The sequence below is a fragment of the Aquila chrysaetos genome, chromosome 7, assembly GCF_900496995.4.
Source record: "Aquila chrysaetos chrysaetos chromosome 7, bAquChr1.4, whole genome shotgun sequence".
Lineage (NCBI taxonomy): Eukaryota > Metazoa > Chordata > Aves > Accipitriformes > Accipitridae > Aquila > Aquila chrysaetos.
Genome location: NC_044010.1, coordinates 9,259,960 through 9,404,138, shown reverse-complemented (window position 1 = coordinate 9,404,138; position 144,179 = coordinate 9,259,960). Strand labels below are relative to the sequence as shown.

The 144,179-nt window shown below is 41.5% G+C and overlaps 1 protein-coding gene across 4 annotated transcripts; it reads right to left on the bottom strand.

The window, feature by feature from the left end:
* Window positions 1-30,600: 30,600 nt before the first annotated feature.
* On the bottom strand, window positions 30,601-143,366 carry ZPLD1 (zona pellucida like domain containing 1). 4 transcript variants are annotated; one of them, XM_030020889.2, is made up of 17 exons: window positions 142,829-143,366; window positions 142,372-142,474; window positions 97,366-97,486; window positions 84,732-84,801; window positions 69,471-69,526; window positions 64,011-64,124; window positions 53,957-54,070; window positions 48,503-48,723; window positions 45,232-45,413; window positions 44,488-44,560; window positions 40,789-40,886; window positions 40,063-40,143; window positions 39,030-39,201; window positions 37,519-37,627; window positions 34,475-34,504; window positions 33,810-33,911; window positions 32,410-32,495 (listed from the first exon to the last, which is right to left on the bottom strand). In XM_030020889.2, exons 7-16 carry the CDS (start codon window positions 54,060-54,062, stop codon window positions 33,832-33,834), a joined length of 1,152 nt encoding a protein of 383 aa, XP_029876749.1. In that variant the 5' UTR covers window positions 54,063-54,070; window positions 64,011-64,124; window positions 69,471-69,526; window positions 84,732-84,801; window positions 97,366-97,486; window positions 142,372-142,474; window positions 142,829-143,366; the 3' UTR covers window positions 32,410-32,495; window positions 33,810-33,831. The 4 variants fall into 4 exon arrangements, with proteins under 4 accessions (XP_029876745.1, XP_029876746.1, XP_029876748.1 ...); XM_030020885.2 differs by lacking the exon at window positions 33,810-33,911 and having other exon boundaries at window positions 30,601-32,495; window positions 142,829-143,364; XM_030020886.2 differs by lacking the exons at window positions 33,810-33,911; window positions 69,471-69,526 and having other exon boundaries at window positions 30,601-32,495; window positions 142,829-143,364.
* Window positions 143,367-144,179: the final 813 nt, after the last annotated feature.

The window sequence follows — 144,179 nt, the reverse complement described above, 5'->3', positions numbered from 1 at the left end:
AGAGTATACGCTGCCACAATTATCTGAATGACTTCTCTCTCCTAAGGTATTCTCTTTTTTTTAATACAGATTCTTATATTTGGTGAACCTAACTCAGGTTTGTGCCTAGCTTCAAGACAATTGAACTGGTGTTTCCCAGTTAAAATCCACCACAAAAGAATTTGTCTGAGCATCTTCCAAATCCTCTCCATAGCCAAAAACAGGGGAGGTAACACCTTTGTCTGCAGAGAAAGGTGTGGGCCACTCCAGTCACATAAAAGATGCCAGCCAGAATAAGAATGTGCGTGTCCTGAAAATATTTGTATGTAGGTCAGAGAGTCTTTAAATATGCATTGAAACAATATTAATGTCACTGACCTGTCTGATCACAAGTGCAGCTGCTGCCTCAAACCATCTCGAAATTGTTTTTTCTGAGAGCAAGTACCTGCTGCCCTTCAAAACCTTCCTTTATCTGCAGAGGGGTGGGGGGAAATTATTTACTATCAGATGTTCAGCTATATTTACTGTTTTTAATAAAAAGAGAAACTTTAAAAAGGACACTTAGTTTCCACTTAATGGCCCCCGAAGGTTTACCACTGGAGTTTGGCACCAGAGCTGAGGGGAAGTTTGTATTGCTGCTGTTCAGCTGCGTTTTGCCTCAGGTTAACTCGTACTTTGTGTTCTGGTGCAGCTAACCTCCTGTTTTTCCATGAGCACAAAATACTTGCTTTCCTTGGGGAAAAAAAAAAAAAAGACAAAAAAACAACAAAAAAGCCCCATATGTACAGAGACGGCAAAGATTACTTGTAACTGCCATAATTTAAGGGCAAAAAGAATCCTCTTATCTCACCTGCAGAGTGGATTTAAAAAATGAGAGCAGGAAGAGAAATGACTTGCTGAAAGGAAGTTTTGGAGGACGTTATTAGGGTCCAAATACGGATTTATGTGGCCTCCATGCAGCACTCTGATATCTTACATGCACTTTGGCTTAGACAGATATTGAAAAGGAACTGCAGTGGATACAACTTCATCGCCGACACACATTCAGTCATGACATCTTTGTTACATGTTTACTCGGTGCCCGGTAAAATGGTAACTTCTCTCCACATTAGGGTCTTAAATGTACAATGAAATGGCTAGGAAATTATTTCTATAAATATCTGGGGCAGGGAGGAGGTGCAAGCGTATCTATTCCCAAGTATACTACATCTGTGTTGGTAGAAATCATGCTGCAAAGGAGAAGGCCTGCTTCTCCCCGCCTAGTATCATCAGTCATTTGCTTCTGTGCAAATTGAGTGAAAACACCGTAGTTCACTAATGGTGGTGCTTTAAGCAGAACTATTCACATAAGTATCTCCGGGTATTATTGGCTGGGAGTAAAACTCATTCTTGAGAGCATAAACTAACCCCCATCAATGTAAATATGTCAGTTCAGTGGCACTGCTGGTGATGCAGACATATGAAAACAGCTGTATCGGATGCACGTGTTCTTCTATAAAGAAGATACCTCGCAAGAGAAAAACTACATCACATCCACTATGTAAGGAATTTCTGCTGGTAAAATAAATATGTGCTTATACACACAGACAAGTACATGGCCTGTGGCACAACAGAACAATTTTACCTCCAAGTATCCCCAGAAGGGTTAAGCAAAACAACCTTTGCACGTGGACAAGCCCTAAATACGGAACACCTCTTCAGGAAGATGCCAGGCTACTATATCGGCAAGCAATTAAGGAAGGTGGTAATCCTGCTCATCTAACCATGCAATTAGGATAATGTCACTTTCTATTTCCACTTTGTGAAATACTTTGAGGTCCTCAGATGAAAGCTCTGTACCCACGTGAAGCATTTATACCTTCATCAATGAAGCAGATGGCATGTGGTACACTTGCTTGTGTGTGAACCCTGTAGTCATCACTGTTATAATTAGCTCGGAGTCATCTCCCGCTCTGCTGCACGCTCTGCTGTTTGACAGCGCCTGGTAGGGGCTGGCATTTCCACAGGAGCAACTGTATCTTGGTGGCATATACTTACGGTGCTTCCATCACTGTCGTAGCTATGTAACTACATTCTAAGAGTATTGTGCATATACGGTTGAAACACAACGCAACAAAGGTGTACATCAACTAATGAAGACTAGAGGAGACTTTGAGTGGCCATCTTGTCCAGTGCTCTGCACTGAGCAGGATCAAGTACTCGTAAGTGTTTCTCAACCAGTTAGCCTAACGTGTTTTAAAGACTTTCAGTGACAGAAGGCCACATCTTCCTCAAGAAGTGTTATTTTGTACTAAATATGAGTTTTTCTAATATCCAATCGTGATTCCCCTTGGTGAAATATATGCCCGTTATTTCTCATCTTCTTTCATAAAGAATTTTTTTCCATCCAAGGCCCTTACTCTTTGCAGCTATCTTTGTATACTTGAATTTTATTGTATCGGGTACATTGTATTCTTTTTCATTTCACTGAGAAATACGCGAAGCACTACGTACCTCTCAGCTCCCTCCATCTTTCTGCTCCAAGGCCATGGCTGAATAAAAGGAACACTGGAAAAGAAAAATAAAATAAAAAAAATTAAAATCAGGCATAGGACCTATCTTTCAAAGTAATTGCTGTTCAGCAGACCAAGGCTGGAAAACAAGCATAAATGTGTTCTAATTATACCAGCCCCTGAGTTGTGTTTTGGGTTTATTCACATGAACGGGAATTACAGTGCTTCTGCCTTTGCCAACAGGAACAAAGCACCTTGAACCAGACATGGATATATCTAGCCAAATAAGAGTAAATATATTACTGATACTGACTGTGTGACAATCCACAAACAAGCACAAAAAGAAAATTTGAAACAAATTTGAGTAACTCATATAAACATCACATGCAAGGACAAGGAAGAGGGTCGGCTGCGCTTCCCTCACAGCACGATGCATCCATGCAAAAGCTCAGGACTCCTTTTGCACCTTAGAGCACCCATACCCTGTAATTAATTCCTAAATTATGGAGATTTTATACGTTTAAGTAGTTCTTAGACAGTAAGTCATTCACTTACAGGAACGTTACCGGTATTTGTAAGCCAAGTTCTCCAGTTGCAATTATTACTTTTCTCCTAGAAGAAAAAAAGCAACGCCTAAGACAAAAGAAAAGTGGCAGGACTTTGCTCTGCTCTGTGCTTTACTGGCTAATAATTCCTACAGAGGAAATTAATTGCTGGGCTGAATCAGGCAATAAGTCTGTTATGCCCACATCTTGTCTCTGACAGGTACCTACATCAGGTGCTTCAAATTGTCCTAGACAGTCACACAGTTATGTTCCCATAGAGGATGTTTCTTCCAAAACCAAGGCACTTAGGATTCGTTAATGTCTTGAAGCAGAAGTGCTCAGATCTTTAATATTTACTTTATTCCAGCTAGTGTGGCTACAGAGAGACATTCATCTCAGTGGAATCCTCTCCAGTCAAATTCAGTACCTCAGTAACAGTGTCGAGAAGCAGTGAGTTTCACGGGTTAAAAAGAAGCCGTGAAAAAAAATAAATGTGTATTTTCGTATAAGTTTTCACAATTTCCTCCTTCACTTTACCCAGGTATCTTCGTTTCTGATATAACAATAAAAAGAAAGGTCCAAATTATCCCTTTAAATATTTCCTTACTTTAGATACTTTTATTTTTCATTACAATCTATTTGATCAAGTCCTAAAATTTCTACTGCTTTCCTAAGATATTTTACATCTTAAATCCAAACCTGTGTAAAAAGCTACCCTTAGTATCTTGTGGGTAATTTCATTGAATGATTTCACTAAGCATCAAGACCTCAGGAAGTTCTCTAGTCTATCTTCTAGTCAAGCACGGATCAACTTAACCAAAATCATTCCTTATTTGACTTATTTGTTCTTAAAACCTTCAGGAAACAGAATTTAATAAGGTCTATGGATAGACAACTCCAGTGCTTAACTGCTGGAAAGCTTTTCTCAACGTTTACCCTAAATTTCCCTTGCTGCAATTTAAACCCATCACGATTTGCCCTGTTCATATGTCGTTACATACCTGTAGCGCAAACAACTCCTCCCAAAACAGATTGTCTTACGCACCCTTGCCCTGTTTTGGCCACCGAGAGGTTTCAAATGACCATTAAAAGCACAGTGAGCAGTACCGAGCGACTTCTGCTCACACAGTCGCAGCGTCCACAAGCACAGCCTTGGCAGCGATGCGATGGCTGCGGAGTTAAATATGCACCATGACCTGACCTCCGTCCAGGCACAACCCCGTGCACCAGATCCATCTTCCCAGATGACCTCCTGAGATCCACGCCGCCTGGACACTGTATTTGCGAGGGCCAAACCCAGGATCTTCAAGTGCTATTCAGTGGAAAGGCAGACTCAGCCATTGACCCGAGCAGTGAAACAGATACAAAATTCACGTTGTGTCTCTGTCCTCCCCTGTGACCAAGTACATCCTGCCTGCCTGGATTGTTCTGAACATATATAGTGAATCTAATGCAAAGCGTAGAATTGTTGGGGCAAAAAATAATCTCAGCTTAAGGCAAAAATAATTCATTCAGGATGATGTCAAAAAGGCCCGTTTCTATTTTAAGTTTTCCATCTCTTCAACTCCTCCTTATTTTTTTAAATGAATGTATCAAAGTGTCAAAAAAGAAGTTGCTTGGGATTAGGAAAAGATAGCATCTTCTCTCACAAAACAACATGTTCTTTAGAGAATATTGAAAGAAAGTACTGTGACTTTCTCAGAATGCTTTTTTCAGAAATAAAAAGGAATGACAAAATGGTCACAAAAAATGTAGAAGATCCTTTGTCACCAAACGTATTCAGACACAGCATTTGCCAGAAAAAGTATCACAAGACAGAAACGTGCCAAGCTTCCACGTTGTGGCCCAGGCTACCTGCTTGTGCTAAACAGGAGTGACACTTTGCTTTTCAAGACCTAAATCACTGTGCAGCAAGATGAACACACCACGAAGAAATGAAGTCGCTTACCAGCCACAGCCGCTGTTGTTCTGGAGTTGTTGGGTTACTCCACGTAGACATCCTGCGTTCCAGATACTATTTCCATGTTGATCTTCCAGCCCTGTGTAGTCAACTGGCCTTACACCAGCTCTCCGTGCTTTGGAGTCGTCTTTTTCTCCTTTGTGGAGTAGATATTTCCCTACGAAGCTTTATACTGTTGCCCAAAGCAAAGCAAGGGCTGATGGTTACCCGATGCAACAGTGTTTTAAAGTGTGCTGTATTATTTATGTATGTACATCTACTCTGGGTTATTGGTTAGTTTATGGGAGAGATCAGCACAGACCAGAACAGGGAAAAACATGAGAGTAGGCTGTCGACCTGGGAAACTCTGATAGTCTTTCAAAGAAAGTAATTCTATTACACTATAACATTGTTAATTTTTCCACATATTCCAAATAGAAGTGAAACACTGTCAAACACCTCATAAGGCCTTAACAATTACAAAGGTCCTTAAATATTGATGTGAATTGAATGGGTCATTTTATTTTTGGGTTTAGCAATATTTTACCTTTTATTACTTTGAGAGCACTCAGATATGGAAATGGGAGCAGGATGTATTATTATATGGGTAAATCGCCAGAGAGAGCAATATGAAGAATAAATTGAAATCCAAATCTCATACACAAATTATTATTAACACTAATTTCCGCATATTACAAAGCAGCTTCTTTGCATGTATGACATTGCCTTTTGCACCCAAACATGACTTTAATTAAGATCTAACTTATTCATGACTATAATTCAGATCTAACTGCTAGTCTAGTTGAATGAGTGTAATTAGTCCCAGAGGGCATATCTAAGAGAACTAGGTTTTCCTTTTCATCTCTACATTTAGGCAAACACAATAGATGCTGGAAGATCAGTCTGAGAACCTGGAAATGTAAAGAGCTTTACAGAGCTCGTGGGGAAATTCTAAACAAAAACATTGTTAAAAAGGACTTTCATAAAGGCTCATTTAGTTTAATTTATTCTTGCAGACTACGCAATAGGAGTGAAACAATGGAGATGATTAACCAGTGTAAAGCTGATAAACAAGGAAACCATTATGAAAAGTTTATTAAGAAATAGATCCATATAAGTTCGTTTAGCCCATCCATATATTACATTAAAAGGGAATAATGAGGTTGGTATTCATTTTTGTTCCCATCCTGCAGCAACTACAAATAAACCAAACTCCTGCATAAGTTGATGCTGGCATAACGACATCAGAAGAAAGTCCTACCAAACACTCTATATTTATCAAGCATTCATTATCCTGGTGTCCCGATCCACAGCATACTCTGCCCAGAAGGCAAAATAATGAAGACAAATCAGTCCATATGATTTGTTCTTTCTTCGAATACATCACCCAACCCCTACAGCTGCTTTGCTTTTCGCCCAACTCCTTCTCCCCATCCACTTCACAGCACCTTTGCCCCTTATCCACAAGGCAGTAACTTCACCCTCCCCTGCCAAACCACTCCACATCTAGTCCCGCTGTCTGTTTCCCAGTGGAAACTGGTTTTGCAGCCGGGACCACCTCAGTTCCCAGCTGCTCCATTCTCAAAAGAGATTCTAAGGCAGATTGCAAGGAATTGCTGCTCAGCCCCAGCTTAAATCTCCATGCCATCGCTCTGCCATGACACTGTGCTTTGTGACCCATCGGTTCAGAAGACGACACTTTCATTGTTGTACCCTCAAACTGTCCTCTGGGTTGGTCACTGGTTATGGCTGAACTGCAAGGTTCTACACGCTGAACCCTGGGGACTGGTGCTCTTCTGAATTTCACGGCTGACTTTTAACCTGTCTGTAACAGGGACTCAACAAGGTGCTTGAGGTCTCCATGCTGTGCTTGAGAAAAGCCAAACTCAAGAGAGCTTCTGGTGGAAAAGGCCATCACATGCCCACCCAAACTCGCCCTCTGGTCCAGCCAGAGGACTGAGAGCTAAGGCACTGAATATTTTGCTGGTCTTACCAGGGATAAAGCAACTTCTTAGCGCAAGCACAACCACGTGCAGTCAGCCAGCTTCGGTCGTCAGAACGATGTAGCCCTGAGCATCACTATGTAGATAACAGTGACTATTTTCCTTTTTATATTCAGAGGAGAAGAAACTTCACATTTCCCAAGAATAAATCCACCAACGCAGTTCCCAAAGTTCAATGACAGACAAGCACTGCTTTTTAGAAACATGCACATGTTCTTAATACTCATTTGAAGTAAATAGGGCTTGCTACATGCCTAATCTCAAGCATGAGATTATGGTAACTGCCTTCCTAAACAAAGACTTCTCTTAGTATCTGGAAGTGCAACTTGTTTTGAAATGTTTTCAGAGAGAAGAAAAAGAAAAACAAATACAGTCAATTTCACAAGGAAAGAGGTAAGTTGAACTCACGGTGTAAGGATGGCAGCTAATGCATGAGGCTCATAAGGCCACTCTCAACTGATGTGGTGCCTTTATGGGAGGCATTATTAAATGGCTGTTATGTGAACTTGGATCATTTTTGACAAAAGTTGCAGAGGTTCTTTTTAAATTGTATTTCAGGATATATACATAAAAAAAAAAAAAAAAAGCCAACATTTTAGCCTATGTTTTGGAGTGAACTCAGTCAACCAGGTGATAAAAATCATGGTTTGATTCTGCTCTCAGCATGCTTTTCCACCTATGTGTTTCCATCATTTTCACTAATTTTCACCTTCATATATAAAAAGACAATCAAACTCTCAAGAGAGTAATCATTACTTTAGTTGTTTGCCATTTGTCACAAGGTCTCTGTTAAGAATAAGCATGACAGGTATTCAGTCAGTCGTGAACACAAGACACTTATTTTGATCTCAATCCCAACCCAGAGAAGAGCATTCGAAGTTTAACAGGAAGATGTAAGGCTTGCTTAATTTCCAGAGGCATTTCTGAATTTTTACATCCCACACAACCCTACCAGGAAAAGACAATGACACTTTAGGAGGAGGTAACTGGATTGTGCTTACTAAATTGCTTTTGACTCAGTAAGGTTTTAAGGTGATGTACTGCCTCAAATGACAGAAGTATTTTTTTGTAAGAAACATACTGAACAAAGCATATATGAGGTTCTTCACAGTAATTGACCCTACACAGTGCTAAAGGAAAGTTAAATCTGAAACAGGACTAAGAGGCTGAAAGATCAAAAATGCCATTTACATCGCCACTCGCAACAGGTTCGAGACGAAGCTGTACTCCACACGTCCTTTATCGGGCGTTGTACGACAGACATGAGGCTTAGCAAACTCTTGTGTACATAGTAATAGTAGTATACTGCTTGACATGCAAACTTGACATGCAGCTTGTGCGTGCTGCATAATGAAAGACAATAGAGAGTAAAAAATCTGAGAGGAAATAAAAACCTATTCGATTATTTATTTCATCCCCTTACCACTATAAGATTTCTCTCTATAATAATTTCATATCATTTATTCTAGTCTAGTTTAAAAATGCCTGGGGTGAAGAAGCTTCCCCTGGGATATTATTCACAGCTTGATAGATCTCAGTATGAGGAAGCATTTCCTAATACACAAGACTCATGTTTCCCTTTGAAATTTCATCCCATTACTCCCGGGCACCCACCCTAAATCAATATTTCTTTTCCTTCCCTTATTTGTCACCTTCAAGTTTCTGCAACCCAGTCCTCCCCGCTCCCGTTTAACAACCCCTTAAACACGCAGCGGTTTTCATCTCTCCCAGTAGCAGAAATCGACTCCTCCCGACACCTCCGTGCCTTCTGCCTGTCCCCCCAAGTTGTTCGTGACCCTGAGCCGAGCTCTGGTACCTTCTTCTGCGGGGCGAGAAGGGGCTCTGGGGAGCCCCGACCGTCCCCCCCCAGCGCGGCTTCGCAGCCACAGCCACCCCCGCCGGGGGTCACGGTCCTTCGCCTTGCAAATGTGTCCCGCTCCTTTGCGTAACGGGCAACGCAAGGGTGTAAATACGTATGTGAATCCTTGACCGCGGTTTTATTTTTTTCCATGGCTGTATAGGCCACGTGGCCGTTCAGGCAGTTGAAAAACGGTACAATTAGGAACGAAATCCACTTTTTCTTCCGATGCGTTTTGCCGAAAGGCTGGCAGGTGGCAGTGCATCCTTAGGAATGAGCTGTGAAAACGTGGCCGCTGCAATTGCTAGTTAGCAGTTGTTTGGGGGCCAGGGCCGGGGCCGGTCCCTTTTTCTTTTCCTCTTTCACTTCACATTTCTTCCTTGACATTTTTTTTTTTTCCTTCCTAATCTCAAAGAATTTTTTCACATTCCTTCATTCATTCATGGAAAACAATAAAAAAGGTGTTTCAGATCCTGACTGCGCATGTTCAGGTATAATGATGTTTTTGGTTTATTCCTAAAGATGCTCTCTTCTTACGGACATTTGAAAAAGTTAACCTGCAAGGTCAGTAAGAGAGGCACCGAAATGAATCAAGCTATTTCAGGCAAAAGATGAAAGGAGAAGGAAATCTGAATTAACAATCTTGCTGATGCAAAGGATACCAGCCAGCTAGCTCAGTCTGACATGGAAATACGCCTTGCTGGTCTTTGATAAAAGAGTAAAACCTTATCTTGTTTCTGCAGGAAGCCCGGATGAGACTAAATACACTGCAGGAGAGGAGAAAAACAATGTTGATACCATTTGCGTGTTGTCTCACCTCAGGCAGGGAGGGCAGTCTCCGTTTCGGGTAATGCAGACGGCTCCTTAGGGAGGATGACAGGGCATCCCGGCAGCACGTCCTGAAGCAGAGCCCGTTCCCGTGCACTGCAAGCTCCGAGGAGCTTCTTCAGCTTCATCCCCGGGCCCCAGCGCTGGCTGGTGGGATAAGGAAGAGCCTGTCAGGGTGTCAGCTGAAAAACACGTTACAGGTAGGGCTGTAGAGCCAGGGCGCTCCTCCTGCCCTCAGTCCAGCCCAGGGGGACCGAGGGAAAGCAGAGGACTGAGCAGCTCCTGACACTGCTTCCGACTTACACGGCTGCAGTGATACCCAGAAAGCCCCTTACGCAGGTTTAAGCCACCTCGCTCCTCACCTGCCCCGTCCTGGCTATAGTGTAGGAAGCGAGTGCTCAAGCGCCGGGCTGGTGACTTGAAAGAGAAGGGCAAAAGGAGATGGGGCAGCAGTTTAGGGGCGAGAGAGCTCAAGGGCTGGCTTTCTGGGGATGGAGGATCATGCCTGAATGGGAAGGTGCTGGAAGCAAGCGAGGCACAAACAGGAAAAAAAATGGCACACAACTACCTGGCAAGAGCAGAGGGGTGTCCATACGGGGAGGTGAGACCAGGATAGAAGCCCACAGCCGTGGGCAAGAAGCCGCCCCCTCCTCCACCAGATGCTGAGCCCATGGATGGACAAGCCAGCACAGCACACGACTGCTTGAGACAGCAGCATGTTGGGAGGGAGAAGGCAGGACAGGCATGGCTCCTCTACTGCAGGCAGTCTCTTCCCATCTCTCATCTGTGCAGCCTTTTGCTGAAAGAGAGATTCACGGAGGTGACTCTTGCCCCCAACACCACAGGAGCAAAACGCCCTGTTTTTCAGTTATGCTACTGCTTCTGGCCTAGACCTGGCCACCCACCTTTCCAGACACAGCTTTTTCCTCCCCATACTCAGGGTGGGAGCGGAGGATGGCTTCAGGAGCAGAGAGACCCCACACTGACCCCCAGTCACAGCCACAACCCTCCCAAAGCTGCTGAGATCCCACCAGCCCTGCGGCCCTCTTCTCCCCTCGCTCCCACCAAACTCCAACAAAGCAAACTGTTGCCGCACCGTCGGTCTGTAACTAAATCCTCCCAGCCCTCTAGGGAGCCCCCCAGCTCCCCATCCTGCCCCCCAGCCCTCCCCAGCTCTCCTCTCGCCCCAGAGCCCACAGGGAGCACAGCCTGCTGCACTGCTCCCAGCCCACCACTGCCAAGCCGAGCTCTGCCCACCCTGCCAAAATGCCTTCAGCCTCCTCTGGCTGCAAAAATGACTCTGGTCTTTTGTTATTTTTATTTTTAGGATTATTAGCTCATTGCTGTCGCCTCTTGGTTATGGCTGTGAAAGACCCTTAGCCTTCAACTTCTCCATCTTCGCGCTGTGATGCAGGCTCACATTTCAGTGTTTTAAGTGATGAACCATTACCTTATTCCCTGGCTCTTCGTTATGGTCCCGATCCAAAAATCAATGGAGGTTTTCCTCTGGCTGCAGTGCCTTCTGGATCAGACCCACAGCCCCAGCACAGCAGCATCTGGCACATTGCTGGGTGGTTTGAGCAAGCTGTTATCCAAAGGGAGTTCAGAAGGAAATGGCCAATAACGTTTAAGGGCAGGGACAGAGTGTTATGGAAGAGATCAGCAGTGGGAATTTAAAAAGCACCATGAGGTAGAAAGCAACAGCTCCCCGAAGTGGTTCAGACATCCCTTGCAAAGAGATTTTAACATGGATAGCACGGCTAAAAATACATCCGTTGGCTGAATAAGCACATAGGCGACAGACCAGGTAAGAACAGAGTGAGAACAGGAATGAAATTTAGGACTAAAGACCATGAAAAAACAATCCCCGGACAGAGCATTGCTTAGCTTCTGGAATACTCTCCAACAGAAATGAATGCCAAGCTATCAATTGGTATATTTAAATGCAGATTTGGCAAAGCACCAATAAATACTCTATTGGGAACATTTCTACAGTGACAAGGCTATGGATGCTCTTACAAAGACTTTTTTCAGCACTAGACTTTGTGATTTTTAGGATGCTAAAGAGAAAAATGACAATCCTTCCCTCCTATGAGATAAAAACCAAGGGAGCCATGCCAAATTACTGTACCATATATGCAAATATCTGAATGCAAATTATGTTGTTATCCTTGTCTATACTCCCAAGGAGCCACAGCATCTTTTAAGCTCTTTCTTCTTCACGTACAGTGGACGTAGTCGTCCGTGACAAATTTGTGTTTTCTTTTCTGAGAAGTAATATACTGTATTCCTCAGTGGCAGAGAAGCGAATGGAGCTGTCATTTACAAAATTTAAATGTTTACACCCAGAGGGCAATTAAGTCAGTTTTATATGATAATGTTATAAATGAAATGCTAATAAGTACTGTAAATGGCCATGTAATCACATCCCGTCATTTGCCAATTATTGGGAGGAGGGGGGAAGAGCCAAAAGCCAGCTGTAGAGCCGAAGATGACGTACTGCTTTAAACGAGCGAATGCAGGTACTGTGTAATGCGCAGTCCTGACAGTGGCATTTTATAGCAGGAATTCAATTTTCTAAGCAATGTCTGATTTCACCTTTTATTATCATGTCAGTAGTAATAATAATTTGCTCTGACACAGGCATTTTCTAACAAGGATCGCCAGGGGATTTATAAAGCCCAAAGCTGGGATTTCAAAGGAACTGGAGAGCATACCTACCTCCGCAGCTGCGCGGTGCTCAGGGGTGCCTTTGCCTGGGCTCCAAGGCTGTGGTACAAGGCCACGCTCTGGAAACTGTTCAGATGGTTCGTTGTACAATTGTGTCCCAGTGAGAAGTCCTTAAAGAGAACTTATTTGCTGTACCCCTGTGCCTAAATGGTTTCTGGACCCTCCCTCTTCCTACCACCTCAAGGGGCAAGTTTAGCCAGCTCTCAATAGCTGTAGGGACTTACCTTCAGGAAGTGCTCAGACTCTTAAGTTTCAAGGGACTTCAGTAAAGATTTTCTGAACGTTGTAGATTAAACCAATTCAGGCTGTGAACTGCTTTGCACATGAAACGTTCTTAAACAAACCAGACTCTGGCCACAGAAGACCCATCTCATGGAAAAGAGTAGGAGCAACGCATCGAACTATGGGGAACTACTGGTGATCCCATTAGACACGTGAGTAAACAAAAAGCAAAGCCCACGTCTGACCTCTTCCCCAAATCAAGCCTTCTTCAAAGAGTCAGGCAGGGCTCTGAATCACTTCTTTTAGCACCAGTCAGCTGCCACAAAAGCTGCTCATGAATTCAGTGACTGAAGGTCAGCATTTCATTTGGTCTGGGACACTTTCCCAGACAATGTTTGGAGGACACTGGGGAGGGAGATTCTTAGGTTACTGAGACTAGAAAAATATAATCAAGATTCACCAAACTAACAATTAAATGGATATATCTCACCGTATCTATTACAGCATGAGGTCTTAAGTAGAACAGAAGGGACCTTGTCTCAGCCCTAGGGTTCACCTATGTGAAGACACTGTTTCCCAAAGCCAGCACAGTTTGTGCAAAGCAACCAGCGGAGCGGGGAGGAAAAGCCTTCCACGCTGGTACAGGATTGTGCGGTTCCACAACAGCGGCAGACACCCGTTTTGCACCAAAAATGCAGATTAGGCTGCCTCAGTGCCAACTTGTCTTTTTTGCTAGTGCAGCAAAATAGCCGTCTTTTCATCAGAATGGGAACAGGGTCAGGCACTTTAAGGCTGTAATGCCTTCTTCAAGCCATGAAAAGCCACATCAGATATCAGAATGCATAAAATTTGAAAATAATACCTCTGACATTCATACTTTCAGCCTCCGAGTCCTTAGGGATCACATTTTCAAAATCCTCTCCGCCAGTCAAAAAGATCAGGAACTTTCTAAAAAAAGCCTGAGAATCTCACTTAATCATACAACTCCAGAAAATGAGACTTTTTTTTTTTTACAGTAACAAGAATCAATAGACGTATAGCGACACAGAGCTGGCAAAACTATCCATAGGTAAAGACTAGGAGTGAACAGGGAGCCTCATGTTCAGAGCTGCGCCAGAAGACAGCGAGTGAAATAGGAATTACAACACTATCCCAAGAACTGTACCAGTTTTATATACTTACACTATTTCACAAATTAAAGGCCTTCAAATACTCAAGACAGTTTTGTATCTGAGAACCTAGGACACGATAACAAAACTGACAATACTATCATGTTATATTTCTCAGGCTGAACTAAACTATAGTACTTCTGACTGGGCTTTGCTGGTCAGACCCTGAATTTTCTACGTCCTCTTCCTTTATGGGTATTGATCATGAGCACTGGCCAGAAGACTGCAATAAACATGCATAACAAACAAATATAACTACTGTATAGGAGAAAATCACTTGATATTGATAGTAATTAGCAGGCAATTTCCATGCTTATATTTGGTTTGAATCAAGACCATGAAACATTTTTTGCTCCTATTGTGATAGATGAAGCATGACAGACAAAGCAAGTCAAGAGCTTCACCTCTGACTCGGTCTAAAAAGAGACAAAAGTTCTACAATTCACTGTGCAAAGTACTTTGTATATTTTATACCACTCAGCTGCTCTGGGGAATAAGGTAGCAAAGATTCTAAAAAAACACAGAAACTACAAATCATGTCAGAGGAATCCTCCTGCCCACCAACACCCAGTGAGAGAGACGTTGGTCCACACCAATCACGAAGCCTCACCTGTTTTAGCAGTGATGCAATCAAATCTGCAAGCACTTGTAGTCTGGATGAGTACGAAAAGGGTGAGCAGCCCTGTGGCAACACAACCTTAAGTGTGAGGCCGGTTTGGACCTTCGCCGCCCCCGTGAGCAGTGCAAAGTGATGGGGAAAAGGTTTAAATTTCACCTTTGCGTTTTGCCTGCACTCGCACAGGCACCCCCGGCACAGCTGAAGGCTGTGCTCCGTATCTCAATTACACTGACAGGCAGTGATTTGCGTGCACATTTGATCTTTGCGTTTTGCCTTCCAATGAATAAAGGGAAATATTTCTCTTCAGTGGACTCCATACATGCCCTTGCCTGCCAGTACTACATGAACTCAAATCCGTGAATACCACCAGTACGACTACAGGCGAAACACTGGGGGTTTGTTTTCCCTTCCAGTTCTGCTCAGCTTTAACTCATCACCTTCTCTCATAACCATATAGAATAATATGAAAAATGAAAAACCAGGAAGCTCAGACAAATGTTTTCAAGACCAGCACCACATTCACCACCTGACTTCACATGACCAGACCTGCCAACGTGACCAAGCAATACACTCAATAAGCTCTTCACTGGCACGCTTTGCTTACCTTCGTGGCCCAGACTCTGGCAGTATTTGTAACGAGGAGCACATGCCACCAAGCACAGCCAAGGCATCTTTAGCAGAGCCCTCTTGGCTGGAGAGGAGCAGGGGGTTTGGAAGGCACCGTCTCGGTGCTTTCCCTCAGAGCAACTACCAGAAAAGAGCAAGCCTGCTGAGGAAAGGAGCAGCGGGCCACCACCATACCCCAACCATGGCTCAGAAAAACACGCTGGCAGCCAGGGGTTCCCGGCTGCAGTTTCTGCTGGAGGACTGCCTGCAGCGGGCACAGTGGGGAAAGATACAGGGCAAGGAGCTGCGGTGTGTTTCATCCACCGTGTGTAAAGCACTCTGAAGGTGAAAACCATGAACAAGAAATGGGGAACAGCAGTGGCAAAGCTTCCCCTACACAATGTTTGCTCACTTCACACTCAGAAGCAGCTTTTTAAATCCTTCCTCCCACTAGAAAGCCAACTCCAAATAGAGGAATTAAAAAAATTCACTAACATTTCTTGTACAGTGTTTAATACCCGCATTACTCTGTCAGTACATGGACTTGTTTTCTACTTGAAAGCTTTCCAATTTCATCCTGCATGAAATGCTAGTAAAGTTACAGAAGGAAGCAAATCCCAAGGAGTTTACATGAGCTGTGCGTATTAAAAAAAAAAGACAAAAAAAACCAAAAAAAACCAAAAAACCCCACACTTTAAACAGGGAAGCCAAAAATTCAGCAGGGATATCAAACAACTGACTTGCTTAAGCAACAGAAGACAAATGGGAGGAAATTTCAAACAGGTGAAGGGGATGGTGTGTATGGATTTGCATAGCTAGGACGAGTGGCTTAGCACCTCTCTCATGAAGAAGGGAAAACTGAAAAATTACTTTTGTAAAAATTACGTAGGAGGCCTTCACTTCTGAACACGATTCAGAAATTAAATATGACTTACTCTCAAGATGGGAGAGTTCCACTTTCACCAGTTCCCCCTACCTCTCACAGCCTCCCTCCAGTAGGCATCCAAACCCAGCTCAGCGCCCAAAGGCAAGCAAGCTGTCCTGGGTTAATGCACTGTCAGGAAGGATCCTCAATACTGAATTCGGTGAAATGGCTCCAGCCAAAGGTGCAGGGATGAGACAAGAATCTGGCTCAGCATTCGATGGCTTTTTCTGCAACGTTAGCTGCAAGTAAGAGAAATAAAAGTCATAACACTCAGTTTTACTCACAAAAGGAATAAATATGGCTCAGTATGCTCAAGGAACAGAACTGTTACATAGAGAAATGCTATTTCTACATATTGCCGTTACTTTTCAAAATGCACTTTTTTAATGGAACAATGCAGAATAGGAAGATATGCATAATATGCATAAAAGGCATAACAGATTTGTATTTTCAGCGGTTGAAGAACCATTCAAAATTATCTTCATTTCTCTGAACACAGTTCTAGAATAACTACAAAATATTTCATGCACTCAGAATACATCTACATTCTTGTAACACAATCTGCTCTTAGGTATAAGTGTCAGAAGGAGTTATAAGGTGAGCAATTATAACTGAGCTCCACATAGCCAGTAGCCAAAGTACAAAAAATATGCAGGACCACAGGGTTTTAGAATGAAGGGAGAAATATATTGTTTTTATTAAAACGCATTAGGATCTCATTTGTCTAATTCCCAGTTTAATGATGCAGCCTTTTGGCAGAAAAATAGCTTTTCCATTAGTTAACTTGATTCTGTTAAGGGTGGAATTTTTTCTAAACACAAAACCTTTAACACCAAATTGATTTTTTTTCTCTATTCAAATGAACAAGCACAAACAGAAAGATCTTTTTTGTGGGAGTATTTTTACTGGGGAGAGGCATTTTTTCTGTTCTGTTTGAGGGAAAGATTTTGTGAAATGGATCATCACTAATCTAAGTTACTTCTAATTGTAGCAGCCTATTTCCATGAAATTATTCCTGAGTGAAATGTAATTTCAATGGAAAAATAACTGTTGAAATGCCTCATTTATTCCTATTGATTTGAAAAGCAGCCAAAAGATCATTGTCTTGAACCTTTTGCAAATTTGTTACATAGCAGTAAGTTATTGACATAAACAACCTCAATATTAAACTACTAAAAAGTTAACTCTAGGAAGATCTATTGAGCATTATTTGACCAAAAAATAAAATCATGAAGTTGGGAAAGTCAAGATTTTATATACTTAGCTTTTCCTTTTTTAATTTCCCCGCAAACTCTTCAATACATCATTTCTCTATGTTGTGTGTGTAATCGGAGCAAATGCTAGAACACAGTTTTCATCTCAAAATTAAGACATTGTTTGAAGTTATCAATAAAGGTATATAGACTCGTCTTTGTTGCAGGTTTGAAGAAGCAAGGAAGGTACAACGATAAAGAGAGAAGGAGAAGGAAGAAAACGAGGGAGTGGGGAGAGGGGGGTGAAGATGGAAGGAAATGAGGGAGGTGCAGGGAAGGCAGGGCAGGAGGAGGGATGCCGGCAGCTAAAGAACTTTTCCAAACCAGCAGCAGAAGATGGAGGTAAACAAGCAATCTGAGCAAAAACAGCGTGTCAAGCCCCAGACACACACCACCACCACCTCTACACCCCGCACCTAATGAGAGTTAACTTGCTGTGACATTACAGCATTTCTCGTGTTTTGACATATGAGTCAGGACCCACTTTCTGCACCATTTGACTCATTTCAAATGCAGTTTTGCAAACTCACTCATTGGGAAATCTTTACATTTTCACACGTTTAGTTAGCTACAAAGGGGCAGAGATGAGATTAAAATTCCCCTGAAGCAAATGTTTTTGGAAGATACAGCTGTTCGGAAGCACAACCCATTGTGGAGCTTCTTATCAAGCTATTATGAGAAGTAGGTCACTGCAGCTCTGACTATTCAAATGTCACTCCTTCCTTCCAAGAATCAATCACTGCTAGGTCTTGGCTAATAAAAGGCAACTCTCCAGCAAAGGAAAAAAAAAAAAAACAGAGAGAAGCAATTTCCTAAAACATCAATGGCTCCTCACAGAAGCGGTACTGACTTTGCGGTATCTGCTGATAGATAGTTGTTATAAGAAGTAGGAGGAGTGTAACTGGGAAGATATCTTTCTTCAAATAACACTTCTGAGTTTCTGATACATCATTTAATGTTTAGGGAGGTTTGTTGGCTTGAGTTAGCTATCCCTAAGATGTTTTTCTTTTTCTTTGTACAATACCCTCACTTCTATTCCTAAGCATGGATTAAGTCTGTGCTATCACGCTGAGGCTTTTTGTTCCCCAGCCCTTCACCTCCTACCATCTTACAAATAAAACAATATTCCTTTCTCATCTTGTGTGGAGAGAGACGTTGCTCCCTCTTTGCAGAGGACATCTGATGATATTAACAGGTCTCTGCTCCCACAGTTTTCCCCCCTGCCATTCTCACAGAGGACACCAAGAATATGAGAAAAATGTGAAATGCAATAAGCTCACATGTATGTCATCCACCGGCTTTCTAGGTAGGGCAGACTAACATGAGAAACAAAACCAAACCAGAGGTTATTACCCAAAGTCCACAAGGCGCTCTGCTTATATTCTAAGGAGCTCAGGGTTTAGCAGTTACTTGCTCCGGGTAGTCCAATGATGACTCTAGAGAGCCTCTTTGCTACAACCGTAGCTGGTAACACGGTAGAAATGTCTGTGAATTGACTCTCTGTGTCAGGGCACATGCAGTAGCACTTTATCAGCTGAAAATTCGTTGCCATTCTGCTTTAACTATGCCCTTGCTCCTGCAGGTGCTCCACAACACACTACAGACTTGCAGGTTTAAGAAGCCGAAGGCATTCAAAGTGGCCCTGAAATGAATAAATAAACACAAGAGGGGAGAACAAGAAGGGTGCGGGAATGCTCTTCATGCTTTTTCATGTCATCAATGCTTGGCACTGAACTATCTCCCGTTCTCTGTTCCAAGGTAAATGAGTGCTTTCAGCGTCCTCTGACATTACTATATGTAGCCCTTCCTATACTGCCTGTCTTCACGACCTTGCAGGGATGAATATATATATGGCATCAGCACCCTTCACTGAGCTAAAGCTCAGTACTCCCAGTATCTGCTCATGCTCTTCAGCCACTGAAGCAAAATCACGTGAACAAAGAGCTGGTGAGTAGTTCAGGCACTTCAGCACAGACTTATGATACGCTAGTGTAAGCAAGACATCTGCCACACGACCTACAGGAGACACTCATCTTCATGGAGTGGAAGCCAGAGACCAGGCAGAACACTCCAATATATCTAATATGTCACTGGGGGTCTACATTTCAGCACCTGAAGGTCACTGCCAGTGACCATCCCTTTAATCTGACTACAAGGGGATTACTGGTCTGACAGTTTTGAGATGTCATCTTCCCAAGCTTCCTCTAAACTTAAGGGAGCTTGAGTGCTTCGTAAATCATTTGAAAAATCAGGCCAGTGTCAAGCAAGCCTGCTTAAATCTCATATACAAACAGTTAACTGAACTTTTTAACGGATGGATGCAGAGGTGCTGCCTTCTGAGAAAGAATGAACCTTCTTTGCTTCTTTTGATAACTTCACAGGTCCTGAACCACAAGAACATAAAGCAGAGAAAACCAGCAGAGTCAAGAGATAGTTACAGGAATTCGGCCTGAAACAGAGCAGTCAAAAAGCTACTGGAGCTACTAGACTTCCAGCAGTTTTGTTCTTAACCTATGGCACGGCAGCACCTCGGAAACAGCACTAACCTAACAGTGATGCTACGTCCCGCTTGCCCTCAGGCAGGATACCTGACCTGAAAAACCATGGCCAGGCCTGAGCTCTGTCATACAAGGCAGCACCTGGACCCACCAGCTTCGCTGTGGAACAAGCCCAGTAAGAGCAGCAACTCCCAAGCCTCCCACCGAGGGCACAAAACGAGCCCAGGCAGACGAGAGCCCACGCTGCACACAAGCATGTCAAGAAGTCATGACTTGTTATTAATAAAGATACGAAGCACGTATCCGGCAGGTGATGGATAGCAGATGGTCAAAAATCCAAATGAAATATCTAATTAGTCATAAATCCATATTCATTGAGTGAGATCTGTTCAAGGAACCCATGCTTGCCTTGGCTGATAGGGATATTATGAAGTCTGAAATTACAGCTTTTAAATGCATCCCTTCAGATGACACTGAAGAATACTGTTTGGGCCTCACTGCCTTCTAACACTCTCAGTACCATACAAGCATTCACTGCGATGTATGATTTATTTATTACCCATACCTGCTTGCAAGCAGAGGGGAGCCAAACCCTGAGGATTCCAGACTGGCTGGTCACTGAAGCGAAAGTTTTTTTTCTTTTCTTGTCACTTATTGGTATTTGACAGTTGGTCTCAACGGATCCAACTCCAGCACTGGCTTTCCTGTCTTTCCTCCAAGCTGGGGGGATCCCCACCTTGAAAGCAGTTTACTCCAGGGCTAATTTTAGAAGGACAGGCCTGAGCATGAAGGCTTTCTAGGTACAGACACATAAGGATTTTTAGTCAAAAAAGTGCTGTTCGCTTCAAAACTGCAAACTGCTTCCTAAGTTTGTTTGCCTCTTTTCTACAGAGAATAAAAGTATTTAATATAAAGGAAATACATCTATTTGCACTTGCTGGTGGCTTAACTGCTCAGTCAGTACCCCTGAAAAAGCAACTTAGTCCTTCTTGCCACCACCAAGGAGTTTATTACGCAGGCAACAAAGGACATCTACTTGGCCTTTGTCCATGGAAAAAGCAAATAATCGTGCCATATTGTAAGAAAAAAGAATTTCATCATATTGCAGTACAATGTACAGCATTATAAAAGCAAAACATGATATTACTCTGCAGCACAAAGTCATTTTCTCGCAACTCATCTGGGTGATGTGAAGTGGCCTTGTTCAATACCCTAACGATTGACAGACATGATATAAAAATCCAAGATAGATAACATGAGCTACAGGGCTCCGATTTCTCCCACTATTCATGGGATGACCCAGTCCCAATAGGAAAGAGGTATTGAGCTGTCACTGGAAACTGCAGGACAGCAGCTTCACATCTTTTAACAGAAGGCAAGAGATAAGGTCAAGAATTTTAGGTCATCTCTGTGTACAGATATATAAATTCCTGATATGCCATGCAGTTTTATTTTTTAATGTTGATCTTTAGTATCACTATGTGCCTTCTCCCTCCTGCTACATGAAGCGTGACAACTGCAAAAGAAGTATTTTCCCCAACACTACTCCAAGAAACTGTCTCATACAGCCAGTGCTAATATGAGTGGTTTCTGAGTTACACCGACATCGCTGACACCACAGCATTAAGTAGACTAACCTGAATGATTCTCATTATGTGACACGTCAGTGAATTTACTAATGTTACAATAAACTAACAGCAGCAGCTCCTAAGTCCCTCATGCTGGCTTGTATTGACTTGGAAACATGCTGGTTCAGGAACAAAGTAGCACAACTGTTAAAATCTGATTATAGCTGTGTATCAAACATAACTTTTGCTACCTTACTGGTGTTACACCTTACTCCCTAGTCAGTAAAATAAACAAACTTCAAAGCATTGTTGTCCAGGGCTATAATCTACCTAGCTCATGTGTCCGTATGGGGAAGGTGCTGCAATACATCCTTAAGACAACGCTAGTCTAGAATCAGGAAAATTACCTGGGCTTGAGACATTTTCAGCTTTCACCTGCAAAACCTTTTTTCCATTCTTGCTTGTTGATCTTAATTCTGCCTCCTTCCTGCTTTTCTGTCATTATCCGACCCACAAAGTTGAACATTTCCTCCCTTTGGAATACGCCGTAAGGAAGATGCTCTACAAGAACAAATGTGTGTTGTTCCAGCGTAGCAGGAGACGTGCACTCTGCACTCCAAAAAGGTTGTCCTTCTGATGCTCCAGGAGGAAGTTAAGCACTAAGCTGGGCATGGATTTACATTTTAGTTATCTTTCGGTAGCTAACCCACATCAGGTGTCTCACCCAACCCTGGAAGCAGGTGAAGGTGGGCAGTTACCACAGCGTAGTTCACAAACTGCGACTTTGTTCCTCAGCTTTTCTTGCAGGCACTTACTCGAGGCAGATACTACAGTATCAGTGAATAATCCTTCAGCTGAGGATTGCACAGGCTTATCTCAAGTGAGCGGGACTCAGCATGCAACCAGACGCCGGACCCTGTTGTTAAGGAGATGCACGAGTCCCAGCTAATTCATCTTCCCAACCTTCCTGTGTGGGTATCAACCAAACCTGAACACCACCACCACGTCTGAACAGCTTCTGCCACCTCAAAATGAGCAGACACTTGACATTGAGAGGTGTGCTTTATCTCATAGGAACATCTCTCCATCTTCTTGATTTTGAAGTAGCATAACTCTTCAAATGACTGAATGAATAAAGTGGGAACAAACAACTTGTTTTCTAAGCTGTCCTCACAACCTTCACAGTCCCTGTGTTCTCTGTACACTAGTACCCCACATTCCTATTTCACTGGAAGAAATCCTGACCAGCCAAGTCACCCAATTACAGAAAAATGCAGATAAAGCGTGCTCCAAAGTCTAGGAAGACAGCAGAGATGTTTCAGCCAAGCTGGAAGGATACACAGATTTTTTTCAAAGAAAAACCTACCCAAAGGCTACTTTGCTTAGCCAAGGATATCTTGCAAAAATCAAGAGGAAAAAAATCAGATTTCTCTTTATTATTTTCCTCCGTAGATACCTTTCCTACTGTCCCTAGCAGCTTTAAAAATAGCAATGAAACAGAAGCACTATAGACGTGATAGACAGCAGTGAGTTATAGCAGAAGTTAGAGGGTGAAGGACTCTGCTCTAGCAATGCTGAGGAAGGTATGGAAAGGTGAATATTAGAGCTTTCAGAGAGCTTCTGAGGTAGGAAACTAAAATTTCAAAGGAAAGGGAACCACGTACAGAATGAAACGAATGAAGAAAAGGAAGCAGGCAGCTTACACCACAAAATTTACATCTCTCTATAAAACACACCCATTTCAAAGTTTCTTTCAGCAATTCAAATGGGAACTGTTTGTGAGGCAACTCTGCAAGAGGCTGGACTGTTTTTACCACATTGAATCAACAGATACAGATACCATTAGCTATTCTATTGTATATTCACTGCCTGGTAATCATTACAGAGGTATTTCTCACAGGGGGAAGCTGTTTCCAGACAGCACAAAGAGCAGCAAAGCTCAGCTCCTTTGTCTGCAGGCAGGCAAAGACAAGTCATCTCCATACCCACCTTGAAAGAGATTATTGGCAGCCCCAACACACCTATAAACAGAATTAACCCAGTCAATCATAGAAACAGAAACAAGAAGCAGGGTATAAGTCTCTCTCCAGATTTCTTCCACCGCAATACTCATAAAACAATGAGAATAGCAAATAGCCTCTGCAGCATCAGAGCAAACCTGTACAAATCATACGAACAAACAGCTGAGGAAGTACATAAGAGGGATGCCTTCTGAGAACACAAGTATCTTGCTTGCTTTATTTTATTAACCGTAGAGGACCCTTATGCTGGATTCACATCCATGTAAATCAGAGTGTATCGGTGACATTTTTGCACAACTCAAGCCCAAACCAGAATAGACCAAAAAGCTACTGAAGCACATAGATTTCGGTTTATTTTTAATTATGAGGTAAGTGCAAAAATATTAGCATAAGGTTTTGCTGTTGCTTAACATTTTTTGCTTCCTCTTAATGCTAGTATTTCTCCTCTCCAGTATGATGACAGCAGCAGAGTATGCTCAATATATCGAGCATCAAGATTTATTTGCTTAAGAATTACCCGGAGGAACAGTAAGTTTGACATTTACCAAAACAAGAACTCATTTTCTAGACTGTTAGTCACTGTATACTTTCATTACTGTAACCAGAGGTCCCATGTGCCCTATCCCAGGTAAACAGAAACTGCAAAGACAACAGCCACCTAAGAGAAGTTTGGCTTAACCCCCCCCGCCCCAGGAGGGAGGGCACCGGCACTCAGAACCACAAACACAGCAGGGGTAGCGCTGACATGGCTCCCGCATGGTCACAGCTTAGGGCTAAGCCCGGCTGGCTGGACAGAAGCAGAAGACTTGCAGTCAAGGCAGGCTGAGGTCAGGAAGAAGAGAAGGCAGGCGCCCACCCACCCGGGGAGCAGCAAGAATTGTGGTCATGGGACAGCGCAGAGGTTACAGTGCCAAGGAGTCCGAAAGCAGCTGGTAAGGTCAGAATAACATCAAGACACCCACAGTGGTGGAACGCTGTACCAGGAAAGATGCCAAGGATTAAGGCTTTGTCTTGCGTAGACAGGATTCGGGGAGAAGGTTAAGAATTAAGGTACAGAGCATGACCTCAATTCAATCTGCCAACTCAACCCAGCCACGTCCAGCAAGAGACTGACCCAGAAGCACTAAGTTGGCAGACCAGAATCAACCGGTTTAATCATGCGACCATGATCTCTTAAACAATTTCCCTGCCTCATTCACTGGAAACTGTAACTTCTTCGGTAAAGTAGGCAGGGCTGCATTAGGCAGTAACCTCCTTTTCATGCATTGCTTGAAACCACCCTAGTTCACTGTTCACCCTGTGCCTTGCAAAACAAGGCTCCGTGGAAAATAAAAGCCTTTCCAAGAAAACCCACCATGCTTGAGCATACCTTCTTACTGCTTTACTTTGTAACATTGGCATTCTGTCTAGATTGGATTACTGATGTAATTTCCTGATTAAAAATAAACAAATAACCTTCACTGTGTAGCATCATCATCATCCCTGTCATCCATGATCAGCAGAAAATGAACCTTGAAGTGAGAGCAACAGTCTCTTTCAATGAAACAAATGGAGGAATGGTAGCGACTGCAGGTTAGTGTGATGACTGGTGAATGGGAAACAGACTTCAACCACAAGCTTCATAGCTACTTGCAGGTGGCAACCCTCAGCCTCCTGGGTTGAATCCCAAATGCTCTTCAGCATTTGGAACAATCACACAGCAAGTGCTCTTAGAACACATTTCTGGGCACATAGAGGAGGTGGTGATGATTGGGAAAAGCAAGCACGGATTTACCAAGGGTAAAATGGTGCTTGACCAACCTGATAAAATGACCGAATCTACGATCGAGTGCACAGCACGCATCATTCGCCTCAACTTCAGCAGGGTTTCCACATGGTCTCCACAGCATTCTTCTACCCCAGTTAGAACATTATGGTCTGGATGGGTGAACAGCTAGGTAGTAAAAATTTTGTTGGATGATTGAGTTCAGAGAGTAGTAGCCGATGGGTCATTGTCTACCTGGCTACCAGCAGCAAATAGAGTACTGCAGGAGTCTGCTTGGGACCTGTCCCGTTTAATGCCTTTATCAATGAGCCGGAGAAGGTGACAGAGTGCACTCTTGTCAAGTGTGCAGATGACAGCAAATTAGTGGGCTCAGCTGACACACTCAAGAGCAGGGCTGCCATTCAGAGGAACCAGGGCAGGCTGCAGGAATGGGCTGACAGGAACCTCATGAAATCTAACAACAACTGCAAAGTCCTACATGCGGGTGGGAATAACCCCTGCAATGATACAGTCTGCAGACTGGCTTGTTGAAGAGCATCTCTGCTGGGGATATTGGTGGACAGAAGGCTGCATAGGAGCCAGCAGTGGGCCCTGGCACCAAGGCAGGTCAACAGTGTCCTGGCCTCTATGAACAGAAGCATGGCCAGTAGATTGAAGGAAGGATTATCCCCCACTACTCATCACTTTTTGCACCGCATCTAGATACTGTGCCCTTTTTTGGTCCTCCCAACAGCAGGAAGATACCAATAAGCCGGAACAAATCTGGTGGAGGGCCACCAAGATTGTCAGGGGCTGGAGCACTTGCCCTGTGAGGAAAGTCTGAGGGAATGGAGTTTGTTCAGCCTGGAGAGAACCTAATATGCTTAAAGAACTTGCAGATCTGAAAAATACTAAAAGACAAAGCACTATCATAAGCTCATGGCAATTCCTACTCTAACGGACTAAACTTAGGGTAGTGACTGTGAAACAGGACCATACTCAAAGCATGTCTGAGTTTAACATTAAGAGCCAAGGCACAAGCCACACCCACAGATTTGGCCTGACAGACCAGAAACACCTCTAATAAGTGCAATTAATTTAATAAAGGCTCCCAGAGGGAGGTTCTTATCTGAGCAGTGTACGAGGGCAGTCCTCTGCAAGCACTGGTAAAAGATTTTCCCAGCTGACTGTGTTGAGAACATCAAAGTGTGACTGAAGCAAAAAGCCCATTCCTACTGCAGAAGCGATCTGTACGAGAGGAAAGTACGCGAGTGCTTAAGTTTTCACTCTGTCCGCTTATGATGTTGTTGCAGACTTAGTATCAAAGCAGATTTCCTTAGGATGACACAGACCTTCCTAGTTTATACTACAGAGCCTGCATTATGCACCAACTGCCCCAGAGCGTACCAGGCCAAGAACAGACATGTGCTTGCCCCATAGATACCATAAAACATTATCAATTCCTGCCACATAGTACATTCACTAGCTTTTGAAGCCCAGGTGACTGCAGACAGGGAATAAAGCTGTGTGTCTTATTGCAACCTGACATTTCAACAGCTCATTCTGCAGAGGCTGCTGCTCTCACACCTGAGGCCGTAGCAGTGCCACCTCCCCGCCTTGCCGCTCTGCCTTCGTTCGTCAAAGCAAAACACAATTATCCAGGGAGGGGATTACTCGGCGATTTCCCACTCGTACGCTTCTGTTAGTGTATTTAATCAGTGTTCCCACCAGAGCAAGCCTGTGTGGAGTTCACACGTAGTAGAACAAGCTGCTCAGCAATACCAACGTGCAGCTATATAAACAAACAGCGCAAGCATTGCCAAGGCTACGCTCTCGCTTTGCCAAGTTACAAAACACGTGCAGAGTGCTACCAGCAGACCCACAGCCCAGGCGGCACCAGGAAACAACAACGAGGCTGACTGGGAGCAGCCGTCCCGGCCACCCATTTCATGGTTCTGGCCATGCTGGTTACCGTGCCGTGATGACAATGTGCAACCCACTGCTCCAGGTTTGGGGGGGAAGGAGCGAAGTCCCGCAGGCGTTACTCCATCACGTGGCATTGGCTCGGCTGTGCAGCCCCTGACATCCAGAAGCAGGGTTTGACTCTGCAAGTGAGATAGTGAGTACACGGCAGGTACTTACCTCCTGACAAGCCACGGGCTCCAGAATCGATGCAAGCCTGTGCAGAATACACACCTGGTGACTGTGCACGCTCATATGTGCCAAATGAATCATCCAGTACAGATCCCACACTGAACTTTTGCCCTTACATTCATTTGCAATTAACATTTGAATTAACAGGATCGTTATTTTTATTCACTACAATCTAGAGAGGAAAAAATAAATCAGGAATATCTGCTATATAAAGTAACCTGTGATCACACTGATCAATCCAGTTCGCTAATTCCCCTTTATAAAGTAAAAAAAAAAAAAAAAACAAAACTGTGTTCTAAAAAAAACAGTTTAAAAAAACCACTAAAACTATGCCTGTCCCTCAAAACAGCTGCTGAGCAAACAGATGTTACCACCTGCTAAGAATAATAAAATTAACTTAATAAAGGCAGACCTCAGCTCAAATCAAGGGACAAGGGATTAAAGCACTGAGGGGAAAAACAGTCACAAGAGCAGGTATTGCTTCACCCACCCTGAACAGTACCTGTAATGGACATCATTCAGGCTCTCCATCTTCATGGGAAATATAATGCACTACTGGCAGGAACACAGGGCCTCTCCCGATTCATTCTCCAGTCCAGGGAAAGGGGTTGAAAACATGCTGAAGCAAGGCTTTTTTATTTTCTATTTTGTTTACGCAAAAAAAGCAAGGTTGATAAACACGGTCAGAGACCTAGAGTCTAAACATAAGCAAGCCAGTTCAGGATATAAACAGAGAATGTGATGCCTGCTCAGGCTAGGGTAGTCTACGTCTATAACAACCACCATCTTACCAGTCCAAAGCACTGAAGATTTCTCCTTTTAGCAGGGGATCGCAAGTGAACTTGCAAAACATTAGAACTATTGCTAAATGGTATTTCTTGGTTAAAAGGACTGGTGTGGATCTTGCTTTAGCACAAAGTACTTTTCATACTACACCATGAAGTCCAAAAGCAGAGGTTATAAATGCAGTATCAGCATTTGAAATCTGGCTGGCCAGCAACCCTCCTCAGTTTGCCAACAGTAATTAGTTTACCTTCTTCACAAGTCACTTAACTTTTCTGCCTTACATTTTCAATTTCACTATCTCAAGGATGTGCTTCCTAACTGTACAAACATATTCTTTTAAAGACTAGGAAAGAGTTAATTAACTAGGAAATAACAGACAAGTTATAAAAACTTTTCAAAAGAGACATTATGAAAAAGAGCCATCATACAATCCTGAAACTGCCAGTGTACCAAACAGCCAGTCCAGCCACTGACGACTGTGCAGAGCTACTCTCTGCTGTCTCTTCCACCTCCACCTTACCTCTTTCTTCCTGAAAGGCATGGGAAAGGTCCAAGTGGCACTGAAATAAAACCTGGGAGTAACCCGAGGAAGGACCAATTTGCCATACTTGGAACATTTCCTAGTTTATCACAATACTCCTGTCTATGTCTCCTCCAGATGAAGAGATGAGTAGTTTAACAGGGCAAGGCTGCTTCTTCTGGCATATTTGTGGAGCCTGAGAGATATCAAGAGTAAGAAATACTGCCTGCCAAATGAAGTGGGAAATGTGATTTACTTCCAGATTCCCTTGCCAAGGCCTGTTTCTCAAATATCAGCTGAATTTATCCCAAGCACTGGTGTGCATAGCTCCAGCTGGATATGCCATTTATTTCTTCCAAAGACAGGAACGCAGGGAGTGTTTTCACCTCTTTATTGATTTATTAGATTCTACTGGATTTAGACCTAAGCTTAAAGTCTCGCTCAGTTTCTTTCCTGTCTGCCCCCCAGTCTGGGTCACAGACCTGAGAACATTTCAATACACTGTGCTTACCTGCAGAAACCTGACCTCTGTACAAAAAGAGCATTTAAACACATGTAATGGGCACCCCTAATAGAAGTGATTTTATTAGCAGAGCCACTATTCTTTTAGTAATTCGGTTTCACTTAACACCGGTGAGACCCCCATTATGTATCCGGTCAGAGTTCCTTCATCCAAAGTACAAAATGTCTTCTCAATTCACTGCTCCATTTAAAACTTGGTATCTCGAGTGCCAGAATTCCCTGCCCACTGTATGTAATTTATGTTTCCAATCCATTTCCCCTTCCCTCTCACCTAACATCCTGCCCTTCAAAAAGTAGGCTGTAACCTTCATGGACGTTCACCCAACTTCTACCTAACCTGTTTCTTGAAACTTGTGAAGTCATGAGTTATGGCCTCCACGTGTTCCTAAATACCTGTATACTTCTCTCAAACAAACAGAGATGGGGATGTTTTTACAAATAGTCAGTCCTGTGCCCGCTAGAAATATTTGGGCAGCCTGGCTCACGTTTTCACCTCCCCTAAAAACCATTCATAAAGCTTTCCCATGTCAGACCTGCAAATGAATAAGCCTGGTTTTAGACATCATTTTCCACCTGTGACTCTCCATGTTGCTTTACCAAGGAGGAACAGGTATTTATCTCATTTAATGAGTGATGGAGACAAATACATTCAATCCATAGCAAGCTCAGTAATGACTCTTACAGAAGACTGTGGGAACTCTGTTCACTAACTTAACTGGTGTGGGATCAGCCTTTGGTACCTAATAATTTTCACGTGAGAAGTTACACAGAGAACAACATCTTACCTGGTTCTTCACAAAAACAAACCACTCCAGAAATTTTAACTAACATAAGAAAAACATTTCATGTATTATCTTGTTGGGCAACAACTCCATTTTTGTAATAGGCTACCCAAGCCTCAAAGTTTGGTCAACAAGTCTTTGTTAATTACTGTAAATTATTTTCCTCTATATAAAAGCAACAAAGTGTCATTCCAGAAATACAGAGAAACTGAAATAGGACAAGTATGATATTATATCAGCAGCTTTTGATTTTCTTTTTTTTTTTTTTTTTTTTTTTGTTGCAACACCATGCACTATTTTTTTTTCTTGTGGTCTTAAACAAATTATCTGAGATTTGTGTTAGAAAAAGGGTCTCCCTTGGTCTAGCAGACAAAGGCACTACAGTTTCTAATGGCTGGCAAGTTAAGCTGGGCACATTCACATTAGAAACAGTCTTTTAAAAAGTACTGAAGACAGCAATTAACTGTTGGAACGACTTACTAAGGATGGTAATAGCTACCTCCATCCCTGGAAACTTTCAGCTAAAGCTGCTGGTTATGAAGTAGTAATTACATTAATGGAATTTCTGTGAATGTCTTTATGAGTAAATTAAAATAGATTATCCGAATTTATTTATCCCCAGACTGGGATATAAATCTCCAGAGGTTATCACCCTCATTTAAAGGCCAGTAAAGCTATACTTACATTAATTTATCCTATATATTGAAAGCTCTTACCAAACTGACTTAAAAAAGCATGTCCAGTTTTCATCTTTGTAGAATGAGGCTACTGTAAGCACATACAAAACTGTAACAATTTAACAGGGGGAGGAAAACAGTTCAGACAAAGCATCCATTCTGAAATGTTTCAAATAATTTTATTAAACAATCATGTTTTACATGCCATCAGACCTAACCCCTGAAGTGCAAAAATGTTTCTGAGGTATTAAGACTGGAGGAAAACAGGCACAGTATTGGTTATTAGGGATACCGCACTACAGCACAGTGGACTTCACAAACAACAGACCTTTATACAGCATTTGCAGGACCAGAGAAAACTGAGAACAAGTCTGTATTTGTCTTTAGTCTTGAGAGCCAAAAAGCCCTGATCATTAGCCAGTTGCATCACAATAATGAGAACACAGACATGGTTAACACAGGATGATGATAAATATCAATGAGGTGTTTCTAGGCCAATACATACAGTACATGAAAAATGAAATTTAACTGCTGTATGTGTGACCAAAATCCCAACTGTCTATCCAGTCCAGCTTAATGTATGTTGCATCTATGGTGGACTCTATTACCAGCATTTTTGTCTATTCTACACAGCTACACCCCTGCCCTGTGCTCCTGTTTGAGGGCACCTGGTCACTCACACTCACTTCAGATAAGTCTGATGTTTTTCAGATTAACTAGAGTCAACAGCACAGTACTGCTTGCAGCCTGTTATCCTTCTAGTTGCCCTCTTCCCCTCATTCATGCAGTGAAGAAGTCTAATCCATGTGGAAAATCTGCTAAAGAAATAAGCGTTGATTTTCAACTCTTCATGTAGAAAGGAATGCCTTATCTGAGAACTGCAAAACTCACGGGGCAAAACTGGCCCTTACAAATTAGGATGTTAATGAGACTTTCACTCAGCTGCCAAATTGTGCTCTAAAAAATAATTTTGTATGAGGAAAATTTGGGCATTACTTGTTTGTATTAACTTGCCTGCTCAAGGAGTCAGGGGGGAAAAGAAATACTCTTCCCCTTGGAGCAGTTCCTGGGGTTAGAAATTGACTGAAGGCTGCAGATGTGGCAATTCTGTGCAGAATTAACTTTCTGCTGAACATCAGTTAGATTTAAAGCTGTCACTGATTCTCACTCAATGATTTTGCTGGAAAAAGTTTTTTCCACCTCAAGAACTGCAGCATTGTTCCCTGGGACCAACTGCAGTTTGCCCTCAACTATTTGACTCAAAGATACCCAGGCAAATTAAGTCCTTCACATGATATCAGCACAATTCAATGCAAGATAAATCTAAGAAAATATTTCCAAATGAATAATAAGCAAAAGTCACTTAGAATAAGTCTCTCTGGGGTTATTTTTATCCAAGATAGATGAAAACAAGTTCCTCCTGAGACACAATTGTTTTTTCAAATTTGTGAAAAATAACATGACAAAATAGAAGTGATCCTTATCTTAGTAGGTATTTATGAACTTATGAATGTTTCTGAGTGTGTCAGGTTTTGTATAAGAATGGCATACTTGGAAAGGTTCTCACCTTCAGCATCTTCAGCTTTGAGACCTTACTGGGAAGCTGGAGATGCAAGCTCTATTGTCAGCACACCCATGGGCATAATGTCATACAGTCTGATCACAAACACAATTGAGATTCTCATAATTTTCTAGGATTGTTACCAATATCACTGCTGCTTACCTACACAACAACATCTAGCAAATCTACAAATATAGAATAGCTGGAATAGAAGTTGGATACAGCTGGAGTGTTGCCTTAATATTATTTTTTAATGGTATCATATTTCATGGACAAGAAAGGCAACCTCAGAGAAAAAGTGCAAGTAAATCACCACTTTCAGTTGAAAACTGGGTTTAGGATGCCACTCAAGACTGAACTGTTGGGCCACTTCCTGTGCAGAAGAGTTAGGGAACATACAAAAAATAAAATGCTTGTGATTCCTAGGATGACAATGCCTGAAATCAGTGCGCTGGTGACTGAGTTCAGCTGGAAAGGAGGTCCGTTTGGATGAGCTGCAAGGAGAACAAAAATGCACAGGTAAGATCTGGTTACAATCTCTCAGCAGTGCCAAACACTTCTGTCTTTCCATTACAACACCCTATATACAGAATAATTACAAAGAAGGGACTAAAACTGTACTTCAGAACGAGCACCTGTCTGCTTGGATAAAGCTTATCTACATATACTTTGAAAATAGTTATTAGTTCTTTCAATATCTATCACGCTGGGGGATAAAGAGAGGAATGATACTTCTAAGGCAAAACTCGTCATATGCTAGTGACCAACCTTGACCTGTGCTATTTAAAGCAAGACTATCATTGTCCAAGAACTATCAAGGCAGAGGTATAAGGATTTGTGGCCTAATCAAGTTAATGAAATTATTTCTTCCCCGATATCATCATCCACATCTCAATTCAAAATGTATATAAATCTTTAGCAGGCATATCTGGCACCAGACATCTGAGCTACTCTCAGCTTGTCTCTATGCCTTCACAGAAGGCTTCTTAACATGTTCGTCAATTCTCAGGTAGAGGTAACATATTTACTATTTAGTGTAGCTCAACAGGCTGTTCATGGACCGGTTTCTGGATACTGGAACACACACATCCAGCCTGTACCACCTTTTCCAGCAGGAGGGAAAAAAAACAAAACATTTGAGCGGTAGGTGCTACCCAAAGCACCAAAGTGTGTTTGCCTAAGAGCTGTGTTTGCCATTAGCAGTACTGGAGAGCAAGGTGAAACGACAACACAGCTTCTACAAAGGAAACCAGACTGCCCCTCCCAAAAGCAGTCACCTACCCTCAACATCATCAATTCCCCCCTCCTCACCAAAGCTGAAAAAAAGTCAGCTCTGTTGATCAGGTTGCCCTCCCCTTCTCAACACCGTGCTGCCTTCTGACCTTACTTGTCTTTCTCTCCATTACAGTAGTAATCCCACCTCGCTCTACCTCTACACTCTCCACTGGGACAGCAACAGGCACAGGAAAGGCTGTTGCTCTGGGATGGAAAGAGAGGGCTGCTGCTTTTGTTGGATGGGAAGGAAAGGTAGCAGCCACTAACACTGCAAGCTGCGTGCAGCAAATGAAGAATTCGCATTTTATTATTATTTTAATGATATCCATGGGTAGGAACACACCAGGCAGCAATTCATTACAGGGAGAACTTTGTTTCCATGCCAGGAAAGAAAGGCAGCAGCTTTTATGTGGTCTGAGAAAAGAAGGGAACAAATAGTATTAGAGTTCAGAAGACAGGATAGGTTGCTTGTGCCGCTCAGTCCTGTTATGACAAAGTAAGAGGTGGAATTGCCCAAAGGACCGTCTGGTTACCTTGACCATCCTTTCTTAGTCATTAGCTACTCCTTGTTACCAGCAGAGAACAGTAACACACAGGCTGAAGCAAGTCCTCCAAGTGCCCAAAGGAGAAGCACCCTAAAACGTAAAGACCTGATCACCCCTGCAGCCTATTTCTTTCATTGCCCTAGCAGACCACAAGTTCTGTCCAAGCTTCTCCATAGGCTCTTTGTGTGGTTAAATGCCAGAACAGGAGCTGAAGCAGAGCTCTTCTGACTTTGAGCTGTCAGCTGAGCTGAACTGCACCATAATAATCATTTTGCTGCTCTACTCCTGCATGGCATGAGCAAATTTTACTGTTTAAGTCTGATTTTGCATCTGGCAGTTGCAATGTTCCTTCACCCTCATATGTCATAGCCACAGATTTTCATTTCAATTCCATCATACGAATTATAAGTTGCTACGTTGGTGGGGCTGGGTACACAAATTAAACTGAGCATTCCACATTCACCAATTGCTTTCTTTACAGCATGTCAGTATTGACTCATTTAAATTACAAAAAAAAAAAAAAAAAAAAAAAAAGCCAGAAAGAAAAAACATTCCAGCTCAGTGCATAGAGCTCAATCAAAATGGTTCATCTCCTGAGTTCTGTTTCACTCATAAATCCTCTTTTATGTTTCTTGGAATTCTGATTAACTTACCAAGCTCTGAATTGTTGGTTGGCGTCTCATCTGTATAAAACAAAAACGGGATGCATTATATTTTACAAATACCTCTGCCTAGCTCCTCCCCTCCTTGCAACACAAAAGCCGATAGTCCTAGCTTTATTTTCAGAACACATCAGCTATACTTGCAACACTGACTAGTAGCTTTTAGCACCTCTGGTAGAATAAGAACAACATTAATTACATGACATTGCTTCATTTTTAATGTGAGCACACCGATATGAAGTTACTTAGTATTCTGGGGGGAAAAAAAAAGCCCCACACCTTAATGCAGGAAACTCTTAATTGAAAAGGTGGCCAGTTCTATTCTGTCCCTCAATAAAAATACAAGCATAAGCACAATATTATACATAAGTCCCTTCACTATTAATCATATTACAAGATCTGTATAGGAAAAAAAATTAACCTGAGTTTTTCAAGGAAAAATACATCAGTGACCATAAATGATTGCAAAAATGCCCTTTCCCCATGCTCATTTTTCTCTTGACAGTTACACAGTGGCATTATATTCAGGGAAACATTTGTATTTTGTCTTCAGTTTTTACTCACTTACCATTGTCCATCTCAGAGCTACATTTCTTGTCACTATTTTTACTTTTTTGTGCAACTTGTAAGCACAGCTCACGTATACATTTGTTTTGAGCAGCTGTCTTCTAAGTTTAAGTGAGACATCCATCAAAAGCTACACAATTTCACCTTCACAAGTAGGTACCTGCTTTGTTTCTATACACAGAGACTAAAATATTTTCTTCTCTGTACGTCTCCCGTAATGACTTATTTTAGATTAACAAACAAGAATAAAGTTTCTCTGAAAAGAACAAAATGTTAGAAATAAGAGTTCAGAAATATACAGGAGAAGAACCATTACTTGTTTGCAGTAGCACTATTCAGTTCTTATCAAGGTAACTGCATGAACAGCTTCTGTTACCAGAACAACTGGTGACTAGAGTCATGGGGAGCCCTGGCTAACTTGACGTGCCTCTGCAGACGCTGATGCCCAGAGGACCAGCCTCGGGGCAGATGCAGCACAAGCCTAAATGAGGGAAGTGAGGCTTTGCACATCTGTGCCACTGCAGTCCTAATACTGGCATATGTACTATGGTGAGTCAGGTGCAGAAGGTTTGATGGGCTCTGTACAAATGTATCTGTACTAAAGCTGGACCAGAGTTGGTCTCGAAAATAGTATAAGCACTTCCATGCAGCATCACACCAGAGTAAGCCAGCACTGCACCCTGGCATTCCTCATCCAAAACCAGATAATTCTGTTCAAGTTCTCTCATGACCTTCCCCCTTTTCTTTCCTTGACTCTAGTATTCATGAACCTCACATTTTTAACGTGCTTGTTTTCACAATGGGAAGGGACAGGAAATACTAATTCCCCTCTTTCTGCTCCAGAAGGAAAAGTGAAGTGCAAATCAGATTAAGGGACTTGCTCAGTGCCACTAAGGAAATTCATGGCAGAGTTCAGAACCGAATCCCATTTATTTCCAGAGTACTTCCCATCAAACCATCCTTCTGTCAGGAGGAGTGGGATGCTCCAAAAGCATACTACGGAGATGCAGAAATATGTTTTATCTAAAAAGCTTTAGCCATATCTCTTAAGTAGAAAACACCTAAAAAAAATATTTTCTTTTTCTAGCCTTATTCATGTTATCATTTAAAAAACCTCAACAGTTGTCAAGAAATTATAAAATCATTTATCCTTTCTTTGGGGTCATTAAACACCCGTGGACAGATCTTTGTTTGCTTGAAGTTATGCAGTATTTAAAGGTAATTAATGAGTATCTTTTTTTTTAATTGTAAAAATAGCATTCACAGCATTTGAATCATAAGCTGCATTACCTAAGAGGGGTTGCTCATATAACAAGCTTTATCTAGTTTCCATTCCTTGCCTAATGCAGCATTTCTCTAGCATACGTGTTTGTCTGAGCAAATCTGTCATTCATTTCCCATAAGTACTCACATATGAAACTTTGAAGTTAGTTCTTTTTGCTTTTTCTTGACTAATCAGATAGCAGCAACTCAATTGGGACTATGTATAATGCAGAAGAAAAAGACTCATTTTCATTGCAGAAATGTTTCTTATAACAGAGGGTATTTGTTCTAAAATTGGTCTCTTGCTAGATGGTTCCCTATTCTGGAGGGTCAGTTGTTCTCTTTGTATATGTGGGCACAACCACTTTGCACATAAAGAATGATATTGTTCTCAAGTGTTTCAATTATTTTTCCTAGGTAGCATTCAGTCCTGCTCTCAGCTTCCTAAATCTAAGACTGCTGAAATCAGTTGCTTAACTGCAACTACTTATAAATATTTGTAAACAGAATTTCTTAAACTTTTTCAAATATTATATTATTTTGTCAACAGCAGTCACAAATTCTTTTCAGAGACTGCAGGTTGCATTTAGAGCTGCCTTTTTAAAAAAAAAAAAAACAACCAAACAACACTTTGGCAATAAAAGTGGAAATTGTGGAATTTCACCATGGATTTAAAGGAGCAGATTTTGGCCCACTCTGTTTAGAATTTACAATGTGTTTGTCCTATGTCTTCCTTTTAGCTGAAGGCTAAGCATAGCATGTATTAATTTTATGCCACACTTAGATAAAAAAACCACAGGTGAAGCTGGAAGAAATGGTGAATAGAAAGTGACAGTGAATATTCATTAGCTGTCCAAATTAAATTGCAACACTGAACACAGTACCTTAAATTCCATTATCTTCAGTGAAATCTGACAAAAAAAAAAGAAGTCAACCCACTGAGTTTGGGTTTTTATAGTGGCCTTATATGCATAACAGTATCCCACAGTGATTTTACTGGCGTAGGGAGGAAGCATGTGAGAGCCAAACAGAAATATTAGCTCAAAATTTCTACCAGAGACTCCAACAGTATGGGAAAAAAATACCCAGCAAACTCAGGGAGAATCCACCCTTTCTCTAAGTCGTAAATTTATATTAAACAGCAAAACATTTCCCCAGGTTTCTGAAATTCCTGCAGTCCACAGAAAAAGTTTGCTCATTCCTACCACTCCTTGTAATGATGGGGCCAGCAGAGATTACAGCATTGCCAGAGGTGCTCTGAGGGCTCCAAGTTGTCCTCCCACCAGCGTCTCTTCTTTCTCTGTTACTGCAAATCTGAGAAGTTAATCAAAACAATCACAGTTTCAGAGTGGAATGGAATTATTGCCCTTCTGTGCTTCCTGCTTTAATGTAAACTCTTTTATAAGCAATACTACAACTTTGATTTTATTTCTTAGTATGCATTAAATTACTTTGCAATAAAAACAGCTGCAATATTCCCTAGAAGTGTATCTTATAAATGCCTGGCTTCCCATTGTATTTTGCCTCACTTTGTTTACAGAACTACATTGCTGTTGTGTACAAGATGCATCTTATAGTATATTAAATTTTCAGTAGTTAATTTCCCAAAGCTTTGTTTACAGACGGTTTTCCCCAGCAAATGTGTTTTGCTTGACTAGGTATAGGCAACATGCTACAATCCCTATTCTAGCAAGCTTCTCAAGTTAAAAGTTCGCACATTTTCCATGGCGTTCTAAATAGCAATGACACACAGTAAAACAATCCCCAGCACTCTGTCATCTGGAATCCACCTTTAACATCTCTAACTTATCATCTACCTTAATCTTGGGTACTCAAGTATGCTTCAACCAAGACCATTTCTTTAATTTCAACTTCTTGTGAAATAACTTCAAAAACCTCAGAACATAAATTCAATAGAAATAATGAATTATTTAAAAGTATAACATAAAAGTATAAAATAATGCACAAAGTGTCAGAGGTATACTGAACTGATAGCATTTAAAAATTCTAAACAGAAAGTCATTCAATAGGAAATGATGCTGCATTCTGAAGACATCACAGAAAGAATATTCTTGTTTATATGTTTGTTTCAATTTCCAAAACATATTTGTTGCTCCTGACACTCCTAAAATTAAATAATTTTTTAGTTGACACAACTTTATGAATTTCAACAAAACAGCAGTTTCCAAACTGTAAAAGAGGTGGTAATAAACTATAGAGGATGTAGTAATTTTTTTTTTTCCCCACTATCAGAAACTCTTTCAAATTTTCCTTGTCAGTATAACACCACTTACTATAGCTTTAAGTTTTCCATAAATTCTATTCCAAGATATTTCTATTTATCCACTGTGACTGTGGATACCTTGTTTCTTAGATGCTATACTAAGAATATCAGCTCTGAAGCTGTCTCAGAGTTGTTAATTTTAGAAATTAATTAAGGACCAAAAGGTGAAGAGGAGATTTCTCATGTGTTTGACAACCTGTGTTTTGCAGGTCTAATATTATTCTATCTCCGGATGACAATATTCATTACCTTATTCTTAATCAGTTGGTTTACATTCCTTCAGACACAAAAAACATTCTTACTTCAGCCTCTAGAATAATCGTCTTCATTCTGTACCATCCAAACTTCCATAGCATTTGTATGCAGAATAACTCCAGTGTGCCTATTTTATATCCAGATAATTAATAGCAACTTCCATCTACTGCAACTTACTGGCACAAGAAAGGGACAGTCATCTGCTCTGCACAGCTTTGTCACGCAGTGAAGGAAGACCGTAGACATCTTCTGGTTCTTGTGCTTCACAAAGCGAAACACCTCAAAGGAAAAGCGGCCCATTTGGCTCTTGCCATTTTCAATTATAGTTGTCTGCGGGTCCTTGTCACAGCTGGTTTTTGTAAAGAAGATTAAAACTAGGATAAGCAGCTGTATTATAAAACTAGGATAAGCAGCTGTATTAGCATTTTGAAGCTCTTAGCTGAGAATAAGATAACTTAAGCAGCAAGTCCAGTGCTTTAACTCTTTGGAAAAGAACACAGTGCCCTAATGTGCTACATGGGCAGTCACAATCTGCGTGTTGGGCTGCACAGTCCTGTGCTGAAATGCATTCCTACAAAAACATTATGTTTTGTTTTGCAACATCACAGCTGTAACCAAGGTACCATTTAATTCCAGTGCCCAAAGAAACTTGAGACCTGAAGCAAAAAGTAATCAGGTATGCTAACCAGTATAGACAGGTAACTCCAGATGAAGACAGTATCTCTCCAGCAACTGTCACTGATAAGATTTGATCTTAGATACTGCCAAGATGTTTTTCAAAGTTCCAATTCAAATAAATGTTATTACTGGGAGCAGAAGCAGGAGCATCTATTTATCTTTAATCATTTGCTTAACTGCTTCCCTGAACTGGAGTCTATGATGTTTTATATCGCTGTCATTCACCACAAGGGTACCTTTGGTAAAATAAAGGCCAGTTTAGCCATTCAGTTTGAGTGTTTATGGTATCTCTAGTACAGCCATTTTGGATATATGCTTCTCTATCTTCATAATTCTTACGAATTTGCACTTGCTTCCATGTTTATGTTCACAAACAAGATAAGTCCTGACATGTTATCTGTAAGCCTAGCCCTCGGTCCTCCCTGCTAATATGGCTTAGACTTTCCAGGCAGTTCAGAACACCACTACTGGAGAGATTTATAACTCTTTCAAAGGAAGGACCCACAAAACACTGGGTTTGCACAGGACCTACCTGAAAAAAAGATCATATCGAAGATCATCGCTAGGATTACCAGATGGCGTGGTGTAACAGTAGTCCATCAAAACATTCCACCTGCACAGGGAGCAAAGTGATAGATGAGGGGAACTGGCAATGTAAAAGTAGGGGTGGAGAGTGAGATAAGATTAAAAGACAGTACAGGCAAGCGTACAAACTGATAATGCAGGCTGTTACATTGAAGCTGAGTTACTGTATTTAACAGGTCACATACAAGTCATCCTGCATTCCCAGTATATCACCTGTTTCTTCCCACTACTTACAAAACTAAACAGCATAGCATAGTAGCAGAATTGTATAAATCAAATAATTTGGTTCCATGCAAGTTAACCACCATACCAACACACGTTGTATACCTCCTCTCAGAAGTCATGGCCACATACGACTAGAAATCAAAACCATCCCACTTTTAAAAGCCCCAAAGTTTCTCACTTGATCTTACAGAGGCCCTTTCTTAAATAACAGCAATATAGGATTTAAAGTATAATTCAGTAAAACTTTCATAATGAGGACAGCAGCAAGATACGCATTCACCATCAAGGACCTGATACCCTCCGGCTGAGGGCAGTGATTATCAAACACCAACCGTTATTTCGACATACAAAGAGCTATGAGGAAAGGCATTTGCTGCTAAATCAGAAAAATTTGCAACACCAAGAGCTGAATAGCAAGCAAGACAAGAAATAACATCCTTTATGGTACCTGCCATCAAGGTTGGTTGCTCTTACAGCTGCATATATTTTGGTTTTCAAAGGTAAACCTGTACTTGGAATAAGGAGCTGCTGGCTGTAGGTTGAATCCTGAAAAACAAACATTGCCTCAGTGTACCAGAAATCCCACTGTAACAACTCATCTGCATCCACTATTTTGTGGAATCTATTTATGATTTTAAAAAGTGGTTGGACTGGTGATTAAAGAAAAGGTATCATTCACTGACACCTCAGGAAGTCTCCGAGCAGCTACTGCGGTTTTCTGAAGGAGCTTAACTCGGTTGTCACAGAGTACCCTTTCCCAGCAAAGGTTATTGAGGTTATTTGATTTAGTGGAGATAGCAATGCCACCAGGTTTTATATATCTTAAGCTGTAGTCTGGAAAAACAGACATATTCTATTACACAAAGTGTAGTTTCAATGGAAGTTGGCTTGGCTTGCTGAAGCCAACAAGTAATAAACGTTTTCATTTAAATGCTAATATTTGAAAAAAGCCGTTTCAAAAAAGCTGTATATAACATAAAAGTTGGGAATTCCCCATATACTACTACATAGATATAGCTGTTTTATTGGTTTCTTGTTCAAAGGCTGAACCATTGTCCTGGTTTCGGCTGGAATAAAGTTATTTTTCTTCCTAGTAGCTAGCATAGTGCCGCGTTTTGGATTTAGAAGGAGAATAATGTTGATAACACACTGATGTTTTAGTTGTTGCTAAGCAGTGTTTATATTAAGTCAAGGACTCTTTCAGCTTCTCATACTGCCCTGCCAGCAGAGGCTGGGGGTGCACAAGAAGCTGGGAGGGGACACAGCAAGGACAGATGACTGAAACGGGTATTCCAATACCATATGATGTCATGCCCAGTATATAAACTGGGGGGAGCTGGCCAGGGGGCACCACGGCTCTAGGACTGGCTGGGCATCAGTCAGCAGGTGGTGAGCAATTGTATTGTGCATCACTTGTTTTGTATATTCTATTGTTATTATTTCCCCTTCCTTTTCTGTCCTACTAAACTGTTTTTATCACAACCCACAAGTTTTACTATTTTTTTTTCCCCCCAATTCTCCCCCCCATCCCACTGGGGGGGGGGGGGGGGGGGCGGGCGCAGTATGAGCAAGCAGCTGTGTGGTGCTTAGTTGCCAGCTGGGGTTAAACCACGACAACCATTAATGTCACTTTAGCAACAAAGCCATGAAACAGATCTCAGTGACAGACGTTAATTCAGCATATCAAAATGCACTTACTGGTAACATCACCTATGTCAAATAGTTTGCTAATCCAGAAAGCACAGGGACTCAGCATGGTGAGACCTCTTGTGAGAGGTTGAAACACTCAATACACAAGAAAAAATCTTGTAAAACAGAATTTTGACCAGGTTCAGTGTGGCAGGCAAGACCAAGAGCAGCAGCTGACAGCAACAAGAAGGATTAAGCACAGAGAATCAAGGGTGGTTTTTTTTTTCAAAGGGAACAATGCCAAAATTCACAGCACGCCCAATATTCAATCTCTGCAGCATCAGAGGCCTTGGAAGGTACACATGCACACACAGACAAGCTGTGCGACATACACAGAGCAAGTCCTTGAAGATCTATTCAAGTGAGATGAGGTAAGTTTGCCTTCTTTAAAATTAACTTTACATTTCTCTAACATGTAGCGTTCTCACATTTTGCAACTGATTAAAAAGTCTACAGCAAGTCCTTCACTATTACATTCCATAGTTGTTCTTTTTTTCTTAAAGAGTAGTTTTTATTTATTTAGACAAACATTTACAGGAAGGCCTAAAAACACATAGCCGCTTAGGCTCTGTGAAAGCCCATTAAACATTTTGCTATTAAACTCCAAGTCTATCATAATGGCTCCTCTTGTCTTTCCCAATGATAACACATGCTAACGCCACAAAGTAAATGTAAATAGCACCTTGTAAGGGAAGATGGAGGTGAGTCTAGAAGATGAAGAGTCAATGTTAGGAAATAACACTATAGCTAAAGTTTGAAAGTATGGCTGCTCGCAGTCAAGAGCCACATCTGTACACAACCCCTCACCAATACCAAGGGTGGACAGAAGCCTCGAGGCCCCTCCCAAAACCAGGACTCTCTAACAGGGACCAAGTAAGCCCACAGAATCAGAGCTCACAAGACCATGGGTGTCCCAAGAGGTGCTCCCAACTAGGCAATGCACAAGCTGTATATACACCCAGCCCCATGATGTGAACCAGAAGGGCATATCCATCACTTGAATCTGCCAGCCTTAGTAATGTTACTCATGCTAGTGCTACTCCCTAGAGTAATACGACTGAAATCAGAAGAGTAAGACACCACTGTTCATGGTCAACTTGTAAACTCACTGGGATAGGGAGGATGAAAGCCCATCTTGGCATGTAGCATTTGAGGAAAAGAAGTGCTCAGTATGAGCTTCAATAGCATTTATACCTGATTGTTTGCAGAATTGGGCCCTGAAAGGCGGCAAACACATCATGGTCAATGCTTGTCCTGACTGACAAAACTTGGCTACCCTCACCTCTCCCCATCTTTCTGGTCACAGGTTTATTTAAAAATGAGAGAAGTATAATCTTCATTTTAACAGATTATAGGTTGTTATTTGGAGCTCTCCTCTGTCAAATAAACATGATTTTTTTTTTAAGCATGCTGTTGGAAAATGTCCTGTTACAATATTTATAGCTCATTATGTTCAAAGCATAAAGCATTGACTTTTAAATCAGTTGCATGAATTATAACTCAGCATCACGATGGCATGAATAATAATGCAAAAAATTGGATTCATAATTTACAAAAATGATGCTTGATAGATTGAAAAATTGATATTTAAATCAGGTATTTAAAATGTATGAATAAAAATTTTAATCAACATGAAAATATCATTTCAGGGATTAATTTTAAGTAGAGGTCCGTGCATTTTTCATGTTTTACTGTCACCATCCATATTTACGTAGTAAAAGCTTTTACAACAATGCATATTCAAGTTAAATTATCTAAAACATATGGAAGAAGTTTAGTTGAAAGCTGTTAAAATTATTAACCCTTAAAATCTTGAAAGTCCACACAATGAGGCAACAAGTGCAGTGGGCTATAGATTTGGAATAAATCCCACATCCCTCACTACAACTACAGAAGATCAAAACACTCTGATAAGGCTTGAACATAAAAATACCCCAGCAAAAGTGCTACAGTTTATTACTAAGGGAACAAGACTGGAAAATTTTTACAGAATTCTACAGATTACTCTCTGTATCAGTACAATGTACCTATACGCATACACACACACACATATATAGTAATATGTACACACACATACACATAAACATAATAAATGCAAACACAAGAGCAAACATGCACTCCAGAGTATGATTGTTATTACTACAACGGATTAGTCACATAACACTACAACCTGAAAGCCAGAGCTGTAAACTGAGGAACTATACAAATACAGTACGAAAAGACTGTGTGTGTCCTCAAAGACCAGCCATATAAATACAACAGGTACATGCAAACAAAAAGGACAAGGGAACTCAGAGATGAAAGATGCCTGGATGAAAGGTCTAGTTCATGGGAGGAGTGGAAAAGGAAAAGCAAATAATGAAGAGGAGTCTATACTTTGGCTCTGCTAATCCAGCTTGTACCTACATAGTGCTGAGATGAATTTAGTCCAGGTCATACTACTGTGTTTTATACTCACATTGTAAAGCAACAAATTCAAAGTGCTGATAAATGTACCATTGTTTTCTCTTACAGAAATAGCAGCTGATGACCTACAACAGAACCAGAAACCAAAACCATCATGAAGAAAGATATTTCATTTTTGTGTTTATATACTTCAGTGTTTTTTATCATTAGAAAAACTCAGTGAGTCATATCACAAGGAGTTAATTCATGCATTTGGGTTATAAACTTCAGAAATAGGAATTTATAGTGGAAACACTGACAGAACCTTAACTATGCAGAAAGTAATGGATACTGTTGAAAAAACAAATCAGAAAAATAATTAGCAGAGAAGCAAAGTGACAAAAGGAACCCACTTTTCATGATGTACAAGGTTTACTCATGGAAATATTTTCTCTTGCACTCTATATTCACATGCTTACAAACTATTTCATGAAAAATTTCCATTTTTTTGCTGCTACCATTTTGTCATCAGAACACCTGAATTTTAAGGGAAGTTTTTCACATTATCTAAGGCTCTCTTCATAAAGATAGCTCTTCATAAACTGCATTATCTCATACAATGATGCTACAGAATTTTCTTTTCATTTGCATCTTTCAGTGCTTTTTCCTTCTCCTTTACTCTTGCACAACTAAAAATTACTATGCTAACAATAGTGCTATGGCATGCATATATTTAGCTGTACATGCATATATACACATATATATGCCCTTACACAAACATGGGAATGAAACACATAGAAATGAAAAGCACACTTACGAAGCAAGCTGGGTATTGTTAACCAAGTACTCCAGCGGATAGCTACAGCTAAATTTGTACAGAAGCCCAGGCAAATAGCTGATAATCGTTGGTGGGTCTGGCGTATCAATATAGCCTGAAACATTACCTATTTGTACCACTGAGGTATTTCCATAAGCACTGATACCTCGAGCTGAGGATACCTATTGAGGGAGATAGAAAATTACTCTTATCAGAAAGTTAACTGTGGAACAAAAAATACCAAAGGACACTGATACTTTAGTCCATAATTTACCCAGAGATATCTTCAGAAAATCCTTCAAAAATTAATTTAGTTTAATAACATGTTCCCTGTGTTCTGTTTTTTACCTCCCCGAAATCATGCATATACAGTTCACAAGCAATATCCCTGTTCTTAAAACACAGACTTGAGCAACATTTGAAAAAAACTGATGAATCCTGGAAGCATATTTTTTTGGTAGGTAATTTTTTCCTGAGTATTCCCAATGAATTCACGTGACTTACTGGGAAAAGCTGAAGGAACTTTATTACGGTTAAAAAATGTGAACTTAAAATGAGCTTCCATATTCAATAATAAAGCCGATACAGAAGCAATTTCATTCACAAAAACAACACTGTTACTCTTGAGCTTTGTTTTTGACACATCAAAACCAATGTACTTCATAAGCAGATACAAGCCAAATAGCTGAACTTTGAGTCTGTGTTTCTGTTTACATTATACATCTCTAAATCTAAATTATAAACTATGTGCAAAGAAAAACTGTCAGAAAAGCAAGAGCTGAAAATTAATACAACCTTAATGCCAATGCAACCTTAATTCAGTCCCTGGACACGTGCTATCCTGTGTTGCTCAGGCTCACAGAGTGTGCAGAGCCAGCAATAACATGCAGCTCTCCAGAAAACTGAAGGACACTCTTTCCTCCTGGTAGCAGCCCAGCCCCACTCCATCTGTAGCTACTGATCTGAATAAGGGGGTGGTTTGAAAACAGCAGATAAGTGTCACAAATTACTGTCTCAGAAGGCACATACACAATAAGGCAAATTAACGTGGCACTGGACTTCCACTGTAGCATTTCTTTTGCATAACTGTATTAGCAAACAGATGCTTTCAATAGCTTTAGAATACACAGTTTCTTAAAAAGACATTTCATTATGGAAGAATCATCCTGAGGTGCACACGAGTTGTAACATTTTGCACTAAGTAGCACAGGATACACAGTAGGTATTTTGATTTCTTTGGCTACAGAAAAAACAGCTAGAAGACAGATGCAGCCATGCACTTTGTCAATAGTATACCTAATCATTTGCTAAATGGCAGGAAAATTATGAATGTCAAATTTTCTAGGATCTGTTCCTTGCCGATAAAACATAGGTTAGAGCACTAAGGTAGTATAGCCAACTACAGCTCTGTTTAGCTTCCTCACCACCGCACCCCCAGAAAATAAAAAGTTGTGTCTGCCATATTACAGACAGACCTGGGTTTTACCTGAGTTCTGCCTGAACTGTTGTCTTTCCTTTACTTTTATTGAAAATGAGTTTTAAGGTCTTTCCTATGAAACACAGCCAAGAAATGCATGGGATTGTGCTACTCCAGTGTGGGGAACATGATAAGAAATTCTCCCCATTCCTTTATCCTCTTTGTTTGTGGCACAGCATGCGTAAACTGGGAGAGGATGAGGGGAATTTTTGGTTATATTTTTAGCAGCTGCTACTTTGTCTTTGTATCCTGTGCAGCCTTGTGGGGGGCTTCATGGGGACCTCCAATTATTTGGACTTACCAGACTGTTGTGGGGTTTTTTTTGTTTTTAAACATGAAGCTCATACAATTATAATCAAATAGCAAGTTCAGGGAGTTTACAATGTGACTGACTCCACGGGAACAGGAAGAAGTTGCTTCCTGGCAAATTCTTCTACTGCAAGTCATCGGAATGCTACAGCTTTTCAGGGAAAATGAGAAAAGAGGATCTTGAACTTGCCGAACTGGGTTTTTGTTGACATTCTAAAAGAAAACTCAGCCTGAGGTAAATAGGTCACAGAGCATATCGAGCATTTCAGCCCAGTTTTGCAAAATTATTAGCAACAAAACAGGGGGGGTTGTTATAAAAACTGACAGGTATCATCAAGTGCAAGTATGAATTCCAGATAGAATATAAACCTTAAAAATAATACATTTTTACACTTCCTTTTGTAAGTTATTCATAGATACTTTGATAGAAGTCATCACTGCTTGTACAGTGTGATATACACACAAACTGTACAACTCTCCTCTCCCTTGACTTAGAGGGTTTGAGACATGACTTCCCCCTCTCTCCCCATTCAGACAGTGCTTCACTGAAGAAAATGAAATTATATTGATACAAAACAGATTTCAAAGTCAGCTCCTGGATCAGATTCTGGTTCCAAAAACTCACCCACAGCTAAGGATTAGATTTAGTCATTAGCTGTACAAAGATGTGCATTATCCATGCATAAAACAGCAACATAAAATGAAGACACTGAAGTCACACCACCAGGCAAAATGGCAAAACACCATAGCACAGACTGACCACGCACTGAGATCAGAGCTGAACATACGAATCTGAACTTCAGTCCCACATCTTGACTTTTTTGTTATGAATTAAGTGCAAAGGTTAGACAGCCCTTTTTTTTTTTTTGGGGGGGGGGGGGTGTAAAACATTCAAAATTTGCTTGAAAACTTCAGTTTGTTGCCAGACAGTTCCATACTGAGCTGAGATCTTACAAGAAGGTGTGAAACCTCATGGCACAGCTAGCAGGCGTGTTTACTGTGGGTTGGGCCCTCTGGCCAGACTATGTCCCCTGTGACATTCAGCCTGAAGTCACTGCCTTATCACAGAACATAAAAGATCATTCAGCAAGCCCCTCTCATATGAGAGCACAGAAGTACGTACCCAGACTATAACTCTCCTCTATCTAACCCACTCTTAAAAATATTTTATTTTCATTTTTCAAGTGGGTATTTGAGAAGGTTCAGCAAGAGTTTTAAAAACAGCTTGGAAAAATCTCATTTTGCTACTGGAAAAAAATATACTTTCTAATCAGAGGACAAATGTGTGTCCCACCACATTTTCTCATTAGTAATCAGGATTATAAATTACCTACTTTCTCCAGTTTTCTTTGATGTATGCAATATATTGCTAACTGGGCAAGACAAAGTAAACATTATCTGTAAAAGATACAATGCTGTCGAGGCCATTCGCTTGATCCTATGCATAAACAGCCATGCTACAATTTCACTGTGACTTTGTCTTACCACTAAAGTGTTTCCACAGGATTCCAAAGTACTCAGATTGATGATGAAAATGACCACTGCTGGAAAAGTGTTGTTATTGATGAAACCCCTGCAGTGGGCATCCCCATGTTTCCCATTCAGTGCCAGATCTGTCTCAGAATAACCAGAGAAAAGAACTGTGCAAAAATTTATCTTCATAGTAATTGTCTGTACTCCACAGAAAACATTGATATCTCGTTCAGCTGCAAGAAAATACAGGGAAAGACATTGTAAGATGTATTTCAACTAATCACCATGTAATTATTGTAGCAGTTAGTCTAGTGTTGTAACTTCTGATTGAATCAATTTTTAGACCTCAGACACAGCAAAATATTGGAGTAAAAAGGTCAGAATTGCATTATTCTGAAGAACAGATTTGACTCTACAACTTCACTAAAGAAAAAATAAGAATTAATATAGTAACATAGTCTACCACGCAACAAAACCATTACTCTAAAATTCCCCAGCAAACCATTTAGTAGCACATTCATAACCAAAGCACTGCAACAGAGTGGACAAAAGCAAGTGGTTAAATATTTGGAGTCTGATTAAACAGCCCCTTTCTGGAACAGAAATTTCCAGCAATTTTGAGAAACTCAGGAGGCCAAGCTCTGCCTTCCAGCCCACTCTGGCATGGAAGTCAGGTGCATTTGTCTGAGGTTGTCTGGAGTCCACTTTGTATAAGACCACAGTCTCAGGCTGTGCAGACTTTGAAGTACAATCAACAGCATATCAGAGCAATTTATTATGATATCTTTAAAGTTGGGAGTTTTTTTAAGAAACATCAACTTTAGCTTTAATGAAAAATCAGTTGGCTCTTGAAAGACAATGATCGATACTACAAAGCGTCTTGCAATCTTTCATTCTGCACATTATGACAATACGAAAGACCTAGAAAACAGCAATTGTTACAACTGATCAATTTTTGAACAACAGCAAAAAAACCTTCTTGGATGACTTTGAGCTTTTATTTGAAAGTTCTGAAGATTTTTATGTACTTCAATGGAAAAGCATCAGATTAGGATATAGGCACAAGCAACAGGTTGTTTTGCTTCAGCGCTATAACATAGCTTTTCTATAAGCTCTTCTGTGTCTGTAGATGACTGGGGGGGCTATTTTGGTTTTTTCTCCCAGTGCTTTACAAAAAGACATACTGCACCATGTTAAACACAGACATTACTCCTTTATATAACAACTCATTTATTACATCTGCTTAAAGATTAAGTGCTATTAAAAATTGCAGAACAACTTCAGTCAATACTATACCATTAAGCCTGCTGAAATGAATTGTTTCACTGCATTGTCACAACAGAGAGGAAATGAAATCTCCATTACAATGAACTAGCTCTTCCCCCATGGTACAGGAGCACAAGCAGTTTAATTTAGACAGCTTTAATGGTGGCTTTAAAGCCAAAACAATCAAGTGCAGGAAATAACAGGCTAAACTCAGTCCTGAGATAATGTGGTGATAAATGTTACTTACTGGGTGTAAATTTGGGCAGAAAGGTACTGGAGGCAAGACGTGAGTTGAAGTGATTTGGCATGAAATTCTCCTGGTTAGTACATATACATAATTCCACTAATATAATGTACAAAGATCAAGAAGAAGCATGCCTTGGTTTTCACTACATGAGGACTGTTATGAACCATTTAATGGGTATACTAAGGGAGAACAGTACAAAAAGGCAAATGGCAAAGTGCACCTTTACACTTGGACCAATGCACAAACAGTCAGATTGTAACAAATTGCAGGATGTAATATAAAGTAGCTCAGTTAATTTTATAACTCACTTCAAGCCTTTTAAAAAGCAGGATATTACTTTACCGGTTAAGGTATCATTACCGCCTACAAAATTCTCATTTGACACTAAAGGAAATGAGACCGTACAGTACAAAAACAACCTTTGTGCTATACAGGAGGATAAACAACCTTTCCAGACTGAACCTTTTCTGCCCACTATTTTACAAGGAAGTATTGTTGCCAAATTAGTCCATTCTGGAATTAAAACAATGTTACTTGTTTAGAAATTAATCTGAAACTAGGTGCAAATAGATCTTTAGATGCTAAACATCTAGCTCATTTCTTGTGAATTTAGAAAGGTAAATATTATTCCTATATATGTGTAAGTTTAAACAAAAAATATTTGCATTCCTGCAGTAAAAGCTTCTGGTTTTCCGAGTAAGAGAGGAGAGATGGTTTGAAGGCTAGGTGACCCAGCTGATAGAGCCTTAAATGTAATGACCTCTTTGTCACAGAGTTTCCATACAGGCAAACCACTTGGCTTTTCTGACTCAAATCACACAAGCTACCTATAGTCAACAGTACTCACAGCAGTGTCACATGCAAAACAGAGTAAAGCTTAAGAGGTAGATAGATACTACAGTAACAGAGACCATCTTGAATCAAGGACAGGCTCATGGCAACATGAGACAAATGCCGATAGCTCCACTGCCCACTTCTGCTATGGTACCCTTCCACATGTTGCCAAGACTCGCCCCAGAGCAGGCAGCGAAAAACCTGCAGAGAATAAGAGTTTGCCACAGAACACCACTGATAAAAGTCATTCCACCAGAAGAGGTGTGCAAAGACACTTAAGAGTGCAAAACCAGCTTCTCTGCACGAACCTCCTCTTTGATCAAATTGCTGCTTTGCTAGTGAATTAAAATGCATAGCATACGTGAAAAAGCTACAATATTTTCTTAGCTTCTATTATGTTCTCAGTATGTACTTACAGCAAGAGCCCCCTGAATCAAAACTCTGCATTTCCCACCTGAAGACAGCCAGGCTGCTATGGCTCCATCCCCCAAAAGCCTTCTAAAAGCTACGCTTTACTGCAATGCAGAACTAAAGCTTTTTTCTCTAGATAACTCTCTGAAGGATGACAGGATCTAACCTTATTACATACTCTCTAGAACACATCTAGCTTTTGGTATAAAAAGTCACAGAATTTTCAGTGTACCAAATATGGGTTTTTTCTTCATCCCTGCCAGCTATTGAGTACTTGCACTCTAAAATAAACCTGCAAACTGCAGAAACAAAAGTCTTGCCTGACTATTTATCATCCTATTTATGCAGCACCATCCCTATGCAAGAAGTCACCTAAGCAATGAATGATAAAAGCACAAATGAAAAATGGATGAGCTCCAAGGTTCCTTTAGGAAGGCTTAATTTCTCATCTTTGCTGAAAGACAACTTCTGTTCTTCACAACATTTAAAGAAAAAGAGCAGACAACTTCAAAACTCAATGGCTTCTCTGGTACCTGCACACCACAGACCTCTGCAAGAAAGTCCATTCTCACCCCGTGTTTGGAATTTCAGCTGACAACAACAAAGATTTCTTGGGCGGGACAAATAAGGAACAGGAAGAAAGTGTATCCATAAACAGGCTCTGTGAACAGTATCTCAGCCTGGAGAGATACTGGTTTTGAAACATTCTCCTTTTTGACCTCCCTCTCTCCACTCCCCTTACATTTGAACTCTGAAGACGGTGAGGCCAGCACCCTCAAAGCTACAGCCTGAGCCAAGTGCTGGGGAAGCAAGCATAGCCAGAGTGAGCCCCTTCTCCCTGCAGAGATGCTTTCACCCGTCTTCTGGGACTCTCGGACCCAGAAAACCGAGCTCCAGCAGCCTCACTCAGCTCCACTAGCCACAGCCCATTACATAGCAGTCCCTTCTGCATACTGAAAATAATACCTGTCAAATTTAGGGACAAAAGGGTTTTCTGTTTTTTACCTCCATCTCAAATGCACGACTAAGAAGCAGAATTATTTTTCTTTCCTATCTCTCAAAATCAGCACTAAGACTGTTGATTAAATTCCAACCTTTGAATCATTACTGCCTGAGATCACAAACAAGGAAGAGCAGGACTCTACTCTCAGCTCCTACGGGCAGTGTGGGGTGATTAGCATTTACTTAAAAAAAAATGTTTACTTGTAACCTAAACAGATTTTCTCCTAAGTCCCTGAGATTTGGCAGACATGGAATCTGATATGACCCTTTTTTATGAGGCAGAACTGCAAGAGGCCCCTAAGTACCCACAATAAGAACTGGATTCAATTCACGGGTATCACATTGCAAATATAAAACCTTGGCACAGGGCTGGTGCAAAAAATGACCAGAGAAAAATTTAAAAAGCACAGAAAGAGGAATCTAAACTTCCCTCTAGCTGTTGCAATCCTCTCAAGAAGCCTGAAACAGAAAAACAATTACATGAAAAACCACAAGAGGTAGGTCTGAGGCAGGTGGGCACAATTCACTCACACTTCCGAGGCCAGCCTGTAAAACTTTACCTAAGAAGGGGAATATAGAAGTAGTTTGTGAAATACTCAGTTAAAAGTGATTTTGTCAGGGATGGAAACAACATATTTGATCTTCTTTGCATGTCTTACTTCTCTGCTCTTCATATTCACATCGATTAAGTGAAAAAGGATCAAACCACTGTTGGTCTTTAAGTCAACAAAGCACCTAGCAGTGTGGTGGTAACACAGGAAACAATAAACAGACTGTAGGCTTTCTGCTGACTTAAGTTTAATAAAAGAGCTGATCCTTCCTGAAAAAAAATCAAAACTAGTATTATTACTCAGAAAGCAACAACACTGAAAGGTATTACAGTGTAATACTATACTGAGAGTTCATCACTATGCTGTTCAATTCAATTGCTACCTCAGAAACACAAGATGTGAGCGAGACAGTATTCACAGCCTTTTTTATTACTATTATTGTGTCCAAGAAACAACTGAGGCAGTAAGGATAAGCAATGTAACAAACTAAAAGCATTCTTTAGCTGAGTAAGCCCTGATACACGTCACTAAGACTGAAATGTCATTTCTATTTCTCATTGTATTAACAGCTCCAGACATCTGATGTCCCCAAAACAACTTAATTCCCATTTTCTCACAGAGGCATGAGTGTACATCATACATAGATGCATCCCATTGCTTCACCTGCCCCTAGCCAAGTACTTCATGTTGAAGTGAGGCACTAAGTTTTGCCATCAACTTCATTTTGCTCAAAAATAGATATATATTTCTTTATTTCATAAAAAGGACATAATTATATTCTCTTACCCAGGTAAAACATGAAAGAAAACTCGGAAGTTTCAAACTCTTGAATCTACAGAGAACATTCACAGCAACATGATCTCTGGACATTTCTTGGACAGGATAGAGCTCTGGAAAAAGCAGGTCAAACCCCACTGATGTGAGGTGAGTTGTACTCCTTGCTCCTAGGCTGAATTTGACCCATTGTGCAATTAAGAAGAAAGTAAAGTGCAACACTAGAGGAGTTTCATTGTCACTGAGATAGTTAACACTCACTTAATGTGGAGTCCTACCCCCAGGCTTCAGACAGATTTAAAGCTCTGTATTTAAAAATAAGCACTGCTTTGAACCAAGACAATAAAGAAGCCATTAGAAAAAAGTCTATTAAACACTTACCAGGAAACCTGCTATGGAGGTTAGCATCACAGTTGTATCCATTGAACTGAGCCGTCACTGAAAGCACTTTAATCGTCAGCAGGAGCAGTAACCATACCTGTTCCATTGCAAAACCTAGCAAAACATTAGGTGGTTATTACACACATCTGTTCATTGTGTTAAAGATGCTTACTGCAGTCATTTAACCACTCAGGAGGTTATGGTCTCCAGCAAAGGAATTGGGGATAAAGCTCACAAGCTTATGGGAAAGAGGCCACAGGCAGCAGGGCCCATTTCTTTACTTCTGAGTATAATGTGTAATTTCTATTAACTTCTACAGCTTTTAATCATAACTTGTGGCAAAAAAGGTACTCCAGAATGATATCAAAGGAAAAAAAATCCCTAAAATAGATTGACAGATTAGCATTGCTTAAATATTTAAACTCCAACAGCTTTTTTGACATTTCAGTGTAAAAATTCTTTGAGAAAGACATCTTAGAACAATAGTTTTATTTTAGCCAAGTCCTCGAAAACCATACAGATAAATGCCTTGCTGAGCAATTCTCAGGCTCAAGGTACTAGAATAAAAATCAGTTCGTATCTATTTGCCAAAAATCTGTTCTTTGAAGCATGCATGCAATTGCGTTGAGCTTATGTACAGAGTTGGCACAGACACTTGCATCTACTTGAATTGTATCTGACAACCAGACCAGGAGATAAGAACACATGAATTTCTAGTGTCTTGAGTAATTTTTCCTTTGGGGAGGAAAATTCCAAGGTGTAATACCTGTGGTATTTAGCACAACCAAAAATATATCTGATTCATGCTTTTGTCAAAAATATCCCAAAATATTGAGATTTTTGTCCATGAATCCAAGTGTTACTGATTTTTTTTTTTTAAATAAGATTTTGTAATTCTAGAAAATATCTCTGCCAATATGGACCTCAAACACTGCAATGCTCTCCATTTGCCTAGACAGGAACTAAGCAATTCTAAGATTTAGGAGGTTTGCTTTCTCTAAGACTATGGATAACAAAGATGCTGATCATCACCTTTCTCCAGGTGGACATCAAAGAACATTTGTAAACTCCATAGATGCAGCACACCTAAATGCAGACATATCTGGCATGGCAAGTGGCTGTCCTGCATTGCTGAGAAGAGCAGACAACAGCAAACGGAGAGAACATTTGAGACAAACCCTCAATCTTAAGTGGATCTTTCGTAGCTACACAGCAGTCTGAGCTAAAGTCTGCTCAAATTAATAGAAAGGCTTCCACTAGTATTCAAATCAGGCTCACAGAGTACGCAAACCTGGGATTTAAAGCCTTGTGTTGACAGACTCATAGGTGACACTCCCAAGAGCTCTTTCTTGGCACACCAACCAACTACAATAAAACACTGAGCCAAAGTCTACTAAAAAGTCAGTCCAGCCATTCACTCATGTAATTCTGCTTAGACATATATGGAATAAAATTGGAGAATTGGAAATGTTAACTTCCTGCTAAGCATGCGTGTTTTGGAAGTCGGGTATAACTTTTGCTCTCATACCCAAAAGCAGTTTTGCTAGCAAGTTCTGCACAACTTCCTCAAAGCATAACCTATAGCAACAATGCAACCTCCTTTTAGTTTCAGGTGGATACAAAACTCTAAATGAAAGCAGTCTTTGACCCTCTACTCCTTTTCTGTTAGATGCCTGTACAGATTGACAGCACTTGTAGCTAACGCTGATGAAAAATTGTGAAAACTTAAGAAAGAAAATAAAATTTAACTGGGTTGCTATGAAACCTCTATTTTCACGATCTCCTCACCATCTCCATTACTCTGACAGAGCAGTAAGGTAGTGTTTTGTTTGTTTGTTTACTATGAAAATTCATACTTTATTTTGAAAGAAACATTTTTTCCTTTGGAAAATTGGCATTTCTCCAACATACTGGAGCCTTACTTCTGCTTGTACAGCAGTTACATCGATAAAGTGGCTATTACTGTTCTGTTGTATATGAGCTGGTTTCTGATGTCCATTACAATGGTATAAATCAAGGGTAATTTACCAAGATCTAAATCTGACTTCAATTTTCTAACTGCCACAGTATTTTTTGTTAATAAAAAAAAAACTGTTTGAAAAGAATTTAATGAAAGATAACACTGACAAAGCTGTAGCTATTACTTTAGATGAAAAGCAGAACTTACAATAAATTCTAAAATTTTAATTATTAAACTTAACTTCTGCTGCTGTATTTCAGAGGAAGGAGAGATGATTGCTAAGGAACAAAGCTGAATTAAGACATTAAGTATTTATAGCATTAGTTCTCTAGCTGTATTCAGAACAAATCAGATTTTAACGCAACCAATAATGTCCTACTTGCTTTCTGGCTATTAACTCATCCGCGTAAGGATCAACATGCAGATCCACATCATCGGTTGAGCTGACTACTGCTGGTTTCAGTTAAATAAGTTAGGAACATGTATTATTTTTCATTTCTCAGGAGAATTGCAGGCATAGAAAGGACCCTGAGAGGCCAACCTCACCTATCTGCCCACACCAGCAAGAATCAAGGCAGCCATACCTGCTTTTCCAGCCTATTCTTAAAGGCCTCTGGCAACTTATTTCTCAACAGAAATTTCTAAAACTTCAGTCCTCCAAACGTATAAGGCACCCTAACAAAAAGATTTGTACTATACTGATACTGCTGAACATTTCATCCAATTAAAGCAGCACAGAACTTTTATTAAAATAGTAACAGGAACACTATAATCTTATTGCCTGTACATGAATATGAAATGAAAATTCAATTTACAAAAGAAGAAAGGTAACGTGTAAGTGTCAGCAATAGGGTGACTTATAATCCAGGAGTAAACAAATTGATGTGGAAGATGTTTGCCTTTTTTCTTCAACTTAGCATGCAATTCTTTAAGCTTTTTTTGAGGAACACAGCTCTTGGTGCTTTCCAAAAAAAGTGCTTCTTTGCTCTAGTAGCAAACATATTTGGCTGTTAAGACAACTTTCATGATTCCAAAGATGCCACCATATACTGCAAGGGAAATGGGATCCTTTCTATCTATGAAACTCTTAATTGACAAACCCATACCAGGTTTCACTGATGTACCGAGAGTTCTCTTCTATGGTCTTCAGCCCTCATCTCTAGTTTTCTCTGCTGAGCATCTTCATCAAGGATCTTAATGTTTACATGATTTACCATGTTTTTTTTATGACATTCACAGTGTAGTGCTTAGTCTCACTGAAATGCCCAAATCACCTCAAAAAATTCCTGTCATAGCTACTTAAATAATTTTACTTCCAAATGTTTCCGCCTCTACCCATCCACCTAAGGATCTCTTCCAAACAAGTTCTGGTATTTTCTATTTAGCAAGGGAACCATTCTTTCCCTTGACTTGGGGGTAGAGGTAAAAATCCATGTGCAAGACTTCCGTTAACACAAAAAGAACATGACAACTATCTCAAGCATTACTAGAACAAAAGAGCTTTAAAGGCCAGGTGTAGACAAAGAGACAGTCAGGGATTTAAAGACCTACCAAACGTGGTTAATTAAACCATTTCAGAGACTGTGGTTCACATAGATTTCTAAAACAATCAATTCAAAGGAAAAAAAAACCCAACATATCCAGGTTTCAATGTAATAACATTAGAGTAAAATTCTAGAATGCTGAAATAGTCAGGGTATGATTCCCTGCTGAACCAGAGTTGTCTACATATTCAGCACTGAGTCACAACTGCAGGTCTTACTGTTCTTTGCTGCATATCATTGAAGGGTACAAACAGGTAAGAGTTGCAACCTGTAGCCCTTAATTTAATTGTTACCATTTACAAAGCCCTTATCCCTGCTTTCATAAACTTCAGCATGTCAGAAAACCCCCACAAAATTTCAAAGTAAAGATGTTTATGATTTAAACAGCTATTTTGCAGTCAATTTAGGAGTTTAGTTTCATGAAGAAACATTGGTTTGACCTATCTAGATTTGCTCTTCTTTCCTCTTGTCACTCGACATTCATTTCTCTTCTTCACCCATCCTCTCTAAAAAAAACTTCAAAAATTTTCAACTGTGAACATCATTCACTGATTCAGCCCTACATTTTTATTGAAATTCATTTGAGAGTCAGTTCTGACTTCTGAGTAGATTACTTATTTCAAATATTCATCTTGTATTTTGAGAACATCCTATAATCTACTGCTTGTTCTCTATTTTTTGTCCACAGGGTGTGGCAGTTCTGCAAAATACTACGGCGATCTTTATGCCTTCTGACTGGATAAGTCTTTCAAAAAAACCAGTTAATAGTAATAAAGAAAACTTCTGAAAGAAAATTATAGAAGTGATAAGCACATAATAAAGCTGGTGGATCATTTAAGTGGTTTTATACATATCTAGTAACTGCCTAAATGCTCTCTAGCATTGTACATTAGGTCTCTACAAGTAATGGAATAGAAACATTACTACTTTTACTCACAAAAATATTTTCAAATTATTATTATATAGTTCAGTGAGTACTACTTAGTCATCTCATGACAAAATAGCTTCTTGTCTTTTTGGTTTACATTTGTTTTACTGCCACATTTGCTTCTGCATCTGCACTCAAGTTGTGAAGTACGTTAACTGTACCGCTGTCAGGTCTTCCAGAACCACTTTGCTTCTAGACACGTACTAGATCATTTGCTGTCACTTAAAAGTAACCCCATGAACAAAACAGAATACCTCTCTACCTCAAGGTCTTCGGTGGAATTTTCTCTTAACTTGTAAATCCCATTGTAATGAATTATCCAGATCACATTTTCACTATTGCCTTCCACTATCTCCTTGGCTCTTCTGATGCAGATAAAACAGGACATGGATCTTTACAGTATCTGTTTTGAAGACAAGCCTACCAAACGGTGATAATTGCCTTTTTTCAAAAGGATTGTAAGAGAAAAAAGGGCACCTGAGATGGGAAGAACTAAGACATGTTTCAGCTATAAAAATTCCTTCTGTTTGTGGATAGTCTTTGGTGCTGAGACTGAAACACAGCATTTCTTTTCTTACAGACTTCTCTGATTTGAGACTCCATAGTGCCATTCCTTTTCTGACACCAAGCAAAACCTGCAAAGCTGAAAAAAATTTATCCATATGCAGACATGTGCACACATATATACATGACAGATATATACACAGAGGCACATATATATATCTTGAAGTTCAGCAGTTTCCTAAACAGAGGACTAAAGCTGATGACAGAGCTAAACCTGTGAACAGACTGTACGTTCCCAAAATCACAGTATTTGAGGGCACATAGCACTGAAATACAACAAATGTAATAATTTAACATATATGAGGAAATAATAAAACTAAGAACATCAGAGATCAGTGCACCCTAGAATGTACAAAACCAGCTGATTTCCCCCCCCCCCCCCCCAAAAAAAAATGGGAAAATAGTTTTGTTTTAAATAGGTAAACTAATCTTTCTCTTTCATAGCTATTCAGGACACAAAAAGCAGTTGTGGACTACACAGAAAAGACCACACATTAAACACACACACATAGTCAGGCATAGACTTGCCTTCAGCATCAATTGTTTGGTCCTAGAATGCATCAATTATTTGGTCCTAGAATGACCCATGTTTATTTGCTAGTCATATTTCCTCTCAATTCTTGAGATTTAAAAACAAAAGAGTCCTGGATTAGCTCCATACTACATCAGCTTTGAAATTAAATGTTGGGTCAAAGCTTGGAGTCTGTGCTTAATCAAACTTCTACCAGAACCAAAAACTTTACCTGATGAAGACTAAATAATAGCTAAAGTCTCAAAAGCCAAGATCTTTTGTGAATCAAGCAGGTGCCTACAGTGTCCAAGGAAAATGAGACAGGGGAACAAATTTTTGCAGTTTTTTAAAAACAGTACACAAAGCCTTTGCTTTGGTTCTAAAGTTTAAAAAAATCTGGTTTGTTTTCCAGTCCTTTTACAATAATCTCCTTCACGGATAAAAAAGCCAAAGGGACTGAGAAAGAGATGTTAATTTTCCACAAAACGAAGCCACACTAAAATCACTAGACTTTGATCTGAAAGACTTCAAATTTTGACCAGCATGCTATATGGGCAACTGAAATTCAAGACCATAAAATATTTATATGGAAGCAATCCATAGCTTGCTTACAAAATGAAATGAAATAACCATACTAAGCCCTGTCGAACACCAAAAGGTTGAAAACCTAGATCTTATTCCCAAAGACACAGTTCAGTCTTTTTTATGAATCTTACTACTGGTAGTGAGAATTAAACACATATGTTGGGTAAATAATAGAAGTCTTACAGCCATGCAGTGTTCTTCAACCTATAAAATCAGCAAAAGGTGTGCTTAAAGAGATACACACTAGCATAGGTCCATCTGGAGCCTCATCCCATAGCCTCAGATAGGCAAAGCTCCAGCTAAGAGTGGTTTTTTGCCTAAAGACTAGGGAAATGTAATTGGTGTACCTACTGCCAATAAGCTGTAAAAAAAAAAAAAAAAAAAAAAAAAAAAGAGAGAGATACCTACATTTTAACACTTCAAAACATTCATAATAATCTTTTCAACATTGTACTTTAGTATACATGTCTGTCTTCATTGTTACAAAAAATCCTTGGATAAACTAAGATTTTTTAATCTGGTCTGAAAAGAAATTAAATTAACTGCATATTTACAAGGTAAGAAGAGAAACAGTGATCAAATGAAGAATGTGACTGTATGAAAGAGATTTATACAAAGTAGCATAATAACTTCTTCCAAGGAGACAGACTATTAGGGAAATAGAGTTATTAAAGCATAAAAGAACTGAACAACTATTTGTTGAACGAGCCAGAGATGTTGACTTACTAGATCTATTTAAACTTAGTCACTTAAGACTGTTGAAGTCATGGAGTAAACTGTTTACCTGCTATTCTGTGCTAAATATCAGAGTTATTCTAGCTTTTCCGACATCCACTAGTGAAATACTATTATTCCTAAATGCACTACCTTCCCTGCACCCCGTTCCATGTTATTTCTACTGTAGTTATGCTTAGTGATGGAACAGTTGGATTTTACTGTAAATATTGCCACAATATTTGTTTTGCTGTCCCACAAAGGTGACTTGAATAGGTTATTTAGATTTTCTTCCTGCATTTCACAAAAAATACTGCCAAAACTCTTCCAGACATTTATTTTAACAACCTAAGGAAATGCTAGTGTTTTCCAAATCATGCCCATCATATCATACGTTGAAAGCACGTAAATATGTATCTGATAGATAAGCTAAGAATTTTAAGTTTGTTTGAAATTATGTTTCTGACTCCATGGTTCACAGATACCTCAATAAAATGTGAAAACACAAATCAGCTTAAAGTTCCAGATGTAGAAATGCACAAAATCACATCTCCTGAGCCTCACAGTAAAGAATGTTTTCTATTCTGTTCTTCCAACCTGCATGAATTAACAACTGTTTCCCACAGGACATTCACGCAGGTATGAAGTGCAGAATGTTTTCCGTAAGAGCAGATTTGAGAGGAAAACAGGTCTGAAGGAAGTGATTTATGGTCAAGGCTTTGGACCTGAATTAAAGAATTTTGGACAAATTCTCCTCTCATTTTCACACTCTTCATATTGTCTACTGCATGAGAAAAATTTTGACATCAGCAAGACACCTGAGAAAAAAGAAAGGAAATTCAGTATAAGATTTGGAGACTGTTGCAGTGATCTGAAGAGATCCTTTTAGCCCAAATGTGGAGGTTCTTGACAAAGCAAGACCTCCTTTTAATCATTAAAATCCATGTAATTAGACTTTTTGTATTTAGATCAACATTTCTTTAATCTTGTGTTAGAAGTTAGATTCTTTAGTGCAACTTCGGTGGATTCAACATGAAATGCCAAGAATACAAACCTATTAAACCAGACAGATTTCCTATTAAAGTCACTGCATATCTGACTCCCATCATAAAACTAATATAAAAATAATTTTGGATATTCCACTTCTCACTTCAGCTACAAAATTTTATAAACATTAAAAAAAAAAAAAAAAAAAATCTATAGTTAACAGTTAAAACTGCCTGATTAACAAACAAGGACCATCAGGTAACCACCAGCCGTGCCGCACCCACCTACAGACTGGCTATTACACATAGAAGTATCTGTAATGAACACTACTACAGTGTTTTTAAGACATTGGCTAATTAATCTAATGCTGAGGGGAAAAAAAGGAGCCAATTTTGCTCTATTGCAGCTGTTTTACATTGTGTTCCTCTTTCACTTTTAGTGGAGACATTGCAATTCAAAAATCACTGAAAGGCTAAAGCAAGTCCAGGATCACCTTGGACTGAAACACAAAAGCAACAGTCACATCAAGTCCTCTGTACGGGGAGTGTACAAAGAGTGTCCCTAAATCCTGGAAGGCAGAGGTTGTTCCCAAGCTGAAATACATTCTCAACACATGCCCATTCAGTCTACAGATTTCCTTCTCAGACCACTGATCATTATGGGGGTTCCATCAGCTAGCAAATTTACAGAGACTATCAAATCATTTGATATAGGCCACTGAAGAGTCATCACACGCTAATGGCCTTCAGTTGCCTCTAAACATGGTCTGGATTCAAATACACTGATCCAGTGATGAGATGCTCTTAATCCTACTGCCTGCCCCCAGAGCCCTGCAGTCACATGGGCAGATAAAGATCTAAATGAGTATCATTCTACTTAATTACTCTTTTTACGCTTTTGGAGAGCAATATAAATATAAATCTTCAGTAAATAATGCTTGATGTCACTAGCAAGTAGATTATACTGCAGCCATCTGTTTGCAGCTTGAAAAGTTACCAGTAAAATAAGACTTCCTTGACAAAAAGCAGCAACAGTTTATGCCATCACAATGACTTCAATTTCCTTACTTTTAGGAACAGACATTAAGCAGTAAAGTTGTAGAATACTGCTGCAGCACAGTACAGCCTTATCTAATCCTTAAAAGTTAAACAAATTTGCAGTAAATAATGCTGCTAATATCCTGGCCTAAGAAAGTATGTAATACCACAGATTTCATAAATGCTGTGAAATCAGAGAGCACTTACACTGTTCCCAAATTTATATTTTAAAAGAAAAAATAAAAATTATTTCTATTGTGAAATAGAAAAGATTCACTTATAGATATTTCTTTCACCATGTTTCAAATCCCTCTCATAGCTATTTTGGACTTAAAACAAGGTCTGAAGTCATTTTCAAGTCAGCCTCTAAAACAAGCCTGAAGGGTACTGCTCAAGACCTAGCTGAAAGAGAACAAAACGTCATGCACTGGTAAAAATATTCTTTGATCAAGAGCGTGCAAGCAGGGCCAACAGTCCTATCTTCTGCTGCTCTTAGACCATGATAAAGTTTTCCCTCACAGTACACAAAGCAATTAGAGTAACTATGTCAATTTGGACTGTATCAGTTCATCAGCTTAACTGAAGACTTGATTTCAAATCCCCGCTATCTTCATTCAAGAATATATTGTCATTATTATTACTTTAAAAATAAACAAAGGTGGTGCAATCATCATGTCCAGTCACCTTTGTGACCAGAGACAATGTAATTTCCAATCAGCGAACTGATGTCATTTGATTGCAATGGAGCCAGATAAGAAGTCTCGCTTATCAAAATTTTCCTCCATCAATGAAATGATTGTGGGAACAGGCTGACTGATACTACAAGTTGGATAACATTGTCTCCTTCAGGCAATTGATAGTTTCCCTCCTGAAAGCAACATGAGCATGTTTGACATACATTGATAGCCTCAGCACTGCAAGGGGTTTGTAACCTTCCTCCCCTTACATTAATAGCGTGAGTCTGGCCTGGGTGCTTTTAGGTAAAAGCTAAGTTGAGAAAAAAAATATCACCTCTTTTCACAGTTGGATCCTCATTTGCCTTCATGTTTTCATTAGCCATTCCCTGCATACTTCTTCCCCAACAAACTCACACTGAGATTTCCCAGTGAGGTTAAATTTGTCTGACAGGTGATAAAGTAAGAATTTTCTTTAAAAAGTAACAAATAATTTAACATTTACCAATATTTTAGTAAGTTCTAGTTGGCTGACATGGTGGGCACTTACCCAAATCCCCTGTAGCTGTTGAGTCAGCTGTACTCCATCTATCCTGTGCTCCTGCATGTGATCAAGTGTTCAACTCCTCTGCCCTGCAGAACTTTTTCAGAAAATACGCTGACCCTGTGGATGGGGGAAAAGAGACACTCATTATGAAAATTCTTTTTAAAGTAAGTTTGGATTTTAGATGGGAAAATTTGACAGGTCTCAGAATACTTTACAAGTCTGTTCATCATCAGACTGAAACCTGAGCAGGATCTTTATGGTGGCTTTTTTCAATCCTCTGCCTCTTTTTTTGTTGCAGCCTTTTGATCTGCTTCTCTCCACTTGTATGAAGATCTCCAGAGGACAATGTGGGACAAACAATTGACCTGGAGAAATTATTCTGTCATCAGCTTGTTGAGGGAAAACCTTGTCTGCTTAAAAAGAGGGGTGGGAGGAAGTAGAGAGATGGAAGCACTGAGATAGGATCAGTAACTAAGCTGCAAGGTTATCAATGTCCCGTTGTGTTTTCTGAGAAGTGTCTATTTTTTTCAATTCTGGGCTAAATTCATAGTACTAAACAAAACAAAAGCAAAAAGAGCGACGTTTCACGCTGTGATGAAAATGTGATATAGGGGTGTCATCATGAATACAGGTGTCAACAGAATGATAATTACCAACAGGACATCAATGCACACAAAGCCAAGTGCACACAAAGGCAGAGATCAAGCTGCTAGAAACCAAACCTGCTTCATAATATCTACTCCCCTGTCTCTGGGATTTGGAGGGGGGTGGTGGGGAGGTGTTTAACTCCCTTTTGTTGCATTAGTTTTTTCTTCCTCTTGCCTCCTTTCACCCCCTCCCTTCAGTTTCTATTGCAACCATCTACGCCTAGAAGCTTTCATTACACCTTTGGCCAGGGAAAACAATAGTTTAGAGGCTTTGACACCACAGAGATAGCTTTGAGGTGCCTGGATTTGTTGGGGCTTAGGGCAGTTTTTAGAACAGAAAAGCCATGCCTCAGCCATACCTTCACTTCAGCAAGCTCCTCTTAAACATTAAAGTGCTGCAGAGCACACCGTGCACATTCACGGTAACCGTGGCAGGCTCCGAAGAGCAGCCATGGCAGAACCAGCAGTGACATGATGCACTTATCCTCCCTCCTCCTCACGATCCTACCATGTCAGGGCACTGCAGAAGAAAGCAGATGACCCTTTTAACACTGAAGCATCCTACAGAGGCACAGGCCCTGGTGAAGGAGCTCCTAGAAGAAGCCCAGAGGGCTCACGGGTCTGCATGTCCCCTGCCTGCTCTCCGTTTCTCCGGAGGCAGTGGGATGCTCTTCTGCCGTTTCCTGAGCTACCCTCTGCCACTCACCTCCACATATGAGAGATCAGCGGCCTCATCACCCAGCGGTGCTGCACAAGATCCATTTCACTTTCCTCCCAGTGCTGAAAGGGGGTACTCCCTGCACACACAAACCTTGTGCTCTGCACCAGGGACTGGCAGACCCCACCTGGCCACTCCAGACCCAGCAAGGAGAGCCCAGCACTGTCCCCTTACTTAAGCAGCCAGAGCTTTTGCGGCTCCCAGCAGGAGTTTTGTTCCAGAAAAGATCCAGTCTGCAAGGGTTATATTTTGAAGTCATCAGGCACCAAAGGACTCTACCTTTGTAAATTTCTAGCGCTTTATTCAGGCACATACCCTATAATATTAATGATGCTTTGGCTGGGTAAGGACTCAAAAACTAAATCCAACCTTATAATATGAATAATGTAATACAGTCTGGACTAGGGCAGCCTTGAAGTAATAAAAAGATAAACCAAGAGATATGCAGCAATGACACGTTCCAGTCTTTTACTTCATATTAAGTGTTTGGACAGGTTTGGTACCTCGTCACACAAATCTACAATGAAATACCTCAGTGTAATATCAGTTTCATAAACAAGAGTGTTTAAAGCAGTCTACCCTCGAGTATGTTTCTGAAATGGGAATCTCCATTTATTTTTTTTAAGACACTTATAATATCAAAAGTCATCCTTTGCCTTTTCATCCTCAGATTATTAAAAACATCAAATCATCTTAAAACACTGTGTGCAATTTCTCTTTTCCACTGACAGCAAGTAAAGCTTCTGCAACATCTGGGTTTCTTCCCTCCATAGGGATATGCACACAATGAAATCCTGGCCCAGCATCACAGCCGTCATCCCATCTTTCTCTTGCTGCAGACTATGCTTTTCAGTAAATAAAGGAGACAAAGCGCCAGGCTGCAGGACAGGTCCTTATAACCTGAGACTCACTCAAGAAGCTGGCCATCTCAGCAGCTATGCACAAAGGAGTGATGGCTGTGCATTTTTGGGAGACTCGGCTGTCCCCACAAACTGTGCAAGCAGCTTGGCTGAATTGAATGCACTTGCACCTGCACACACGTGTGAGCAGAAGCAGGTTAAAACCTGGCTGGGCAGCACAGCTCACAGTGGCTGCATTGCAGCCCTCAGTAGCCAGCAAGACTAGCCTTCATCCCAGCAGGTCGCATCATTACCCCTACGAAAATTATTGCTGACGTACCCCTCTCTCACTGTATGCTTCTTGGGGAAAGAACAATTAGCTAGATGTTCCCAACCCTGACAGCTTTCACAACCTGGGAGCACAGCAGTTCCCCCCTCAAACTATTAAAACTCCATAGGCAAGGGGGAAAACAGCCCCAACATGTTCTATCAGTAATTAACTACTCTTATGTATAGAAAGCAATCAATCAACAAATCTCTGTACTTAGTAGAAATAGGGACTTCACTGCTATCACACTGTACTTGTAAGTGATCTGAGGGATATGCTGCACGCACCCATAAAATCTAAGATTCTGTTTCAAGTTCTCTATAATTAATAGAGAATTCAGTAATTCCTCTGCTATATAATGTGTTATTTATCTGCTCTTTACATTTAAAATAAAAAGAAAACCCTGAATTCATTAACTTGGCAAAATAAAACAAACATGAGTATATCACCATTAATCCTTGAAGGAATGTGCCCCCAACTATCTGATTCTCTAATCTTACACAGTTTATTTGTAAAGAAATTATTTTCACTCTGTATAATATTCTATAGTTTTGCAAGCTTTCAGTACGATTTCAAACAGTTACTCTGGTCAGAACAAATGTGAGAGCACAGTGCTATGAATATATCACAAAGAGCTTTCCAAATGTACCTCATTATCACTAACAAACACCTTCCTCATTTCCAAATTCAAAATCTGTCTCCATCCCAGAAATCCCTCTGCCTGTCTCACTATTTTGCGTATTATTTGAGATCAGACAATCTGATTCTTCTAAACACTAATTTTAGGAGTTTTGGACACGAGTTTCAGCAATTAGCATCTAAGGAACTATCTCTTTTTGTATAGAAAGATACCATGCGTAAGCAAAATTATTTCTCCTCCCCTCTGCTCCAGGATTTGGAAAGTCCCCACTCACCCATAATTTGCTGCTGATATCTAAATACCTGCAAGGAGACAGAGTTGCTGCAAGAGGATAGAAAAACTCAATAGAAGAGAGCAAATTTCAAATAAAAGGGCAAGTCCAAACATTATTAACCAGTCCATATGCAAGCCAAATTCTACTGCTGATTTGCCCGGGATATAACTTCAGAGTCTGTCAGATTTACATTACTCTTAATAAAAAAAAAAAATACAATAGACAAGATTATCATTTATTATTAACCAGAAAAAAAAAAGAATTTTTCCTTACGGTTTTATCACTATTATCCTCTTACATAGAGCTCTGGAGATATCCTAAACTTGCTTTTATCAAACTAAGTCAATATCAGAACTTCACCATTAATGTGAAATGCCACAAAGCTCAGCTAGATTGTTAGCTTTTTTAAGCACAGAGGAGAAATAAGGCTATTTCAAAACAAAATATTCTTCAGTTTTATAAGTCATATGAAAATCCCATGCTTAATTCAAAAGTGAAACACTTTGCTGTCAGGAGGGACTCTACCTTTTTGTGAATGAGTTCTGAAGGTGCACAGTGATTGCCGGAGGGCCCGTGAAATGAATTCTGCAGCCTAAATGGACTTCTGAGGGAACAATTCAACCAAAGCACATTTCCATTGTTTAGGAACAGAGGAAGTCTTATACATGATTAGACAAGTAGTTTATTTAGCCATATGCCTTGTCTAGAATATACCTCAACACTAAACATTTTTTAAAAGTACAGGGGAAAAAAAAAGGATGCTTAAAAACACAACCTCAGCTGACAAAACAAACAAGCAAACCTTTCCCACAAAATAACTTAACAGAAGTCAGCTTATGTTTGGGACTTTATATAGGCTTATATTTGGGAGGCATCTCATGGATTTCCTCTCTAGACGTTATCATCATCCATATACTGCTATTATGACTCCCCTTACATGCCTCTTTTCCACCCAGGCCTACACTAGTACTTTCAGTTCTTCTTACAATGAAATTTTGGAAGCCTCCAAACACCCCCCATCCCTTCTCCAGTTGCTTTGTGTTTCTCATACCTGTATTTATCTGCATTTGAAAACCCCCACGCTTTTGCTTTTCTAGCCATTTCTCAGTATTAAGACCACATTAAGCCCCTTGGTATAAGCAATTCACACTACTACCCAGGCTTCTTTTCTGAAAGATCCGATTTAATTCAGAACCCAGCTAATGTAGATTAAACAACTTATATCATTCTTATTATACCTAATCAATATGTGCTGTAGCCACAAGGAAAAAAAAAAATTAAAAATCAATACTGCATGAGAAATTCCTCCCTAGTTATAATCAAATATACTCACACAAACACATGGCTTAAAAATTGTCATGGCTCTTTACATTATTGGCATCTACAAAGAGTGTGCACCAGTTTTAAATAACTGAACAGTATTCAACCTCAGAACCGACTAGTTCACTATCTTGCCAAAGCAATTGTAATTTAAATCTCTCTAATGCAAACTGTTAGCAGAACAGCGAGCACAAGTGAGAAAAATTATCATGAAATTATACTTGCACTGAAACATCACACAGAACCTAAATCCAGTTTATGCAGTTTTACTATCGGCAAAAACGTGACCTGAACAGATTGTAAATAACCCTGGCATCAGTTTCATCTAGGTACAGACCATAGAACTGAGATATATAAATCCCTGTTAGTCATACTAGCACACAACAACATATATCAAAGGACCAACATGTTTCAATATTAGCAGAGGTAAACTTGAATGAGAAATGGCTGTGGTAACAAATTGTGAATTGGATTAAAAAACACACACGAGACTCCTTCAGCTTCTCTGGCTTTATGGAAACCTGTGTGCTTAGTAGCAACAAATATATTCTCCCCGTGCTTTAGAACAGCATTAAAACCAGCTCATTTCTTGCTTTAAAATTCCTCTGTTTCACAATTTGTCTGCTTTTTGGTTTTAGATGTTTAAGCCCCTACTGGCAGAATCTACATCTAGTATCATAGATGAGCTTCAGCTTACCTGGGGGTGTTTTGAAAAAGAGTTTTCATGTTGCCCATAACAGACCTGGCAACCTGCTGTGAAAATAAATCTGGAATTAAACTTCTTAGATTATACAGAGAATTTTTATTTTCCCCTGAATCTAAAAAAGTAAAAATCACTGTTACCACTTGCCAACTTATCTTCAGTCATAGGAAGTTACACTGTCCACACACAAGATGCACAGTTTGTTTTTAAGACCACCATTTCCAAATATATGTACACTTTATTAGCATTAGATTAAGTCTAAACATTATACACTCCTATATAGAACTGAGACGCACTCCTTTTTGAATTCATTCCCACCTCCTAGCCAAACCCACAGTCCCTATTCCTTTCCTTTGACAACTAGATTATACTTAATCTTTCAGTATTTCAAGCATTTTTCTTCTACTGAGGTCTGCAGCTTTTCAGATGAGAAAGAGAGGATGTATTTGACCTGAAAGGAACATTAATCTGGTCCTCTTGCTTTACAGCACAGCCTTTCCTTGTCTTCCTCTGCCATTAGCTTCTTCAGCTAAATGTAGATGTCACCAGCCTTTCTTTAGCAAAGGGAAATAAGTGTCCCATTAAGTACTTAGAGGAGTGGACAGATTCCCCAATTCAGCTGGTTCCCTACACACTTGCTGGTGCTGAACAGCAAATCTTGTATTTCTGAGAAAGGGCCATCACAGAGAGGTTATTTTCCTCTAAGTGGTTTCCTTATTTCACCTGTTCTCAAGTTTAGTGTTAAGTTGCTGAAAGATTACCTCATTCATATGATTGGGAGCCTGTTAGCCTCCAGAGTGTAGGGTGAGTGAGGCAATAATTATTTGTTTGAAAAATACTGGTAGTTTAGCTTGCATTGCAAAGAAATATGCCTGAATTTGCCATTATTCCAGGGATGAATCCTGAAGCCTTTATTTCCTTTTCAGAGACACAGGCCGTCCTCACAATGGTGAAAAATTACATGCAGAGAGTCCCAGCTGCTGCTCACATTCAGTAAGAGTCTGAAGGGAACTGAAGCAAAGGGCTGACTGCCTGAGCAAGCACTGCTGCAGACTGCATGTGTGCCCACACCCTGGGACTTCTCCAAGGAGGAAAGTGATCTCTGCCTAAGGTAGGATGTAGTTTAACGTACTTTAATACACTAGTGAAGTGCCCCAAGCCAACTGGGCTCTCCCGCCTCCTTTGGTGTAAAGAGGGGTTTTTGGTTTTAGAGCTTGGTTTACATTGCGCTAGAAGCTTCTTTTGGGGGTCTTATTTGTGGGGGTTTGGGTTTTCCTAGAGCTACTTTTATTCAAGAAAAAACGTAAGCAAGGGCAGAGCTAATGCAATAAATGCAGAGCTTCCCATGTTTATTCAGGCCACAACCAGCTTTCTAAGACCACTTTCCATGAGCTTTTTCCTAAGTAAATACAGCCACTGCTTTGGTTGCTAAGACAGTTTTCTGTAATTTAAAGTGAAATTAAAACTTCAAAACAATAAGACCTCAGGTGTCACGAAATATTAATCAAGGAGAGAGAAAGAGTGACGGACATCAGAAAGATTTCTCCACAGAAGAGCCTTGACCTGTTCCTCCTGGGTTGTACCAGCTATCAGAATATAAAAACAGCAAACTGCCCCTAAGAAGAAAAAAAGCTCACTACACAACCTCTATGAACTGGATTTAAGATGCATGTTCATTATTTTGCAGAAGGAATGTTCAGCAGGATCAATATGCCATCAAGATAAAAGAAGAGTATAAATTGTTCTGAGAGTTGGTCAGAATTTTCTTTACTGTCACCCAGGGAATTAAAAACAGAGCAGGAGGCATATTAAAACTGTGCTTTTATAAGCTTAATCAGTAGGCTGGAAAATGAGTTTCAAACAGAGATAATGAGCTCCCAAATCATAATTTGCCAAGGGTGCATCGATTTTCACTGGTCTTCAGATCATTTATGAGCATCCAGTACAAGAACACCTTTCTGCCCCAGGCCCCCACCAAGCAGAAGCATGTGCCAGAACAGACTACATGTATGCAGGGAGGAGTTATCAATTTAATGGTTGCATGAGGAAAAAAGGTCATGAATTTGGATCCACTCAGGATGGATAGTTCATGGTCATTACTGAAGCTGAGAAGGAAAGCATTTTCATGTCTTGTTTAATAAACATTTTTCTTCCCCTCTGTACTGGTTTTGGCTGGGTTAGAGTTAATTTTCTTCATAGTAGCTAGTATGGAGCTACATTTTGGATTTGTGCTGAAAACAGTGTTGATAACACAGGGATGTTATTGCCGAGCAGTGCTTACACAGAGTCAAGGCCTTTTCTGCTTCTCACCCCACCCCACCAGCGAGGAGGCTGGGGGTGCACAAGGAGTTGGGAGGGGACACAGCCAGGACAGCTGACCCCGACTGATCAAAGGGGTATTCCAGACCACATGGCATCATGCTCAGCATATAAAGCTGGGGGAAGGAGGAAGGAAGGGGGGGGACATTCAGAGTTATGCCATTTTGTCTTCCCAAGTAACGGTTTTGTGTGATGGAGCTCTGCTTTCCTGGAGATGGCTGAACACCTGCCTGCCAATGGGAAGTGGTGAATGAATTACTTGTTTTGCTCTGCTTGCGTGCACAGCTTTTGCTTTACCTATTGAACTGTCTTTATTTCAACCAACAAATTTTCTTACTTTTACTCTTCTGATTCTCTCCCCCATCCCACCCACAGTGGAGCAAGTGAGCAGCTGTGTGGTGCTTAGTTGCTCCTGGGGTTAAACACCACCCTCCTGGGCATCTTCACAGAGATAGCAAAGGGCTAATCACAATAGCTGATCACAAAAATTGGTCGTGCTGCTACCACTGTGGCTTCACCAACCCCACAGTCACTGTCCTCATTACCCTCCATCCCCAGCAACTATTAGGGCATTTATCCAGTACATGGGAGAGCAGACTGAAGGTCCCTTGTCCAGCTCAAGGGAGCACATCTCCCCCTGGGGACTGCTCCATTAGGTCAAAGGGTGAAACCTACTCCCAGGTTAGTGACAACAGTTTTTGTCCCCACCAACTCATACTGAGTTGTTCATACAAAGACTCTCTAATATGAATTATGGCAAATGAGAGAAAATCCAGTTTAGCATATGCTCTAGATCCGTGCCTAAAGCACTGTCCTGAGAAACAGGACAAAGTTGAAATAAAGCCCTTAGACTAGAGGGGCATTAAACCTGGGTCTTCTACAACTTAGTCAAGTAGCCAGATCGCTAGACTAACAGAGAGGAGTTACTGCAGAAGCAGGTTTCTATCAGGGCATCCAAAATTTGTTGTAGAATACATCACAAGTGACATAACAGAAGTTAAAAAAAAAAGGGGGTCTTTTCATTCACGTTTACATTTGATTTCTTCTTTTATGACAGCACACAAAAGCCACATACACATTTATATTCTTGCTACAGTGAATCAGGCTTGGTTTCCCTTCCTCCCACCCAGCATCACCAATACACAAATGCCCTATGCTGAAAGGACTGACTGGATTTTTTCAGAACTGTTGAAATCTGAGGGAATAGTCCTGTCATCTGACACCTCTATCCATGATGTTCTTTCCACTCCTCTATATATCTTATTTACAGTTTACACTGATATGTAAAACATTCAACATTAACCCCTTCTCACTTGTTTCACCCACTAGTGCTTTCACCTTATTTGGTTGCACCCTGCTCTTGTCAGTGAGTTAGACTGACTGGGTACTAATTGTCTGATATTCTGTTACCTCACTTCTTTACTGTGTAGTAAGTAAAATTTTCTCTTGTTAAGAGTTAGCCTCATCCCAGAACCTAGTTGCATTCCAAGAGACCTATTTTCTTTGCCAGGGAAAAATTCAATTTAAAAAAATGTTGTTTACCTTTAGGAGCTATTTGTCTTCTGCTAGGGAATAGAGTAATTAACTAATTATATAGGTTGGGGCAGCTAAACAGGTTGGGGGGTTGTTTTTTTGTTTAAGAGTGCAACACTAAATTAAGTTCATTATCACTTAAAAATCCTTTTTTTTCCTCTAGCAAAAGAAACACTTATAAGGGTGGGGGCTCTGGTCTTGACATATATCCTTTTTTTTCATCCATTCTGTCACATCTCTGCAGAAGTCAGACATTCTTTTAGTTGCTTATTTCAGGGGAGAATGAGGACAAGAACCCTTGCCTTAGTAGTTGGCAAAATAAAACCAGATATGGAGGACTACATGACTGGGGGCAAGGAACAACAAACAATCCTGCAATAAATCCTGCTGCTTACTCCTTGTATTGTTCAAACACGTATTTTTAATAGCACAGTCTATCACCCATAACAAGGAACGACCTACCCCAAGCTCTGCATCGAGAGAATTCAGAGAAGCTGTAGCTTTCTTCTGTTGTTCATTAGCTGAACATGCCCATCCCAAGACCTTAGCAGATGTGTCTGAATTGGTATGACTACTTCTCCCTTTGAACTGCCATTCTCAGAAATATTCATGATTTTGTCCTGTCTGTTGTTACATTATGAGCGTCTATAAAACACCTCAGGACTGAAGATGAAAACGTACTGGTGGTACAGCATTAAAGACCTAAATTTTTATCTTTTCCTCCATGCAAAACCAGTGCAAAGAGCTAAAAAGTTGAAGTTCTGAACTTCACACTCATTTCCTGGAGAAAACATGGAGGAAATTAATGCTTGCAAATCTCCATTAGCCTGTACATCATGGAAAGATACTGTAGGTTAAATATCAGGCTTGCCTGTTAAGTACAATAGCAACAGATCAAAGTAAATGCTACTATACTAAATGAAAACATTATAAAAAAAACACTGATTAGAGCTACTACTTTTAAATAATCCATAAAATAAAAAAGTGAGAAAAATGTATCCTCTCAAGAATTACAGCTCCACTTGATCTATTTCTTCCCTCACTATTAAGTCCACTACATTATTTATTCATTCGAGTGCTTTAATCAAGATAACCGCCTAGAAGTCATTTGATTTAAAAGAATGCAGTGCTACATGTAGCAGTAACAGATCACAGCAATTTGCAGCCCACAGTAATGTGCAGCAGCACAAAAAACTAGCTGTACTGAGGACACATTACATGGTTACAGCTGAGAAAGTAATTCTGTGGCGTAAAAAGGAGATTTTATTTATTTATTTATTTATTTAAAGAAATACTGTTGTGAGAGACAGCCATCCCCCTTATGCTTGGCCCCAGGACCCACGCCAACCACGCTACACCACCAACCATAGTTTGAAGGCTTATTCTGCAAGACAAGATACTATTTCACTTAGGCATGCTTCAAGCATGCAGCCCTACTTGTGGCAAGCCAGTCTGCAGCAGCGGGGGACCCCAAGCATTTTGAAAAGCCTATCCAAGAATCAGGTAAATACATGGCATATTAACACGGACAAACCACCACTCTGTTGTGGCTACACAATTTGCTTCAAGTGCTGTCATGCTTTTGCCTGCAGAGCAGTGGTGGCCAATGCGATGCAGGGCTAGCCACAGACTCTCTCACATTCGCTACCAGCGACACAAGGATAACAATTCTTCCCAAAACAAGGCTTTTTAGGTAAACTCTTGGATTTGTGAGGTGCCTGGACACTGCAGTGAAGAGTAGTATTATATTCCTTATAAAACATATCTGAGTTAAACTCTGCATGTTGTCATAAAGTGCACAATGAATGCTATATACTTAAGTAACATGTCAGAAGTAGCGAGGTTACACACACTGTTTAAAATAGTCTTGACAGGCTGAAATACAGTCAATGACAAGCTATTTTGTCATGTGGAAAGAATATCAAAACTGTTTTTAAATCTATTTGGCTGAAAGAAATATTGCCAGGTTAAGTGTTTTTGTTGCATTTTTCAAGCCTTTTTTAGCTTTATTCAAAACTTTAAATCAAAATAAATGTTGGTAAAGCCATTTTCAACAGAAGTTTTCTTTCTTTACACGTTCTCACATTCTGGCTGGAGAGTCTCCTGTACTTTATCATGTCTGAAGCTACCTATACTTTCCTCTCCACGTTTTTGAGCAGTGGAAGCAATCAGATTAAAAGGAATGAAAACATTAATATGTTGGTTGTTGAGAATATCTCAGATAAAATGTTAAATAAATCATTGAAAGGGCATCAGGGTTTGTTGGGGTTATTTTATCTCGATACATCTGAAAGATTTTTCAGAACCTGAATTCCATAGAAAATTCTGAACTTAATTCCTGTTTCAAATCAGGGTGCTGGAGAAATAAGGAAGTCATTTTCCTAAAATAAGGGTAGGTTGTCTTTTTTTCTCCTGTGAAATGGAGAAATCCATTTCTCAGCCAGCTGGCTCCATTACGTCTCTTTCTGAAATCAAGCCACTACAAGATATAAAAACTTGTAAGTAACATAAAAAGGAATACATTGAACACTCCAGCTAAATTGGAATACAGACAGATTTAAAGTTAGAACAGAGAAAAGAACGTACAAATAACAATGGGTCACAAAACAGAGAAGTAGCAGGAACTTTAGCAATGTTATTCCTGAATAAAATACAAACGACAGCTTCAAGAGCATCCTTGTAACAAAGGAGAGCTGCAGACCTACGACAAACTCAAAAGAAATATTGGAGACAGCTAGAAAGCTCATATCAGATTGCAGAGCTACAGAAACTGAAAATCATATTTTTTTAGAAATGCATCAGACTCATACATAAAAGCTCTCTAAAATAAAACTTTAGCCTTGTGTAATAAATCTTTTTATACATAAAATATACTATTCTTTCCTCAACAGGACCTGTGTACAACCTCGGAGACAGTGACATAAGAGAAGGAATCACTCTTTTGATGTCAAAATAGGTGTAAGCTCGTGGCAACAACATTACCAATAGTAAAAAAAGGGAACCCAAAGAAAGTAGATGAAAACTCTTGCTAAAATAAAGTACATCTCTAATCACTAATGATTATAATAGTCTCTGAACAAATGCATCAGGACGCGATCTTGTGTCTGTTTTAAGGCAGTATGTCCACAGACTACAACTATACTTGTAGTTTAAGCTAGCACACAGGAAAGAAGGTCATAAAGACCTACTGTTTTTATACTTTGTGCAAGAAAACACTTTTTCCACAGAGTCCAAATCATTTTCAGCTTTACTTCCAAACAAGAGTAATTACTATTGTTTTTTATTATTACATGCAAAAAGCTCCTCTCTCTAGATGAAGGCGTGCTATTTGCAATATAAATACATTTGGGAAAACAATTGTGCTTTGGAGATTTTACTGTCTAGTTTAATACCAAACACTATAAGCAGGGATAAAAATATATGGAAAGAATATGCAACGTTATGCACAACTTCGACAAAAAAAACTTAAATTCATTTTTGCTTAAATAAATAGCAAACTTACAATTCTTTCAGCTTTGTATTTCTATTTTCTTTCAGCTAAAGGTCTAGTTAAAAAGCTTTATCTAGTTAAAGCTCTCTATATAAAATCCATTGATTATTATATACTGTTTCTATTGTAATAATGCTACATTTGTGCCAGAGACTGCATAAACACCAAGATGACAGCATCTGTCCCAAAGACTTTGTAATTATATTTGCAGTACACAAGAACATGGGGATACAGACAGGATAGCCAGTAAAACAATGAGACCCCACTAGGCAGCATGAGTTGTGGTCTTTGGCTGTGCTTCCTTGGGCCCTTCTCTTGGGGCAGTGGGGGAAATAAGCCAATTTCATCTCTTCCCCAGCCCCAGCCCCTTGCTCCCAGTCTTCCTGTCCTCTTCCCTGCCATGCTGATGCATCTCTTCTGGGAATCTAAGAGAAATGTCTCAGACCATGAGCAGTCCAGCCAAGATTTGTGCAGGCCTTAAGGCAAAGGAGAGTTAACAGGGAGAGGAACAGGGAAGTAACTTTGGAGACATTTGCTAGGATTTCTTCCCTGGCATGGTAGGAAGCAAAAGGATGAAAATACTTTTTGAAGATTTAAGCAGGACACATCACTGGTTACAGGGAGAAGACAACATTCTCAGTACTGAGAATATGAGAAAGGAAGAAGCTACAACAGCTAAAGCCGTGAAGGACCTTGGCAAAGAGCACAGACAGAAATTAGTGCAAAAGGCGGCAGTGGCAAGTCAAAGGAACAGGCAACACCATACCCCCAGCCCAACACTGCCAGCTAAATCCATGCCTTTAGTAAACTAGAGGAATACAAGCAGAGCGTGAATGCACTCAGCAAGCCTACAGAAAATGATGCAGCCCCCATCTCTGGAAAAAGATACTGAGTGTAAGGACAAGAGTAGTCTCATCTGCTCACACAGCCAGGAAAAGCTTACAGATTTTGCAGAAGGGATCTGCAGTACTTACACACTGCCTAGAGATAATCACATTAACTCAGATCAATACACCTGGGTATGTATGCAAGTGTTTGGAAGTAGTTACTCCTAGAATTCACTCATTTCTACTTATACTCATGTTGTTTCTATACACACCGTAAATTTAAGTGTTTCATCACTGTATTTCAAAAATCTACATTAACTAGTACCAGACAAGGATTCTCAGCTAGCAAATACCTCAGCTGCTCATACTAGACTTAGACAAGGTTCCTTAATGATGTTATTCAGGAAAAAGCCTGTGAACTATGAACAAGAGAAGAACAAAACTGACTATCGGCATAAATGCCTAGATCTGATTTATAAACCTTAACTTTGCAAGGACAGGTGACCTTGCAGGCAGATTCTTTCACAGGAAAGATGTTTGTTCCAAGGATATGAAACACCGTGCAATTAATGATGCAGACAGACTTAGCTTTCAATAACAGTTTCATGTGAGTTCATTCATCAACTTAAGTTAACATGGTAAATTTACTAAGAACTATCAGAGCTAAAATACACCTACAGGAGTAATAGTTCAGCCACACAATTTTTGCATCCCCTAAAGAAAAAAAAGTCTACCAACCAACACGGAACTTCAGGCCACTTAAGCTTTGTGCCTAAGTATTTATGCCAGGGAAAATTTAGGCAGATACTCAGATGAGACTTCAGTCTGTTTCTATGCATGTATGTATTCACGACCTCCTAGTAACTAGTTGATGAAGCAGACTTAGTGGCTCTACTAGATTAGAGTACCTTATGTTTATATGGTATTTCAACACCTGTGTCTTTAAGTTATTTATCTGGGAGAAAAATTCTCTCAGCTAAGATCCAGCCTAAGGCCTTTTAAGCACTAAGTAGGAACAACATAGTACATTGGATATACCTATATGCCCGGCTTGCATCAGGACAGAAGGATGGGTGTTTAGAGGCAAGCATAAGAGGGACAAGCCACACTGGTATGCAGAAGTGGCAACGTAATCCAGTGCTCTGACAAATTGGGGAGCAGGAAGGAAGTGGTGTATAGGCAGTTAAATATCATGATTACTTTCCTCAAAATTCACATTCTCAATATTTTCCATAGTTCATGTGTTTTGCACCCTAAGACTCTCATTTGGAAGAACAGCTTTTACAAACATCTTGAAAGCATCTCAGAAAACTCTAGCTGATAAATGGAAGTCAGAATACACATCCTGCCAACAAATACCTGTTTTTAATTTACTTGAGAAAGTAAAACCCATGTACTCACCTTTCTCAGTTACAGAAATTCAGAATCCTTCTAAAGCCATGATGTTACACCTGATGCACATAATCTACATCTTTTTTGGTAATCGCCCTCTACTATAGCCACTCAACTAGATTTCTGTAACTTTCAGTGTTGTTCCTGTCTATGACTGATTTGACTTAAATATGTAAACCAAGGTAGACCTTCTTCCTTTGTTTTTCATGCACCAACTGCCACAAGTTCCCCTGCTCTCCTAACCAAACCAGGGCCAGCTCAGGTCACTACTACTAAGCTCCATATCCCCAAAAACTTCAATTTTAAGTCCTCTGCTCACACCCCTTTCTTCTGAACACTGCACCTCTCCAGCCCTCTGCTTTTTAGTATCAAATTTGTACCATGTCTCAGACAGAAGCATGAACTTCTGTACTGGGTACATGCATAGGTAAGACCCCGCAGAATTCAGAGCAGAGAAACTGTGTCTGACTTAAGCGTGCAGCCAGGACTAGCCTGCTCTAATGCAAGACAGCAGCACTAGATACTGCTGACTTTAATCTGTGCTCCCATTAGAAAAAGTACCTTCCTTCTTCCACAAGACAACACAAACCAAAAAAGAATCCACAAACTCTAAAGACCATCCAGCTAGGAATCAAGCTGAGTTGTTCACAGAACTTGCATGGTTTGTATGCTTCCCTGGTACACAAAAGCTTATACCAGTTGACTTCCATCAATTTAGTTTCCCTTTTTTCTGCAACACACTTCAAGTAACCATTCCTTCTCCTCTCCATTCAGGGGGTGCATACAAGAGACTTCACTGAAGTCTGACATGTTGTGTTAACATGGGCAACGTGAATAAAATTAATTCCTACAACTCCTCCCTGATTTTAAAATTGCCATGAAAAAAGAAAACTAAAAAGCTTTTCATCAGCTGAAACGTTTTGCAAGATCATAGGTCCTCTGTGCTTTCATATGGCTGAGCAATTCCAAGCCTCCTTCCAGCACCTCTGAAACAGTCCTGCACCATGATGACCCGAGCCGAACCACCGGTTCCACTGCCTCTGCAGCAGAACTTTCACACTGCCACCTTCTCTCCTCCTGTTGCAAAGGAAAGCATTGCATATGCTTCGTGGGTTTCCACATACAGAACTATTTCAGATACCTGCTGGTTGGCCTGGCTGGTACCCAAATTCATATTGCACCAAGATTTGTGGCAAGACTTACCATACCACCGGCACATTTCAGGTTTATGAAGAAGCATTCAGTAATTGAAATCCTAGCTTTTTCTGTTTTGCCAGTCTTGCAGGACTCACCTCAAGTGCTGCATGTCTGTCAAAAGGAATGGCAGATGCACTCCAGGTTTCAGACCCCACCCAGCAGACAACCACAGTTATATTTCTAAAGATCTTAGGGCATCATAGTACTGTTTCATTATACTCCACAAGCGAGATATCAAAGAGCTATTCTCTGTCACAAGCTGCCATAAATACTAACATTATTTCCCCTGTAGACCTAACACCCTAGATAAACATTTGGGCAAGTCAAACATTGTGCTTTCAAGACCAGATTCCTCAAGAAAGCACTGAAAAAGACTCACATCATCAGACACCCAACTCACCTGGTGTCAGGGAGCAGCAAAGGGCCAGCTACACCCCAGAGCAAGGCAAGCCAGGAGCCCTGGTGACCCTCACCAGCAGGCACTGTCTCTATGCTGGTTTTGGCTGGGATGGAGTTAATTTTCTTCATAGTAGCTAGTATGGGGCTACGTTTTGGATTTGTGCTGAAAACAGTATTTATAATGCAGAACAGTTTTCATTATTGCTGAGCAGTGCTTACAGAGAGTCAAGGCCTCTTTCTGTTTCTCACCCCACCCCACCAGCGAGGAGGCTGGGGGGGCACAAGAAGTTGGGAGGCGACACAGCCAGGACAGCTGACCCCGACTGACCAAAGGGATATTCCACACCACAGGATGTCATGCTCAGTATATAAAGCTGGGGGAAGGAGGAGGAAGGGGGTACATTCAGAGTTATGCCATTTTGTCTTCCCAAGTCACCATTACACATGATGGAGCCCTGCTTTCCTGGAGATGGCCGAACACCTGCCTGCCGATAGGAAGCAGTGAATGAATTCCTTGTTTTGCTCTGCTTGCATGCACAGCTTTTGCTTCACCTATTAAACTGTCTTTATCTCAACCCATGAGTTTTTCCTCACTTTTACCCTTCTTATTCTCTCCCCCATCCCACTGTGAGGGAGGTGAGTGAGCAGCTGCGTGGTGCATAGTTGCCAGCTGGGGTTAAACTATGACAGTCCCCCAGGGCCTGGGGGCAACGGGCAGACCTTGGCCATGGGGTCCATCAATGGCCCTGGACAAGGCAAGTGAGGAACCAGATCCAGGGCCCATCTGGGGAACCCAGCTGGGAGCCTTAAGCAGGGCCACCAGCAGGGCTGGAGACAAGCCACAGACAGCATCTGAGGGGTCCCTCAGGAAAGGGGCTGCCTTTCACACAAGCCTGGGTCCAGCCAGCAGACAGATCAGAGGCAGGATGGGGGACAGGCGCTCTGCAGCCTTGCTGGGGCAGCATCAACAGCCCTGAGGGGCTGGAAAGGGGCCTGGGCCCCGGTGCTGACCTCAGGGCCAGGACATTCAGGACTTTGCATCACATTGTGACAAAAGGTAAACACTCATTATCAAGCAGGTTTGCGGGGTGTCAGCTCTCTCCAGGCACTCTGAGCCAGGCAGCGATGCCACAGTGCTCGCCCAGATGAGCTGAGGTGGGGTGAGGGTGCAGCGCAGTGGTGGGGCTGCACTGTCACGGGTGGGACAGGGCATCAGTTTCCCTCCTGTCAACTGCAGGTCTGGATCTTCCTTTCCAGCAGTGCCCAAGGAAATGACAGAGTAGTTTCCTGCTGCCATTAATAGCAGCTGCTACCCACACTTCCCAAAGGCAGCCACCTTCACACACCCATGATGCACAGCCTGCCACTCACATGTGGGAGATGTATGAGCCCGCTGCCCCACAGACTGAGCGTGAGACAGCAGCTGGCCTGCTCCTGAAATTAAGCTGCTTATTTCTCTCAGCAAGCAGATACATAAAAATGCACCACTTTGAGATTGTGATTAATGTTTGGTTTCATCAATTATCCAAAAGTTTAGCTTAAGAATTAGCTACTTTTAACTCACTTTTATTTCTTAAGGCAGATTATTGAATAATCAGAAATATCCTTACTTGTCATTATTTTATACCAGAAGGATATAAACATGTCAATGCCAGGGACCCCTTGTCATGCTGATTAATTACCCTAGTTACCAGCCTCCAGCTGAATTCTCTACCCCATCATCTACTCATTTCCAGCTGCAAGGTACCCATGCCAAGGTCCTGGAAATGCACTCACAGGGGCATTATGCCACCTCCATGTCAAGTGTTCTTGCCAAGAAGTCTCTTTGCTGGAGTAGTCACTAAACACCTCCAGGAAAGACAGCCAACATAGGTCAAGCAAAGGCACTGGGCTGGGGGGGCCAGGGGTGGGACAGGACACACACAACGACACAACACCACAAAAAATCTCTTACATGAAAACCAGTGTTGTTCAAAACCCTGCAAAGTACCAAAAGGCCAGAACCAGCAAGGCAGTGACTGGGGGGAAGAACAACCACCATCAGTTTTTACAAATGCCAGAAACAAAGTTCTGGGTTCTCTGTATCATGCTCCATACCATGAATTCAATTACCAGTATCTCCACCACAATCAGAAACATTTGTACGTTCCCTCTCTAGGCTGCAATTCAGCCTCAGAACAGCATAAATCTTACTTTTAACTTCAGATCAATATTGAAGGCCAGAAGGACTTCTGTAACGTTCTGTAATGTAGCCTGACCCTCTGTATGACACAGACCAGAAAGCCTCCCCAACTCTTTCTATATCAGGCTCTAACTCCTGCTTGAACAGTTGTTGGGTTTGGGGTTTTTTGGGGGTTTTTTGGGGGGGGGGTTTGTTTGTTGTTTTTTTTTTTTTTTTTTTTAATGAATCATACCTGGTCTTGAATTGGAAGCAATAACTGCTGTTTCTAACCCTGATCAATCAGCTGTGAACAGGACTGTCTGTAATATAGGACTGAATATTGCCAACTCTAGGTAGTAAAATAAAATAGAATAAAATAAAAGTGTGGACAAAAGTGTACTCTGTGGTTAGAAGAGATAGTATATTTAAAAGGCAGGTAGAAAGAGGGGAAAAATACTTCCTTGGGACTCTTAGGTTGTTTTCAAACAGTAATCTTAGTGCTGGTAGAAAAAAAAATATATATATCTGTAATCAGAGTCCTGGGTCAATGGCCAAAAGTGGCTTTGATCTATGCATTCCCTACAGCATTTGGGAATTTCTTCACATTACATTTATGGTATGTGCACAGAAATAAATGTCCTTACATTCATACAACCTTTCACAATCTGCTTTGAGAACTACAGTCTCTTAAAATAGCTATCCCAATCAGTACAATGTTGATACACATACTCTAATGATCAATGTAGAATTTGTAATTAGATGAACAGTGACAAACACACAATGCTTAGTCATATGTTATTAGTGGTGTAAGGTACACAATGCCTAGTCATACCTTGTTAGTTGTTAAGATGTCTCTGACACAAGTACCAAAGCAGCAGAGAAGATGAGTGTAACTGAAGATACTGAAGTGGTAGAACACAGCACGTTTGATCATAAGAAAACTCTGTATTTTCAAGGGACTGAACATGACACTAGCCAAATAAATAAATAAAATCAGTTGGCATCAAGTAGGAGGCAGACAGGAACATACAATGTAAAGGCGTGCGAGATATTTTTTTTATTTCCAGGCAAAAGTTAGTGCAACAAAGCTCAGACTTTAGTAATAAGTATGACTCTAAAAATGCCATGTCATCTTTGAACCAGCTTTCCTTTTAAAAAGGGAGAGGCTTACGCAGGAATCTCTCCCTACAGCTTTCATTTCTGCCCCTAGAACCTGAGACTACCTCAGAAGCATTATAGAAGTATTTAACGTACAGCTTTGTTTAAATTTACTGTGCAAACCGCAGCATCAAATTTTCAACAGCTGAAGAACTGATTACAAAACTGATTGGTCTTCACAGTTGTCCTGGTTTCAGCTGGGATAGAGTTAATTGTCTTCCTAGTAGCTGGTATAGTGCTACATTTTGGGTTCAGCATGAGAAGAATGTTGATAACACGCTGATGTTTTCAGTTGTTGCCAAGTAGCGTCTATACCAAGTCAAGGCTTTTTCAGCTTCTCATGCCCAGCCAGCAAGAAGGCTGGAGGGGCACAAGAAGTTGGGAGGGGACACAGCCAGGGCAGCTGACCCAAACTGGCCAAAGGGGTATTCCATACCATGTGACGTCGCATCTAGTATATAAACTGGGGGGAGTTGGCCTGGGGGATCGCTGCTCGGGAACTAACTGGGCATCGGTCAGTGGGTGGTGAGCAACTGTATTGTGCATCACTTGTATATTTCAATCTTTTTATTATTATTGTCATTTTATTATTGTTATTATCATTATTAGTTTCTTACTTTCTGTTCTATTAAACTGTTCTTAGCTCAACCCAGGAGTTTTACTTTTTTTCCCATTCTCTCCCCCATTCCACTGGGTGGGAATGAGTGAGCAGCTGCATGGTGCTTAGTTGCTGGCTGGGGTTAAATCACAACAGTAATAAAATGCAGATCAAACATTACCTGCTGGAACTAGCAGCACCCACTTATTCCAAATTTTTTTCAGGCACCAGCTATTAAACACTTCAGCTCCCTGGAAGAGATAAGGTTCAGACACAAAAAGAAAAGAAATAAACACAAAAGAAAAGCAAAGTTAGGGTGCTCAGAGATCAAAGAGACAAGGTAAAGAAATCTAATTTAAAAAACCAAAAACCCTTGTACTTCATTATGGAATACCAAGACATTTGAGGTTCAGACAACCTAAATATACTATGAACAAATATCCTGAATTTTGATACACTTTCCTTTATCTAGGAATAGGATTTGAAAAATCAACAAGAAAAATCTTCCTGTATTTGTTCCTGTTTAAACTCCATTAACTTCTAGGAACAATTTTGCTCTCAAACAGGCAGACTACATGAAAAGGATACATTTACAAAATACAACGCAAAGCCCTTCCAAGCCTCAAAATTAATTCTGTAAACCCAAAAGCAATGGTAGAAACATGCCTAATTTACAATGCTATACCATTTGTAAATCTAGATTTTAAAAGACTTCCAGATGATAGAAACACAGGAATTTGAACTAGTAACTTCAGAAGAGAAGGCAGATATTTAATCCAGTTTCGTAAAACAGATTCTTCCAAACACCAGAGTTGTACACACAATACCGCATGTGCCATGAACAGCATCAACTCCAGACAGAATTCTAACAGCTGCACTAACTAGAAAGGTACTATTATTTTACGTTTAAATTCCTTGGACAAGAATCACCACATTTTCAAGCAGCTGAGATATTTTGAAGGCCAAGTCCTATATATGCAGATTCCTTGCACAATATACTTCATTGGAAAAGAACAACCAAACTGTGGTTAGTAAAGAGTGTGCATTTCTTAACTTACAATAATACAGTTGTAAATACCTAATTACATAAGTTGGTTAGTTGCATATAATTACACAATGTAAATACACATCAAGTAAATATTGATATGAATAAATTTACATGGTTCCTCATGCATGGCAGCCACTGCTCATACTTACTTGCCATTTCATAAGGGTATTGCTTTCTCTTATTTCAATGAATAAGAAAGTATAGGATATCCAGAGAAGCACCAGCCTGCCAGCATCAGCTGACATAGAATTTTTAGGTAACAGGGAAAACACCATTCAAGTAGTGAAATAATCACAGAAACACATGCCCAAGTATTAAACTTTTGCTGAGTATCAGAAGAGTGTGGTGCAGTAGTCCGACATTCCTCCAAGCCCCACATCACAAGGCTGGCAATTCGCTCTTCATCTCTGCCTCTCCACACTTATTTCACAGCCTTAACGCTTTTTTAATGTAGTTGGTTGTTGGTGCTGTGAAAACAAGCATGTGTGCACTCAGCTGCACTGAGCAGAAGATTCATATCCCAGGTGAAAGACAACTCGAAATTCCATTCCCACTTTGTAATTACAGCACACAGCTATGGAACAAAACATGAAGTAACTGCCTACCCCACACAAAAAATGACAATCCTATGTCATCAAAATGTATTCAAGGAAACAAAACACTAAATGGACTGAAATACATTTCCGTATGCCAATATGCTTACAATGCATTCTCAACAGGAGGCTCCATCATACTCCTCTAACAGCCCTTTTATTATGATTGTTATTATTATTGTTATTATTACAGTACCTTTCTCCCAGCCTGGACAATGAGCACAGGCACTGAGATTGATGAGACAGCCCTATCCAAGCAGGGAAATGACAGCTGTGCCACATGCCAGCAAGCAATGACACAGCCTTTTTGTAATCCAAAATGCCTGCAGCCATAACTACTTGCTGCAAGGTGTGAAGGCTGCAATATTGTACTTGCACTGCTAGGGGTCTTTTCCCCTCTTTCTCCCTTACGAGTAAAAGCAAAAACCCACAGTGCTGTTTGCCTGCAAGATAGGCAGCGAAATGTGTTGATTAACACCTCACCTAGGTGCTCAGTGTTTCACTATTTATAAGTTACATTTCCCCTACAACAGTCAGAGTAACAAACAGCTTGCTTCCTCTCCTTTTTCGTACTCCAAAACACAGAATACAAAGCCAACTTTTACAAGGCCTTTCCCAAAGGCTTAGGGTCTTGTTTTCTGCAAAAGATGCTTGCAAAAAGAGGACAATATTTCCTTCACAGAGCTCCACCATAAGTAGGGTTTCACAGCTATCCCACTCTCCCAAGCTGGTCTCGCTGCAATTCAGTGCAAGTTGAGAGCAAGCCAAAGCAGATGCGGACAACATATTGCTTTCACAGTAAGATACATACCCCCAGAGAGAACCAGAACTGGGAAGGTAACTACTGGGCTCACGCCTCTCAGACAGGCACTCAGGCCCTGAATTATCAGGGCTGAGACCCACACCAGTGTCTAGTTTCACATTGGCTAACCCCAGGCCAGATGCAGATCTTCAATCCACAGAGGCTCCCTGCAAGAGCCCTGTGTATTGGGTTTGTGTGGCAGGGTTTTGGCAGGGGCAAGGGGCTACAGGGGTGGCTCCTGTGAGAAGCTGCTAGAAACTTCCCCAGCTCCAAGTAGGACCCACCACTGGCCAAGGTCAAGCCCACCAGCAGCAGTAGTAGTGCCTCTGGGATAACATATTTAAGAAGGGAAACCTGCAGTGGAGAGAGGAGTGGGATGCGAGAGAAACACCTTATATAGACACCAAGGTCAGTGAAGGAGGAGGAGGAGGTGCACAGGAGGAGGTGATTCCCCTGCAGCCTGTGGTGAGACAGCAGGCTGTCCTCCTGCAGCCCATGGAGGTGAGCAGTGGGGCAGATGCCCACCTGCAGCCCATGGAGGACCCCACGCTAGAGCAGGTGGCTGCGACCCAAAGAAGGCCGTGACTCCATGGGAAGCCACGCTGGAGCAGTCTGTTCCTGAAGGACTGCAGCCCATGGGAAGGACCCATGCTGGAGAATTTTGTGGAGGACTGTCTCCCATGGGAGGGACCCCACGCTGGAGCAGGGGAAGAGTGTGAGGAGTCCTGCCCCTGAGAAGGAAGGAGCAGCAGAGACAACATCTGATGAACTGACCATAACCCCCATTCCTGATCCCCCTGTGCTGCTCAGGGGAGAAGGTAGAGACCTCAGGAGTAAAGTTAAGCCTAGGTAGAAGGGAGGGGTGGGGGGGAAGGTGTTGTAAGATTTGGATTTACTTCTCATTATCCTGTTTTGATTTGATTGGTAACCAATTAAATTGATTTTTTTTCCCCCCACCAAATCAAGTCTGGTTTGTGCCCATGACCACAATTGGTGAGTGATTCCTCCCTGTCCTTGTCTCGACCCACGAGCTTTTCATTTTATTTTCTCCTCCCCATCCCACCATGGGGGGAAGAGTGAGCAAGCTGCCTCCTGGTGCTTCGTTGCCAGCTGGGCTTAAACCAGGACAGCCTGTCAAGAAGTAAGTTGGCAAGATGGGTCTCTGTGCAATCTCTCACATGTAATACAAAGAGTAAACAAATGAGCAACACTATCTCCAAAATCAATGTAGTAAGGACCCTCCAGGCAAACCCCTGCCATATTTTCACTCCACGGCTGATTTTCAAGCTGTACCCATGTTTGGCACTTGGCTAGGATGAGATAGTCAAGCTTCAACCTGAAACACATTTCTCAGGTCCATTGATTTCAGCAAACTTTAAAAAAAAAAAAAAAGCCACAAACAAATATCTGCCTTCATGCCTACTAAGAGGGGCTTACACAAGCAACATTTCAAAGCAAAACTGGACAAATTCAAGTCGTAGCACGTCCACTATATACTTATTCCCTACTAAAAGTATTGCTCCATAAAACCTAGTTACAAGGTGAAACACGTATGTCAAAACGTAGTAATCAACCATTCTGAATTTGTAAGAAACCAGCACATCATTTGTCCCAACTGTTCTCTGAACCAGTACTGATGATTGTATACGCTATTCTTTGTCTAGCCCAGATTTGAACATCTCCCATGATTAACCTCCATATGTTCAGGCAGTCCCAATCTCTCCACACAAGAAAAATACATTAATCACTGATTACATTCTGCCTACAGACAATATCAGTCTCCCCCGGCAAGCTAAATATTGATGCTCATCATTTGGCTACTTTTGGCTACTGAGAGCAGTGCTTTGGAATTTCTAGATGGTTCATTTGCTCTGAATTTGTTCTGCTGGGTAAAGAGCTGAGGAAAAAAAAAAAACAGAGCCAGCTAATTAAGAGCTAAATTCTGCCCTTGCATACATAGGCATGCCTCTGCAACAGTCGCTGAGAGCTGTACTACTTACACATCAGCAGACCTAAGGTTTAACTCATGTCAGAACAGTATGGGTGTTACTGGACCAGCAAGGTATATGGGAAACAAGTCTCAAGACCAGTTTCACTCACACAAAAGCAAAGCCAAAGCATCTAAAAATGCAAACTGCAGAACCGATTCTAAAAGGGAATAACTTCTGAGATTTGTAGGTTTTTTCACTCAGGAAAAAACAAGACAAAAAACACGCACTGGAGGATGATATTTTAGGAGCCAGGAAGGTCTGCAAGACCCCTCAACTTCCAAAATCAAGGTATTAATCAGATGTGTAGAAGGTGTAACATTACCAACTACAAAGATGGAAGAAGGTGAGAGAGGAATGAATGCTGGCCATAGGGCCGTAATTTCTTTCTTTGCACTAGGAACTAGGCTTCATATACTATGAATGGCTATAATTCCTATGAAAAGAAATCAAATGTAATAAAGAGAATTCCCTTCTTAAACAGAGGAGTGCTACTCAAGCCTATCTATACAACATTAAAGGATTGTGGCAAGTTCTCATGGACCTCCTTTAAATTGTTCCTATTTAATTGCTTAGAGAGCCCCAGACAAGATCCGAGATATGAAATGGGTGACAGTATGTCAGGACCTAAGTGCTCTATTGGGAATCGGAATGAACCCCAGATAGTACCATTTTATCCATGTCATTGTATAGCAAGAAAGTCACAACTAGCAACTTGCAAGTAGCTGGTATTCAGCTTAAATGTCACTAAAACTCCAGTTTTAATAACTCCAATAAACTAGAACATAATTTAGGAACAACATTATCTTAATTCTGAAGTACTCTGATGAAAGATAACACTAACTGAGCAGTAGGAGATTGAGTTACTTCAATATTCTTAATCTTTTAAACTTTTTTTAAATACAAATGAGGACAGCAACACCCCTTTAGTTAGGAAAATCAAGCTATTTGCAAAGTAAAAGGCAGAGAATAAAAAAGTTTTACAGGTCATTCAGATTTGCATTATCACACAGAACAACTCTTGCAATGCCTTTGGACTAATACAGTGAAATATTTAGACAGCAATCTATCATCTTCCCATGACAAGTGAGAGAAATTGCTGTTGTCATGTAACTGTCGTGTAACACATACAACTGTAAAGAGTGGTCACAGCACAGCACTGCAGTCCAACTTCTTACACAGCTGTAAGAGCACTTGAAGATCACAGGAGTTTGGTACTAAGGAAATGGGAAGACAGGTAGATGCAGGGCTTTTCTTCTCAGCTTCACCCACTCATATGACCTTCAGTCACCACCACAGCCATGCATCACACACACCTACACTCACATCCTTTGCATTGCCTGTACTCATGTAGGCACATCTGCATTAGCTTCAACCTACAGGAGCTCTGCTAAAGGATCCCTCTTTGTCAATATTACGTCAAAAATAACATTGGACTACATAACATGTGACTGCACCCTGCTGTTAGACTGACAGTTGACTTCACAGGTATTCTTGTTCCTGTGCTTGTGATCCCCTGGTAGCATTGATGAGAATAACAATGCCAGAGAAAATATGAAGGTACACAGCAGCATGTACACCAGAGGAACTGGACAAGATAGGTATTACTTGTATCTCCTTTGCAGTACATTAGTTGTTCTTGCTACCACCTGTGGTGGTCCAGCCACTTGGTACAAAAAAACCCTGACTAAAATAAATAGGTATTCCTAGAAACTCTGCATTATTGATGAGGAGCATTCTTTTAACAACAGTTTATTTGGGATTGTCAAAACTGATGACCTAAAGTAAAGTGCTCACTTCTAAGGCATTATGTATTGATAAAGGCATAAACTGATAATACAATTTAGAGTGGATTTCTCTACAATGCTATCTAATGACCCATGCTAATGCTTAAAAAGGTTATTTGAATTACTCTGATCTTATTCCTGGAAAGAGAAATGTCCATTTTTGGCAGCTATTCTAGGCTGGAAAGGTGGCAAAGGAAGATAGGCAGGGAAAGACAGACAGAAATAGACCTGATCCATTTGTGGAAGTCCATGAAGAAACTTATGTCGGTACACTATATGATTAAGTATACCATTATATTGCTTATATGGAGAGTAATTTTGGATTCAGACCACTTCTAGGAATCAGGGCAGTTCTTAAACAACTTTAAACATAAACAGTAATCAGAACTAGAAAGAGGTGTCTAAATCCTGTATGGCAAAAACTGTATTCGTATAGCTATAGCAACACTACACCAATGCAGTTTTGTCATTAAAATTCCATAGGAAGACAAGACTTCATGTTACAATTTTCTAAAAAGCCTACAAAAATTCCCAGTCCTTCCAAATTTCAAATGTGAGCTGACATTCCTGGAAGGTTAAACTTACACAGGATGCTAGATTATAGTCTTCCAGGCACTGGGCAGCAGGAGCAGAATATTGCAGTAAGCCAGTACTCTGTCAGAGCATCTTGGCCTGCTTTTCAAATCCTCAGCCACAACAAATACACAGATTCACTTAACTTGCCATATATAGATATAACCTAGCCCAAACCTCAGGTTTCACATGGATATCTCCCAGTGTGAAGTTCAGCACATGGCCGTTCTCTCAGTTATGTTCACATCTGCCAGGAGACCCATTTAGGCATAAGCTTAAAACCGAAGCAATCCTGAACTAGTCTGATACGCACAATTACAATGAACTGATACGTTCAGAGGAGTATGAAAGCAGTGGCTGTATCATTGCAGGCCTGAATCTGAGGGTCCTGAATTCAGTCAGGATTGCCCTACTCATTCCACCTTTGATTCATTCCCAGTCTCCATCACCCTCACAGTACAAAAAAAAAGTGTTTCCTGATGTTCAGAGGGAACCTCCTGTGTTTCGGTTTGTGCCCATTGTTTCTTGTCCTGTCACTGGGCACCACTGAAATGAGCTGGGTCCATCCTCTTTGCACCATCCCCTTCAGATATTTGTACACATTGATGAGATCCCGCAGCCTCAAGGATGTTGATGGGGTTTTCAGCCCAGGCCTCAAACATCATGCCTTCTTTCAGAAAGGAGATGTCCAGGATAGTAGCAGGGAAGAGCAACTGTGCTTCCAGGTGGAAGGCTGGCCAAGTTACGTGGGGCACAAGACAAGAAAAATGCTCATAATTTTTCTCTGCCCTGTGAGTCCACGCAGAAGTCAACTTAACTGTCCACTCATAGTGCAGAACTACCATCCTTGAAGCAAGAAGAGACAATATGGGGTATAGAAACTAAAATCAAATTGAATGTCTCTTCTAAGTATAATAAGCAGTCTAGCTTACTTGGTTCAAAAAACCGCATAGCTGGTATTTTTGATCTCAAAAAAAACAAATAGCAAGACACATCCTGATCACTGTATTTATTCCAAACAAATACCCTTTGTTCCCTTAGCCAGTGGCTAATTGCCAATTTGTTTCATGAACAAAACCTGACACAGAAAACAGAATCCAGCTATTAAGTATAGAGGGTTACAAAAGAACACAGGTAGTATTAAGCTTAAGGCAGAACTGCTCTGCCTGCAAGCATCAGTGTGCTAAGCACAATCCCACCTTCTCTATCTCCTGATCTGAATCTAACTTTTTTGCAGTAGATTATCTCCCTCAAGGGCAAATGTATTCCAAACATTTAAGAGCTCTTACAATAGGCCAACACTGATCTCTGTGCTTGAATAATATCCCAAATGGACCCTCATTGGTAACACGATAACAAAATCAGTGTTTCAGTCAAAAGAGAAGAGTCTTTTTGCTCCTCTGTTCTTTTCTTTTTGTGCATTGATATAAAGATCAGAGTCATCTGCATGAATAAGATTTAGAATTCTGATGAAAACAATATGAGATACTAAACACTTTCTGGCCCTCCCAAATTTGTATTCAACCTCTCCCTTTGTCAAAGCTGTAATCACACTCCCATCGGTATTCAAGGGATTTATGCAAACAAGGTCTCTTCTGTCAAAAATCATAGCAATTTAATGCAGTCGCAGGCTGTTTGGTTGTGTAGATTACTGGCACAAAAGGTGATGCAACTTGGTATTCTGATGCATCAGCTCTCTATAATACAGATCAGATGGTCTTAGCAGTCTCATCTCAGCCATTCTAGCATAAGATACTTTATCCATATACAACCGAACTGGAAAAATAAGGGAAAATAACAGAAGAGAGGTGACTTGAAGCTACAGTCATAAGGAAATTTTAAAATGAAGCTAAAACTCAGCCTGTTGCTTAATGGTAAATACAGTATTAATTGAATATCTCTCCGTGGAATGTCACCCACTTGCATAAGGATGGACTTAAACAAATAAAAGCCTGCCATCTTTACCTCTGTGCAAGTGCTAGTGCTAGCTACTATTTGTGCATATTACACATCCACCTTATATACCCAACACACAAAGGATTAAAAGAAGTTCATTACACAGCACCCAGACGCAGGACTTAACTCTTTAGATCTAGCTGTAAAAAATCAACACTTACAGCTCTAGTGACTCTCTGGTTGACATTCTCATGTGCAGTATTGCAGCTCCTCCATCACTCAAGGCCATACCCTGCCTCCTTTGGGAAAGTTGTGCAGTTTGTTTCAGTGGGCAAAATTCAATCACTTGAAGTGAAATGAGCAAGATTTAGCCATGACCTACCCCCTCACATTATTGACTATTTATAGACAAATCTGGCTGTGTCAGAAATTCTACCTGCACTTGCACAGGAGATTATGATATCTGTGCTCACTGCCACTCTCTCAAGAATGAAGAATGGGTCTGTCTTGCTGGCTTAACACCTCTTCGCAAAACCAGTGTGATGCTGTGAGGAAAGGGGAGAGAGAGTTGATTAAAAGCCGTGATGAAATGCATGCATTAGAGGGGAATATCTGCAGTGCTCTGTCACCTCCACCCACATTCTCCCCAGGAAACCAATGGCACTTTACAAGAAAACCATTACAGCATCAGGGCAGCGTCTAATTGGCTATATTCTGGATACAGTCTCTCACCCAAAATATATGGGTTAGCTAAAAACATGCCACACCAAAAGTATGCTTTAATTGAGGCAGCATATTACCTCTGCAAATCCCTTGAGTAAAAGCAAGAGGAGTTAAGATCTGACTGGATACTATATATAAATATATATATTTTTTTAAATAGATGTCTATCTTTAAGCCTGAGAATATGCAGAAGATTTGCTTTGACCACACGAACCTCTTTTGCATTTACTTTCCCATATGTCTATGCCACTAAGTTACACATGCAGAAATCTTGAAACGAAGAATTTAAGGTGCTTATTTGCTAAAAAAACAAGTGTTACACTTAAGCACAGTTCTTGGTGTCAAGATGACTGTAGAAAATTATTTAAGCTTCATGTGCATCCATCCACATAAAAAGAATACCAAATGACTTACCCCAAACACAACTCATCTTCCCAATTCAAACAGCACATAAATGCCGACATAACTGGGTTTATGTTCAGTCTATTAATGCAAAATAGTGAGTAACCACTACAAGAAAGATTTGCTTATGGATTTTCCACAAGCAGAAAAATAAGATGCTGTTTGCAGGTTAAATCACTGATTGTGCATTATTTACTCCGCTCTAGTGCTATAATAGCTGGTTGCAAATAAGGACATTGAGGTATATACAGCACAGAGCCTTAGTATAAAGGACTCATTCTGCCAAGTGAATTGGGACCAACTGCTTAATACAGAAGTATCATTCAAATCTAATGGGATCAGAAGTAAATCAGGTTCTATTCCTTACTTCGTTCCAGTCCTTATCTCCTTTCCCCATACACACAACATGCATAATCCAAATATTATGGCATTCCAAAAAAATGAGCCTCATCATGTATAAAAAGAGCCACATTAGAGAAATCCACATAAGTAGATAAAAAAGGTGACACTCATCCTTTCTTCAGGTTGGCTGACAGCTCCTTAGAGCAACGATCACATTTGAGTTCTGTATCCACAGGCTGCATATTACTGGTCCCCTTTCTGGCTGCTCCGTGCACTGATGTAATCTAAATAAATCAGCTAGTAAAACACATCATGTAACGGTGGGAGCAGTGGCTGTCTGAAGTTCTGCTGGTCTCTGTCAAGAGATGTTATTAGGCCTAACAATACAGAAATACCTACTTTAAGGAGAAATAAAAAGTTTGCCTGATTTTGCCCTATTTAAGCACCTTATCTGGGATTATAAAACATGGAATCAAATCCTGCAAACTTGCATTCTCTTTGCAAGTGTTAAGAGAAGGCGGGAGCTCTGTCTTACAAGTGCCCTCATAACACTGTTTCTCTACATTGCCTTTATAGGAGCCTGACACCTCAATACTCATCTACTTGACCTCAGTTTAGATGCAGAAGTTTTAGCTGCTTTTAACATTCAGTCTTAATTAGGGAGACAAAAGAAGTTTCCTTAGATGTTTAAGTTAGCTTCAGTGGTGAATAAGAAGTTAAAGAGTAGGTGATGGATGCTTTAAAACAGCTTCTCTGATCTCCCTCACTCTACCGGCACTCCTTTCAAGTTCTTCACTGGCCTGCCCCACTATTAACCTCCCTCCACACTGAGAATTAGCTATTTATTATCAGCCTTTGTTCCCTCTCTCAAAGGGCTCCTCCTCTCAACTCTTTACCCAAGAATCCTCAGCAGTCTTTTATGAATGTGTATAACAAAATCCCTTTGAAAGTCAAAATAAATTATTGCCACTGGTTGGAATATAGAGAAGCTCCTACTTTGACCACTTAGAGCACGCTTTGAAAGTCTCGATGCTGATGCAATACTGCTTACTGCCATCATACAATTTAACAGTGGTATTAGAAGTATATCCAAGTGAGCTCTACAGCCTCAAATCTATCTCTAGTAAAGAGCAAGCTCTTTGTCCTCGTGGTGTCCCAGCACAGGAGCAATATGTAGCTAGATCTCTCTCCAATCTTTAGCTTAATACATGCCAGCAATTTATCTTTTAATTGAGAATTATCTCCTGTTCCTCCTGTCCTGGGATGTCTGTCAAAGAGGTATAATAAGGAAAAAAACATCATTCAAAACCCACTTAATATTATACTTCCTTCAAGATATGTGGAAATGTAGGAATTGGAAAAACAGTTTACCAAAACCTCTAAAAGCTGAAACCAGCAAATTATGCACAAACCCAACAAAGTAACAAAGTGCAACACAATCTTTGTTAAAATTGGCAGCCTCCACGTTTGTCAAAGAAAACTGCAAACTGCCTGAAGTGCAATCCCTTCCACAGCCATAGGGTGTGCCTGTAAGGCATAAAACAAACTAGGAGCATAAGGCTTGGGTGTTCAGTAAACCAGGAGTGAACTTTTTTGGGTACAAAACAAATCTAACAGTTAACTAATTCAGTGCCTAAGGACAAAACCTCATTCCCAGCTCCTGCACATCACAAAATGTCACAACATTTGGCTGCCTCCTATCAAGCAAGAGCAAAATACCATGACTTCTCTCAGGGCAGTATTAAAGGACAGTGTCAGTGCTTCGTTAGAAAACTGGCAAATGCCTTTTCTTGTTTTGCTCAAAGTCACCCTGCCAAAGTAGCACGGTGGTAAGAGGCTGAATGGAAAAAATGGGCACAGGGGAAGGAAGAAACATATTCCATCTGCCTGGCAGTGTCTGATAAAAACTGATCTCCTCCTATTTCCTTTAATCACTGTGATTTTCTAACAGAAAGATATAATATGTGTAATACAGCAAAGCTCTTTGCCATCTTTATACTCCATTAGAAAACATTTTACTGGTCATTAAAATGCAGCCATAGGACAACATGATAATACCTGATGAAAACTTCAGCAAAAAAACAAAATGAAGTGAAACCACAGAATGTATTTTAAAGACTCAATATTTGGCCTGAGTCTCAGCAATACATCACATCTGAAAGTGGAAACTCCATCAAACCTTAATATACTTAACACTACCTCAGAGACCTCGGTTCAGTTTGGACTAGGTGGGAAACGACCGGTTTGAGTCACCAGGACTTCTTCCTACCAAACATAAATCTTCTCCAGAGGTCTTCCACCTAGGCACTGACCAAGCACAGTCTGTCAGATTTGATGAGACAGGAGGCCACAGACGTAGACCTGCTCAATCGGATCTGAGGGTAATCAGACTTCCTACAGCATGACACAGCGTTACAGTAAAGCAGTGCTGTGGAACATTGCATTCAGGCTTGGTAATCAAATAAAACTGTCATTCAAGATTTACTATACTCCTGTGCATAGTTATCCATTATCTGTAACAAAGCCTGAACTTATTAAATTACTTCATATTTTCAGTATTATGCTGTTGTTTATTATATAGCAATATGAAGGAATACAGAAAGAGTCATTTTCCACTAATACTGAACAAGGAACATTATTAGATTAAGGACAGAACATTACCCTTGAAGCTTTTCTCTCAGCTTTGTGCCACTGCAGAACATCTAGTTATATACTTCTCCTTGACGCCTCCTGCTGCAGATTTAAAGAACCAAGGCAAATCGCTCCCATCACTCTGCTAGCACTGTGGGAGACACACAGAGAAGGAAATATGTTAATTTTGGTAACAAACCAGGGAAGTACATTGGTGTCATATTCTTTCCATCTGCAGAGAACAAAACACCAGTTGGTTCACACCACATATCTATAAGATGAGACAGGCAGAAATGTCATATCATAAAAGGGTGTTTACAAAAAGAGAGAGAGAGAAAAATTGATACACACGCAATATCAGTACCTCGTAATGGACAGGAGGGAAAACGTATTTCAGACAAAGGCCCAGAATTCCTTTTTCAGTGTTTCAGAGACAATGCACAAGCATGGTGGGAGGAGGCACAAGAGCCCAGAGTCTCTGTCCTTTCTTCTCCCTTTCCAATCTTGTATGAGCAGAAGCCCTAGGGCTAGGAGTTTAGGTACCAGCATTTGCATGCAGGTTACACTTCTAGTTGTTCGTCAGTTTGTCACAACTTGTTAGCTGCTTGCAAGAGTTGAGTGCAGAAGCACACAGAGCATGGACAGTAGTGCACAGACATTGCAGAAGCAGCTGTACAGCAGGGGGTCTTATCTCCTTTACCTCCTACAGTCACACCAAGAGAGCAACAAGTCACAATACTTCAATTCTCTGGTCCCCTCAGCTTAACACAGAGGCAAATGGGAACAAAGTAGAAGAGGGACGGAGAAGCCCAACCAGATCCACTTTCCAAGTGGAAGTCAGCAAGGTGATCAAGCCCTGCCAAACCCTACTCTCCTCTGGGAACCCTGTCCATAGCTTTATGACGACCAAACAGCTCTGCATGCAGCTGCCAGTGATTTCCATTTAACCCCATTATTTGGCAATGCCTACATGTGAGGCTATGGAAATAATTTTTTCACTCAGTGTTTCCATGTGTTACTGCCTCATTATTTAGAAGCTTTCTGGTCAGACAATATTAGAAGTTACATCATTTGCCAACAGTATTTGGAGTGCTCAGTATCTGTGAAGAACAGATATCATCAAAATGCTGCAGACATAAGGATTATTTTTCAACCTTAACTAAGCTTTTCCTGACTTCTGGCCACTTCGTTTTATTAACAATGAGGGAGTTCTGCAATGAAAACCTTCTTCAACCCCAAGATCCTAATGAGGATTTCTTAAGCCTTATTCCAAGATCTTGGATGAGAAGGAAGGGGTACCGAGGTGAATGTTGTCTCAGGTCATGCACAAACTTATGCTGCTTTTCTCTATGTCCAGGGCAGACAGTGCACAGGAGGAAAGCAACAAGGACAGCATGCCAAGGGCAAAAGCCCTATCAGCCTCTGATGTGGATAACCAAAAAAAAAAAAAAAAAAAAAAAAAAAAAAGACTTGGATAACATTTTAGCCTGAGGCTGTGGCTTTTGTAGGCAGAACCGGAGGCTTTATATGGCCAAAGGAGCCAGACCTAGATTTAACACACACTATAAACACAGCCTGCCACATTGGCAACATGTCTTACCAACTTTGGTACTGACTGCTGTCACCGAAGTACAAGTAAACTGAATTCACACAACAGAGCACTTATGAGACTGAAAATACCCTCAGCCTGTCCTCAGTCCCTGAAGCAAACTCAATGAGGAAAGTCCATCCTTCTAAGTGACCTTAACAGAAAAAAGCTATTTCTGGGTTTCATGCAAGAAAAGAAAGACCTTATGTTGTTCCAAAAGTTAAAACAAGGGACAGGAGACAGGCGTGGAAATACCTACAGCTTCTGAATTAGTGTCACGAAGAACACAAGAAGATGAAAACTGAAAGGAACAGTGTCTCTGACAAATGGAAGCAAAATGATACAGCAAGAAATCTGTAGCAGTTATGTGCAAGAAAAGAGATGGTGCATTCCAAAGCAACAGACAGAAAAGTGGAGAGAGTTGCTATATGTGCTATCAATATGCTGCAAACCCTAATAAAATATGGGCAACATCTACTCTACTATCTTCTGGACTTTTCTGATTACACCATATGTTGGAAATGCACATCTGCTCTTTACAGAAAAAGGATAGTTCGTACTTTAAAAGAAAATTTGAGGAATCCACAGGGTAGAAGCTGATTAACATTGAGCTTAGCACGTGGATTTGTTAGTCCAGTGCCACATGCCTGACTCACACTGTCACACTGGTGCAACATTCTTTAGCTCCATTGCTGTGAGCCTGGAAATTGAACATCCATTTAGTGCCAATAGCAACAACATTTCGAGCAAGAAGCTCCTGGGACAAATGAACACTTTGCACTGAAATATTGGGCTTTTAGAAAAAGCGCTACTTCCCTTTTACCAGGTTATTCATATCTCAGTCTCATTTGTATTTAAGAAAGAAAGAAACCTGAATTGTGCAACAATCTTTCAAACAAAACTGTGCTACCATTCCACAGTGAAAGGTAAATGCATGAATCCGTAATGGGCTGCTGATCAATTTTTGACAAACTGATATTCACATGACAGATTAACAGGGCATACATTTCACAATTTATAGCGCTGAAAGACACATGCAAATGCATACACAGCAATAAACACTTGGGGTAGAGTTTCCTGCCTAGGAAGCTTTTGTACAAAAGCCTTTTTAAATATTTTCTTGTCACTAATATGTCTACCTCCTTAATGTAGGATTGATCTAAAAGTGGATATTTCAGCAGATCACCATTATGCTCAAGTTTTCCTTGCCTAAAATACAAGTAATTTTAACTCAGAGAAGAGGAACTGTCCCAATGCTGTAAAAATCGTAACAGAGTTTATCATTATTACTGTTAGAAATGTCAGACGGTAGAAACCTTGCCACAATAGCAGAAACAATGCATACCCATATTTTTTGCATTTTGGGACATAATCCCATGACTACAGAGTGTCAGGAAACTACTTGAAAGAGCTAGATGAAAACAAGCAATCCCCTCCTTCTCAAAAAAATACTCAACATCAGAATATTTTACAGAAGTACTTTCCTTCTCCAAAATCTCCATAAAACACTGACTTGTTGAAACTCAAAGTTTAATAAAGTTAATCACAATTATGTAGTTTCTATTTTTCAGCTTTAGTAATTTCAGACAGAAAACATTTAGATGGTTGTTTTCTAACCATCTATAGTTGTTTCCAACATAGATCTAGATCAATAGTAGCGCCCTCTTTGCACTCCTCAATGTTGAATGCAACATTTAATTCTAGGAAGCTCTCTGGGTTGGGACAGCATTAAAGAGGCAAAACAGCCTGTTTGTCTTTCTGAGCTCTAACCAACTTGTGATAAGGAGGCTGGGTTGAAAATAATCTCCCATACAGGAAAATTACCTTGAAGTCTGGAGCTGAACATTCAGATAAGGAAATTAATTTGTAGACAATCATGGAAAACTTCCTCTTTGTAGCCTGATTCACATTTTGTAGCCTATAACACAGAGGGTTTGCAAGGTATTGCACAAAAATATTGGTTTAACATTTGAAGAGCCAACTAAACAAATTTTTCTAAGTAAAAGTTCTCTTCAAAAATCAGAGATCTAGAGACACAGAATGGGATGGGATAAAAGGGGCAGGAGGAGCTGCCAAAGCTTACAATGGCTAGAACCACAGCACCATCATATTAAACTAGTCTTATATTGATCTAATTCCATTCCTGTACCATGATTAACCTGAAATAATACCAAATAAGATCGAAACGTGAAGCTAATTTGACTTCTCAAAGCATTTCTCTCTAGGATGTTATGCCTACACAACGTCTATTTGAAAATGAACTGCAAAGACAATTAACAGTGGAAAAGAGATTATTTCCTTTTTTATTATCAACAGGCACTTTTTAAAATGTATTTTATATAAATACCTCAATATTTTGTGTTGTATGCATGCATACTTCTGAATATCAGGACCTGTAAAATATTGATATCCACATCATTGAAGTATTATATTCCTATTCTAAGAGGTGAAGTAAAAATTCTTATGCAAGCAGCAATCACAGAACATGTGTGTGTAAGCTGATGGGTAGATAAGTAGATGTTACCAACTGTAAAAAGTTGAGGTTTATGTATCTCTCAAAAAAAGTGAATTTTTGAAGTTACAAATTATCCTAAGGGAGAACAAGAGTCAGTCCAATTACTTTTTGTGAATAAATGGTCTGGTGATTTCAAATCTATTTCTTCTTTGTGAGGCATTCACAAACCAAACCCATTCCTTCCCAACGTATTTGCTGTTTGCAAATTATTCACTGAATAATTTATATAGAGGAAAATTCACCCTAAGGGTTTGTCTGCAAGCCTGTTTGCTTTTACTGTTCCCTACCTATTATCCAATGTGTTTGAGCAGGTTCCCAAGTCACACAACATTATTTCTACTCCCTAAGTGAATGAGTGAAACTTTAAGCTACTATATCCATACAAGACAAATAACAAATCATGCATCAGGAACAGCCAATTTTGTTTCCTAGTGAAAAGCGATCTTTGCCTAGCTGTTTAAGAGCTGACAATATTCCCTCAGAAAGCACATCAAGGAGTGTGACCGAACTCACTAACCACAGCAGAGGGGCTAGCAGCATGCTGCATCAAAAGGCAAACCTCATTTCAGACACAAACAGCGGGAACAATGATACATGAGGCTCTCAAAACGGCTTTTGTTTCCAAAGCCCAGAAGCAACTTCCAAGACCACGGACCTCTCTATGGCAATGGCAAGACTACATACTTTGCATACATTCATTAAGCAGTTATTTGGGTATCACCATGACCCCACAGTTCATTTGTGCTCTATTACTGCTGTACTGTACAAATCATGAATCGGAAGAGGCCATCCAAAACAAATGCATCACATTCTCCACAACCTCATCACTGTTTTCAAAAGGCATTGCATTCAGAACTATGCAATATTCTTAAAGTAAGCTACTTAAGATTTCTACCCAAGCTGAGGTAGAGAGCAATCAGAGTAGAAGAACTGAGTAGAGGCCTCAGGAGAGACAAGCAGGGAGCAAGGTGACACATAGAACATGCACTGTTCAAAACGGATTCAATTAAAATTCAGGTAGCTGTTCAGGAAGACTGACTGGGAGACACTGCACAGACCAGTTTACCAGCTATATTTAGGGCAGGATCCTGCCTTCTTGTGAGCACTGTGACCCTTGAGCCTGTGAAGCAGCAAGCACTTAGTTATTCTCATACAAGCAACGACAGTGACTCCCATGGTCTGCTGCATTAAGAATAAGACATTTAGCACTTGGCAGGTTATGCCCAGGTGGAAAAACAATACTTGGGAAGCACCATTTCCCTCTCAACAGATCTCATTGCCTTCCTTTGCTTTTGAACCAAACCAAGGCTGCATCATAAGAGAATATTCTTTTCAAAATATTTTTATAAAAATAATCAACTTTTATTACCTGAACACTATACACAGGGCCCAGCAAAATAGCTACATTACCATCTTTGGTAGCTTTTTTCTCTTTTCCTTTGTGTGTGCCTATAATAAGAATTTTTTACACTGGAATCATGTAATACCACCAATATTGACTTCCTTTTCAGACTACAGAAGATTAACAGTCCCTTGAGGTTTATATTGACCCTGGCTTTGCTCTCACCAATATTTACCTCTCAGGTCAATGAATCTTGATGCTGAATACAACAGAAGTCAATACCTGCTTATTACAGTTAGAATAAGAATTACTGAGAAGGGTTATGAACGCTAGATTGGTGCCTGCCAACACTGCCTCCAGTTAAGCAGTCTGTCAAGGTTTCCATCATGTGTCTTTTCTCTAGTAAAACTTGTCCCAAGTAGCAACAAAAAAAAGCCATTTGAAGACTCAATAATCAAATCTGTCCCTATAAAATGAGTTATGCCAAGCATATTTTAAAATTCAAGACATATGCAAGTATTCAGAAGTATATAAGTTCAAGTACATAAGCCCAGACTTTATATCAGATTATTTAATGGGAGGGGGAGCCACGGAATTCTTGTGGGGTTTTTAATAGTTACTGCAACTTTTAATACTTAATTCAAGTCTCCTATTTAATGTCAAGAGCTGGTCCCCAGGGTAGGCAGTACATTTAGTCCTCTGTTCCTATTTAACTTTTTTTTTCTGATAGACTAAAAAATGAGCTCCAGAGCTTAGTTGTTAACAAGTTTCCAATTAGAGAACCCTTCTAGAAGACTAGCAAGGTAACATCTTTACAGTCCTAAGAACACCAGAATTCACAAAATCCATCCAAAATCCATCCATACATCCAAATCCTGAGGTAGGAGTTTTCAGTATTGTAAGAGAAATTGTAAGAGTATATTGTGGAGAGAAAGCATCAGGGAAGGAGTATAGCTCAGTAAACGTTGAGAAGAAAGGTGTGATGAGCATGCAGGTTTGACCAAATTTGTGGCAAACAAGCAGACATTCTCAGTTATACAGATCTGGGCTGTCCATCCTTACTGCTCCTGCTAGCAAGAGCCGTCTTCACCGTGCAGATAAAGCTCACTGACAAATATATGCTTGTTCATGTTTTATTCCACTAGTAAGATATCATAAGCGTCTCAAAGCCAAAGACAACAGCTAAACCTACATTAGACATTGTACTTCCATGCATTGGTTGAACACAAATTCAGACAAGCATGAAAAAAAATTCTAAAGACCTTCCCACCTTACTCGTCCCATAGGCATGTTCATCTCCAGTGCATTCAGTAACACTTGCCTCTTTGCCCACTGTTTGTGTTAATGGTTCTCAGTCAAATGACTGAGAAATACTCTCCTTCACAGCTGAGCTTTCACGAGCATTAAGATGTATAAGGCATGGAAGCTTTGAGCAAAAGTCAGCAACATAGCTTTAAAAGAAACAGCTCAAACATCTTCTAATTGCCCACTTCCTAACCACCTTAAAAATCTGCTATCTATAGGGGAGGTTAGGTCTACACTTAGTCTTAAGGTCCTCTCATAGGCAAGGACATTGTGTGTGGTTGAGTTGCATTTCTCATGAGGTCCAACACCCTTCCAGAGGTTGCAGTGTTTCTCTAAGGACTGGTGTTTGCCTTTTTGCTTAATAACCTGCCCACTCTTCAGTCTTTTTACTAGAGGAAGAAAGGGGTGTTTCTAAACTGTTTGTTATAGTTAACCATAAAAATTCAGAATAGGTTTTTCTAGTCAGTTAACCATATTCTTGAGGGAAAACATAAGGTAGTATAATTATTAAAGAGCACTCTCAGTAATACTCACATCTTTATTACGTCAACCCTTTGCCAAAAAAAATAAGATTTATAGTAAAAGCCACTTACGTTTCTTCTTTGCAGAACCAAGCCATCTGCCTCAAATATACCATCAGCCCCTGCTAGATGAATTTACACATATTTTAAAGCCCCGGAGTAACCATTAGAATGGAAATTGGACACTACTTGTCATTTGCAAAGCTTTCTTAACTGGAGAGGCTTCCCATTTGTTCAATTAAATGTTTGTATGTGCAATACACTTTATGAAATTTATCCCAAAACAGTGAGGACTGAAATAATATTGGAGGCAGATGGCACAGCTGTTCCATTTAGAGAGCTATCCTCAGCAATATATGAAGTGATGGACAGGACAGGGAAGTGGGAGTGAAAACTTGGTGCTATGAAGAACGTCATGCATGCATATTAGTAATAAACAAACCATTTCAGCTCCAATCTTCTCTCCCCTATTGTATGTAGCTGCTTGACTCACTTGGGTTTATCCAATTAAAACATGCTGATTTAATTCAAGAAGTCAACCACTGAAGCCATGTAAGGTTTGCCCCTAAGAGAATCCTTCCCTCTGCCTTAAAAGCTAAGGGAGTCTGCAAACGTGTCTGTCACATTGAAACAAGAAGGCACATATTTGTATGGGGTGATGAGGCAGTGTGTATTCAAAAAAGACACAGATACCATTAGGAATAGGGAGCAAGTTCAAGCTGCTACTTATTTGCATGCCTCACACAGAACAGAAATCATTGCGCCGTGCTCCAGATGCTGCAAATCTCAAGATGCACATCCAGGGCTCATAATTAAAACTGGCAAACATTTTCACTGAGGAGAGGGAAGAAAAAACCTAGAGCTATCCCAGCCAGTCTGTTTCTATTTTGAGACTTCTGAGGTGCTGGCCTGTTCTACCATCCAGTATCAGGAAGGTCACCTTTTCAAAGGGAAGGGCATGCAAAAACACTTCCTCGCAGATTGAAGACTTGAAAGAACCTCATGAGAGCATACCTCTTTCTGTACAGCACCTAGACTAGGGTTGCAGATTCAGTAATCTAAATGAGCAAAGTAATCAAACATTTCTTCAAAAAGAATTCCGAGCCCTCATGAAAGAAAATTATAGAGAATACACAGAAATAGGTTTAAACCAAAATAGGGTGGCAGGAAAGGTTTTCATCTTGGAAAGCACTGATTTGCTGGAAAACAAGGAATGAGGATCACACTGTCCATCACAAGCCAGCACATAGCTCTTAAAAGATTTTACTTAGGCACCTAACAGAAACCACTTGGGGCCAGAAGGCAGATCCCCATCTCTATATCCATGGGCAGGCAATGACACCAGCTCTGTGGGACCACAGTCACCTCTTGTGTAGATTTAACATAACATCAACAGTCAAAAATAGTTACAAGACCAAACTCACTTAAGAAAGAACCATAGAGACCACAGTACAGGTCTCACCACCTTCTTCCTCCTTTCCTCCTCCCAGCCTACGCTTTCCCTGCTTTCCTCTTCAATCCTACAGCCTATTAGAGACTTTCACAGCTGGAGTGCTGCTGGGAACTCACTTTGTGGCAGCTAAAAACTAAGAGAAAGAAAAGTCTGTTCTGTATGGACTGTCAGTGAGATGAAGGAAGTTCTCTGTAGGTGCCATGAGACAATAAACTGCCAGGGGAGAGAATGCTGAAAAGCCAAAAAGTACATCCCAGTTCACCAGAACATCCATAAATATTTGCTGTGTTTGAATAGGTTCAGCTGGAGACTATTATGCCTAATGCCTTAAGAATTATTAGAGGCAAAAAAACCACTGCCTTTGCACAAATAAGGGAGGTGAGAGGGCACTTAAAGAAATCCTTCACTAGGCAGAGTGCCATTCATTTCCTGTGACAGTGAAGGGGTACCAGGTCATACATTCAGCAGTGTATTACTTAAAAATATTTTCCGACCTTGCTGTTTCAGTATAAATGCTTCCCTCCCAACCACCTCTTTCCCACTAGTAATACTATAAAAGACATGCCCCAAGGGACAAGTTTCTAATAATGTTCTAATCTTGCTTTCCAAGCACTTACAACAATTGCAGTAGCAATTTTAAAATAAAAGAAGTAAATTCATAGGACTCAACCTCTTCTTTATTTGCAGGGAACTTTGGCTGTGCTGGAATTATTGCAAACTATATCACCACAGAAATACCTTTAGTTTCTAACTCATTTTCTCATAAGTCGTAAGCACACACTGCTGTAAACAGCACAAGACATGGAAACTCCAGACAAGCTATGAAAAGTAAGTGTCCTACTTTACTGTTTTTATACCCTGGCTTCTTTTCAGCTACTTCTTAAAAGGCCAATATTCACGTATGATGTCCAATAATTCTAAATACATAAAGCAGCTAGTAATAATTAGTTATTTTCCACCAAAGATGTAAATGTGGAAGTCATCACAGGGCATAAATGCACAGCTAATCCAGAAGGAATCCAGCTTCTGCAGAATACCTCTGCAAAGCATCAGTGGGAGGCAGTTTTAAAAACCTGCCAAACCAGAGGGAATTGGTGTACCTTCTAAAAAGCCTGTCCTCTTTGAAGCACCACTCCCCTAAGAGCAGCTCTTCCACTCTTCCCTGCCATCCCTGCAGCCCTCATTCTCAGAGGGGCAAGACATGGAAACTGGTTACGCTCACAAACACAGCACTACTACAATGGCAACTGCCTACTTTGAAATGCTTGTCTTGCTCTACCCTGACAAGACACCTCTCAAGGGCTTCTCACAAGCTTTGGGTCCCTTACTATACGCCCACTACTTGCCAGCTTCTGCTCCTGACTTTTGGAGAAGGAGGGGAACTCAGCTCACGTTTGCACAACTGCCACCCAGTAATACTCAAGAGTTGTCCCCTTCTGAACAGCCAAATAATGATGACAGATCAGAGCAGAAACTTGGCAGCTACAGTAGATGTTACCCTGATGGACTGAGAACTGAAGGAGATTCAGAGATTATTTGCACCATGACGCCTTGAAGCAATGCAGGAGATGGGAACCAGTCCTCTGACACATCTGGGAAATAATGCAGTGGAGCACTGACTTTCACTTACCTCCTCTATAGCTTGTCTGAGAGGCTTTTCACTTTGTACTACAAAATTCAAGGAATTGCAAGTAGTTGGTAAGATGCTCTGCAGTTCTTTTCCTCTCCACCCCAATTATCTTCAACTTACTGTAAGTTACCACAGTGGCAAAATGCACTTCCATTTATTTCTTTAACTGTCAATTAAAGGAAAGGTTCAGCTCCTTCGAACAGAACTAAAATGAGCTTTTCACCACATGAACTGTAGGTATCAGAAAGAAAGAAAGATAGTATTTTAATATTTTCACTCCCCCAGAGGTTTATGAACCCTGCTGGAGCCTAACATGCCCCCTCCTCCCTTCAAGCTACAGGGTGAAGCCTCAGTACCTCAGGACATGGATGTCCTATTTCTAAAAATGACCAAAGAAACCTCATAGAATAGCCAGATTCCAGCAGCATTCCTGAGCTCTTCAGTGGCACAGAACCATGCTTTTACAATAAACACCTTTCTGCACCTCTGGGACAGCTAAAGAAAAGGGAAACAGCCAAGATGGCTCTTCATTTCACTGATCTTCTGTTACCCAGAGTCACTGGCAGCATATGGATGCTATAATTACGGGCACTAAAAGAGTACTAAGTTGGTCAAGAGCCAAGTTCTTGAAACTGTATGCATACTCTGACCATAAATACTGAAGTCTGTATTACTCCATAGGAATCACTGAGGAACGAATGCATTCCTCACTTCTACCCAGAGAACACAACTACACCGCTTGCCATCAGACCCTTTATTTTGCTTTCTGGGAAACCTTGATACATGGTCTTCAGCTTTTTCATTACTCTTATAAGGCTACTTGCTAGGTTACATTCTCATTGATCCAGCAGCTAAGAGTGATACATTAGGCACAATTTCAGCAATGCTTGGAAGCTATTTTACCCAAAGCACAAGATACAGTTTCTTCTAAGTTCTGATGTCTAGCCCCAAACCCCCTTGATTAAACCTCAAGAGAGTCCCTACACCAGACTTCAGTGTGCAAATACTACCACTTCTGCACAGTACTAAACTCCTGTTCAAACACTTACAAGTTGCATGGTTTTTGATTTAAACAGAAAAATATCCATAAGAAGGATTAGGTCTGTTCAGAATTTTAAAACCATTAGGCTGGCAGTAGCACTATAATGGTGCATTAAAAAGGGATAAACTTGCATGAACGGTGTTCCATACCAGCAATGAGAAATAAAACTCTTTATTGCTCAAATCAGAAGTGTGCAAGCGTACATTTTCTAGCTTTTACCCTTGACTCTATCACAGACAGGTCTCAAGCTGGGGACCACTGCAATCTGCCAGAGGTTGAAACAACTTCTAAGTCCCAGACTTCTCATAAATAATTATCTCATTCCTTGAACAATGAAGCTGCATGAATTTTGCATGTTTCCTCAAGCACTTTACTTTATTTCAAGAATAACAGTCCCATTTCAAACCACGTTAAGCTGAATCCCCTTTTTATCACCCATACAAAATGGCTGCCAGAAGATTAGATAGGCAATGAGCAGGAGAGAAGAAACAGTCATAAAAATAATACTTACAAGAAGATCCCAAATAAATTTTGAAGACTATATATATCCCCTTACAACAAAACACAAAGAATAAATTTTCTAAAGTAAATTGAACCCCTTGCACATATTTTAGGTGTCTGTGGAACATTCCCATAAAGTTAGCAGGACACTAAGTACATATTTAAACTTTTTGGTTAAGTGAGAGAATTTATCACTGTCACTGAGATAAAGCTGTGCTTAAAAATGAGTGGCTCAGTGCACCAAACTATTACAAACCTTGTTCTAACTAGCAGAATCAAAAACTTTGTTCTGAACAGCACAAAAATGCGAGAGCAAAACTGATGTTGCCTGACCCATGGTGGTTTGCGTCTGACCCCCATTCTTCACCTCTTCTCTCACTAATCCTGATTTTAATTATCTACAAATTTGTACTTACTCAAGGCTAGCGCTTAATTTATCTATAGAAATTCAAATCATCCCACGTTAAAATAAAGTTTCTAAAAAGGACAGGTTTGTCAGCCCTTAATGAGATCGTTATTATTCATATTAAGTATAGTTGAAAATTCATTAATAGCAAAATGCTTCTTCATTTCCAGGGAACAAGAGGGAAGACATTGTTTGCAGGTAAGTTTGCAGTTTGGGACCAGTTTGCAGACAAATCAAAAAGGTCTTCCAGCCCTGCAGAATCCTGCTCTAAGAGACACACAGTACATTCCAAATATTACTCCTAAAACACAACCTAACAAAGCAAAACAACATAAACCTTGAAGATTTGCTCCCAGCTCCTGAGAAGGTGACAGTACTTGGAAGGGCTTATAGAAGAAAAGGTTACATCTTCTCTTAATATTGAACAATAGAGTTAAGCATGTCACGTTGCATTTGAGATTGTCAGATGCTAAGCTACTCAAGGGCTCCGTATTAAGAATCTGGAGCCGAGACAGCATGTAAACAGGGCAGGTTTACTCTGTCGGTGACCAAGTCTTCAAATTCACCTAAGGGATACTCTAAATCTCGTTCCAAAGAGGACAGAAAGTGTCTAAAACCTAAAGGCATGGAAAGGTACTCAAGTACCTAGAGTGACAGCTATGTAATAAACTCCTCAGAGGTCTGGACAGCCAATTAGAAAAATGGGACTAGCATTCATTAGGAAGTTTGGATGTTCAAGAAAAACAAAGAAGTAATAGGGCTGGAAGGGACCACCAGGAGATCATTTAGTGCACCCCCTTTCCCAGGTTTGGCACGTGAGCAATAACTGCCCACCTCGGGACAGAAATTAGCAAATCTTCTCTTATTAAATAGGCCCACAGATAGAGCGCCCACTCCCCCTGCCTTGGGAAACGCCTTCCCGCGCTTCGCTCTTCTCAGGCACCGAAAGGGGTTCCCCACACGCGACCTACGCGCCCTCTGCTGCAACTTAGGCAGCTGCTCCTTGCCCAGCCGCTGCGAGCGCCGACAGCAGATCATTCCCTTCCTCCCCTCAAGCGGCCTCTCCAGCACCCATCTCCCCCCACCCCGGCTTTCTCTTCCCTCAGCCGAACGGCCCGGGCTTGCTCTGCCCGCCTGCTTTAACAGCGAGCAGCAGGCGGGAGCACCGCTAGCCCTTGACTGGCAGCAGAGGAGCACAGCACGGCCGTACCTGGGGGCGGCGGACGACGACCTGAGGCGCGGCCGTGCCGCCCCGCCGCCCGCCATCTCGGCCGCCGCCGCCGCCCCTCACCTCGAGGGGGGGGCGCCATCAGCCAGTGCCGGCGGCGCTGCGTTCCTGTCCGGCAGCGCCCCCTGGCGGGCAGCCTCCGCCCGCTGCCGCCTCCCCCGCAGCGCCGCGCGCGCCGCCGGCGGTTGGCCGCCGCCCCGCCCCTCCCCGCCCGTCAGCCCCCACAGACGCGGGGCCCGGCGGTGCCTGCGGGGGGGGGGGGGGGGGGGGCCGCCGAACGCACCCCAAAAATCCTGCTCTACAGACCAGCTCAACATCCAGCGGTCCGCAGGAAGATCTGGGCACCCCCGGGACCATTCTCAATGGGGTCGGGGGGGCGCAGGAAGGGCAGCGAATCACCCCCGGTACTAGAGCAAGTAAGGACTCCCTGACAGACAGAAGCATTCACAGGCTGAGCAGCTGAGGAAATTCAGCGAGCAGCGCTAGGCAGCTGTGTGGGAAGCTCTGGTAGGCAGGGATGGATTGCACTCGTGTGAAGGTGTGCTTGCAAATGGGGGGGGGGGGGAATCCCACAAGATTTAAAAATGAGGAAAGATGGAGATAGTGCTTAAATAAAAAATGGTGGAGGCAGCCCACAGAAACACTCTAACAGGAGGATCATAGGTTTCTGGTGTCACTCTTGACAGGTGTTTAGTCTATTCTTGAAGACCTTCAGTTGCAGAGAGTGCAATCACTCAAAGCACAGAGAGTCCCTCTTCCCATCCTTTCCATCTTAATCACTGCAGATTTCTCCTAACGCCTTACCTAAATCTCTGCTGCAGCAATTCAGGTCCATCAGGTCTCATCTTACCCACCCCAGAGACGGAGAACAGATAATTTCCCTCCTCTACAACAAACAGTCTCTTGCAGATTTAAAGACATGCCCTGACTCTACAGAGGAATGCCATTTTCTGAGCTAAATACCATCAGTTCACTCCATCCTGTCACACATTGTGTTTTCCAGATGTCTGAGCCTTTCTTGATGCTCTCCACTGGGCTTGTCCCCAGGAGATCACATCTTTCCTGGAGTGCTCCGTGTAGAACAGCTCACAGCAATACCGAGCAGACATACTGCTTCATATGTCTGATGGACTGTAATCCCCTCTACTATACACTCTAGTAACATATTTGCCTCTTCTAGTGGCATGGCACTACTGACTCATACGCTGCTTGTGATACATTACCATCCCCTACATCCTCTTTTGTAGAGGAGACTGGAGTTATTACCATCCCTGAGTTATACCCACTGAGTTACTCGCCCATGCTGCTTCTATACAATTCATTGTTCCTGCTCAAGTGAAATACCTCATACTTGTTCTGCTGAGTTGTATTTTGCTTCTTTCCTTCCACCCTATGCTATTTCTTTCTATTACGCACATGATTTTCCTGATTTCTCAAGCTATTTTTCATTTCCAACCTACTTCCAAGTTCTTTTGAGCTCAGGAAATTTAACATCTAGCAGCAGTAGATTTAACAACCATCTTCTCTATCTTCTTAGCAGTATAGGCTCCAGAACACACTTTCCAGAAGTCCTCCCATTTTGGTGGCAAACCACTGACAAATAGTCTGAATTCTGTTTCCATCTGTCTCTGCACCTGTTGTATTGCTGCCTTCGTCTAAGACACACTTCTGGCTCACAGAGTTCATTCTGTCTTGACTCAGATGGCCCATACGATCTCTTGAGGTCCTTTCTCCAGCCTGTATAACCTCCATTTCTACAATGATTCTGTACATAGGTGCTGTTCAGGGAGAGGTGATACAAGGGAGTTACCCTGAGGTCTTCTGGAAAAGGTGAATACTTAGGGAAGTGCCATTGTCTTAAAAAAACTTCAATGGCAATAACACCAATGCTCCTTGCCTCACTGCCAACTGCAGTCCATACTTCACTGAAAATTGTCAGTATTGTTCTTTCCAGTCAGCAGTGCCTGAACTTACAGACACACATAACAGAGTACTATGCAAACAAAACCCCACATAAGCCAGGATTCTTGCATTGTATGCCAGGCTACAGGGATATCATCTACATTTGTGTGTACTATGGCACACCTGCATCTTTGCAAGGTGCCATATTAGCTTGTTTTCTCAAGCCAAGCTAACATGGAAAATGGTTTCAGGATGAGATGTAGCTTGAGTCAAGCTAATGCATGTGAGCAACACAGGCACACAGCTAACCACATGGGCAGAACCCAGTCTCCATGAGCACCTGGGCCCCAATATGAAAACCAGCTAAACTTCTGACAGCATTCAAGGAATACATTTGAAGACTAAAATGAGGGGAAGATAGAAATGCTTGCAAAACAATCTTGCAAAGTTTGGTCACTCAAAACTCAATGCTCCCTTCAATCCATGGCAAGTCATCCACTCCCCCTCCTCTCCAGCTGATGGCCACTTTTAACAGAGGTAAAGGGCTGAGCTCAAGAATTAAAATCTTAATATTTTTGTGACTAAGCAACAGTTTCAGCATGATTCCACTTGCATAGCCTAGGATGGCCCAGTGCTTGGAACAATCACTGCATGCAAAACACAGCCAAGCTTCCTCTGCAGAAGGATCCTTATGACTGGATCATCTTCCAAGAAAAGTGCCCAACTGCCAGCTAAATGTATAGTGCCATGTGGGACCTGCTTGTCTTTTCTGCTGACCTGTTTCCTTAAGTACAAAATTTTTGAATCCTTTGTTGGAAGTAAGATTCAAATCCAGGTATTTCTTGTGCCAAGAAGCACTGTCACCACCGAAGACAGTCATTCTCTCAAATTCGTAAGTATTTTAAGCGAAACAGATCAAGACCAACTATATGAGACTGCAAGCGACATCTTGCAATATCCTTTAACCAACAAGTACTCTTCTGAGACAGAATCCATGCTTCCAGTCTTTATCCACAAACCTAGATGTTTAAACTCTACATTTCTCATATCGCAGCTGAAGTTTTGTGTTGTGCTCCACTCCTTTTATTCCTACACCCCAGTACCGTGGCAGCCTTAACTATCAAACCAACTTGGGTCAGGAAATTGACAACACAATGGCACTTCTGAGATTCACCATTTTTCATTTGGCTAAAAGTACTTGACTATTTTGACTTGACAGTACTGCAAAATATTAGAAGCCAGATGAAGCTTTTTGTTATTTAAAGCAAATAAATGGGGGAAACAACCCCCCCAGCTGACCATCTACTGCTCTAGAGGTCAACGGGGAGATGGTAAGTATAAAGCAAAGCACTCATCCTGCTGACCCTTATGCTAAAAGCAAACTCATTTTTGAGATCATTTTCAAGCTCATTTTCAAGCCAGCAAGTACTACAGCCACGACTTAGAGGTATTTGGCTACACACAAGTTCATTGATCTGTGTATTACTGCTCAATATGCCTAATAAACCACATTATATAGAACACTGCCTTTTGTTTAATTTTTACAGCGATTGTGAGAAATCACTAGCAGAAACATGACTGCAGACATAAAATTGGTATACTGGCATGATTCCTGAAAGAAGTGCAAGTACACTGTTTAATTGCACATCTTCCAGAGGTTATGTACTACCACCTGCATGGGTATTAAAAATACATAATAAAAATACTGCTGAAGAGGAGTTGTTTTGCATGGGCGATAGCCTTTTCTCACAGCAGTCTTATTTTGATTGATATCAGAACACCAGATCCATTGCTGTGGGTGCTTTTACTAAGAGTAAAATATACCAACAAATAAAATCAGCAGTTATTATATACAGTAAATGGCCTCTTCAGCCTGCTATAATGATTACATTCACCCACAATAATAAATAATCATAACAGACACCCAGAGCTAGATCCTGGCACATAAGCTAACCGTGCAAAACAGGCTCATAACTAGCTTCAGCAGCTGGCTGAAGATTTTCCCAGAATAAACCGAGTACTCTGGAAGTGATGGAAATTCAGAGCTGATGCCTGCCTCCCACCTTATAACACATGTGGGAGGACAGTGATCAGGACAAGGCACATTGAGAGCCCTACAGCTCTTGCAATTCATCCTTTAGCCCCAGCAGCAGCAGCCCCCGCTACTCAACACTCACGATGATTCCTGAGGGCTTCTGAACTTAAGTCTCAAGGGAGAAAGTGCTAACTGTGACGTTAGAGCTACTTTAGGGGTACATTTCTCCCAGTCTATCACTGAACCTGTTTTGCTTTTCAGAAACATCCCTCAGCTCAGCCTGAGAACAAAAGCATTCATCATAACCGTAGTTAAGACCCCCTCGTGAGAAACTCCACCTCACTTTGAGTTCCTTCACCAGTATTTACAGAGTAGGGCAATAACAGGACACTGAGAGAACATCACCTTATAGTACACTATTGGTATGTACTCTGTGTTTGAGGCTCCCCCGCCCACCTTTATGGTTCACTTTCTTCTTTTTATTTTTTTGCCATGCCCGAATGTAAAGTGTTGAACTCCAACATGGGACCTTCCCACACAGTTTGAGTATCTGAATTCACTGTCCTCGCCCTTCAACCTCGCAGAGGGATTCAGTGGAAAACGTCCGAAGTTTTCCAGCTCATCCGGGCCATTCCAGCAGAGCCGGGGATGCTGCTACGCCGGGCGGACCGCGCTCTGCTTTCGGTGCTGTTCTGCTGCCATCTGCAGGGCCTGGCTCGGCTGCAGCTCTCCGATTTTACTCATTCCTCCCGGCACCCAGCAGAGCCAGCCCAGGACAAAGGCTAGCTTGGACCCGAGGCATATGCCAAAATATGCCGACAGTCACACCATGTGCTCCTGACCCGCCTTGGTAACAGGGATGCTTCTGACCTGACACGCAAGGGGGGGGGTGTTTTTAAAAACACCAGCACACAACAAAAATCTGAGTCTTTGCAAAGTGTTCAGTTTTACATTGCATTGGGTCAGAACACAAAGACTTTGTGTGCCCCTCACCCCACAGCTACAGTGAAAGCAAGTTGTGGGGCAAAGAACAGTTGCCAGCTTGGACTGCACATAACCAACCTGCAGGACTCACTGCCTCTGAAAATTAGAGGACTATGTTACCTAGGAAAGGTTGAATCATTTTATTTACATTAATAATGTTTTTAGCTCCACAAGCTACAATAAAGGTTGGAATAAGATAATAATCAAATTTCATGCCTCACTGCACAGGCAGATCACCTTTGCAGACAAGGAAGCGTTTCTAATGCACAGCTCTCCACATTTTATACAGATGAACTACATTTTAAGGTGTTCGTTTTGTTTCTTTGCCTTTCCCCGAAGCATCAACTAATACAGAAATCAGAATACCAGATGAGAACAAACAAAAAAGATCTGAGCTAGTAGAGAAAAGGCAAATGTAACAAATCTTTGTTCAGTTAAAGGACTTCAAAGGTACTAGTTTCTTGCTATAAAATAAATTGGATATTGAGTTTATGCCTGTAAAGAACAGATATGCTAGAAAACAGTGCTCAGACAAGGGTCTACTTCCATATCTTGTATCTTATTTCCCTGTCCTTTCCCTTGCACAGATCCTTTTCCTAGCCCCAGACTGATAGGTGTTATCATGCAAATACACCAGCAAAGCTGACTCCATCCTGCCTCTCCTGAGCATCCATCTGCCCGCAAAAGGGAGTGAGAGCACATTGTCTATTCACCAGAAAAAAGCAGCTCCATCAAGAAGCCCAGGCAGGTAGGCAGTTTTTTCCCCTCTTTGCCAGTTACCATCACTTTTCAGTCTGCCATTTGAATACTTTTTTGTTCCAAAAGCTGCTGCTTTTCCCACATATGAAGACAGCCTGCTTCTTTCCAGGCAACATCCTAAGCTCTCTAGGAACCAGCTAGGGAACATTTTTGTGGCTAAAATACAATTTAGTCATTTCACCCAAGCCAGCTTTTGCCAGTCACAGCTTTTCAGTGGTATCTGAGACACCACCATTTTCCAGTCTCATTACAAACAAAAATAACAGCTTGCAGATGTTAACATTGGTTTCTACTGTACTGTGCAGGCAAAACCCCCAAAGTTCTCCTTTTTTCAGCATTCATCCCAGCACAACTTTAAAAGCAGGGATAAGGGTGCTTCAGTCTAAAGAGAAAGCATCTGTTGAAGTCTTTCCTGTGCCCTTAACAGCAAGGAAGAACAAAAGAGCAACAGGTATTCTTTTTCATCTTCTCTACCACCTCAGCACATTCTCACATCACCTTTCTCCAGGCGTGACTAACCTCACCACAGAGAGCATCCATGTCCACCTTGAGCAAGGACAAAAAACTGATTAAAAAAATTCAAGCATTTGTTTTATGAAGAAAAAAGTCAATTGACCTGGGAAAAAGCCTTGTGAAACAGATATTCAAGAGGCAATTTTTAGAAACACCAAGTGTTATGGAGTGTGCTTTATATACTTCTGAAAACCCGAATGTGCCCTAACTGATCTTCGCAATGCTCTTGCAGACATATGCTGTTGAGCACAATCACATGAGAGAAACCACTGCAAGCAGAAAACAGGAGCTTCACTCTTGCTCAAGGCTAAGTTACCATGGCAAACACTAGATAGAGACAGAAGGGGAGTTAAGCTCCGTTTTATTTCCCAGGTTTCTCTCTCTTCCAGGGTAAGGAAGGCTGTCCCTAGCTGCTGAGGTACTGAAATGATACAGGGCTCTGGTTGGAGAAAGGAAGAGCATGAGTTGCAGCAAGCCTTATTCCCAATTACCTCAGACTTTTCTGGGCCAGCTGCAGGCATGACTCAGATGCTCACAAGGTAGCTGCTTAGCTGCAGCATATTAATATATAATCAGTGCCAGTTTCAGCTTTCCTCAATATCCCAGGCTGTCATTTGTGGTGTTCAGCACCACAAACAGTTGAGTCACTGCTGAAGCAGGGCCGGATACCTCAGAGGGAAATGAGCTCTGAGTCAGGAGCACGATGGATGGCCATGGAAGGCACGCTCTGCACCAGCACAATTTTACAGTTTACTCATGTTTGTGAGTCAGCAGCACAGATCAGAAATACAGAATTATGAAAGTTTCTTATTGCAAAGAATGTTTTGCACTTAGTGAGCACTAGTAATAACTTTCTTCAATGATATCAAGGTATGTAAGCACCTCAGAATTGCAGGCAAGCACAGATAGGAACACATCTATGGAACGATGCTATGGAAGACGAGAAGCAATATTCTCTATGCACACACCCCCCAAGAACTAAAAGGAAGACAAAAATGCCACTTGCTCCACCTTCCTGCTAGATGCTTATACTGCTTGGGATTAAAATGAAAGATAGCAGGTAAATGAAGAAACTGATTGTTAGCACTGTTATTGCTTGTCAGTTAAGTCCGTACTTCAGGGAAGGGACAGTTCAGGGTGACGCAGGCTCTGTTGGGCTAGGGCTTGCTTTCACACTAACATGCTCAGGATGAGCAGTTTTGCTTCCACAGTTCTCTTGTAGAGGCCAGAGGATCCTGCTACAACCCAAGTGAGACGGGCTGGAGCTTCTGAAACAACATCCTCTGACACCAAACCTGGGGTGCTGCTAAGAAACTACAACCCAGATTATAGGAGAACATCTCAGATGCACAGGGGGCTAAAGACCCTACAACAGAGCTTTGCAAATTAGAGAAGTAAACATTAATAAATTAAAGCTACTGTGATCTAATATTTCTAATATTTGTCCTTGCTTGAAATATTTCATCTGTTAGAACCTTTAGTTTACTGAAAGCTTCTAGTCTATATTTAATAAAAGTACCAATGCTTTGGCAATGAGATCCAATTGTGGATCCATTTTGAAATTTTGCACAGGCCTTAGTAACAACTCATCTAGTGCTAAATACAGATGTCCACGGTGCTGTCTGAGCTCACCAGGGCAGTGCTTGATAGCAAACAACCTAGTTATCCCAGCTCTGTGGTGGTCATTTTCTTTTCTTTCCCAGCTTTGCAGATCTCAATTTACAAGGAGCATCGAGGATCCCAGCAGATGAGCAGCCCAACAAGCCCTGACTCTGTATCTGATGTTAACAGGCCACTAGAGGCCACTCAGCTCACTTGGTACCTTCGCATCAATTGAGAGACACAAAACCTTTCCCATTAGAGGCACGATTTATTGACTAGTACAAGGCACAAAGCAGAAGCACCTCTGGATATTACAAGATTTCACTGACACTCACCTGACCCAGGTGAGTGAGAGCTCAACTGAGCAAAGAGGAAGACCTTTGCTTGCTCTCACTGCTATCATCCCACCCCAGGTCCTAGCCTACCACACCACCCTGATGTCACCCCAAGCAAGATTATTGCTCACCATCTTCCCCCTGCTCTTTTGGGCATACGCTCAAGCCCAGCCTATTGCTTGGATATTTAGAGGGGTGCCAGCACTGTACTACAATCAATCCCATACAATCTGCTATAAAGTTAAAAAAGAGGGATGAGTCTCGTCAGGTATGGAGAAACTATTACTGTAGCCACACCACACCAGCAATAGCCAGGGGCTTCACCAGCCAGTGCTAAGGTGGAGAGAACAAGACCAAAGACAGCAATGTCAGGGCAGAGCTGGGGCTCTGCAGGGTTGGAACCACTGTGCTGGTAAAAGAAGAGAGCACATCTGCTAACCCAAGAGGACAGTGGTCGAAGGGGAAAGTCCCAAGGGCCCAAGCGCTGACCAGTTATGGAAGTAGCTTTTGGTAGCATGAAGATCCACAGCTTGAACAAAGTCGCAGCAACGTGGCTTGGGTAGAGTATAACAGGAGTACATCATCATATGTTTGTCCTCTCCTTGTACTCCTCCCCAGTCATCCACTATCCCTCACAGCTGCAAGACTAGCTGGAACTTTTGTCAAAATCTGTATGTCCTCCTCCGGCTATTTTGAACAGGCCCCAGAGCAAAAACACAAAGTGGACAAGGCCCATGCTGGCGCCCAGCTCCAGGGAGACACAGTCATCTCTATGCCTGGCCCAGGGAGCAAACAGAAGCCACATGAAGGACCACCAGCCTAGGCCTTCTGTACAAAATATAAAGTTCTTTAGATCTCCTGCATCCTTTTCACAGCCACAGAAGGCTAAAACACAGCCTGGATTTAGATAAAAGAATGCAAAAAACCCACAACAATCAACTACATGACAGGTGCTGAGAGAAAAAGCATTGTTAAGATCTGGTTTCTTTGTGTGACAGTTAATCCTCATAAGGAAAGGTAAGTGAAGTTAATGGAAGACAATGCATAGAAATGGTATTTAGCATCAGCCATTTCAGCACACAACAACGAATGACACTGTTTAATTAGGAAGGTGCTTATTAATCTAAGCTGAAATTCATTATTAGACAATAGATAAATGGACTCTGTGTTGGCAACACCTTACATAGTTGCATTTTGGTCCCACCATCTAATAATAAACTGTTGAACATACATTGTCAGATTAATTAAGCACCAAATACACAGTTTCTCATTCTGTTATCTTCTGTAACATTTCAATTAAAGACCATCTTGGGCATTTTAAAACCACTATGTGGAGAATTCTGTGCTTTGGTTTGATTAATAATATAATTTGTTTTCATGGAGTATCTTCCAGCAGTCAGCCCTTATGTTAATTTAAAAAAATACCCAAGAGTATTCCACAATACTAGATTAAAATCTTGTAGCATGTTTTTATTACCTGGGTAAGATACACTATGTTGAAGCTATTGCTATAGATTATGGGTAGTTTTCTCATTAAAAATGTTGGAAGGGTTGAATTGATTGATCTATAAATTACAGAGAACTCAAGCTCACCAAGGAAAACGTTAGATGCAAAATTTCCAGATTTCTTTTAGGGAGGCTGAAAGAGTTCCACATCTCATGCCTTCATTTAATACAATTACCCACTCAACCTCGTAAGTTTAAAAAGCCCATGACAGCCTCGATGTACCTTATGATAAATATCTGGAGGGGAACAACAGCAGCAAACTTAAATTCAGTTTCACAAGCCAGATTACAGCAGAGCAATTGTGATGGGAACAAGGAACACTGCCTACAAAGCTCATGGTCACTTTCTCAAAAGAGCACCTGCCATGAAAACGGCCTCTCATCTAATATGGCAAGGACACAAAAGGAAAGTAAAAAAAAAATATTACCAGGTGGGAGTGAGATGGAAAGACAGCTAGTGGCTAAGGAAAGAGCAGAAAGGATGTCTTAAGCAGGCAGAATCCTGTGTGCCTCCACCACCAAACCAGTCTGTTGGGTTTTTGGGTTTTTTTTGTTGTTTTTTCTTGTTGTTGTTGTTGTTGTTTTTTTTTACATAGTAAACTCTCCCTCCAATTGCTTTCCAACAGCACTAAGTCAGTGCATAGCTAGGATCCATAAGACGACTGTTACCCTTTCTATTACCTGTTTTCAATTATTCTCAAGCCTTACCACTAAGGCATAGTTCCCCCACTCTTTCCCTCAGGTAGGTACATTTTTTACATTCTACAGAGTGGCTCTGCAAGCTTGGTCTTCAGTCTCCAGTCCCACAGACAAGACGTGCCTGATAAGGCCAGAGTTATGCCTGTAGCAAGGCAGCCAGAAGGACTACCAGAAAGCAACTGGCCCAAGCCCCAACATCTGCTTGCTCTTCTGCTCTGGACCCATGCAATGAAGAGACAGGCCCTGTGGCTCTGCCAGTCTCCACCTTCCATATGAGATGTAAAACCTAGAAGCTGTCCAAATGGCTGCTGAAGATCAGTTTCCTCAACACTCCTTTCCTTCCCCACATTCAAGAGCTGAGGTAGTATCCCACTATACCCTGTCTCCTTCCCAGAATATACAATTCTGCCAGCATAGTGCCACCTGAGTCAAGTGCGATCCTCATTCCTGTTGATCCTCATAAGTATTGGATCAGGGCTGTTACATTCTCATCACACTTAACTCAACACTGCATTCCTCCCTGCATATCCTGGAACTGGGTTGTAGCTGGTACCACCCAGGAAAGTAGGGATATGCAGCCTGAATTTAATAGCTGTAAAGGGATCTTTAAAGAGCACTTTGATCTTGAAGTGCTTATGCTTTAACCATTCTTCCCCCAAAAGTAAAACCCACCAATTCCTGCACCAATGTGGTCTTGCCAGTCCTGATTTCTTTTTTTTTTTCGTAGCAAGAGCAACTTCACTATCCTACCATGACCAGAGTGCTGACCTCTTTAGAAGTTTAAAGAAAGACTAGTTTAGTTAACAGGGGAATTTGACGTCATTTCCAGTTAAGTCATAAACTTTCCCTGGGGCATTTGAACCAATTACTCAGTCTGTACTCTACTTCCATTTCTCATCCCCAAAACAGGGCTGAAACTTCCCTATACATGAGTTCTGTCACCAAAGATACTTGGAGACACACACTCTAAAGCTTTTAGTCTTTAATAAATTAGGTAGGAAACCAAGATCTGAATTGTCTAAGTAGGCCTTCTCTTCTCCTTCCTTCTCCTGGGGGAAAAAAAAAAAAAAAAAAAAATATTTAACTTAAGAGTTTCCCTCTTTCCCTGAAGATAGATTTAGGCTTGAGCTCAACTACAGTAAACACTTTAGTGTCTTCAATTTCCAGCATATGCATATTGCTTCACATTTTAAATGTCTCTTACATTGCATTTGATATCCCAGTCCTTCTTGCAATGCATCAGATTCATAGACAACGTTCCAGAGAGCATGGAATATGCCTTGCTAGCATGTTTAGTGGTAACTAGCTATTACTTGCTATAACCAATTCCATTGAGAAACCAGAATGAAAGGGTGAAGTAACAGTTTAGAAAAAAATCAACCAGCACGTTATTTTTCTCTCACATCCAAAGTAAGTTTTGTCCTGTGGCAGCAAAAGATGTAGACCCTGTTTGCCGCGTAAAGAAGCGCTTCACTTCTATCTGCCAATGCTTGTTCTCTGTGGCTCTGGTAAAAGTGCCTAGGCATCAGGAAGATTATCTGCCCTCACAGCCCAATATTATTAAGATCATCACTAATGACAGGTCCCATCCTTCACCCATAGAGCTATGCAAAAGCCTCTAAAAACATGTATTAAAGAAAGAACTTCTCATTCTTCCAGCCAGGAGAAATGAGAAGGCAGAACTACAATTAGAGAAAGAGTAACCTACCAAAAGTCTCACCTTTTCCCTTACTCCCCAGTTAAGCAGAAGAACCTGTTCTCTTCTCTTCAGTCACATTATCTACTTCCTCATTTTCCTTTTCCACCCATTCATCACCTTCCAAAACACTCAGGAAAAGAAATATTTCTTTAATAGCTTTTTATCAAGTCCTATTCCAGCAGTGAACTCTCTAGGTAATGGCAATGAGAGTTTAATGAGTATCCAACCCAAGAACTTTTAATGATGCAGGCAGCCTCCTGTTTAAAACTACATTAGAAGAACACCTATCAAACAGCACACACAGTACTTTTTCCTCCTTTTTATCAATGCATTTCTAAGAACCAGTGTGAAAAAAAGCAGTCTTTGAGAACAAATGGTCTAGCAGACCTCACACAGTAGGTATGTGCATATATTAATTTTATATTTAAACATATATAGCCAAAGAAATAAAAGTATCTCCTTTTTGGATAGAAGCTTTAGGAAAGATTCTACCATAGAAAGGCAAAGGGCCTACATTTGTGTCTCTGCAGTATTAACTTCAACCAGTCTGATTTTGCTGGATCTGCTCTAGAGATAGAAAGCTTTCCCAGGAAACTGCACTTAGGAATCTAAGTGATAATGGAAAAGGAATTTAGTGATCTGCTTTGGATTTTCACTTAGATGCAAAAACATTTAAGTATCTATTTTCTACTATGCAATGCAGGTGCCCAAGTATCTCATTATTATGGAATTTTGTACCTTATTTCCTGCCAAAGCTTTGACATGATCCAGGCTAGACATTTTAACCAAGAACAACCAATGTGAACAAGACACGGAGTTGGATTAAAGGTTCCCTGTCACCTAAACACATAAAAAGTTTATAAAAGCTATAAAATCAGATCCATAATTATTACCAATATTTAAACACATGTCTGCATTTACACAGCTAGCACTGCGTACTTTAGAACAACACGTGTGTTTCCTACTAATTGACTTCCCGCTTGCTGATATCTAGTATCCAGAGACCTGAGACTTATTTGGTTTTACAAGTTTTGAAGAAAGTTTAAAAGTTTTATCATTCATTTTACATTTTATACTTCCCCCCTTTTGCACCTGTGAGATTTTTTTAAAACTGTAGACAGTCTTTGCAGAAAGGCATGCGTCTATGCATATACACAAGTGTTTGTATGTACAGAAATGTGTACAAGTATGCACAGCTCCTCTGTATGTTTGTGCAAGTGTGCAATTATACACATGCTCTGCCTTAATGTTTAAGAAGGCTCTTTCACAATCTGAAACGCGGCTGGGATGAATACCCTCTTTTTGACTGTTTTATGTTTCTTGCCAAGTTTTCCATTTTATCTGGATGTACAGAACTTCAAAGAGGAACTCCCCTGAACAGATTCTGTTCTTGGCAGGTTATTTCAGATGGATGTTAATAAGCTATTAGTATCATTGATTAAAGCTACACTACCTAGGCTTTATTTACTTGAGCTTCAGGGGCATTTCTGCAAAATTCTTTAAATCTGTCTGTGTAACAGGATCCCACTTCAACTAGTGTTAGATACTATCTCTACCCAGGTTTCCATTCTTCCAGAATACCAGTAGTATTGCTGAAAAAATACCCTTATTTTCTACAGCCTGGTTTATTAAATTAATCAGCTAAACTCAGAGTGATATGCAGTTTTCTTCTAGATAGCCCAGCAGCCACTGAAGTCTCTTTTAAGGTCTCTAACAGGACGCTGCTCCTTTGCAGACTACCCATGAAAAGCACAGCTCCTTTCCTCCTTGTTCCCACTCCTGTTCCTTGTGTGGCTATCTTCCTGGCCACTGCACAATCTCTCCCCTTCCAGCTCTTTCCAAAAAGAGCTTCGCCACTCCTCTTGTAGCCCACACTCCTCCTCTCTAGGACAAATTGCTGTCTTAGAGTTTCTTTTCCCTCCCTGCAAACCCACTGTCCCCTAACATTGCTCCCCCTCCTTACAACCACATCTCCACAGTGGGAAAACACTCCCACCACAGCCTGCCATGCAAGTGGCAATTTCCTCCTCTCAGATTCAAAAGCAAAGCACAGCTAAAAACTTTTCTGCACGTTAAAAGCAGCAATCTGATCATTTGAAAAATATGATCAATGATGTCTGGTCACAAAGTAAAAGACCCCACACTACTAATTAAGGCTCCTTATGTCTTCTATAAAATGGAGGTAGTGTCCCAGGGTATCCAGCAGCAGAGTTAGTGGTGTTTGTGAGGGTTTGGTTGGTTGGGGTTTTTTTTGGTTTGTTTGTTTGTTTTGGGTTTTTGGTTTTTTTGGGTGGGTTTTTTTTTTGGGGGGGGGGGGGGGGCAGATTCCAAGCAGAAAGATGCTGAGAAAGAACAAAGGTTTTTCAGAAATATTTTAGTGCAAGGCAAGCTAAATTAAGTGGCCACATGATGCCAGCATTGTCTGGGAAATGGGAGAAGACTCCAGTCCCAACCAGCATGTATTAGTTTCTTTTTAATTCTAATAAGGGCTTTTTTCTTTTATTTTCTTTAGCATGCACACATCTACCTTCCCACTTCTCATTTTGCCACAACCTTTTCATCCAGCTTTTTTACCCCATGAAGAGCACAAAGCCCCCCCCTTTTTATATTTCAAGTACAGTGTCCCAGCAAGCCTGTGCTTAGCCATATTGCAGCTCCCACCCACTCCACAGCTTGTTTCTCCTTTCTGCTTTACATAACAAGCATCAGCTCAAACCTTCTGCTTTTACATACAAGGAAATCCCAGAGTGGTAGCATTGCCACCTCATCGCTCAAGTTTGCTTTTAGCATAAGTCTGATTGAATGTTCAGTATGTTACTGAAGGCCATTACAAATTTTGATCTGGATCACAGGAGAGAAGAGAATAAAGATGTTTATTCCTCCAAAATATAGGGTCCCTCCCCACCACTGTATTCCTCCCTTCAAAGCTATCTTTGCAAGAACATCAAAAATATATTCTTGCGCCCTTCCAGGAGATGTTCCATTTGTCTGAGATGTAAACACACTTCCATAGTTTTTCCTTCTGTTTTGAAAACCTTCAGAAAGAGCAAGAGAGAAATAGTGACAAAGGAATATCAGGAAAAGCTCCAGCCATGATCAAAGCATTTAGAAAAGCCAAGTAGGAAGTGTGATCGGCAGGCCTTCTATTCACAATTCAGCAGATGCAATTGCATACGCTGTATGGTGTTTTCAGGAGTCAGTGGGCTGCCTGGGTAACAACCAGCGCAGAATTCTGCTTCACTAGCCTGCTGGCTGGGCTCAGTCTTTCAGCACCAGCAATTTGGTCTCCCTGCTCTGAGACCGTGACCTGAAGAATTCAGGAGGGCTTGTTACACTTGTGATCAGAGGACTTAAGGTTTTTTTTTTCTTTTATAAAAATGAAAAAGACCAGACACTTAGCTGTCTTTTACAGCAATACCCAGCAGTTAAAGATTTTTTGCCCCAAAAGCAAATTATATGTGCACATGCCACACTTTTACACATACAATTTCTAGGTGGAAGAGTTCTATCTTACTTTTCTTTTTATAAGTGCATTTGAGATACCCGTTGCTTGGCAGACCAGCTTGCCCTACCCACATAAAACCTCCCTCCAGGGTCTGAGCTGTCACTTGAACTCCAGACAGAACCATACTTGTCTCCCATCCCTCACCCACCAACAGGGCCTTGCTTTGCCTACCTTCACATCTCACCATGGCATACTGAAACAGAACAGCAGTACACCCACACCTGCTCTTTCCAGGAAGAAACACTAGAGAATCAGTAATCAAAGAACAGCAGCATTTCAAGTGTCACGTGATTTAGAGGATAAATACACAGCACCCAAGTCTGGCATATCAAGTACCAGCCATCTCGCACAAGCAGAAATATTTCCCTCTGAAAGTCTTCAGCAGAGATTAGCTGGAGCCCTTATTCAGTTGGACCTGCCATACGACCCCAGCATTTATCTCTCCTCATAACCAAGTAAAGTATTTTCAATTGCTTACAGCCATGCTGATCTCAAGCCTCGCAGCCTGGCACAACAGAACACGATCCCTGCGGCCCCAAACTCTGGGGCATTGTGTCAATGTAGATTTCAAATGTGCATTCAAATTCCCATCACAGCAACAGGAGGGTGAGCATACAGCTATGTGAGATACAATTATCTCTGTTTTATTTCCTCAGTATGTGCCCTGGTGCCATGATGAAAGAGGCTGTTTCAAAGAGGAAGATGCTAGATAGAGCTAACCAACAGCAGTCTCCAGCATGCCCAATCTGTTAGCTCATCACGCAAGTGCAAAAGGCACCTGCCTTGGTGGAAGAGACAAATCCTCAACCCAGCTGGTTCTCATTCAGTGTTGCCACCAGTAATGACCAGTTACAACACTGATTGCCATAATACCACAACCCATGCTTGCTACACCTTTGAAAATGCAAACACCACATTATTTTCAATTTCTTCAATTAAAAACCACTATTCTTTCTACACAGTGGGATAAGCCTGTATTAGGGCAACATGATCAATATGAATTCCGATAGGACCTTTACAGACGGTCAGAGCTCTTTGGGCAGAGTCCATTCCACAAAAGTTGAACATATGACGAGGTGGAAGAGCTGGGTTAAGTGACATGAGGCAGGAGAGGGCCAAGCCTGGGTGCTGCTCACCACCAGGGCCCTTCCCTAGCTGCCCCCCTGGCACTGGTGGGGTACGGCAGCACAGCTGCTCCTACCTCTGTCAGCCAGACTGATGAGAGCAGGAGTGATGTCCATGTCCTGACCATCAACCCACTGGCAACAGCTTTCAGCGGGGACTGAATGACAGTCCTGGGAGGCCCCGGGTGCCAAAGTGCCAGACTATCTGTTGACTTCAGCTTCACCTAGTGTTTTGGGAAGCCTCACCATCTCTCAAAAAAAAAAAAACCAAAAAACAAAAAAACCCCAACAATCTAGCATGCCTAATTTAATGCAAGTGTGTTTTCCTATAGATGAGCTGCATCTGCCCTGGAGGCAGATCCCACATCTACCAGAGAACCCCAATGTACTGTTATGTCAGAAAGTCAGGCACCAAAGCCAAAGGACCTCCACGTTACTTGGCTGCTGCTCATCATTCCTTCATACCAGAGTACACCCGTTGGCTCTTCCTCAAACATTTTTTTCAAGTTAAAAACACAACTAACACTCAACTTTAACATGCTAAATACCTTCTGCCCCAGAGGTGTATGCTGTGAAATCAGGGCACTTCCAGGAGATGATGGGAAGACCATCAGTTTGTTCACAATACAAGAATCCATCACAGCTTTATTCACTTCACTACAAATAAGGCATCTCTGCTATTTGATTTACCCAGACAGTCTTGGTTCAAGATTTAGAATGTTTGAAACAACTTCATCTTTTAAGAAAACATTTAAATGTTGTCAGAGGGAGGAGGATGGTTGTTCAAGCAAGCTAGATGATCCTGTTCCACAGAAGAAATCTGAAAAAGGGACATAATTGAAATGTCTGAAGAGTATTACAATCACTTGGAGCTCATTGTCTAGCACTTAGTACCACATAAAGGAAGCTGCTGGTTGAGTCAGGAAAGAAAGGGCGTTTGCATTAGAAGTTGCATTAGTGTATAGATCATAATACACAAGTGTTAGCATCTGCCTTTTACTCAGGCAATGAAGAAGAGAGCAGAGAGCCTATCTTAATGTGAATGTCTTTGAAAAGTTGTATGCTTTTGTCAGAAAAAAGCAAATTTGATTAAAAGCCACAATACAAAAAAAAGTTATAACACTCCTATTCTTCGCAGGAACTGAAATTCAGTTACACCTTGCAATATGAATCTTCAGTTATTCTAAATGTCACGAAAGTGCAAAGTAGTGCAAGAAATTTCAGGTAATTTTGTTCATCATACTAACCTCAACTGGTGAAACATATATAGCTCGGCACCTCTGTTTTTCTTTTAATTCTCCAATCTAGTCCTCAAAAAAAGGAGCTAAATGCAGAATTTCTAGTCTTCACTGGATGCTGGATAAAACTCCACAAGCTGAAGAAATGCTGATCTTCAGTACTAAGGGGTTCACTCTTACTTCAAGAGGAAATTGGGGAAATAACAAAAGTTTCAGTGTACAACTGAGATTTTTCCTCATCTCTAAAACCTAGTTATTACAAATATTAATATCTTGGCTACACTATGGCTTTCAATAGCATTGAAATGGAGAATACTTGAAATGGAATTGAAGTGGTTTTCTAACAATTTTTCTGGTCCAGATAGCTATATATTGTTATGCTTAAGCTTATGACAAGTATCTGTTATTACACACAAGCATTTATTAAATGTGTATGTTTTCATAGAGCTATGTGTTAGCTGATTATTTGTTCATAAAACACAACTACACTGGCACTGGAAGAGAGTTAAGCGTCCCTTACCATATCATGGTATTGCTTCAGTTTCCTGGCAAAGATGCCTGATAAAACACAATCTGCCAAAGCAGCTTTGCAGAATCTCTGGAAACTACTTTGCTTTCATAAGTCACCTGGCAAATCTTTGCTAGTAAAGCCAGAGGAATGTATATATGTCTGTTTGGACTCCTGTGTGAGCTACTGCCAGCATTCATTCAGCTTACAGGGTGCCAGGAGATGGGACCGTGTTTTGTTTGTACATCACTTAGCACAGTGAGGTCCCAGATCCATAATGCAGAGCAGTAGCAATGTCTAAGAGCAGAGTTTTCCGCTTTATCCTGCCCAAAGCCCGTCTGCAAGGCACTGTGCACCATCTGCAAAGCAACAGTGGGCTTGACCGAGCTCCTTGTACAGCCGGTGGCCACCCTGTATCAGAGCCAGGAGCTGAGCATCCTGTCACAGCCAGCCCAACTCTAAGGGTTGGGGATCACAAAAGTGAGGGAGAAGGGAAGTGGGAAACACAGCATCGTTCACAGAGGTTATGTGCTGTTTAAAACTTTGATTCATGGGGAGTTCCCTGTGACTGCAGAGAAGACAGAAAAGCCACATGACGATAAGACCATAAAAACCCTTAATAAGTGCACAACAGAAATTCCTGCATGACTTTCAGTAAGTCAGGTTATCGTGGACAACCCCTTACAAGAGTATTGGGGACCAGTAGCATATATACTTGCCTCGCTCCTCCTGCCACCAGGGTGCCCATTTTTATGGCCACTCTTGAAGACAGAACAGGGTGCAGACAAGCCAGTACAGCTGTTCAGGTATGCTCACCATGGCATTAATGGAGATACTTGCTCAGAAGAGTTTCCAATCTTGACCTTCAAGTGAGTTCTCTATGACCAACTTGCATAGAACACATGGACAGGGCAGGTTTAAACAGATGAGCACAGTTACATGAGGCCCCACATTTAAAAGGGTTCCATCTCTCCCAGAATACCCAGGCCACAATGTGCCACCAGTTTCCCCCCCCAACATGTGCTAGACAGCACAACCATGCACACAGCACATCTGCTCTGCCTAGAGCTACCTGGACTGACAAGCTCATATGCCACTGAGAAGGGTGTTTTTTCACTCCAGAACTAAAATCGGATAATATTCTCATCATGGTTGAGCAAGCACACATTGATTTGTCTTTTTAGGTCCCTCAGCATCTTCATCCAGCACTGAAGCATTTTGCATATCATGTGTTAACACAGGGAATGTGTCTGTTCAGGCATGAATGTCTTGACAGCGTTCAAGACAATTAAGAGACAGTATTGATTATTCCTGCCAGAATCAATTCTTGTGACTGGCAGTAAATCCAATCAGTTTCAAATCGTGACTTGAAAATCCTGAAGCATGACCCAGTTATTTCAGGCTCAGATAGAATTTGTTTCTATCATTTACAAGATGTATCTCCACCATTTTTGTGGCTGTGCTGGCTGCTGTGGTCGTGTAGCCAGATTTGCTGTCCCAAGGGCCCCAAAAAGGAGCAGGATACCCTGGGGCCATACTATCACAGCATCCTATATGCACACCACTTGCTCCTACACCCTCCTACCCAGACAGCAGGCAAGCTGCCAGCCTCAGAGACTGAGACAACCAAGGACTTTGTTCACAGTCAACAGCAGTGGAGTAGCCCAGGGATGTAACAAGGACGACACATCAAGATGTAACCATTTTTATGTGGGCACAAAGCATTTCTTGTTTCTAGAAACAGCCCTGTCACCACTTGGTCAAGAGCGGCATGAAGAGACCCCTGAGCCAAGATGGCCCCAGGCATCCACATGGCTCACGCCTGGCGGGGGTCTGAAAGCCATCCAGCCTCACGCATGTAGACCCACACCGCAGCAGTGCCTTGCCGATGCGACGACAGTGCCGCCGGGGCCAGCACCGACTCATGCAAAGCCAGCCAAGACATCTCTGCACACATGGCCCCCTCACACCTGTAACTCGGTAAGCCTCGTCCTGCACTATATGTATGACACAGCAATTCATGAACTACGATCTCTCTCTGAAGGACATGGCCATGGATAAGCCCACAATATTTAACTGTTAGGTGGGCCTCCAAACAATCATTGATGAAGATTCTTGGGGTTGTTCAGCCTGGAGAAGAGAAGGCTCCGGGGACACCTTATAGCAGCCTTCCAGCACCTAAAGGGGGCCTACAGAAAAGCCAGAGAAGGACTTTTTACAAGGGCATCTAGTGATAGAATAAAGGGTACTGGCTTTAAACTGAAAGAGGGTAGGTTCAGATTAGATATTAAGAAGAAATTCTTCACTGTGAGGGTGGTGAGGCACTGGAACAAGTTGCCCAGAGAGGCTGTGGATGCCCCATCCCTGGCAGTGTTCAGGGCCAGGTTGGATGGGGCTTTGAGCAGCCTGGTCTAGTGGAAGGTGTCCATGCCCATGGCAGGGGGCTTGGAACTAGATGATCTTTAAGGTCCCTTCCGACCCAAAACATTCTGTGATTCTATAACATACGCAGAGGGGCCTGTTCCCTGTGGACAGCAAATGAGGAAACAGAAGTGCTGACTTAGTCAGGAAAAAGAAAGAAGATGTTGGTCACTGCTTGGTCAAAGCTGGAATTTTTTTTTTTTAATCATAGTGGGAATAAAGCATGCTGTGTGCATCAGCCATATCAGCCACACATGTTTAGTGAGCCAGATAGCAAACTCTTCCGAAGACCTTCTAGACCTACTCTATTCACATCCATAAAAATCTGCTTTCTCTAACCCAATATATGCACTAGCTTCCATGCATGAAATTAGTAAACCATTAAATATTTTTGAGTTTACTTAGTAAGGAAACAAGTGGTCCTGCACTGAACACAGAATGTCCCAGTAAGGCACTCACACCATCTTTTGGAATAGCTGCTACAGTTGACTTCTTTTTAGCCCAGGACCAAGCCATCACAAGTAACAGCCAAGAAGTTTGCTCCACCACTGAGTGGAGCTCTTTCTACATAACTAAAGCCAAAGCAAGCTCCAGCTAGTGTTTGAACCGAGAGTATAACTCATTTCTCTTGTGCCAATTTTGCCCCTCCCCTTTCTATTCCCTCTTCTGAGAAATATCAAAGTCCTCATTACAGAGATTTTTAGCTTTTTTAAAATGGATTAAGTAAAAACAAACAGTTCTCAAGAACAGCAATCCATTCTTGCTGGTTTTATTGGTATGAGGTGGTTGACGTCAGTCTGCAAAAATGAAGATCAGTGATAGTCTCTGCAAGTGCTACATAGCAACTGTGTCCGGTATATGTAGAAGGCTGGATTCTGGCAAGCTTGCACACTTTCACGCCAAGACTTTCACACCAAGAAGGAATGGACAATGTGCCTATGCATGCAGTCCACAGAAAGGCAAAACAGATGTTTAAAACCATGGTGTCATTTCAGAGACATTCCCCACAAGGTGAATTACTGCCTCAAATAGGGCAGTTAAGCAAGGCTACTTTACCCATGTGTCAACAGTGTGACTAGCTAAGACACCAAAGGCCCAGAAGAACCCCTCTTCACTAGCGACACAGCAGTTCACGTCTGCCCCAGCAGAGAAAGGAGCTCCGAGAGCCTCCCTGAGCACCTCCACCTCTGTCCCCTCTTCTTCCCAGCCCCACTCCAGATTTTGTTCGAAGGCCCACACCCTAGCAAAACATGGGTCAAGAGCACTTCACAAGCAATCACCCACTCTTCGCATCAGCCCAGTGAGTGTGGCCCCATTTTAACACCCAAAAACTGAGAGCACAAGTTTCCTAAAGCCAAGCAACAGCATGCAAAAAAGCACACAGACACACTGAATGTTAAAGCCTCTGAAAGAATCCCAGTCAAGGAAAACAATCACTGCAACTCTATCACAAATAAAAGTGCTACAAGTCACAACAGATCTGATAAGTAAAAAAATAAGTCCATGACAAGCTTTTACTTTTCTCCAAAAATCTTTCTGTAACAACTATTTGGCATTCAGATCTTTTAGGTAATACTTAAAGAGGGGACAGAAGGGTGTTAATTTGGTTTTTAAAAATATGCTGTTGAGGAAAGAGCACATTTAGGCTACAGTTCCCACACCATGGAAAAATCAATAGTACTATACCTGTATAGCATCTTAGTCAAAGGAGAGTTAAACAGCATGAATAAATAGGTCACAGTCTGTTTAATGAGAAATGGGAGAAGGACAGCATCTGGATTTCAGTCAATAAGTAGAGTCAAGACAATTTTAAGCTTTGCTCAAGGAAAGAGGTTAAATGTTCTTTACTTTCTGAAGAACTTAAAGACTGCCTGGTTGCAGAAGACAGACAACCTGACACAGGTCAGGCAGGCCTTTACTCTGTTGTGATTCTGGGTAACCTGCACATCCCTCTCACATGATCCCTCAGCCCCTCCACTAATGTTTCATATCTCTGTCAGCTGTTAGCAGATTTCCAGGACAACAGCTCCTCTTGAACAAGATGAAGCAGCACACAGCAATAACACACCTGAGATAAAGCAATGCTTCCTCTGACAAAGAGGTCATTCTTGAGAGCCTAATGTGATTTTTTTGGTACAAGACTTCAAAATATACCTAAACATCACCATGTCCATCAAGCTGTTACTTTGAAGAGTCAACTTCAGAGCACTAGGCTTTGAACAGCTTCTCTGACATTGTGACACGGAGGAGACACAGATAAATTGATGAACTCAAAGTGGGCAGGAAATAACCAGTGGAGAAATGAGGTCTCGGGGTTTGCTTCATTAATCAGTTAAAGAGATAGACTGGGGGGCAGGGCCAAATGGAGCAAATTTAGAGTTACATCCATTTTTAAGCAATTACTGAAAATCAGAGAAAGTTTCTGATCCTGTGGACATCAGTGTTGTATTCAGCCTCTTCAGATCACTTTAGAGCTCCAACCAATACAGAGGATTTGCTTGGGCACTACAAGAAATCCGTAACTCCACCCACGTAGTCCATCTCTGCTGGATCTGGAATAAATAAAAGGGGATGTAGACAAAAAAGGCAGGGGAAAATCATGCCCTTCACTGAGCAGGTATGACAGGAGTGGCGGAGGCAGCGCTTACCAGGGATCCCGCCCCGGGGCAGCCCTGGCAGCAGCTCCCTTGCAGCCTCCCAGATCTCCCTTTGCGGGGTCCTCTCTCCATCCCGCACCCTGAGCACACCAGCCTCCTCAGCCTCTCGCGTGTGCTCCATCAGACTCCTGTAGCTCCCAGCCACTTATTACTTACATAATTAAATATGATTATGCTTAATTAATAAGTTCCCTCAGAGAACACACATAAATGCACAGGCTTTCTCCTGCAGCCCTGTACAGGTCAATAGATTACTGGCCTGGACTTTTTTGACTTTCAAAACTTGCCGCCTGATGGGCTGGCTGTTCCTGGCAGGGCAGGAGTAGGCAGCATTACGGGAATCCAAGTCAGCAAAGCCATTACTTAACCCTGCACTGCTCACACCCTTGGCTGGCTGCCTCTGAGGTTCCTCCCTTCGCCTGCCCTCCAACAACACAAATAGAAAAAAAAAAAAAACCACCACCAAGAGGAAAAAGAAAATAAAGAAAAACCCACCAGGCAGCAAGCAAGAAGGTTCTGTGACCCTGAAGGGGCATTCATGGGGAGTGTGACAAAGGAAACACACTGGGAAAGGCTTTTTAGGGTAACTGACAGCTGGGGAGATACAAAGGGTCGGAGCATTAGAGAAACACTTGAATTGGAGGCACTGTTTCTCACTAAAGAGTATCAACAGGGGGTTTGGGGTTTTTCTGTGGGTTTTTTAAACTCTTTCCTTCTGCCCAGGGACCCAACCTCAACCAAATCAAAGCTAGTACAGCGATGTCAAAGTTGTGATTCAGAAACACTGGTTTTGAAGTTCTTGGCTCAGACGCTGGCTTCCTGTGTGACCTTGGGCAAGTCATTTAGTCTGTGCTGCGCTTCAGCTTCTAATCCATATGGCGAAAGCAATGCCTTACAGGCAAGTTATGGGGTTATTAGTGACTGCAACTAGCCATGATGATGGGAGACAGAGAGGTGATCAGGGAGATAGGGAGATCCACCTCCTGCAGGATCCTGATCCCTTGGGGATTCTGCCCGAGATCAAACCTCCCACAAGCAAAATGGCCACTGCCTAATTAGCACTGATTTCTAGTAATGGTTCAGCCTTTCATAATGAAATTGCATTTATTATTGAAATACAGTTAAATCAGAGTAAGATGGACTGTGGGTTCCTCCCTACACAAAAAAGTTCTCCAGCTGCTGCAGAAAGAAAAGGCCTTGTCCAGCTCTTAGTCTTCACCTTCCCAACTCCATACTTGCTTTTCATACCTGCCTCTCTCCCTCTCCATTCCCCCTCCTGCTAGAAAACAATACAAATATCCATAATGTCCTGATTATTAAGGGTGGTTAAAACATTAAAGTCTGAAGGCTAGTAGGGAAGCAGATGGTCTCCATGCCATTTTCAGGTTTAGTCTTCTGTTCAAACTGCACAGCATTGTTTAAAAAAAAAAAAAAACAAAAACAATCAAACAAACAACAACAACAGAGAAGTGGCCATCATTGCAAGTCTGCTGGGGGTTTCCCATGAGGGCCCCCACCTTGCCAAGCAGCCCCTGGGGCCTCCAGAGTATTTCATAGTAAGTTCAGCACAGCTATGGCACTGCAGCCCTCACCCAAACTTGGAGCTCAGCCACAAAGGGCATCACTTTTCAGGGAGAGGCAAGACGTCTCCCTAGGGATGCAGCTGATTTCCAACCCAACTGCAGGGCTGCCCTTCAGCCCCCAGCACTGCAGCCAGTCCCTGCTCCCAGCACGGGGAGAACACTGCAGCAGACCTGGCTCCTCTCCAGCACAGAAGAGGCTTCCTCTGTATTTTATTAAAACAACTGAGAAGTCTTTCTTTCAACAAACTGTTTTGCTGAATAACTTTCCTGACCTGCTCCAGTCAGGAACAGGCTCTACTAATTTGTAGCTGCTGAGTTCTCAGCATTTTTTTTTTTTTTTTTTGGCTGTACATACTGTATGATTACTCAGTGAGCATGTTTACAACCAGCAAGGATGTTTTACCGAAAGAGTTATGATACATGAAGTCATAAATTGGGAAGAATCTGGTAACTAGTCGTTAATTAATAACCTTTCTCAACTGCAGGTTTTTGACCTTCACCCCCTTGAGCTGGAAGCCTACAAATAATTATGTTTGCTTTCTTTAGTTTTGTTAGTTTAGAAAGCATCCCAACTTGTGCTATTTATTTTTCAAAAAGTAAAAAAAGTGAGTGAGAAGACTCAAACCCTGCAATCTACAACAAACAATGTTCTGTGCTGACACAGCATCCCATTTGGGAACAAAACCTGCTGCAAGTTACAGGATCATGACTAATTTAACACCATTACTTCAATGACGGTGTTGACTGAGGCAAGAAAACATTACAGCCAAGTTATAGAAGACAAATATTTAAGTTAGAAGGGATGGCTGAAGGCATTCACAAGCACAAAAATACCTTCCAGATTTTGAAATCCCAGCCTTCACTTGACTTTAAATCACAGGTCAGCCAATTGTAAGGCAGGAAAAAAAAACCACAGTAGCATTTCATGTTACCACTTTGAAAGCTTAGTAACAAATCAGGCCAGCACTGGAATAATTTTGGAAGCCATCACCAGAAAAAATGAGCACAGCATATGAATTGCACCTGTTTTTTCAAGAGACCTTCCACTAACCTTTTGTTGTTTGTATTTCTGTTCTGCCTAGCAGACCTCATCAGGAACCACAATATAGTTATCTTTTCAGTTTTCATCTCCTCTTGGACAGCATACCTTAAATTCTTAGGCCAAGCTTTTGGGAGCAGCTAATGATTTTGCTGCTCTCCTGAATGTATCTTAGAGGAACACAAGTTGTGGGAGCTGAGTACCTGCTCTCTGAGAAGGAGCTCCCTCTAACTGGACCCTTGGGAAAACCTAGAAGTCCATGGGTCATTTCTGAAAATGCTCCAGCAGCACAGCATCACTTTATTTTGGAGCCCAGCACATTGTGCATCTCTTTAGCTTCTTTTATTCACAGAGTCAAGAAAAGCAAAAATTTAAACAGAAACCCAGAGACTTTGGCTTGGCGCATTCCTACGGTGTTCATCAGTGAGGAGGGGAGGAGTGCAAGAACTGAAACCACGGCCGCGCAGGAGGTGTTGCAACAACAAGCGTGCTCATTTCAACGCCCCAGGCTCACCCTCGCTCCCAAACGGCTCCTGTACGCAGCACGGCAACTCTTTCATGAGTATCGGTCGGGGTGGTGCAGCCAACTTCCAGCCTGGGCTCCACGAAGAGGTGAGGAGGGAGGGAGACCAGGAACCAAAGGAAACCAAGGGGCTCCCCGAGCAGTACAGCCACCGCGCTCATGCTGGCACCGCCGTCAGGTGCCTGGCACAGGGGAGCCTCCCCTCTAGTGCTGGCACAGGGCACCAGCGCACCTTGCGGTAAAGCATCCTTTCCCCACTGCTGGGCAGCCAGGTACACGCGTGTCCAGACCCTTCTGCCAGTGCGCTGCTACTCCCAAGAGGGGCTTTAACAGGAGAGCTGTGGTTAGCAACCCTCCTCTTCCACAGCGTCATCCCACCCCGAGGCAGCCGGGGCTCTGCGCTGCTACCTGCCATCCCCAGGTTAAGCAAGCAAGATGCTTCCTCCTCCTGCCCCCATCTCCAGATCGCAGACAGGTAAAATGAGCCAAGTATGTGTCAGCAATAAATGGAGATGATTAGGAGCAGCATACCACTGGCAAGCACAGAGTAACCCTTCAAAGACATGGGAACACCTCAGCAATTTAAACAAGATGCTAAACACAAGGGTGATTTCTCCAGAAACAGACAACACAGGTAAAAAAACCCAACAGTTCTGCCGCTTGCTCTTGTGTTTATATCTTGGTTTGGATTTTAGGCTGAGATCATATTCATAGGAAAATGTAGAAAGCCTCAGGCAAGCAAACAGCAGCAGGAGAGTTTACACTGGAGAAGGGAGGAGGAGCACCTGGGAGAGGGGAAGGAACAGTCACCTTTGTAAGCAAAGGCACCAAAAATTGTTCTCTTAAGCTATGGTAAGTCTTGCATACCAGGGTTACATGCATTTGATGGGAGACAGGGTAATAGAAAGCCAAATCAATCCTCTTCTGCTTACGAGGGGCACAAAACTTCCTCATAACTAGAGACAAGCAGCACTCAAACAGGTTTATCTTACACAGATATTCAATGCCTAGACCTAAAAGATTTGTTTGCAGATCTGTGAACCTAACAAGTCTGCAAATCAAAGGGCTTTTGGTGGTCAGTCTCATTCATGCTCCTGTCCATAAGTTAACAGACTGACTATCTTGACTCACTATCTTGAATCACAACTACAAAAGTGCTTTGTCTTCCTTAGGCTCCTACCAAGTGTTAACTAAGGAATATTAAGAGTACCCCTTTTTTATAAGAAAAACAAGGCCCAGGCTCCAAACACCTCTTAAATCAAGACTTTGTCAGAAGGAAATAAAACCATAATTGCCTAGTGACAGCAGTTATCTCTGTTCATAGCTACTACAGTTCAATGGGTACAGGCAAACAGTAGCGGTAGCTCAAATTAATTAGCAAATATTCCTTTAGAAGACACACTAATATAAATTCATTTACCTCTTCATGGATGGCTTAGAAAAAACAAGGGCATTAAAGAAATTGTGGTTAGGTTGACTCAAATTATTCACAAAAACTCAGGAAAAATAAAACAAAACCTTACTGAATTGTTACACACATCAGCAAGCACGGCATCAGCAAGAAAAGGCACTTGCTTCCTGGAGAACACTTGCAGAAATGAAGAACAACCATAGCTTTTAGTTTCACGGATAGCTTTTGGTTTCATTGACTTTTGTCACCACCTGCACTCAGAGCCAACAAAAGAATCAACATACAAGCACCTTCTCGGCCACAGGGGACAGGTCCCTTTACATCTTTCTATCTCGGTTCTGCCTCTCAAGACAAAAAAGCAAAAATAAAGCAACCTATTTCCAGGCCTTTTATATCCCCAAAGGAGGGGCTTCAGGGCCACTTAACTCCTCTTCACAGGTGATTCTCAGTTCTGCAGAGCATTCATGCAAATACCCACAGCCTCTTCCAATTTCCTCAGCCCCACTGCTGCCTCCCCCTCCTGATGAAGCCCAGCTGGTCCACCTGGCATCATTCACCTCCCTTCATCTAAAGCAGCAGCAAAGTTTTTTGGTGACTTACTAGCAAATGGGAATAACAATGGAATAATGGGAAAGAGAGCCTGGAAATACTTAGCTCTCCAGAAGAATCTCGTGCCATTAAAGATGGTGCTATTTTGTCTAGGCTGGAGGTGGGTTGGCCTCCACAAGCTGTATCCTGTTTTGCTGGAGTCAACAAAACCAAGCCCATTGACTCCAGTGGATACAGAATCCAGCTCCAAGGGAGTATAACCAAAAATTAGCCTGTTTCTTGACACATACTGCTATAATTCAAACAGCACAAGCTCTGTAGTCCATGATGAACTATCATTTCTGCCTTCTCCTATCTCTGGGGCTTTGAATTAATGGTCAGAGCAATCAGTGTGGCTTGGGAAAGAGAAATCTGGTAGCAGTGACGTGTACCCACAAACACACGTGTTCATGCACACACATTAAATGAGCTAATAGGGCTTAGCATCATAATGTGTGCTGGTTTTGGCTGGGATAGAGTTAATTTTCTCCGTAGTAGCTAGCATGGGGCTATGTTTTGGATTTGTGCTGGAAACAGTGTTGATAACGCTGAGATGTTTTTGTTACTGCTGAGCAGCGCTTACACAGAGTCAAGGCCTTTTCTGCTTCTCATCCCACCCCACCAGCGAGGAGGCTGGGGGTGCACAAGGAGTTGGGAGGGGACACAGCCAGGACAGCTGACCCCGACTGATCAAAGGGGTATTCCAGACCATATGGCGTCATGCTCAGCATATAAAGCTGCAGGAAGAAGAAGGGGGTGTTGGGGGGGGATATTTGGGGTTATGCTATTTTGTCTTCCCAAATCACCATTACACACGATGGAGCTCTGCTTTCCTGGAGATGGCTGAACACCTGCCTGTCGATGGGAAGTGGTGAGTGAATTCCTTGTTTTGCTTTGCTTGCATGCACAGCTTTTGCTTTACCTATTGAACTGTCTTTATCTCAACCCACAAGTTTTCTCACTTTTACTCTTCAGATTCTGTCTCCCATCCCACTGCGGGGGCGGGGGGGGGGGAGTGAGCGAGTGTCTGTGTGGTGCTTAGTTGCCAACTGGGATTAAAACACAACATAATGATAAATACTGAGACAATCAGCTATGACAAATCAGTTTTTCATATCTTCCTTAAAAAATAAACAGAGCTTTCAGGAACTGTTTGTCATATCAGATGTAGAAAACAAAGGTACTCATGACTAAAGCTCATGTCCACTAACTAGAAAGCATTAATAGCCAGCCACACCTGAAAACTGGGCTGAAGAATAAGACACATAAAAAAATTACCCACAGGTTCTAGTACACCTCTGGCAAGTATCAAAGGTCTCATGATTTCTACTATTTTTCTTAACACTGCCAAGTATCATGCAATTAAGACAATCTGGACTCTCATTAAAATGAAATTAAGTTCCTGGAGCTCAGAAGTGCTTCAAAGCAGGTGTCTTTTAAGAATCAAAATCAAAGGCAAGTGAAACCTGAGTGTGTAAAAACATCTATGTTCAAATCAGTCTCAAAATTTCAGAAGCTCAACTGCTGATTTTGTGTGTGTTGGTGTTAGAAATACTGGATTATGATAGCATTGTGGGATACACACTCATCACTGACAAAGCCCAGAGCTAAACACGGACGTGAATGAGAAAGGGTATATAACCCTGCCAAACACCGAGGCCTAAAATCATTACTAATAAGGAGTTTGTTTTTCTAGCCCAATTGCAAGAAAACTGGCCCAAGAAGCATAATACTGAGAGGCCAGATGTGCTCCCACACTACTGCTTGGACATCCTAGGCGTGGGTAGAGGAATACTGGAATCAATAACCAAGCCCACAATATATTGGTCGTTTAGGAGCTGTGAGTCAGCCAGCATGAAAACTGATATTAATCAGTACCTGCGCAGAAGCACAAGGCCTAGCACAGGACAGCTAAATCCACTCTTTAATCTTAGGTTTGATGCTACTAAGTGCTCATGCTTGCGCCGATACTAAAAAGCTCTGGTATTAACTGGAACAAGCCATCGTCTGCAAGCATTTTCTAGTACTCCCTGTCCCATAAGGTCCATTCACTTTTCTAAAACCTCAGCCACGCAGTAAGCAGGAGCAGGACATCTGCCCGCACTGCCTCTTTCCTCTCAGCAGCGTGAATCACCGGCGGTGTGAGAGCCAAAGCTTTCCCCGGCCACTGCCAGGCGGCTGCGTGGTGTGCCCTGCGCGCCGCAGGGGCCGGTTCTCTGCCGCACCCCCCCATCCCCGCGTCAGCTCCTCACCACCCAGCTCCTGCCACGACTCCCCTCGCGCAGCCTGGCCAGTGAAACCCCGAAACCCGGGGAAGGTCTGGGAACAGGGAAGCAGGCACACGCAGCGGTGGTTGACAAAAAGCCAAGAACGCTTTGATTTTGCTTCCAGTATGAATTTCTTCAGTTCAGCTCAAACATTGACATGGTCATTAAAAGCACAGAAGTGGAAATTCCCTGTTGGGTCATCTTGCCTGCTCTCCTGGAAGCCAGCTCAGAGGAGGAGAGCACTGCCCATCTAACAGTTGTATGGCTCCCCGCTATTTATTTATTGGCATTATTTATTTATTTTTAAATAAACTTTCAAGGAGAATCAATCAACCGACACACGATGCCACATTGGCACTGTTAATACTTCCTCTAGTCATTTGTCCAGTCTTCTGTGAAAATCCAGACAAAAGGGAGCTCTTCCCCCAGGACTTTGCTCTCCTGGCTGCCTGCAGCTGTCTCATACTCTAAGATTTCCTTCAAGTATTTCATTATTCTCAGTTGCACGCTCATTTGTTTCACAATGTTAATCATTTACCAATGAACCACGACTTCAGTAGACATCTTCCTAAACTAAAGCTTTGTTATTTGGGGTGTTGGGGGTTACCTGTCTTTGTACATCATCTTCTAGGCTCCCAAACACCTCTGGGCTCTGTCTTTCATGTCAATGTACAGAGCTGCTGCCATCAGTAGCTTTTTGTTATCTGGACCTGTGGAAATGGAATAACCCAGATAAGGCAGAAAAAACAGACAATGCAATACCTAAACCCATTATGTTTCAAATAGTAACGTACCTTTGCCAAAAAAAGAGAAAAAAAAGAAAAAAAGAAGAAAAAATATGTTGGGGATACAGCACTCAAACAGCCATGTTTCTGCCTGGGAGATCTCAGCTGTGAGAGAGCACGCTGGTCAGCCTGGACGACTCAGTCCGAGCTGCTGTGTGCCGGCAGGGTGGGCACCTCTGGGATTTCGGGACACGCAGAGGCTCTGGCAGAGCACCTGCAACTCCCCCCACTGCTGCATTGCTAGATGCCAGGAAACTCACGGCAGATGCACAAACTTACCACGTTTTGGGCAGTCACCAGCAACATGCCCAGTTCTTGCTCCAGAAGGGGATCGCAGATGAGAAGTATTTTAGGGTGGCAGTTTGGATCTGCCACCCAATTCACTCGGAGCAAAGACAGCCGTCACTCCTTGGGGTGGGACACGCTGTGGGAGTAACACACCTCCGCCCGATAAGACTGCTGGGCCCTGTTACCACCATCTTATCATAAAACTCGTAGCACCGTCCTTGTGCCCCATAGAGCGCTACGCCGCCGTCCCAGGAGAGGGCTGAAGGAGAGACGGGGCGCGCAGGAGTCGCGGCACCCGCAGGTAGCACGAAGTGGGGGGAGAAGAGGACCCCGCACGGCCTTGGTAGGATCGGAGCGGGATTTAGCGTGCGGCTTGCCCTGCTTTTCCTGGGGTTTAAGCAGGTGAGCCCTCGGGGACAGCGCAGGGAGCCCGGCGGCCGGCACAGCCTCGCACAGCGAGGCGGCAGCGCGGGAGCCCAGCCCCGGGGGACGTGTCCCTTCCTCGTGCCTGTGGCTGGCAGGGTCGGCAGGGCAGCTCAGCAGGAGCGAGGTTAATCCATCCCTCCCAGCCACAACTGGAGGAGGCAGCGAAAAACCACGCGGGATCGCCACCCCCACATCCCTGTTTATTTTGGACGGCAGTGACGGCGGTTCGGAGTTTGCTTTCGTTTTTTATTCCCCCACCGTGACGTCGAGAAGTCCCAGCACAGAGACGAGCCACGCCAAAACGGGAGGGTGTTTTCCAAGCCTCTAGCTCGGTCTCCTCCGGAATAATGACATAAGTGGCGAGGCAACACGCCAAGCCTTTTCCTTGGCCAAGCGCAGACAGGAGGCGGCGTCCAGCGTCCACCCCGGCCGCGGGGACCCGCGCCTCCCGCCGCCGAGCCCATCTCCCCGGCGCCCGGCCTGATGCAGGCGAGAGGCGCTCCTGGCGCAAGCGAGGACCGGCAGCGCCCGGGCTCCACGGCCATGGCCCTCAACGCCGCCAACGTCTTCTCCATCCACAGGGACCGCCAGGTCGGCACGGCCGTGTCGGTCAGAGCTGGATTTTGGAGGAGACTCCTCAAGGGTGTCCGAGACTGTCCCCAGCCAGAGCTCGCTCGCTCAGGGAGAGCACTGGCTGTGTTTTATGCAACACCAGCTGCAAGCGAACTTCAACGGTGATTATTATCCAGCCTGACTAATTCCGCACCGGCAGTCCCAGGCTAAGAGAAAGAGAGGTTTGAGACAATTATTTTCTCCGTGTGTCTTAGTAATAAAAGGCACAATGCCCAGGGACAGGGGTTGTGCTAGTAAGCTAGGGCTTATGAAAAAAAGATTTTATCATCTTGCCCTGTGAGAA

Bases quoted from the DNA above. Each gene is read 5' to 3' on its own strand.
- ZPLD1 (XM_030020885.2), bottom strand. From the start codon at position 54,062: ATGGAACAGGTATGGTTACTGCTCCTGCTGACGATTAAAGTGCTTTCA. The intron at 45,414-48,502 runs GTAAGACAAAGT...CTCCCTCAATAG, and splicing joins CCTGTGGAAACACTTTAGTG to GTATCCTCAGCTCGAGGTAT. The intron at 34,505-37,518 runs GTAGGAATGAGC...TGTTTTATACAG, and splicing joins CCCCATCATTACAAGGAGTG to ATGAGACGCCAACCAACAAT.